We start from the raw sequence: 108,772 nt of genomic DNA, 5'->3' as shown, positions 1-108,772 counted from the left end.
TCCTATATGAATGGATGCACACTGCCTTCTCTTGACTAATCAAGTGTGCTGCCTTACACGTTCTCTGGGTGAGAGGATTGCAAAGCCAAGGATATTTGTCATTCTAGGGAGACTTGAGGCAGCAATATGGATTAGTTCAAAGAAGGCGACAGTGTCCACATATGTTCAAATTAACACTCTTTCCCCAAACTCTGTATAGGAGTGGTAACTTAACAGTAAACAAACTTACGAATATTTGGGGAGAAGAAGCTTAGTCCCCCTTCTTAGAACATAAATACAGTCAATTATATGGAAATGTGATGTAGACATACAGATGGGCTATGTCTAGACTGGCATAATTTTCCGCAAATGCTTTTAACAGAAAAGTTTTTCCCTTAAAAGCATTTGCGGAAAAGAGCATCTAGATTGGCACGGACGCTTTTGCGCAAAAGCACATTTTGCGGAAAAGCGTCCGTACTAATCTAGACGCGGTTTTGCGCAAGAAAGCCCCGATTGTCATGTTCACCATCGGGGCTTTTTTGTGCAAAACACTTTTTAGCAAAATACATTTGTGCAAGAGGGCTTTTTCCCGAACAGAAGCAGCATAGTATTTGTGCAAGAACACTGACAATCTTACATTAGATCGTCAGTGTTCTTGCGCAAATTAAAACGGCCAGTGTAGACAGCTGGCAAATTTTTCCACAAAAGCAACTGCTTTTGCAGAAAAACTTGCCAGTCTAGACACGGCCATAGTATCCTGAGGGCATTATTTTTTCCACGTATGCTTTAAGCCAGAATTTGAACTACATCTCTGACAGTGAAAGGGTACTGCAGTATATCACCACTTTGCCTTAAAAGAACAATATAAGACAATCCCTTTACTCCACAAGCTGACCAGTGGCCAGATGCTCATTCATCGCACATGGAAAGAGTAAGGTACTAAGTTCAATATTCAGACTTGGCTACAGCTTATGCTATAGAGACATAGTAAATATATTGATTACGCTACATTAATGATATGCTACCGGAAAGGAAGGGAAGAATCTCCTCATAAGTAACATTGACTTTCCCCTTTCATCCTCTAGATTGGGGTGGGGAACCGACAGCTGGCTTCCCTGGATCCAGCTTGCAAGACTCGGGGCTCCCTCCCAGCATTGGAAGCTTGCACTAGTGCATCAACCCCCTCACTACCCCTTTCCCCCCGTGGTGCTGGAATACACAAAATCTACTAGCCTGGCCTCCCCTAGGCTTGTGTGTGAGGGGAATATGGGGATTGTCTTTCTCCTTCTCAACTGGTGACCGTGTCAGTGAGGGCTTCTTTTTGTTTTGTTTCTCACTTTTGTGACCCCCGACTGATTTCTTTATGGGTCAGCGGCCCCTCTGCCCAAACAGTTTCCTCGCCCCTGCTCTAAATATAATTCACAAACAAAAAACTTGGTTTTAGGTTAGTTAGTTACTCTCATCAATAAACTACATCATAAAAATAGATTATACAAAGTTAAAGATTAAATATGATTAGAAGACTGCAAAATTAAGAACATGCCAGAATATAATTCAGACCAATTATAAATAAGTGTTACAATACAGTCTGTAATGGACTTGCTTACATACATGAGAGCCAAATTAATGTTGAATGAGCAATGTTCATTCTGATTTTTCTCAATTTGAGAGCATTTGATTTTGTTTCCTTTTAATCTTTAATACTCAACTGTGTATTTCCTTCGGTGTCACGTGCAGGCCGTCGAGCGCGTCGAGGCAGCCATCATGCGGCGCGTGGAGGCGGACGTGCAGTGGTGCCAGGAGGCCTGGGGCTCCTTCCAGGCCCAGTGCGTCCACATGATGGATTCAGTCACCACCCTCACTGCACACATTGGCCATGCCATCCATTATGGCATGGCCTTGCCCCATGCTCCCGCCAGCACTGCCCCTACCCCCTCCTGCAATGGCCCCTCCTGCTCCAGCCCTTACCCCTCCTGCCCACCTTCCCGTGCAGCCTGACCCAATGCGGCCTGCCCCCCATGTACAGGTCCGCCCCTGCAGGAGCGGCTGCAGGGTCCATCCCTCCCAGGAGTAGCTCCTCCCTCTCCCAGTTCAAGGTTTCCCCTTTCCCCATTGTAAATAAAACAAAGACAAGTTTTTGTGTTCAAGAAAAACTGTGTTCGGTGTTTATTGGGAGGTAAGGGGAGGGGAGGGGCAAAGAGAGGGGATGGGAGGGAGTTGTAAAGGGAGACGGAGGTGACCCTACTATGGGGCCTGGGAGAACATCTCTGTCAGGGCCTCCTGGATGCACACCCTATCCTGGTGCACCTGGCGGCTGGCAGCTGTGTGGGACTGTTCGTAGGCCTGGCCCGCCACTGCTATCCATGCGGGAAGGAAGGCCTCCCCGCTTCGCTCCACAATGTTGTGGAGCACGCAGCACGCGGCCACTACCTCCGTGGCATTCCGCTCACCCATCTCGAGACAGGTAAGCAAACACTGGAAGCGGGCTTTCAAGCGGCCGAAGGCGCACTCCACTTGACTGCGGGCCTGGTTGAGGTGGTCGTTGAACTGGGCCCGGTTCTGGTCCGGCCGTCCCGTGTAGGGCCGCATTATCCAGGGCAGCAGGGAGTAGGCCGTGTCCCCAATGACACAGATGGGCATAGGCACAGCCCTGACAGTAAACTCCCACTGGGGGAAGTAGGTGCCCGCCTCCAGCCTGCGAAACAGGCCAGAGTTCCGGAGGATGCGGGAGTCATGTGCCCTGCCGGACCAGCCCGTATAAACGTTCAGGAAGCGGCCACTGTGGTTCATGAGGACCTGGAGTACGATCAAGTAGTACCCATTCCTGTTCATAAAATGGGCCGCTCGATGCTCCAGGGCCTGGACGGGGATGTGGGTTGCATCCAGGGCTTCCCCGCAGTTGGGGAACCCGAGGGCAGTGAAGCCGACCACCGTAGCGTCCACATCGCGCAGGCGGATGACTCTTGGGAGCAGGACATCATTGATGGCATGGACGACCTGCAGAAGGGTGCATAGAAACACAGGGGAACACATCACATAAGGCAGGGGTGAGTGTGTGCTCCCTTGGGACCTCCCCCCCACGATGCCCTCTGTGCTCACACACACACACACACACACACACACACACCAGGGCCCCCTCACCCCCACCAGCAGACCTGTGCAAGAGAAGGATGGCCCAAACCCTGGGAGACCCAGCCTGGAGTCTTGGCTGCCCCTGGGCATGGAGTGCAGCACCCTCCCCCCACCCTACTCCCCACTCCGCCTGGGACTTACCTCCATCACGATGACACCGACGGTGGATCTGCCCACCCCGAACTGGCAACCCTCTTGTCGACGAGGATGGGTGCCCGCAGCCAGATGGTGGTTCTCTGGAGCACAGGGGTGAGCCAGGCACATAGTTCCAGGAACGTCTGCTTTCACATGCGAAAGTTCAGGAGCCATTGCTGGTCGTCCCATTGCCCCAGGACCAGCCGGTACCACCAGTCCATACTGGTGTCCAGTCTCTACAGTGGCCTCTCCACCCTGGGGTGGGGATGCCACAGGGATGCCATGGCCTCCCTGGTGAGGGAGTCCAAAGCGATCTGCACCTCCAGGTCCTGGAACAGGAGGGCAGCAGCCTGGAGCACCAGCTGCAGGCACTCCAAAATGGTTGGAAGGGGCCAGAGCAGGCACATGGCCACCCCTGGCTCCCTGGCAGAAAAAACAAGGAAGATGAAAAAAAACCAGGCAAAGGCACTAAAAGGCAAAAGGCAGTGGTGACCAAAAAGGCAGAGGGCAACCACCAAAACTGCTATGACTGTCAGTCCCTGCAAGAGGTCCCAAAGCACACAGCAGGAGAGAAACGTCTGTCCAGGGAGATCCCTTTAAGCACGAGTCTCAAAGGAGCTCCAGCCCCCGCCCCCAGAAAGGGCTGGTGCCCTTTTGCCCTCTTCAAAATGGTTCCGGGCTTCTGCTTTTGCGCAAAAGCACATCGTTATAACGATAACCCCGGGACCAATCTAGACGCGCTTTTGCGGAAATACCTTTAATGGAAAAACTTTTCCGTTAAAAGTATTCCGCAAAATCATGCCAGTCTAGACGCAGCAAAAATGTATATTGGAAATGATTCCACACCCATATTAAATTAGGAACTAAAATTTGGTTCAAAATCTCCATGGTAGGTTTACAAAAAAGGATTCTAATAAACGTTAGACATTGAGGCACAGATCATATAAAAGAGAAAATTCAGATGTAGCGTTACCTATGATCTCACTACTGAGAGATCATAATAAATACATTATGAGCAAAATCCTGTTCACCGTATCTGAATAACTAATCTAATAAAAGTGAACTGGACTATACCTAGATTACCAAGTTATGGCCCTATTTTCACAATATTAGCATTAACAGCTACCTGCATCTTAAAATAACCATGGGCTAAATAAATACTTATCTAGGTAAAACTCCCATTAATTCCAAATGGAGGTTGTGTCTGAATAAACATTGTAGGATTTGGTTTTATGATAGATTTTGCAATAGCAGGGAGGGATTTTGAAATCCCTTACATTCTTCTATTGTAGGTTATTATGGACACTTTTTAATTCTAAAGAACTAAGACTTAAGTTTTGCTCCATAACCTGTGTATGCTTTGTCCATAATTTACAACATTTTGTTGCTGGAAGATGAATCTCACCTCCTTATGGCCTGGTCTATATTAGACCAGGCAGGTCAGTTAAAGGCATGCCATCCAGCTATGCAAATGCGTAGCTGGAGTTGGCTTGCCTTAAGCTAAGCCACTGCAGCGTCCACACTAAAGGAGGCTGACGGGAGCACACACTCCCGCTGACTTCCCTTGCTCCTCTCTGAGGGTACGTCTAGACTACATGCCTCTGTCGCCAGAGGCATGTAGATTAGGCTACCCGACAGAGTAAAATGAAGCGGCGATTTAAATAATCGCCGCTTCATTTAAATTTACATGGCTGCCGCTTTGAGCCGACAAACAGCTGATCAGCTGTTTGTCGGCTCAGCGCGATAGTCTGGACGCTCCCCTGCCGACATCAAAGGGAGCTGTCGACAACCCAGGTATGCCTCATCCCAGGAGGCATACCTGGGTTGTCGACAGCTCCCTTTGATGTCGGCAGGGGAGCGTCCAGACTATCGCGCTGAGCCGACAAACAGCTGATCAGCTGTTTGTCGGCTCAAAGCGGCAGCCATGTAAATTTAAATGAAGCGGCGATTATTTAAATCGCCGCTTCATTTTACTCTGTCGGGTAGCCTAATCTACATGCCTCTGGCGACAGAGGCATATAGTCTAGACGTACCCTGAAAGAGCAGCATTGGACACTGGTGGCAGTTGTCCTCAGCATTCAATTTAGAGGTCTACATTACACCCTCTAAATTGAATGCTATATGATCAACTTTCAGAGGGTCGATCTTCTTCATAGTGTAGACATGCCTTATATTGACCAAACTGCTGCTGCTAACATCACTGTCTCTTGTTTTGTTTGAAAGTCTGTTTTAACAGATGCTGTGCCTTTTATTCACTGTTGGCCCCCTATATACCTCTCTCCCTTTTACAAAAATGAACAGGTGATTGCATTGTTTGGTTTTATAATATTTAGGGGGGAAAATGTTTAAAAATCATATTTTGTTTTGACCTATTCTATGATGTTTTAAATACCACAGAGTATTATACTTTAATAAGCCAGCACCCTATATGCCAAACTAGGGGGAACACTTTTAAAATAATATCATATTATTGAATGTCATGCAGTTGCTATTAATAAAATCCACTAAAATCTGGTTTTGTTTTTCATATTGAAGTAGCACATCTGATCTTCTCAGGCACAAATGCTATTTTTAAAATAAAAAATTTGCTTCTATAAATATTTCAGCTTTAAACACCCATAATTCAGTTTTCCTCTTTTCAACTCTAAGATTGTAGAAGGGCCTTGCAGAGGTTAAACTACAAAAAAAAATCTGAACACCCACATCATGACTCTTAGTAGCATTTCCCCATGTTCAAAGCAGACTGCCTATAACTCAGAGGATAAGACAAGGTCGCTAATAAATATCAGTGAACTGTGTCTGCTTTTGCAAATTCTGCATAAAAAGAGCACATCCCTAGATACACAAAAAAGTCATAATGGATTGGTTTAGTTCACATCAGAACACACATAAACACAACAAACTAATCTTTTTTTTATTGCAACAGACTCTGACTCAGTTATTTTATAATACCAGTGGCTCCTAATTTTGCCTTGCGTAAAACAAGTTTGGTAACTTGAAATAATAAAAATGTCTAGAGCATTTTCATAGCATGTTCTAATGCCAAGAGAGCCAAATTCAGCTCTATGTAACTGGGTACAACTATTGATTGAAATTGGGCCCATAACATCCTGTAATTCTGGTTTAATTAGCAGGGGATATAAAACATAACATGAGTGATACTGAGGCCAAATTCTGTCAGGGTTCTGCATGTCAGCTCCCACCAGAAAACATGCATGCAGCAGGGTGGGAATTAAACATATTTTCCATCCCAACCTGCAACCTGACCACCAAAATCAATGAGACAGATGCAGACACCTTCCTGGACAGAACATGTGGATGGTTTTCTTGTCATTAAGCCTAGCGGTCAAGGACATGATCTGTATGCATATTTGTGCATGTGAGACGCTCACCTCCTGACAAAAAACTTCTGCACCTCTCCCTAAATTGATTATCCCTCTCCGTACAAAATAATCTGCACATCCTGGGTCTGTGCCATTGCACATGCACAGAATTTATGTCCCCCACAGACTTCTTTGCTTTTCTGCAAAAAACAACAACTTTCTGATGGTGAAGCAAAGGGAAGCTACAAGAGTAGTCATGAGACCCTCCTCAGCAGTATGTTTTAGGTGTGCAGAGCAGCTATCAGAGAGGTAGACCACTGTGGAGCACAGGGCCAGCCCACAACATTTTGGCACCTGAGGCGGGGAGCTCAAATGATGCCACCATAGCCCCTCGCTTGGGCCAAAACTTTGAAAGGTTTCAATTCTGCCTTCTTCCTGTTCTATGCCTCTCATGGCAGTCCACCATCTCTGTGCATCTAGAGCAGAGAGAATACATATGCACCAGCAGCTGACACAATTTTCTACACTCTGGGTCCTAGTGGCACCCCGCCCCTCCCCCAGTCTGGCACCTGAGTTCGCCTCATGGTAAGGCCAGCCCTGGTGGAGCAGGGGGTAGGACTGGGTAAGACTCAGTGCTAGGCTCAGCTACCAATACCAACTGGGATCAGGAGGACAGGACTTCCTCTTCCCCTACATGGCATATGTAGTCATGTGAGATCCACCAAGATTTTTCTCCTGGCTGTAGGAAGCTATGCAAACTCCCTTGCCCCCCGTGTACTTCCTGTATCATTGTTCTTCAGCTGCAAAGGGGAGGGATCACTGTACAGGGAGCTACTCCCTTCTCTGCCCAGCCCCCGTACATCTATGTCTCCTCTCATCCACCTTGGATCTTGCATTGCTGAGCCTGTCTGCCCGTACCTGGTGCACTTGGCACAAAAGGATGGGGCCCTGTGGTGTTTCTGCAGCAGGCCTGGTACCTGTGCTGTGTCAGGATTGGACGCAGCCTCATCACTGAGTCTGTGTCCCTGGGGAGCTAGCCATGATCTCCCACATGTGTGGAACCAGTAGGCTGTGCTCCCCAATACCACACTGGAGCCTGTATATTTATTGGAGAAATCAAATTTGCAGAATTCTGCAGTTTCAAAATATTGTGTGCAGAATTTTTAATTTTAGTGCAGAATTTTTAGTTTTCCTGCAGAATGCCCTCAGAAGTAGCACATGAACTGTGTCACAAATCAGAGTACAGTTGACTGGTTATCTATGCATTGGGTCAAAGCATGGCTCCTAATTCATTAGGGCCCATAAAAAGGAACTACTTAATCATATACATCATATCAATCATGACAATGAGAAATGAGGTGAAAAAGCAAGAGGCCATCCCTAATATCAAAGGGTATGTCTATACTACAAAGTTAATTCGAACTAACAGACGTTAGATCGAATTAACTTTGATAGGCACTACACTTACAAACCACTAGTTCGAACTTAATTCGAACTAGCGGAGCACTTAATTCGAACTAAGTAAACCTCATTCTATGAGGACTAATGCCTAGTTCGAATTAAGCAGTTCGAATTAAGGGCTGTGTAGCCACTTAATTCGAACTAGTGGGAGGCTAGCCCTCCCCAGCTTTCCCTGGTGGCCACTCTGGGCACCACCAGGGAAACTCGTCGGCCCCCCTCCCAGCCCCGGAGCCCTTAAAGGGGTACGGTCTAGCTACGGTGCCCGTGCCAGATGCAAGCCTGCCAGCACCCAGCCAGCAGACCCTGCACCAGGCATGGCACGAACCAGCTACCCGCTGCCACCGAGCCCTCTGCCTCTTCCCAGGACCAGGCTGGCAGCTCCCGGGAGCCTGCCCAGGTCCGCAAGAGGCAGGCACCCACCTGGTCTAGTGCAGAGATTGTGGACCTCATCCACGACGTCCGCAATAGGCACAGGAAATTGGCCGTCTAGGGCAGAATAGCTGCCAGCCTGGCCACCCAGGATCAGGTTTGCATGAAAATCAAGGTGGTCCACTGAGACCCCCGACCCTGAGCCCTGAGCTTAGAATGGGTCAGAGCAAAGGTCCATCTAGCCCAGTAGCCTGTCTGTCAACAGCGGCCAACACTAGGAACCCTGGAAGGGATGGACCGAAGACAATGACCAAGCCATTTGTCTCATGCCATCCATCTCCAGTCTTCCACAAACAGAGGCCAGGGACACCATTTCTACCCCCTGGCTAATAGCACTCCATGGACCCAACCTCCATGACTTTATCTCACTTCTCTTTAAATTCTGTTATAGTTCTAGCCTTCACAGCCTCCTGCAGCAAGGAGTTCCACAGGTTTACTATTTGCTTTGTGAAGAACAACTTTCGCTTATTAGTTTGAAGCCTGCTACCCATTCATTTCATTTGGTGTCCTCTAGTCCTTCTATTATGGGAACTAATGAAGAACTTTTCTTTATGCACCCTTTCCACAGCACTCATGCTTTTATAGACCTCTATCATATCCCCCTTCAGTCTCCTCTTTTCTAAGCTGAAAAGTCCCAGTCTCTTTAGCCTCTCTTCATATGGGACCTGTTCCAAACCCCTGATCATTTTAGTTGCCCTCCCCTCTCCCACCCTCTCTCTTCCCCTCTCCCACCTTCTTTTCCCAGTCTCCCCGAGTTTTGTTCAATAAAGAGAGTTTCTATTTTTGAACACACGTGTCCTTTATTTTGCACATCAGGAAGGGAGGCTAGGGAGGGGTAAGTGGAAGGAGGTGAGGGAGGAATGGGGTACGAGCCCCCGATGGGGAGGACTGGGGTGGCTCTGCTGGCTCCTCAGAGTGGAAGCTCTCCTGCAGCCCCCCGCTTGACCCTCCTCCCTGGATGGCAGCCTGCGGCAAGTGCAGCTGGGCTGATGGCCGAGTGCTGTGATGTGCCGAGCGTGGGTACTCAGGGCACTCCAAGCCAGGACTGCTTTGCTGTCCCTCATCAAGTTAGACAAGCAAGCGGGGAACCCCTGAGAACTGTCTGTCCAGGGTGGGGGTTGGGTCCCTTTAAGCACAGCCCTCGGCTAGCCTGAGACATTCCTGAGTCCTAACCTGATGCCCTGCCGGCACTGCTTCCGGCCATCCTTAACCCTGGTTCAGGGTCCACTCAATGTGGACATGCTAGTTCGAATTAGTAAATTGCTAATTCGAACTAGTTTTAAGGTCTAGATGCACTAGTTCGAATTAGCTTAGTTCGAATTAACTAAATCGAATTAAGTTAGTTTGAATTAGTGCTGTAGTGTAGACATACCCAAACTGTCAAGAATCTTCTGAAATTAGTGAAGAATCAAGGACCATAAGAGCTAAATGTTTTGGACATTACACAGTACACATCCTCCTGATCACCTAAGTTTGGAGACTATAAGACTTCCAAGGTTTAAGTCAGAGAATACCATAAGGAATAATTGGTGTGCAACAGCTGTACAAAAGAAAAAAAAAGCAGGAAGATATTTTATTTATCCTTTGCTTTTTCAATACTTACCACTATCTAAGGTGCCATAATCTAATGAATTAGGTCTACACATAAAGTATTTTATTCTTGCTGAGTTTTTTCAGTATTAGGTCAAGGTTAAAGTACATTAAAAACGAAGGACATTTTTTTCCTTACAAGTTTGTTCTTAAGATCTGTGTTCACTTATCTAAACTGTTACATTTTCACCTTTGACTTCCCAGCCAACAGACACAATAAATGAGCATGTTTGACTAACATGCCTAAATGTCTTTCCCCTCCACCTGTGAGACTCTGTTGAGACGGATAGGTTCCCAGCAGGGGGGAAATGCAGTTCATAAGTGCAGGGTGATTTATTATTGAAATATGCATAAATTAACAGCGGAAACTACATTTGAAGCTTCACACAAAATATTATGGATTTTTCTAACCTCCATCTTTGTCTCTATATAGGTTTTTACACCATTTCCATCACCGAGATATTTAGGCATGTCAGACAATTATAAAGTCTATACAGATTTCTCTCTCTCTGCTCTGCACTCTTCATTGGCTCTCCAAAGGATCTGGTGCCATAAAGGAGACTGCAGATCATTGAAGTAGTGCACTCTCAGTGGCCTGTGTTGCTAAGGAGACAGACTACTGTGTTGTGAACCAACTATAGCTTTTTTTAAGATGGTGGTTTCATACACAGGTATACCAAATTACAGTCATGAAGTGTGAAGATCACATATGTGTAGCTCACTATGACTAAGCTTAAATCTGGCAGGTAGAGATGCAGTCTTCTTGCCATCCAGAAATGGGAAAAGTCATTTTTTTAAGACTGAGCTATCTGAACACGAGAGAGCATAAGAGAACACTAAGACTGAAGACTCAATTTTAGAGCATGTGCTCTCAATGCAGTCTGATGAATGGGAAGCAGTGCGTTCTTCAATTGTTTGTCTCTTCCCAGAAGCATCACCTCAGTTTCTCTCAGACTGAGCTTAATCTAGATGGGGTGGGCAATAATTTTTGATGGGGGGGGGTGCCACTCCAAGAATTTGGTAAGTGGTCAAGGACTGCACTCTTCCACGATATTAATGGAGTAGGTGCGAGGTTTGGGATGGAAGGTGGGTACAGAAGGGAACTCAGGGTACGGGATTAGGATGCAAGATGGGTTGTGAGGCCTGGGAGGGGGTATGGGTATAGATGCAGGAGAAAATTCTGACCTAAAGGAGGGGAAGCAGGCAGTGTTCCCTCTAAGCTGCGCAGCAGCACAAATTCACAGGTGCTTAATCAGCCCTGCCCTGAGCCTATGACTGGTTGGGGCTGATTAATCACCTGTGAAGCTGGGCTGCCACGCAGCTTAGAGAAAACACTGGGTGCAGGGTCTGGAAAGGGGTTGTGACCTGGAGTAAGGGTGGAGGAGGTGCAGGGGTTTGGGTTATGACCTAGAACAAGAGTAGGCTGTGACCTTGATTAGGGGAGTGGGATGCAGGGTCTGGGAGGGAGTATGGATTTAGAAGAGGATTTTGACTTGGAGGAGGGGTACAGGAGGGAGTGTAGGGTCTGGGAGGCAGGGATTTCATTTGAGACCTGGGGCAGAGGATTGGGGTGCAGGGTCTGGGTATGGATATGGATGCAAGAACAGAGGTGCAGAGGGTATGAATTGTGGGTGCAGGACAAAGGGTTGGGGGAGGCAGGGGCTGGGGTGCCAGAGGCAGGCTCTGGCCAGGAGACACCTACCCAAGCAGTTCTGAGCCAGCAGCCAAGCAGGCCCCTCTGTCAGATTCCCTGCCTGCCCCACCCCCATATGCCACTCAGAGGGTGTGTCTAGACTACAGGGTTTTTTCGAAAAAAGTAGCCTTTTTTGGAAAAACTTCCCTGCATCTAGACTGCTGCTGCGTTCTTTCAAAAGTAAATCAAAAGAGCACGGCAGTTGTTTTGACTGCAGAAAACCTAGTTTTACGAGGAAGAACACCTTTTTTCAAAAGTGCTCTTTCAAGAAAAGGCGCTGTGTAATGCAAACTGTCATCCAGACTGCCTGGGTGCTCTCTTTTGAAAAAGCAGAATTTTTTGAAAAAGGGGAATTTTTAATATACACATTATCAAGAGTGCCATTTCTGGAGTGAGGGTGCACATACCAGGATGCTGCTTGCTCTTATTCCTCTTCTCCTCATCATCAGTGAGCAAGGGGAAGTATGCAGCTTACATCACTCATTTCTCTGCCCCCTCCCCTTGCCAGCTGGGAGTGAGAGAAATGCATGCAAACTGTGTACTTTCTTTTTGCTCCCTGATCATGAAGAGAAGGGGAAGAGCTCTTAGGAGAAGAAGTGACTGTACCTCCCACCCCTTGCCATCCTGAAATGGGATCCTTGTGCATTATGCTACAGTATCCAGTGACATGATCAAATATTAATTTTATCATAGGATCCCTGCCTCATTCTATTCTCAGGACTGACAGTGCTTGGAGATTAAGGTTGTATAGCCATAAACCCTAGAAATGTAGAATCATAGAACACTAGAACTGGAAGGGACCTTGAGAGGTCATCGAATCTAAGCCCCTGCCCTCAGAGAAGGACCAAGCACCATATAGATAATTCCTGATAGATGTCTATCGAACCTGCTCTTGAATATCTCCAGTGAAGGAGATTCTACAACCTCCTTAGCCAATTTATTCCAGTGCTTAACCATCTTGACAATTAGGAAATTTTTCCCAATGTCCAAATTAAACCTCCCTTGCTGCAATTTAAGCCCATTACTTCTTACCCTGTCATCAGAGGCCAAGGAGAACAACTTCCTCCCTCTTCCTGTAATACCCTTTTAGATACTTGAAAACCATTATCATGTCCTCTCTCAGTCTTCGCTTTTCTAAACTAAATAAGACCAATTTGTTCAGTCTTCCCTCATAGCTCATGTTTTCTGACATTTTATCATTCTTGTTGCTCTTCTCAGGACCTTCACCAATGTTTCCACATCTTTCTTGAAATGTGGTGCCCAGAGCTGGACACAATACTCCAACTGAGGCCTAATCAGAGCAGAGCAGAGCAGAGCAGAGCAGAGCAGAGAAGAAGAATTATTTCTTGCTCACAACACTCCTGTCAATGCATCCCAGCAGGGTTGGCTCGAGCCATTCCTGCACCCCGGATGGCGGGTGCGCAACACATGCACAACTCCGCCCCGGACGCACAGCGCACTGCGTGGCCCCGCCCCGCAGCGGGCTGCACACCTTACAGCTGCAATCGGGCGCACAGCGCCCAATTGCAGCTATAAGGGGTGTCATGCAGCCCCCGTTCCCAGGCGTGTGGTGCAGCACCCCTTACAGCTGCCATCAGGCACCCCCCCCATAGGTTGGCACCCCGGGCAGCTGCCCGGCTAGCCCCCCCTTATTCCGGCCCTGAATCCCAGAATCATGTTTTCTTTTTTTGCAACAGTGTCACACTGTTGACTCATTTAGCTTGTGGTCCACTATGACCCTTAGATCCCTTTCTGCAGACAGTCACTTCCTATTCTGTATGGCTGTGTCTACATTGGCACCCCTTTCCAGAAAAGAGATGCTAATGAGACCAGTCGGAATTGCAAATGCCACGGGGGATTTAAATATCCCCCGCGGCATTTGTATGAACATGGCTGCCGCTTTTTTCCAGCTCAGGGTTTTGCTGGAGAAAAGCACCAGTCTAGACGGGATCTTGCGAAAAATAAACCCTTTTCCGGAAGATCCCTTATTCCTTGAAAGTCTAGACTGGCGCTTTTCTCTGGCAAAACCCCGAGCCGGAAAAAAGCGGCAGCCATGTTCATGCAAATGCCGCGGGGGGTATTTAAATCCCCCGCGGCATTTGCAATTCCGACTGGTCTCATTAGCATCCCTTTTCCGGAAAGGGGTGCCAATGTAGACACAGCCCACGTGTGAAATAGATTGCTCCTTCCTAAGTGGAATACTTTGCATTTGTCCTTATTAAACTTCATCCTATTTCCTTGAGATTATTTCTCCCATTTGTCCGGATCATTTTGAATTATTACCCTATCCTCCAAAGCACTTGATATCAAGCTGGGAGGGGTTGCATCTGCAAACTTAATAAGCATACTCTTTATGCCAATATCCAAATCACTGATGAAGATATTGAACAGAACTGGTCCCAAAACACACCACTGCAGAACCCCATTTGTTATACCCTTCCAGCATGACTGAGCCATTAATAACTACTCTCTGAGAAATGTTATCCAGCCAGTTATGCACCCACCTTACAGTAGTCCCATCTAGGTTGTATGTCCCACATTTATTGATAAGGTCATGCAAGTCCATATCAAATGCTTTACTAAAGTCTAGATATACCATGTCCACCACTTCTCCCTTATCCACAAGACTTGTTATCCTTTCAAAGAAAGCTATCTGATTGGTTTGACATGATTTGTTCTTTACAAATCTATGCTGGCTGTTATCTATCAGGTTATCTTCCAGATGTTTGCAGTTGGATTTCTTAATTACTTGTTCCATTAACTTCCCTGGAACAGAAGTTAAACTGACTAGTCTGTTATTTCCCTTTTTATAAATGGGCACTATATTTGCCCCTTTTCCAGTCTTCTGGAATCTCTCCTGACTTCCATGATTTCTCAATGATAGCTAAAGGTTCAGATACCTCCTCTATCAGCTCCTTGAGTATTCTAGGATGCATTCCATCAGGCCCTGGTGACTTGCAGGCATCTAACTTTTCTAAGTGATCTTTAACTTTTTTTTATTTTAACTTCTAAACCTGCCCCATTTCCACTACTACTCACTATGTTAGGCATCCTGTCACCATCAATCTTCTTGATGAAAACGGAAACAAAAAAAGTCATTAAGCACCTCTGCCATTTTCAGGTTTCCTGTTATTGTTTCTCCCTCTTCACTGAGTAATATAGGTCTGGAAGGGTTATTAAGAGGTCATCTAGCCCATCCCCTTTATGCTGAGGCAGGACCAAGTAAACCTAGATCATCTGATAGGTGTTTATCTAACCTGTTCTTTAAAACCTCTAATGTTAGGGATTCCACAACGTCCCTTGGAAGCCCATTCCAGTGCTTATCTATCCTTATGGCTAAGGCTTGATTTAGTCACAGATATTTTTATATAGACCGGTCATCGGCAATAATTATAAAGTCACAGCCAGAGACCTGTCTGTGACTTTTACTAAAAATAACCCTAAATAAATGTTCAGTGCCAGGGAGAGGGAGGACAGTGACAGGTGCTCCCATAGTCTGTTGCTCTGGGAGTGTTCCAGGGGCCACTGCTTCTGGACCACTGCTCTGAGGTAGCTCCCGGGACTAGCTGCCTGGGGTCACTCGAGAAGCAAGTGGCCCATGGCCACCCCAGCTGCTCAGGTAGCCCTGGGGTCAGCCACACTGGCCACTGCAGAGGTCATGGAAGTCCTGGAAAGTCACGGAATTCATGACAGACTTACAGCCTTAATTATGGCTAAAAAAAATTTCCTAACTGCTAACCTAAATCTCCCTTGCTGCAGGTTAACCCAATTACTTCATACCATCAGCAGACATGGAAAGCAATAGATCCCTGCCCTCTTTATAGCAGCTCTTAATATATTTGAAGACTGTTATCAGGTCCCCCATTAATCTTTTCTCAAGACATAATGTACTCAGTTATTTTAACCTTTCCTCATAAGTCGTGTTTTAACCTTTAATTACATTTGTTGCTCTTCTCATGACTCTCACCAACTTGTCCATATTTTTTAAAGTCTGGTACCCAAAACTAAATAAAGTATTCCAGCAGAGACCCCACCAGTGCCAACCAGAACAGAACTGTTACTTCCTAGGTCTTATATACACAGCATGCTATTGGCCTTTATTGCAGTTGCGTGACATTGTTAGATCATATTCAATCTGAGACCCACTATACCCCCCAGATCCTTTTCTGCATTACTACTGCCTAGCCTGTTATTGCCTATTTTGTATTTATTAACTTTATTTTTCCTTCCTAAGTATATCTTGCACTCACCTTTATTGAATTTCTGCTTGATGATTTCAGACCAGTTCTCCAACTTACTAAAGTCATTTTAAATGCTATTCCTGTCCTCTTAAGTGCTTGCAAACTTTCCAGCTTGGTGTCATCTGCAAATTTTATAAGTATAGTCTCCACTCCATTATCCAAGTCATTAATGAAAATATTGACTAGTACCAGATCAAGAGATCCACTAAATACATCCTCCTAGTCTGACAGCAAACCGTTGATAACTAATTTTTCTGAATACAGTATGTCCTTTCAACACCCCTCACACAGTGATTTCATCTACAACACATTTCCTTAGTTTGCTTTACAAATTAGGCTGTTATGTAGGACCCAACTTCATTTGAGGAAGTTGGAAAGTGTGCAGTGAATGAAATAGGCAATTGCCAAAACTGAAAGGATGCTCTCATGGTTTAAATAGATTAATGCTAACCTGAAGAACCAGATCCTATGCCTACCTCTGCCATAGTTCTTTCTGTGTGATGCTAGGCAAGTCATTAAATCTGAACTTTTGATGGTCACCAACTGTGTGTTCTTCATTTTCTGGGATGCAACTGGTATCTTTTCTGCAGAAGTGTTGAGCACTTAGATCTGTAACCTTAGTCAATGAAAATTGTGCTGTGTATTAATATCACTGCCTGAAAAAAATCAGGTCATAAGCATCTCAAATTAGGCATCCAAAATTCAGGCACTTTTGACATTAATGCTTTTATTTCTCAGCTCTCCACTAGTCAAAAGGGCGTATCAATACTCCTTTATTTCATAGGGGCATTGTAAAGATCAGTTCATTAATGTTTTTCAAGCACTTAGAGGCTGCAGTGTTGGACATGGGTTGAAAAGCCCATGAGGAATCAATAATTCAGTATTTAAAATAGGGATGTTAAATTTTGAACAATCAACTAACCAAGTAGTTGATGGAATTTCAATTAGTTGATAAGGGGGTGCTCATTATCCCACTGCACTTCTGCCTTTGAAATGTACAAGAGCCACAGGTGGTTCTTATACATTTCAAAGGGTGAGGCGCAGCAGTCAGAATATCTCTGCCTCCCCTGTTCCCCACAGAGATGGCGCTTGGGGAACTGGCTTTTAAGCTGGCTCCCCCCAGCCCCTGCTCTCTCCCCTTGCTGCCTCTCTGATAGAGGCAGCAAAGCGGGCGTGGGAGGGGAAGGCAACTAGTCAAGTCACTACTCAACTATTCGATAGGCATATGCTTATAGGATAGTTGAGTAGTCATTTACATCCCTAATTTAAAAGCAGAGTTTGAATGGTACACAGTAAGTAAAGTTGTTTGTTCAGTGAGCATCATCCATCCTGTGTGTATAGAATGAGGCAGGAGTCCTGTGAAAAATATAGCATGTGATCATGTAATTAAAGACTAAATCATAATGCATATTAGTCCTGAGGGAATTCTGTTCCAGTGCATATTTTTAATTATTTGTTCAGAAAAAACATTCTTCCATAAAATTGCTACAGTTCTGCCTTTTGCCCACCTGAGGGCAATATGGAGCTAGAACAGAGCAACCTGAGCAGAAATTAATTTTGATTAGAGATTTTCTGCATTTCTGCATTTTCCCCTCCAGACGGCACTATGACAATAGAACAAAGCAACAGTTTCCAGCCAGCTAGGGAGAAGAGAGCCTGCAGAACCTTCTTCAGAGTGCCTATAGAGCCAGGTCAGGAGATAGGGACTATGGAGAGACACAAGGTGTGGGGCTGCGAGGGGGAGGGGGAGGGTCACACAAGGGCTGGTAAGTGTTGATGGAGGACAGACTGGGGCAAGGGAAGAATGGAAGGGGAAGCATAGGGTCACAGGGGCATGCAGGAGAGTGGGTGTCTGAGTGGAGGGACACATTTGGACAGGGTGCAAAGACACATGGGGACAGTGGCAGCTGTGCCTGACTGAATAGGAGAAGCTGAGGGTCAGCCAGGATCTGCATAGGTGGCGCTCCCTAACAATCCTTCCCTGCTCCCCGCAAAATTCTGTTCCATACTTTTCCCACTCATACCGAAAAACCCTTCAAGGTCACATCCAGCCTTCTTCACAGCCATTATTTCCCTCAGTTCCCCCCTTCCCCCTGACTCTCTCAACTGTTTGCATGGCTTCTAGGGGTGGGATGGGAAATATGGTTCTGTAATATAGTTTAAATTAATTATTACTCAGTTATATATTTATATTTCTGGTAAGGAAACCCTTTGTCAGAAAATCCCTTCCTGAATCTTTGTTACAGACATACTTACTGACAGGTATTTTGAAGTAAGTGACCAAAAATAACTGAAACTTGTGTGATTATATTGTATTTTGACCAAAAAATGCAGAATTTGAAATTATGTGCATTTTTTAAAATATTTTTAACTTGGCATAGAATTCTTACAAAAGTAACAAATGCACAAGAGAAACAAATTAAGGTCACCTGAACATTTTCTAACTTGAGCACTTGGTTTGCAACACCAATATTCTTCTAATGTAGTTTTTTGTATGTAATTATAATAGAAGACATGCAGTCAGCAAGAGAGTTTGAAAATCTGCTCATCTGTAGAACCCTAATGGAAAATTAGATTGACAGATTAAGCATGTGAGATAAACAGGATCTTCCTGTTTGATTAGTGGCAGCTGGAATGCCTTACTTCTGTGATGATGATTTATTCTCAGTACTTTTAGAATTGAAAGGTTGAACAGAAAGGCCAAATTAACAATAAAGTGTATGGATTTGTTTCCAGATCATACATACAGAGCCCTACTCTGAATCCAATTAAAATCAATGGAACTCCATTTTAAGGAACCATATCCAAGCATCAGTTTGAAAAATCAGGCCCTTACACGGTGATCTTTAAAATCTGATATGATCACTTGGATATAATCAGCACAACTTGGCAGTTGTTTAGAAACTGTCAGAAACTTTATTAGCAGTTTCTAATAAAAAATATATCTTTCTGTTCCTTATTTAATTAAATAAAGTGTAGCTGTGGCTCCCAATAGAGGGAATGGCAAAATTGAACATTTCAGTAGGAAAAGATTATCTTGGTGTTTATAATATTAATTTATAAAAACCACACATTATTTTAAAGTAGTTAAATATGAATGCTTTTATTTCTGTTGATTCTTGATACAGTTATATCACCAACAGATTCTGTTTCCTGCTTTTGAAAGGAGCTTCCATAGACCAATCCATTAATAGTAAAAAATATAATTTGTGGTTTGGGAGAGAAACGATTTTGAAATGAAAATCAAAAGGTTTTAAAACTATTTCTGGAGATGTAAACTATCAGTTGTAAGAGATCAGAAGCTTTCCTGGGAGACCAAACTGTACGCAACTGAACTCTTCCTTTGGGTAAAGCAATTATTTAACTTTATTTTTCAGTAAGCCGCTGTTTTCTCTGTCCTTTAATACAGTGTTTCTCAATCAGCAGGACGCGTCCACTTAGGGGTACGCGAGAAGTCTGGGGGCGGGGGCGCATATCAACACAAGTGAAACTTGGCAAAAAATGTCCGGGATTGTGCCCAGCAAAGAGGATCAGGGACGGGGTGGCAGCATGTGCCTGTCAAACTGAATGTTCGGAGCCGTGCGCCTGGAAGTTAACAGCCGCTCTATGCATGTGCCCCAGTGCTGGTGGGAAAAACATGTGGCTGAGACAGCTCCGGTGAGACCCAGGGCAGGTCCAAGTTGGGGGGCGGGTTTGGGTGGGAAGAAAAAAAAATCACTTCCACAGCTGCCTCTCCTAGTTCCTTTACTCTCCAGCAGCCTCCCTGGGGTGTTCCAGCTGAACCTGGAGACTCACATTACCCCCACCCCCACCAGAAGCTCAGTACAATGCATCCCCATCACCCCTTCCCCATGGCGCTGTGCAGAGGAGCTAAAAGGCGGTGAAGCAGCAAAATAAACTTTGCTCCAAAGGACCCCCCGCAGCAGTGGTGTAGTGAAGGGTGAGCGGGGAGGGGAGGGGTAGAGGGAGTTACCCCCGGGTGCCACAATAGGGGGGCGCCGGGCTGGGAGTGCACAACCCCATGCCATGAGCCTGGCATAGCAGTCAAGCTGCCAAGGCAGGGCTGTGTGGCAGGAGCGGACACTTCAAAGGTAGGATTACTATACATCCAGGCTGTGTCTAGACTGACAAGTTTTTCCGCAAAAGCAATTGCTTTTGCGGAAAAACTTGCCAGCTATCTACACTGGCTGCTTGAATTTCCGCAAGAACACTGACGATCTCATGTAAGAAATCAGTGCTTCTTGCAGAAATACTGTGCTGCTCCCGTTCGGGCAAAAGTCCTGTGTAGACAGCTCAGATTTGTTTTGCACAAAAAAGCCCCGATCGCGAAAATGGCTTTTTTGCGCAAAAGGGCATCTAGATTGGCCACTGATGCTTTTGTGCAAGAGTGCTTTTGTGGAAAAGCGTCCATGCCAATCCAGACACTCTTTTTCGCAAATGCTTTTAATGGAAAACTTTTCCGTTAAAAGCATTTGCGGAAAATCATGCCAGTCTAGACGTAGCCCCAGTGCCTGGCTCTGGGGAAGGGGAGAGGCATTGGGTTAGAACGGAGAGGCTGCGTCTAGACTGGCATGATTTTGCGGAAATACTTTTAACTGAAAAGTTTTTCCCTTAAAAGTATTTCCGCAAAAGAGCGTCTAGATTGGCATGGATGCTTTTGCGCAAAAAGTGCTTTTGCGCAAAAGCATCTGTACCCAGTATAGACGCGCTTTTGCGCAAGAAAGCTCCGATGGCCATTTTAACCATTGGGCTTTCTTGAGCAAAAAATTAAGGTGCCTGTCTACACTGGCCCTCTTGCACAAGTATTCTTACGCAAGAGGGCTTATCCCTGAGCGGGAGCGTCAAAGTATTTGCGCAAGAAGTACTGAATTCTTACATTAGAACGTTCATGCTCTTGCGCAAATTCAAGCGGCCAGTGTAGACAGCTGGCAAGTTTTTGCGCAAAAGCAAAAGGGAGTCCTTTCAGAAGAAGAGGAAAGAGGAAAAAGCACAGGTGCCCTGGTGGCCACTCTGTCCATAGTAATCACAGCCTATATGTGAGATAGCGTCCATTCAGGTTGCTTTTACGATGCACTTTGGCAGTGTGGACGCTCTCTTTCGGAAGAATTTTTTTTCAGAAGATCTCTTCCAGAAAAGCTTCTTCCAAAAGAAGCCTGCAGTCTAGACATAGTCTCAGATGTGTCAAAAACTAAATGCATTTAACACTATTACAAACACAGATGAGTGACCTTGCTCAGCTTCCAATTGAGAAAGATGAGACAGCAAAATTGGAACTGAACATCATCATAGAACAATTTGCCAATGAAAGGTGTCACTGTGATACAAGGTTCCAATAACTGAAAATACACAATTGTGGGAGATTCCATTTTTGTTTAGGCCTATACATTTTTTTAAAAATTATCTTTTAAAAAGGCTAACATGATATGACCATCAGTTCCCATGCTGTATATTTGCTGACCATGCTTCCACCTTTAAATCTGCCCCTGCTTTCTATTGTAAAGTAAGTACAATTTGACAGACAGCATACAAGGAGACCCAATTTTATTAGCTCTTTTGGTTCCTGGGAACCTTTATGTAATGCTATATTAGTAGTAAATCTTTACTAAATTCAAAAACAAGAGAAGATAAATCAATAGAAATGTGCTTTTGCTGATATTTGTTTTTCCTCCATAGTCATCATGGGAATATTATAGCTACTGGCAGTAAAAAAGAGTGGGAGAATCTTTAAAGGTTTGGATAATAATCCAGAAATTTAGATGCTTATCCAAACTCTTTTAGTCTGTAGTTTTGAACTGAAAATCTCATGAAAATAAATCCCTCGCATGAGAATGTCATTCTGTAATATCCTGGAAGTAGGCATTACACAGGTGCATAATAAGAAAATTTCTCTTTTTAAAACAATTAAAGATTCACTTTGTTTGCTTCTACTTAATAAGCAAATGTTTGAGTCAGCTTTTTCCATTATCCTAAATCAGTGTTTCTCAAAGTGGTCCGTGGATTGACTCTGAGAAACCAGCTAACTGGCCATTCTAGTTTGTTTACTGGTTCCACAGCCACAGAGCCTCACAGTTCCCACTGGCAGCAGTTCTCTGTTTTCAGCACAGGGGAGCCGCAGGAAGCGGTGTGGGCTGGGCTGCCACTTCCTGCGGCTCCCCTTGGCTGCAAACAGCAAACCAGAGGCAATAGGAGCCAGTAAATAAACCGGAGCAGCCAGTTAACAGGTTTCTCAGAGTGGATCCACAGACCACTTAGAGCAGTGGTCTCTAACCTTTTTACACCCAAGATCATTTTTTACATCTCAGAACAGGAGATCTACGGCCCCTCCCCTTCCTTGAAGCCCCGCCCCTTCCTTGAAGCCCCGCCCTCTCTATTATCCCCCTGTCCATCACTTGCTATCCTCAGCCCTTACACATTCTGATAAACAGTTTATTTTTAAATTACGTGTTTATAGTTATGAAATAAATTATCTGTTTTTTATTCATGCTATTTAAATCTAAAATGAAGCCTTTATAATTATACATTTTGTGGGGACAGAGTTCTGGGAGGGCTGAGGACAGGGTTCTGCAGCAGGGGACAGAGTGCCAGTGGGGACAGGTTTCTGCAGCTGGGGACAGGGTGTCAGTGGGGACAGAGTTCTGCGGCTGGGAGGGCAGAGGACAGGGTTCTGCAGCAGGGGACAGAGTGCCAGTGGGGACAGAGTTTGGGGAGTGGGGACGGGAATAGGGACAGAGTTCTGTAGCTGGGAACAGGAGAGTGGGGACAGCGTTCTGTAGCTGGGGAGTGGGGGCTGGAGAGTGGGGTGCCAGTAGAGGCAGAGAGTCCCTTGCATCTGCCTCCTCCCAGGATTCCCCCCCACCAGAGGGAAACCAGAGCGTGCCTGCCCTGGGGCCGACCCCCCCCTCCCCCCGGCGCAGGGAAGCCCTGCGTGCACCTGCCCCGGGGCCGACTCCCCACCCCCGCTCAGGGAAGCTCCACGCACGCGCCTGCCCAGGGGGGGCGAACCCCCCCCCCGTGCAGGGAAGCCCCGGCGCCAACCCCCCTGCCCCTGCACAGGGAAGCCCCGCGCGCACTTGCCCCGGCATCAACCCCCCCGCCTCGGCACAGGGAAGCCCTGTGCACGCCTGCCCTGGGGCCGACCCCCCAGCACAGGGGAACCCCCTGCGCGCCTGTCCCGGGGCTGATTCATCCCTCCTGTGCGGTGCAGGGAGCCAATGCTCCCTCCTGCAGTACACCCGGCAGAGCAGCTAGCACACTTCCGGAATCGCCAGAAGTGGCCCTAAGCTGCGGGACTTCTGTCCATCCCTGGGAAGCCGACACTACCTCCATTTTCACTTGAGGTAGGTAGTGGGGCTTCTCGGGGGTGGAAGGGAAATGGGGGCGCGGTGGACAGGACGCCTCGCGATCGACTGGTCGAGGCCTCGCGATCAACCAGTCGATCGCAATCAACCTGTTGGTGACCACGGACTTAGAGAAACACTGTCCTAAATAGATCACCCATCTCCATTTGCTGAATAATAACTACTCCTGGGTTCCTTAGGACAACTATGAACCAGGAAAAGTGCAAATTTGGCTACTCCAAGCCTCTCTTTCCTCTAACAAAGCAAAAGAATTTGCCAGATGAAAGACTAACTCTAAGAAAAACACTGTATTCATTTAAAATTGAATAAAAAAGTTACAAGATAACAACGGAGTTAATAAAATCCCAGAAGATATCAGAGCACATAAAAGGCTTATAGCTTGAGCAATTTACAAAAATATTCATTGAAAAATTTCCTCTTAAAGCTTGTTTCAAAATATTTTAACAATTATTTTTGGTAATGATAATTTCCCAGATAGTTTCATATCCTCAGAGATGACAGGTGCATGTGAATGTATGTCTACACTACAGAGTTTTGTCAGAAAAACAGCTGGACTAGAGAGTTTCAAACTGTAGTAAAACAAAACAGCTGGCATCAGGAGAGTCTAACAAGAAGTCTTAAGCTGTCTGCTTTTTTGTTGGTTGTTTAAAGAACATGCTTCTTTGCTGTTCAAGGAAAATGGTTATACAAGATCCAGTGAAGGTTATTTTTATAAGATTGAACTGAAGTGATAATGATATCAATAGATTTGGGCAAATGCCAATCAGCCAAAATAAAAATGAAAAACCTCACATACTGCTCATGGAAGTTTCTCCTCAGGAAATCCTTGTAGCACTGTTCCCATCTAGTAATCTAATGTGCCTGCAAATTTCATCTGTCAGACAACACACCAAAGCAAATGAAAAAAAAAAACTGTGGAAGAGTGACTACCAAACACCTTCACTGCGCTCAAAGTGTTTCAAGGGAAACAGATTTACACAATCATACACCTAGACTTCGCTATCAGCTATTCACGAGTGTTTGTGGTATTAATTTCCTTGGTTTTCAGTCCAGAATCTAATTACAAGTATTTGAATATTCTATTGGCTGTCCACTGGAACAAACTGTGAACTGAAGTCATCCCTAGTATAGAAACAGAAATACATTTTTGCTCATTATTTCCCAGTGCATCAATATCAGAGCTACAAGAATGTTATGTCTTTGACTGCCCAAACGCTTCTCACAGTGTTCATAAGCCCTAAATAAATAAAAATAATAATGTAAAGCAATATCATTCTAACAACAAAATGCAGTATTTCAGACTTTCCGTATAAGGTAGTAATTGTACTACATTGTGTAATCTCTTGTGGATCCTTATTACAACATTCCATGTGATGCAAGGAAGAGTCTGTTGTTAATTTAAAAAGGAAGCCACTTTAACACAAAAGTTGCACTGGTATTTTGAACTGTTATGTATTTACCAGAAAAATGCAATAGATAACAAATCAAAATGCTCCCCAAACCATGAGTACGCAGTACAATGAAAAGACTGTACTGTTGTGGATTAACTGGTGGTCTGGCAAATGCCATCTGTCTAAGACTTAAGCTGATTGCTTGATTAAATACTAGTATGGCAATAAATTAGTAGATGTAATAATTATCCTAAAGCCATATTATATTAAATGAGTACAAGTTTGTTGCTCTCATGGTAATAATATTACTTTACTGCTTGTTTAATTCAAATGCTTGCTCTTTATAATAAAGGACTTACAATAGTTGCCTCATAAGAATAAAACCTTGGGTTAGGCTAGGTATTATAACTCAAAAAATAGCAAACAAACTAAAGTTAAACCTCATAGAAATGTTAAGGAAGTGCAGTGATTTCTGATTTTGTGTTTACGGAACTGTTGAGGGGGAGAAGAAAGCTACCAATGTTTGACATCTTTGTTTCTGGATATAGAGAAAGAAACAGCATTGAAGATTTGTAACACCTTCATTTTGGGGAATAGGTGGGAAGAAAAAAATTTGGGTGTTGTTTTCCAGAAACTTGATTACAGGCAGTCCCCGGGTTATGTACAAGATAGGGACTGTAGGTTTGTTCTTAAGTTGAATCTGAATGTAAGTCGGAACTGGCATCCAGATTCAGCCGCTGCTGAAACTGATCAGTTTCAACAGCGGCTGAATCTGGACACCAGTTCTGACTTACATACAGATTCAGCTTAAGAACCCCAGGCATCCCCAAGTCAGCTACTGCTGAAACTGATCAGCAGCTGATTCCAGGAAGCCCGGGGCAGAGCAGCTTCCTGTAGTCAGCCGCTGGTCAGTTTCAGCAGCGGCTAACTTGGGGACGCCTGGGGCAGAGCAGCTCGGGTGCTGCTGGGTTGGTCCAGTAGCGCGGCCGCTCCTTGGCGCTACTGGACGAACCCAGCAGCACCCCAGCTGCTCTGCCCCAGGCGTCCTGATTCAGCCACTGCTGAAACTGATCAGCAGCGGCTGAATCAGGACTCCTGGGGCAGAGCAGCTGGGGTGCTGCTGGATTGGTCCAGTAGCGCCAAGGAGCAGTGCTGCGGGACCAACCGGCAGCGCCCCACCTGCTCTACCACAGGCCCCGGGCTTTGCTCCACGTCTCCCTGGTCTGCTGGGGGGGGGGGCACTAGCTGCGTCCCCCTTCCCCACCCCAGCAGACCAGGGAGACGCGGAGCAAAGCGGCGGAGGACCCGGGCCGGACCACGGCGCTTCCAGATCAGGGCCGCAGTCCGGCCCCGGGTCCTCCGCCGCTTTGCTCAGCGTCTCCCTGGTCTGCAGACCAGGGAGACGGGGAGCAAAGCGGCGGAGGACCTGGGGCCGGACCTGCGGCCGCTTCCAGCTGATCTGGAAGCGGCCGCGGGTCCGGCCCCGGGTCCTCCGCCGCTTTGCTCCCCGTCTCCCTGGTCTGCTGGCTCCCCCAGCAGACCAGGGAGACGGGGAGCAGCTTTTCTCGCCCCGGAGGAGGCGGGCAGCGGGACCAGGCGTCCCGCCGCTCCAGTCCTCCGGGGCGAGAAAATCCCCATTCGTAACTGCGGAGTCGGATCCGCGTAACTCGGGGACTGCCTGTACTAGCATATCCCAAAAACAAATATATGAAAGAGATTAGTTTTATTATTAGTATCCATTTCCAAGATGAGACACACTTACACTGAAATAAGAATGCCCATGCCCATGTCGGTGATGGAAGTTATACCAGTATACCTGTATTAGCGTAAGTGATCAACCTTTTTCATATAGATGACCCCTAAGACAGAAGATGGTGTGTGTGAAATGTACAGTGTCTAAAATAAGTATTCAGAATAAGACAACATCTAGAATTAAGGCAACAAAATCATATTGCAAAACTCTGCAAAGTAAGAATTGTGATCTTGGTCAAACAACACGCTGTCACTCATTGAAATAATTGTCAGCAATTCATGACAACTTGTGGTTATTGTAATTAATAATTTCATACATGGTATTTATCCCAACAGAATACTCAAAATCAATAGCACCAAAATACAGAATCTTATTTTTCGGTGAATTGAAAAAGAAATTCTCAACAGATAGTGAAATGGGCTGCTTTTGCATCAAAAAGGCCTTTCAAATTCCACCAGGGGGTAGTATTACACATACACGGATGCTAGTAACTAATTGTGATGTTATACATCTTTTCCTGCACGTTTTTCTAGTTTGAGAATAAAATTGACTGGATCTAGTTTAATTCTATGAGTTATTTTTTATTCAAGTCCTGAACCTGCTAAGGAATCCTTAACCATTGTGAATTTGAGGCAGACAAAGTTCCAATAATAGACTTGTGGGTATCAGCAAGGATATATTTCCCCAATCATACTGTAAACTCAATTAGTGATCATTTGTAATAAAACTGTGCTGAAAGGATGATATACATGAAATGACTCTATCAGAATGGCTCCGGAGAGGTGCAGCCAATCTTCATCTAAATTCTTGAGGAAGGAGGAGAGCCTGAGCCTGGGGAAATAAGGTAGCCAAGATACTAAGTCTAAATTAATTTATATTTTGAGGGTGGGGCTTACTTAACTCCACCAAAGATGGAAGAGGGGCTACAGTAGGCATCTTGAATCTGAGGCAGAGAGAGCAGAGGTGTTGGATGAAGCAATCCTGAAAGAACAACATGAGAAGCAGCCATACCTAGGGAGAAGGTTTAGGTTATTAGCTAAATTTCAAAATGAAAGGCCACTTCTAAACAAAGTTGAAACTTTTTGTTCATTTCATTTGTTTCAAAATGTCAAAAACTTTTCTTTCAGAAATGTTGAAATCAAACACGTTACCATTTCCAGTTGTTTGATTTTGGAGCAGTGAAGTCGGGATGGGGGTGGCAATGGAGGTTTGGAGGAGCAGTCCGGACAGCCCCGGGCCTGCTGTTGGGGAGGGGAGCCCGGTCCCAGCTAAGGCTGCTGCCAGCACAAGGCCAAAGGGGCCCGAAGCATCTGAGCCCCAGGAGGGTGGAGATCATGGCCTGGAGCTGAAGGCAGGGTGACATGAGTGATATGCTGATGCCACTCTGTCATCCCACAGGAAAAAAAATTATATAGAGAGAGATGACATTTTCAAAGCTAAAAAATCACTTTGTTTCATAAACAAATTCCAGCAAAATCATGCTAACTTGATTTGTGAGAGCAATTATAGATTGTTCACTTTGTGTAGGGATGGAGAACCTTTTTTCTAACATACCCACAGGAAAAAAAATCATGGGCCATACACAGCCCCTGGTGGGGGTCAGAGGGAGGCTCAAGGCTCAGGGCTTCCCACTGCAGTACGATGAGATTGCTCTCACAGCTCCAGCTCTATGCGGATGGGGGTGCAGTGGCTAAGGGGGGCAGAAATGAGGGGGTCAGGTGTGGGAAAGGATGAGGATGGGGTGCAAGTTCTGGGATGGAGTGCAGATGAGGTGTTTGGGGTTCAAGAGGGAGATCGGGGCTGGGGGCAAGAGGTTTAGAATGTGGGAGTGGGCTCAAGATTAGGGCAAAGGGTTGGGGTACAGAGTCTGGTAAGGCAATAGGTTGTAGGAATGGGGTTCTTTAAGCAGAGGATTTGGGGTGAGGATCAGAGGTCTGGGAAGGAGGTAGAGCATGGAAGGTGGTTCTGACTTAGGGCAGAAGGCTTGGGATAGAGACACAGAGGAGTTGGGGTGCGGGAAGGGTTTCTGACATGGGACTGGGGGTTCAGGGTGTTGGCTCCAGCTGGGTGGCACTGACAGAAAGCAGTTCCTAATTAGCAGTGCAGCGGGGCAACTCACATGTTAAAACAAACACAAAAAAACCCCTAAGTCTGTAGTCTTCCAGGTTGTGGAGTAAATCAGTTAAATTTGAACCCTAAAGACTCCACCCTAGAGAAAACAAAAGAACCTCAATATTATTATTATTATTATTATTGTGGAGTCATTGCTGTGATTTGAGGAGATCTGACACATGATTTGGGATTCGTTGCAGCTGGCAATACTGTGGTCTCTCTACGCTCCCGGCCACGTGTGCCCAGCTGCCCCTGAGCAGAGACAGGGATGTCAGGCGTGGGACTGCGCGAGGCCGGGCGTTCCATGGCGCGCGCCCTTCCGGCCCCGCCCCCTGGGTTACGCATATTGAGCCCGGCCGGACCTTCCCTGACTTTACCCTGTTGCTAATGGCAACAATCCTGAGCAACGGGAACTCGGCGCGCGATTACCGAGCCTGGGTCCCAGCACTCAGGCCCGGTGTTATCTCGCTCCGGGCTCGCTCTCGCTCTCGGCGTTGGATTAGTCGTGCCCTCCTCGCACCCCGCAAGTGTTGTTGTGGGAGGCAAAATGGCGGCGGCGGTGGTGGCCGGGGCTGCCCTGCTGGGCAAGGGGCTGGACATCAGCCTGGCGGCGCTGCAGCGGCACGACCCCTACATCAGCAGCATCGTGGACGTGGCCAGCCAGGTGGCGCTCTACACCTTCGGGCACCGCGCCAACGAGTGGGTGCGTGACGCCCCCCCCCCCCCCGGGCCGGCAGCGGGGAGACCCCCCCCCCTCCGCGCGCGCACGCATACAGGTGGCGGGAGGGAACCTAGAGATTCCCCCCCCCCCCATCTCCATGGACAAGTGGGGGAGGCCGGGCAGGGCAAACAGGAGGGGAGATCTCCCTCCCCCGACGCGGAGAGAGCTTGAGGCGGGGAGCCCCCCCCCCAACACACACACGTGGGACGTGCGGGAATTGGAGGGTCTGGGGAAGGGGTGGTGGCTGAAAGTATTGGGGAGGGGGGTGTATCTGTTTTCTTTAACTTATAAAATATGCTCAGTTATGAAGTAGGGATGTAAAACCCCATTTAAGTATTTAACTGATTTAAAGGGGTGGGCAGCCGCTCCAGCCCCCACCAATTCAGCGGTTTAAACCATTCACCTTCCTAATAGGAAGGCCCACAAATCCACTGTGAAAACCCAAAGCAGGGAACAGTAAAAAGTTTCCACAATTTAAGAAAGGGCGTTGGTTCTCTCTGGCACAAATTCTGCAACTAAGCACCAAACAAAAGTTGTTGAGAGGATAGGTGGGAGAAAGAAACGGTGGCCCTTCATTTCCACCCCTTCCATGCTGGCCAATGAACTTGAAATTCATAGTGGTGTCTATTCAGCAGCATCTGCTAAAAGCAAGTTCTTGCCCTTACCAGGATATAGTGTAAATGTACATTGTTCATGAGTACAATACAGTATTATATGGAAACTGTATTGTCACTGAAATGTTCTATGGCAGTGTTTCTCAACTTTTTTTTATAAAATACCCCTTTTTTTAAAAAAAATTGTAAGTACACCCAGTACGTATGGTTTTCAGACACTTTTTTTTTTAACCATTGCAACGCATTTATTTAAACAACTTATTTGTAGTCAGGCGGGTGATGACATTTTTGGGTGGTAAAAAGTACAAAAATAATAAAATGTTGTAAAACTTAACAAATTCAGTTTTCTCCAAATTTCAGTTGTTGACATACCTCCCCCTTGACTTCTCTTGAGTATACCTAAGGGTACTCATACTGCTGGTTGAGAAACACAGCTCTATGGGGTGGTGTGCGTGTATACTAAGGATGTGAATGGGTAACCAATTAATTGTTGCCCATAGGCTGCAGGTGAGGAGCTGCTCATGGGGGTGGGGGGAATAGTGGGGTAGAGGGCTGCCCCAGCAGGGCTGGGAGCTGGTGGTGGTAGCAGTCCCAGAGCTGGGAGCCCACGTAGTCAGTTAACCAATTAAATATTAGGTTAGATTTTATATCCCTAGTGTGTATAGTTTTTGGAAGAACACCATATAATTTCAAAATTACCAGTGATGTGGTACTAATGCTCAAGAAGCAGCAAATATAACACATTTTCATAAGATATAGAAGCCCTGATCTAGTAAAGGATTTGAATATGTGCTTAGCATGGTGAAGTTTGTGGGACTTCTCATGCAATTAAAGTTAAGCCCATGCTTAAGATCTTGTCTACATATGGGATGCTTGTTTCTGGCCAATAGGAGCTGAGGATTGGGCTGGAGGTAGGGTAATCACACACAACCTCCCGGTTGCTCCAAAGCAGAGAGCCACACAAAGCAGGCCTGTGCTTAAAACAGTGGCTGCTGTGTGCTTGAGGGTCCTGGTAGAGTGGTCCACAGGCTGGATCCAGCCCACAAGATGTATCTTGCCCACCCCTCATGTAGACTGTGGGTGAGCAAAAATTTTTGATAGAGGGGCCACTCCAAGATTTTGGTAAGTGGTCATGGGCTGCACTTTTCTATGGAGGAGGTCCAGGTTTGAAATAGAGATTGGGTGCAGAAGGGAGCTCAGAGTAGGGAACTGGGGTGCCGAAAAGGGTATGGGGTCTGAGTGACTGTTGGGGTGAAGGAGAGAATAGTGATCTGTGGAAGAGGATGGGGTGAAGGGTTAGGGAGATGGTATGGGTTCGGGAGAAGATTCTGACCTGGGGGATGGCTGTAGGAGCAGGTGCAGGTCTGGAAGGGGGTGAAGTGGCAGGCTCTGGTCAGAAGGTGCATACCTAAGCAGCTTCTGGCCAGCAACACACTCAAACAGGCTTCCCAGCCTGCCAGTAACCCCCAACTGGCTGTTCCATGTGGTTCTGTGTGCTGCGGGGAGGTGGGAGTGAGAGCGAGGGCTTTACACACTGACTCCACCACCAGCAAAATCTCTCAGCTCCTATTGGCTAGAAACCAGCCAGTTGGAGCGGAGAGATTTTGCTGGGGCAGGTGCAGGTTCCAAGGCCTCCCTGCTCCAGAGGATTTGGAAAATCTAAAGATTTTCCATCCATGAGTGGAGTGAGTTTTGTCTTGTGCACCAATATTGAGGTCATGTGTGCTTGTTCAGGTGTGTGTCACCATGACATCCACCAGTTACTCACAGATATCTTAGATATATATTCAAAGGGGTAGCCGAGTTAGTCTGTAACAGGGAAAACTTAAAAAACAACAAATAGTCTAGCAGCATCTTAAAAACTAACAAAACATATAGATGGTATCATGAGCTTTTGGGACACAACACACCCCTGTCATCTGAAGAAGTGGGTTGTGTCCATGAAAGCTCGTGATACCATCTACATGTTTTGATAGTCTTTAGTAGCACCTTAAACTCTTTAGCTGTGTCTACATTGGTGCGATCTTGCACCAAAGTGGCCGCTTTTATGCAAAAACGTGCTGCCTGTCTACACTGGCGGGGAGTTCTTGCGCAAGAACACTGACGTTCTGATGTGTGAAATCAGTGCTTCTTGTGCAAGAACTATGATGCTCCTGCTCAGGAATAAGCCCTCTTGCGCAACTGTTCTTGCGCAAGAGGCCAGTGTAGACAGGCAACGTGAATTTCTTGCGCAAGAAAGCCCGATGGTTAAAATGGCCATCGGAGCTTTCTTGCGCAAGAGAGCGTCTACACTGGCATGGATGCTCTTGCACAAAAGCACATCTCTTGCGCAAACACACATGCCAGTGTAGACGCTCTCTTGCGCAAATACTTTAACGCAAGAACTCTTGCGTTAAAGAGTATTTGCGTAAGATCATGCCAATGTAGATGTAGCCTTTGTTTTTTTGATATATATGTTATGGAAGAAAGAATTCTAAAACAAGGTATAATTAACACTGTGCTGCAACTATTCTCTGTCACACATACACCCCCGGGCCAATAGGGAACAGATGAGTGACAAGGCATGAGGTAGACCCAAGAGGCTGGCTAGGTCCAGTGTAAAGAGCATCTGGAAAGAGACCCACAGCCAGGTGAGGGAGATGCTGCACCAGGTGAGGGAAGCATGATTCTTTCCGGAAGGCATCAGGTTTACAAGGCCTGTGTAAATGGTACTCCCCCAGTCTCACTGGGACACATGCAGTCTGTCTACCAAGGAACTCACCCCACCCGCCACTAATATCTGACCACATCAAAATCACTAATGCATGTGACCTCACAACTTTACAGTTGGGAAACTGAGACGCAGCTATGTACATCTAGCATAATGGAATATGTCAGCTCTATTTACATTAATTTTAGTTCAGAAATGTTTAGCAGATGATCTAATGATGAAAGAAACCATACAGGTATATTTTGAGCCATTATATTTGTTTTACGTGGAGGCTTCGCTTAATCAAACTTAATCATATCATGCTTGAATATCTTACCTAACAACAGATACAGAAACCCTTAATAACCTTTTTGCAAAGGGGAGAAGCCACAACTTTTGTGCTCTAATCTGCATTCTTTGAAGTCAATAGCAAAATTCTGGTTAACTTCAATGGGGTAGGACTGGTTCCTTTTTCCATTCCAGTAATCTTTGGTATCTTCCTAAATTCAGATTCTCTTCTGCAGCGTCATTTCAATATACCGGTATCTATGCTTATGCATGCCAGATAATACACAAAAATAATTGTGTGGAGGACTATGCTGGGTTAAGGAGAATCATATTTAATGTTACTAGAATCATAGAATAATAGGACTGGAAGGGACCTCAAGAGGTCATCGAGTCCAGCCCCCCGCCCTCAAGGCAGGACCAAGCTCCGTCTACACCATCCCTGACAGATGTCTATCTAACCTGTTCTTAAATATCTCCAGAGAGGGAGATTCCACCACCTCCCTTGGCAATTTATTCCAATATTTGACCACCCTGACAGTTAGGAATTTTTTCCTAATGTCCAATCTAAACCTCCCTTGCTGTACTTTAAGCCCATTACTCCTTGTCCTGTCCTCAGAAACCAAGAGGAACAAATTTTCTCCTTCCTCCTTGTGACACCCTTTTAGATATTTGAAAACCGCTATCATGTCCCCCCTTAATCTTCTTTTTTCCAAACTAAACAAGCCCAGTTCATGAAGCCTGGCTTCATAGGTCATGTTCTCTAAACCTTTAATCATTCTTGTTGCTCTTCTCTGTACCCTTTCCAATTTCTCCACATCTTTCTTGAAATGTGGCGCCCAGAACTGGACACAGTACTCCAGCTGAGGCCTAACTAGTGCAGAGTAGAGCGGCAGAATGACTTCACGAGTTTTGCTTACAACACACCTGTTGATACAACCTAGAATCATATTTGGGTTTTTTTTTTTTTTTTTGCAACAGCATCACACTGTTGACTCATATTCAACTTGTGGTCCACTATGACCCCTAGATCCTTTTCCGCCATGCTCCTTCGTAGACAGTCACACTTCCTAATTTTCACATTATTTCACCCATAAAACTTTTTCTTGCAGCACAACTTTTATTGCACTATATTTCAGTGTCTCTAATTTATTCATGGGATGAATGTTTCATATAATGAATTTTCTATAAATATATTCTGAAATTCATGCATTTGTAGGGCTTCTGTAAAATGGACCCAGTGCTCTTCAAGGAGAGAGTTTTCCCCCAGCTCCAACTGAAAAGTTTGGAGGTCAAACCCTTTGGTTTTCTACTCATTCAGACAAGCTTTCCTTCTTTTGCTAAGTATTTGGAGATTTAGTAGCTTTATAGAAACTCTTGATTCAACTTGGATTTTGTGTCACTTTATATCTGCAGTTATTCATATTAATGAAATGTTTATTATGATTTTTTGTTGTTGATGATGGGACTAGCTCTTTTTAGCGCTGAATAAATTTCCTTTGGAACTATCTGTAATTCCCTTTCTCCCAATTTACTGTGGTTAATTAGCCATTTTCACTGGATGGGCATTGGTAGGACAGTTTACTTTTAGACACAGTGTTAATGATTAGGGGGTCCCGGCTGGAGCAGAGCAGGAAAGAGACTTTAAAAGAGAAAATCTCACTAACATAGCTGTAAACCTGAATGTTTAGCAACTTTCAGTAATACACAGTGTTCAAAGAGATTAATCCAGTTTTTACAAAATCAAACCAAAGTTTGCTCATTCACTGTAATTTTCAGCCCTACGCTTTTCAACAGTTACAACTGTCACGTGGTTCTCAGTTTCTCGGTGACAAAGCTGTATTCAGCCTATTGATGTTGATGTTCAACAACTTCAATAGCAAGGATAACTAAAGTCTTGAAAGGGTAGTAAATGTTTTCTAAAGGGGAAAAACTGAGGATCTGAAAACAGATCTTCCATGTTTCCTGCACAAAAACTATCCTAGTAGCACAGCATGTTTATTCATGGCAATAGTAATCCGTTAAAATCATAAGTTAGCTCTGGTTTAAAACCATTTATACAGAGGTTTTAGGCTTAAAAATTAATCACTTGCAAACAGACACTCTGAAATAAGTCATTTTGTTAACCCATGCTACTATAACTATTATTCTGTTACACTTGATCATTTTCCATTCTTACAATTCCAACATCTCCAAACAGAAGGAGAGCATTGCATATGGGAACATTAATAAGCCCATCATGCAGCCCCGATCCCCAGCAGCCTGTCTGCCCACCACGCAGCCCTGACTGGAACCGCTGCCTGCCCACCCACCACCTGGCCCCGGTGGGAGCAGCTGCCTGCCCGCCAGCCACATGGTTCCTCCAGCCCCGACCAGAGCAGCTGCCTGATACCCGCCATGCAGCTCTTCTGCCCAAAGATTAGTAATTAGGGAAAAATTGACAGAAATCTTGTCAATAGTTTTTGGAAGTTGTGTATAATGAAAAAATAGCCTATGTTCTGTGTATTTTTTTAAGACAGATTAGGTTTTGGACAAGAAATGCAAATACGGGTGAATTTTGAAACTTGGTATCAATCTAATCTTTGGCAAGAAATGTGTCCATGGTAATATTTTTTTTAAGTATTTGGAAATGTAAACAATTTAAGAATTCTGAACATTTCAAAACTGCACTGTAGGCATGCCTAATATAAAATGGGCACTCTCAGGTAGCTTATGAGTGAGGGCTCTTCCTCCTCAGAAAAGCACTCATTTCAATGCACTGTAATAGCTACTGATTGGTGCATCCTAGTTTACTCAATGCACACTAGGGTTATAAAAGAGTAGTTGATTAGTTGACTTCCCAGTAATCCTAGGCTTATTGGGTAGTCGAGTCAACTACTCATGTTTTCAACCCCCCACCCCCCTTGCTTCTATATCAAAGGCAGTGAGGGGTAGGGAAGCAGGAGCCGGCTTAAAAGCCAGTTCCCCCAGCACCGTCTCCACGGCCCAGGGGGAGGAGAAGGGAGCAGGGAAGGTGTAGGTGCAGCAGTGTTGCAGCTCTCCCTTTTAAATGTAGTAAGAGCCTGCTGTGATCCCTTAATCTCTTTGTGCAAGTATGCCTGTAAAGTAGGAATGTTACATTTAGGTTATTTTAATAATTGAATAGTAGATTTTAATCAAGTAGTTGATTACTCGATAGGGGAAGGCAGCCCCGACTCGTGCCAGGACCAAACCCCACTGCGGCTCTGCAATTTAAAAGGCAGTAGGAGCCAGGTATCCTGCCCCCCCCCTCCCCCCGGTTCCTACTGTGTTTTTAAATTGTAGAGCCACAGCGGGGTTTAGTTCCCAACCCAACATGAACAGGTACAGACTCCCAGCAGGCAGTCCAGCTCAGTCCCTGCTCACGCCGGGTCGGGGACGAAAGCTGTGGCTCTGCAATTTAAAACGCAGTAGGGGCAAGCTGCCTGGCTCCTACTGCCTTTTAAATTGCAGAGCCGCAGTGGGGTTTGGTCCTGGCACAAGCCGGAACTGAGCAGGGCTGCCTGCCCAGCCAGTAGCAGCCTCTGTCCGTGGTACAGCAGCGGGGGTGGGCAGGGAGAAGTGGAGATAATGCTGAGGGGAACCAGACTTATAGAGGCAGCAAGTGGTTTCTTTATAGAACTAATCAACTCAAGTACATGATAAGCTTAAGCTTATGGGGTAGTCAACTAATTGACTACTCTCTTACATCCGTATTGTAAGGCTATGTCCTTCAAAGTAGGAATAAGATCCTCCGGAAAAGGGCGCTTTTTCCGGAGGATCGGGGCCAGTGTAGACGCTCTTTTCCGGCTTTTCTAAAAGCCGGAAAAAAGCGGAGGACATTTTTATTTAAATGCCGCGGGGGATATTTAAATCCCCCGCGGATTTCCCTATTACAACTCGTGAAATTAACATGCCCCTTCCGGAAAAGGGGCCAATGTAGACGTAGCCTAAAGGTGTCTGTTGTCTTCAGTGGCACTCTACATTGGTGACTGGTATCAGGATCTGCCTATGCAATCAGATTATAGGACTGGAAGTTTATTTAGAGAGACACTTTTGACTACGTCACCTCTCAGACATAAATGCTGTTATATAAAATTTAAAGAAAGTCCTACAAAACTTAATAGCAATGTTGTCTTTATTTCCATATTGTCCTGCAGTGTAAGAGAAAATGAGAGAGAGGGGAAGAAAAACTCCCGTAACTGCAATGTATTGGTGCATTAGGATCAAAAAGTGAAATTGATACTAGGAGAAGGTGAAGATTACCTTTCTATTTTCAAAGTCCAAGCTGAGTTATTGGCAAAAAATAAATTTTGAAAAATATAATAAATATTTGAAATATAAGATATTAATAATACAGGTGATATTTAAAAAACGATCTTGAGTATGTCATTAACATTTTGTCAGTCTGTATATCCTTTGGTCAGTGTGTAATAATGATTTTCACCTATCCCTTTTACGTACAACAAATAGAGCAGTATATGAAAAATTTACTTAAACATAGTTCTTACCTGTTTTTTTTTCCTAAATCAGTTTTGAACTCTTCTGACTGGGTAACGCTGGTGGAGTTAAACACCACTGGTCAGAACTGTTTAAGGGAACTATGTTTAAACATTATTTTCAAATTAAGGATGTAAACAAGTAGTCAACTATACGATTAACCGATAAGCCTAGGCTTATTGGTTAATCTTGTTGACTACTCACAGTTCCCCCCATTGCTGCCTCTGTATCAGAGGCAGCAAGGGTGGGGGGAGCAGGAACCGGTGCTGGAGGGAGCCAGCTTAAAAGCCAATTCCCCCTAGCGTTGGCTCCATGGTGCCGTCTTCTCCACACACACATACACACCGTTGCCTTTGTCAGAGGCAGCAGCATTGGGGAGGGGGATCGGGGAGGCTGCCGTGAAGCAGCTTGTCCCCATGGGGGAGTCCGAGTTCCCCGTGGACAGAGGCCGTTCTGCATCCCATAGAGGCAGCAGCGCTGGGTGGCAAGGGGCTCCCCCAGGAGTGGGGCCAGGAGCGCGCTCGCTGCCAACCCTGCCCCCGGGGACTATTTAACAATTGTGTAATTGACAGTATTTTGTGTGATTACACAAATATTCAATTACACAATATCTAACATCCCTATTTCAAATGTAATTCTCTCTTTATGTAAACAGAATTGTGTAGCATCTATCATCTAGAAGGATTTCAAAGAGCTTGTCTCCCAAATATTTGTTCCTGAGCCAGAAAAAATTACATATTTTTTAAATGAGTGAGATATTGTGTCAAATGTACTGGCAGTTTCTGACATCCCGTAGATCAGGTAGAGAGACACTGGAATTCTTTTTTTAAATGACAGTTTGTCAGTTATCCTGACTGACAGGATATCAGGAGAAAAAAAATAGATAAGACAACTCTGAGATTCTTTTCTTTTTTTTTTTTTAACTAAAATGAAAAAATGCAGTGCTGATGGTTTTTATGCCTTATCAGAAGACCTGATTCATCTAAAGGATGAAGAGGAACTATAGTAGTTGTAATCTCTTAATAGCAAATCTCTGAAACTTGGTTTAATTATTTCCTCATTTCAGTCAGAGATAGGTAACTGTGGTGGTCTTTGGGAAAAGGAAGCTAGTAGTGACTTATTTATGGTTGACAAAAATAATAATTCCTGATAATTTCTTCATCAGAAATGGACTATGAATATGATAGTAAATCCACTTCTTCATAAGGGTAATCCCTTTTATTATTGAGGTCTTTGATGTATTAATGATCCAATATGTTAAATCCACCGTGCCAATGTTTTTCTTATGTCTGCTGGTGAGACTAAGTGATTGTTTGGTGAAAAACATTGATTTTTTTTTTTCTCCTTTACCTTATGAGTTTTTATTTGTATGTTTCTTTTATTTTAGGAGAAGACTGATGTGGAAGGAACACTGTTTGTTTACACAAGGTAAGAATGTTACATTTTAGTGTCTGAACATAAAATACATGGAGGTAGAAAAAGCCTGCTAAAAAGAATTCTTAAGTAACCCCTCTAAATCTTGTTTTTACTACAAGGTGAAAAGGAATAGAAGTTAGTTTGAAATTGTCAAAGACAATATAAGGAAGGGATCAACGAAAAGAACAACATCACCTTGTATGTGTTCATGTGTATAAGGCTTGGAAATGTAATTTAAATCTCAGCATGGTGAATCTGATAAATTATGACGGTGTTCTATTTAAAGTAGGAAGTAACATTTGTCCTTTAGAAGGTTTTAGAACAAAAAAAGCTAAATGGGAAAGAAAATAAGTGCTCGTCCAGATTAAGGAAATGGCAAGACTTAATACTATTGCAATTGTTTCCTGGATAGGGGAAAGTTCAGGCAGTTTCCTTGCATTTCCCTTGGTGTCAAATTACTTACAACATGGTAATCATGTATCTTTCAACCCAGGTATTGAATATTCTCAGTGGCTCTTTTTTCTAACTGCTCTGAGAGTTTGTTTTAATTTCATGGTTCTGTTTTATTTTATATTTCTTGTTTTCTGGTTCTCACTTTCACCTCTTAATTAATGGCAAGGTTGTTTGGGGTGGTGGGGAATAATTTAATGGATTTTAAGGCCAGAAGGGACCATTAGATCATCTAGTCTCCTCTTTTGTATAACACAGGTATGTTTCAAAGCAAGCTTTATCCTCTATATGCTGGAGTTTTGGGGTGTTGATCATGATTTGCCTGCTGTGTATGTGATGGGCAGAAGACAGAGCAGCTGGCAGACACAGAGTTGCAGCTGTTAAACTGAGGTAGTTGAACAGGTAAGTGGATTTCCTCCCTCTGTTTATTTTTTTCTCTTGAGGATGCAGCTAGGAGAAAGACTGGGGCTGAGGAGACAGGAGGTTCCTCTGATTATATTGGGAAAAGAGGGATATGAAGGAACTAAATACCACATGAGGCCAGGTGTACAGTGGACCCAGTCTTCTTCTAGGGAGTATGGGAGCATAAGCCAGTATAATCACCTCACCACACCCACTCTTCTATTCATCTGTGTAGAGAAGAACAAGAGTGGATGAAGTAAGAGATGATGATGTAATTATTACTGCTGGAGGAAGGAACTGACTCCGCTTCTGTAGTTTGTAGCAGGGTCTGGCAGATCAAAGGTGCCTTGCCCACTCCATAGTAGGGAAATGAATCTCTTGTGCACAGGACCTGAATTTTGCAGCTTCCTGCTTCTAGTCTATCAGAATCGGTGCCCCTCTACCACCCTGCTTCCTTTTCTGGGTCCTGAGAAGAAGGAAGTTGAGGAAGGATGTTCACTTGTTGTAGTGCATTGGTTTAGTAGTTTACGTCTTCTCTGCTCCCTTCTGCTATATTCTTAATCATAGCACTAAGAGTTAACCCTTTTCAGCCCTTCTCTTTAAACAGATAATAAAGGCACAGGTTAGAAATAGAGTGATGACATTCAATTATATAACTAAACTGAACAATATATGGTTAAAATTGTTGAATGAGACAGCTTTACAAAAATAAAAAGTGATAATTTTGGTCTACAATAATAATTTGTAACTTCTTTGATTTAAATGTTTCTATCCTAAGTGTCAGATATTGGCTTCCTGTTGAGGATGATGCTAAAACACTCAGAAGTAGAAATCTGGCTGTTATCATCATGTATTCTTTTGTCATTTCCTTCCCTTGTTTCCTTTGCTTTCTTTGAGAAGAGAATACATGATTTTATTTTCAGTGGATTCTTGGCTTCTAGCAATTCTGAGCACAAAATGCCAAATACACTGGCATACGCAATACAGTTTAATAATGTTAATATCGTCCACTCTGATTCCCCTATTTTTTTATGTTCTCCAGTTTTATTCATTTACAGCATTGTTTTCCCCAATAATAATGTTTAGCACTCCTACACAGGGCTTCTCTTTAGATCACTTTACAAATGGTAAGTAAGTAGTCCCCTTCACATTTTAGTGTCAGTTGATGTTGAAAAGGCTTATAAAGTTTAGGTCTCAGCACAATAAAAATATTTTGTTCATAGCTATTGGAAACTGGGATGGGTACAACTGAGGAATTCCTTTCTATAGATGTTGTAGTAATAATTCCAATTTCATCATTATTTTGGAAATGTGGAACTGTCTAGCATTTCAGTTAAATAAGCTGATTTATTTATCACCTGCTCCTCTTTTGTGATCTGTAAAAAAGATTTGTACTCTAAATCTCAAAAATGAGACCTGTTAGGGATAACATTAAAAGATTCAGGGAAATACAATTCTGATTATTACCATCAAGTATTCTTTCTATTACTTCCGCCCTTTCTTTCATTTTCCATTTTCTTCCTTCTTGTAATGTGGGTTCCTGTGCTTGGGAGTTAATAGAGACACCCGCTGGTGATTTCTGAACTTGACATTTATCCCAAATATTTAGTCATTGTCTTGTCCATCATTGTCAAACTCAGTTCCAAGGTAACCTCTCTTATTGGCACTGGAAGTAGAGTTGGAGTGTAAGATTTTTCAAAAGCACCTAAGTGGTTTACGCAAAGAAATTCCACTGAAAGTCAATAGGATTTCTGCTCTTATGCTGCCTAGGGAGTTTTGAAAATCACACCTGGAGTGACTTGTATAATTCACTATCTTCATGTATTAAAGGAAAAAAGTAAAATTTGTTGTTAATTTTGTCCCACATCATACTTTCCAATATCGCTTTTCTGCTGCAGTGGGGAAATGTAGCCCAGTTCTGATCCTTGAATACTGTGATACCAGTAGTCTAAAGACAAGTTTTACATTAGTAAGTTATTGCCCGTTGATGGCCTTGAAACTTACTGTGGATGCAGGGCATGCACAAATAATTAGGACTGTGGCTAGAGGCTTTAGGGCTCAAACTAGCAGATGCTAGTCAGATGCTGCAGACTATATTAAAAAACAATCATTTTGGCCTTTGTTATCTTTCTCATTTTTCATACAGAGCTTAGGAGTTTGGAAAAGGCAAAAAGATTCCACAAAGAAACCAAAAATTCTATCGGGCTCCAAGACCATTGTTCATTTTTCTTCCTGGTAACATAGTTGGGTTTTTATATAATAATGTCTATTGCAATAATAATTTTGGAGCACTGTCAGACAAAAAAAAGCGATACTCATATTTTTTTTCTTGACTTGCTATGATTTCTGCTTGGTAATTTACAGATCAGCTTCTCCCAGGCATGGCTTCACCATTATGAACAGGCTGAGCATGGAAAATCGAACAGAGCCCATCACTAAAGACTTAGATTTCCAGCTGCAGGACCCTTTTCTGCTTTACAGAAATGCCAGATGTGAGTTTTTCTCATCTATCCATTGAGAGAGGTGTTTGAGAAATAAGTTACTTTTTACAAAATTTGTATTTTAAGACATTTCATTGATTACTGGTGCGTTTAGTCTATGGCTTTCAAGAGCTGACATTGGCTTGCACAGGAATTGTAACCCAGAGGGGTAAATTTTGAAATTTGAAATACCAAATCCAGGGAAGAGTTGTTCATAGGGTTGCCAGATGGTTTAACAAAAAACACCCTTCCCAAAAACCCAACCCACCTGGAAAAAAATTCTGTTGGAAAAAAAGGGGGAGGGGAGAGACCAGAGTTGTTGAACACACACACAAAAAAAAAGGTGCTGTGCCTTTAAATGGCCCTATGCTCCTCACTCCCCCACCCCCCGCCAGATGTGACAGGGGAAAATTGTCCCTGCGGGGCTTCCACCTGAGGGAAACAGGAAATACTGGACATTTCACATGTCCGGTATTTTCTGGGTTTTTTTTTTACCAGATGGAGGACCTAAATAACGGACAGTCCGGGTGAAAACCCGACACCTGACAACCCTAGTTGTTCTTTGTATCAAAGTGCCCCTCTCCTTGAGAAAGTAGTTAAGCATTGTTAAGCCATCAATCTGTCTCTTGGCTGGCAAATAATAGGTCTTTGTGGTAAAATGCGGTGTAATGTAGATATATGTAGAAATCTTGTATGCGTTTAGGTTTTGTGGGTTTTTTGTTTGTAAAGTATGTCTGACTTAGTATTTGGAAGCCTCACATGCAGAAGAACCTGCTAGTTAGGCAGGTTTTAGCTGATCTCTGATTTCATGTATGTGCTGGGCAACACTGGAAGAACATTGCCATTGCCAATTCAAAGCCTTCTGGTTTGGCTATAGCTCCCTACCTTTTTAGTAAACTAGTGAATGTTATCAACTGTGGCTCTCAGGAGGGAAGTAATGTTTGTCCATCCATTGACTGGCTCATTCTAGGTCTATGATCTGCAGACACTAGCAGTGTATAAAGTTCAGTCGTTCCTGGGATTATTGGAGCCATTTGTCTGTCACAAAGCAAATTGCTCCTTGAAACTCTCAGCAGCTAATTTGCCTAGGAAGCCATTTCAATATGCAGTTAGGTAAAGCTTGCCTGCAATAGCGAGTGGTTATAAAAATGAAGGCTTATGTCTCTGCACTCATGTAAGAGATCTGTACCTTGGCGCACACTTCTCTTTAGGTCCTAATCTTTTGAAAACAGTTTGTATGAGGTCCCCTGAACTTACCTTTGTGTGCATCTGAAATTAGTTGGATGTGATAGAACCTGAAGATCTGTCATAGTATCTTCCCTGCAGCACATAGGGGCATATTCATCAGAGATACTGTCAGTTCCCAAATATAATTTGAAGCAGGAAAATGCATCAGGAGGCTGCAGTGACTCTGACTCAGTGTATGGTAAAAATGATTTTTTTTTTAAGAAAAGCAGGAACTTCATGAATAATTAATAAATATCCTACCTTTGGAAAGTATCTGAAAAGCTGAAAGAAAGGTGATACTTGAAATTTCCCAGATACATTTCAAGTAAATCCAGAGGCCCTCACCAGTTTTCCCCGTGCCTCTGCCTGTAGCCATTTATAAGATATTAGAATGATACGTAGGGTAAAGACTAGTTATTACTCCAGTTAGTGATTTTAAGTTTCTTACCTATACTGTATACATACGTGGTTTTCCTTGTGTGTGTATATATATCTTTGTAAAAATTCTCAGTAGTGTTTTTTTGGTGTGCATATGCTTAAAACTTACTTTTGATGTTAGATTTAAGTAATGGGAAAAATAACCTGTCATTTGTGCTAACCTTGTGCTTGTTACAACAGTGAGAAGAAACAGTAAGGCTAGTGAGACACAGTCTAAAACACACTAACATACAGGGAACAAGGAGACAACCCTGAGCACGGTATTACAGGAAAATAGGGATTATTTGATTGTAGCATAATTCATTAAACTTTCATCTCAGAATGTGAACTGCAAGAAATTCCAGATTTTAGAACTTTAGGATCATAACACCTCTTACATGTATGTTAGTGATCAAATTATTTGTGTCTCTATATATACACCTGAAGTAAGTCTCCCTTCTGGCTCCTCTGACTTGCTCATAAGTCAGTCTGGTTGGGATTCCTCTGTTGGCCCACAAGGCTGCACACGGCTGCTAATCTCAGTGGTAGGGTTTTATGGGGGTTTTGGTGGGTTTTGTCCCCCATTAACGGTGAAAAATACAAAAAAAAGCCCCAAACCCTTAACTTGTGTATGTTTCCGAATATTTCAGAAGATCTCAGTAATCTGTGACATTTTATAACCTGTCAAAGCAGTGAGACTATCCCATACAAAATCAGACAATACTAGATACTAGGAATGTAAAAGAGTAGAAAATAGTCTACTCACATTCACGCCCCCCCCTTGCTGACTCTGTGTTAGAGGTTGCAAGGGGTGGGAACAGGAGCCAGTGCTGGGGGGAGCTGCCTTAAAAGCTGTTTCTCCCGAGCACCATCGCCACAGTGTGGGAGGTGAAGACTGGGGAGACATAGGCACTATGGCTCTGTCTTTTTTTAAATATAGTAAGAGCCCAGCAGCTCTTGCTACATTTTAAAAGGCAGAGCCACAGCAGTGTTAGCTCCCGGGTCCGGCGCGAGCCAGGACTGCTTAGTCCCAGCTCACACCGCCTTCAAGAGCTAACCCTGTTGCATCAGCTGCAGTACTTGTTATCTGATTAATCGCAATTTAACATCCTTTCTATATACTAGATATATCTTCTATATCCTTTCTAGATATAACATTGCAGTGGGGGTAGCAGTAATAAAATAGGAAAATATCTAAATTAATAGGAAAAGGGGAGGAGATGGGAGGAAGGGAAAAATAGGTATTAGATAGAATGGAGGTCTAGCATTCTGAGACTATTAGAAAAACACTTTACCAATTTACCTCTAGAAAATAAGAGCAGTCTGCAGTGCTTTCCTGCCTTTCAGCACAGGCAAAAAGTGTTCCTATAATTGCTTGTAGAGTGACAGAAACTGAGGCATAGCAACAAACTCTTGCAGAACCATATGTGGTGAAAAAGAAACCTTATCTCCTTCTCAGCTACACACATAGATGGAGAACTAGACTTCAGGATAGACAAGCTGAGTCACAACTAGAATTATCTGGGTAATGACAACTGTTGGAAAGCACAGTATTAAAGATACTTAATTATATTATTTATTGTACAGTAGCACTGAAAGGTTCCATTTTACTAGTAGTTGTGCATATGTATAGTAGGAAATAGTACCTGCCATAAAGAGTTTACAATCTAAATTTAAAAACCAGGTGCAACAAGTATGTTTAATAACCATGTTAAGAGGATGGCAAAGGGAGGACAGAAGAGTAGTGACACAAACATGTTTTTGCATAAATTAGCTAGTCTTGTGAATTGGCAATATATGGTCGCCTAGAGAAATATGAAGATACCAATATTCTTCTTTCAAATTAGGCATCCCTTAGCTAAGAGCCAATGCTTTCTTGCAGCCATAGAATTTTGTCTTAGTTTGTCTTCCCTCTGGTGAGGGTCTGATGGACAAAACACCCAAGATCCTCATCCAGTGTACTTCTGGTATTGTACAAACTCCTTCCCCTCTGAGTGGACTTAGTTTCTCAGAACCAGCTACTCCATCAGAACCTGGAATCATCTATGCTGGTCACTTGGCTTCAGTGCATAGAAGAAGTCATATATTTGTTCTAAGTCCACAAGCAGACTACTTCCAATGCTTATTTATTACTGTCAGATATGTTCCAGGTGCAGGGATAGATGCTTAAGCCCTGGTTATTCTATTGTTTCCTCCACCTCCACTTCTCCACAATAGTCTAGTAAAAGGTCAAGCACTCACTCTGAGTGGAAACGGCAACTATTCATGCTTTACTGGGAGCAAAATAATTCCCCTGTTGGACTCCCCTAGAAATAGTCACATTCTTTAAGAAAGTGAACAAATTCAAGCCCTCTTCAGCCTAAACTCCTTGGCAATGCAGCAAAACTGAGGGAGGCTCTCTGCCTGCTCTGGCCTCAGGCTAGAACCCTGCTCAGGTACAAATGTATACCTGCACATAGACATCTGTATCTGCTGATCCACAAGGCTCTGCTCCCAGGAGCTGCTGTGGCCAACAACGAGGAGCATTGTGCCACTCCTCCCAGGAGTCAGCACCCTGTGCCATAAGCTCCTCCTGGCAGTGCTAGTGCACTACCCCCAGCCCTGCTGACAGCCACATCCCCCTGTCTGTGGTCTTACAGCCCTGCTGGCAGTGGACCTGGGGGCAGTACAGCAGCACAGCCACAGGGGCACTGGCTCTAGGAGTGGCGCCGCGGTGCTCCTCTCCATTTGTGCACAGCAGTTACTGGGAAACAGAGCTTTGTGGATCAGCAGATACTAATGTCTATCTGCAGGTAGACATTGGTATCCATGCAGGGCTGTACATGCCGCTCCCTTTCTTTGCCATCATCACCCCTGTCAACTCCCATTGATTACAGTTTCCTATGAGTTCTGGAGGGCAGTGCTTGCAAGCAGGAGTAGCACGTAGAGACTTCAAGCCCACCCTCCCTCCTTTACACACAAATGGGGCTGCCTTGTTGTCTGAGCCTGCTGAATGCCAATTGTGATCAGCTGGGAAACTCCCCAGAATCAACCAGTTGATTGCAATTGACCAGTTGGTGACCACTGCCTTAGACCCTTTGAAAGAGATGAAAACTAGAAGCTTCTGCATATTGTAGATGAGAGGCTGATTATAAATGTGAGAGGCATTCTTTCTCATGTGTCAGCGGTCCGTGTGACCAATAAGGTTCCTTTCTAGACCTATGTCTACACTGTAACAGAAAGTCTACCATGGGTACGCAAGTCCAGCTATGTGAATAGCATAGCTGGAAAAAACATACCTTAGGTCAAGTTATCACTACTTCTGCACCCTACAAATTCTCTTACTCTTCTTGTCAGGGGATAGAGTACAGGGGTCAACTGCCAAGCGATCTGTAGTTGATTTGGCAGGGCTTCACTAGACCTGCTAAATCAGCCATGGGTGAATGGATCTCCGAGCCTTGATTTCCCCAATGCAGCAAGTATAGATGTACTTGATAATTTGACTATTCCTTCTCTTCTTTACAGATATTCTATCCAGAGCTTGCTTGACTAAACTATGAGGAACTCTGGTTCTTTTTTTCCTTCTCCATTTTAGAGAATTTGTTTTTAAAAAATGTATTGATGGTAGCAATCTTAAAAACATGTTTTCACTCGTTAACTCATTCTCACAACAGTACTATGGATTTCCAGCTCACACAGTATTGTAAATCTTTTTCATCACACACTTTTTTATTCCAGTATTTTCACTGAGTTGAGGTTTTGGGGTGCCCCCTATAAATTGGAATTTTCTTTTTAAGGATTAATGTTAGGGTTTTTTTTAGAGGGTTTTTTGTTTGTTTTGTTTTGTTTTTAATGTCTTGCTTCCCTTTGCTTCTGGTAGAGGGACATTCAATAATAGCTATATGCCCACTGCGGGCTAGGAGCAAATTTAGTAGACACTTTAAGTAAATTAACTTTAATCTAGCCTTTCAGTAAATTATCTTAATCTGTAGTTACTATACTTATCTTTCTGTTATGTTATTTAAACCATACATTTTCATCTGTGTTTAACAGTTCAGCAATACAGTTGCTTTCCTTTTTAAGAAAACTATAAATTGATATTTGAAAAAGATTATTCTAAGTATAAATTTCAGAGATATCTAAAAGCAAACAGTAGGATTGAGGGATTGAATAATTTCTGTCAAATTGCAGCATTTTGTTGAATGCTAACTGAAACCATTTTGATTTCAATGCAGATGAATATCTATAGTTAGTATCAGATAATCTGAAATGAATGTACTCCGCAGCAAAAGATGGTATTGCTGTGCTAGATAAGTCTGCTGACCTTCTTGTTGCATTGTATTTATCCTTTAAAAGGATGGTACTTGCAGCCAATATACAATAACAATATTTTTCAAAATTATATTCAATGATGCTAAAGTTTATGAAGATTTACAGTATGATTAACATGTTTTTCTTCTTGTAGTTTGGCAATTTTCATACTATTTTGTGTCTTTTTGTTTGATCTTTGTAATATGAAGTTGAAATAGGTGTTTGCATCAAGGCTTTTAGGCACTATAACCCAATACTAAAGCAATCCAGACAGGCTTTGGGTGCCAAACCAGTGACCATTTGCACTAATCCACTGTGTCCCTGAAAAGTTTGTCTGTGTCTATTTAAGCGAGGTTGGATTTAGGGCTGTTAATTTAGAAGTCAGGAATGGAGGTAGAAGTTTAAACTAATTCAGTAATTATGGATATTGCTAGTAGAAATGTCTCTCTTTTTGGTATCTCATTATACCTGAGATGGGAAGACACAATCGGTATTTTCACTGTGGTTGAAATAATGCATACTTGCTGCAATTTTTCAAAAACTTCCTTTGTTTTTCTAACAGCAAAATAACCCTTTTGCTCTATGGCGTTGGCTAAATTATTTGATAATTTAAAACACTATCCAGGTTTACATCATATAGCTTGGTTAGTGAGATTGGTCAAGGTCTGACATGAAATCTAGAATTATTTTCTCATTCCTCCTTTATCAGTAGTGCATTGTGAAGACACACTAGAGCTTGGAACCAAATGATTTGTGAAGAGACCTTTCACTTAAGAGTCTTGTGCCTGTTGCTATGATGCGGCTCAGCAGAAATATAGAAGTCACTATACCAGATTAGATTAGTAGTTCATCTAATCAGTTTTCTGCACTGGCCAAATATCATATGTTTCGGATCTGAGAGAGAGCTCTCTGAAGCTCAAAAACTTTTCCCTTTCACCAGCAGAAGTTGGACCACACTGGTCTGGCACCCTCGGTCCTCACTGGTCCCAAATGAGTGAGTTTGCTGCACCAGGGGAGGTCAATTCTGGATCCCTATCACCGCGTCCCTCCTCCCACCACCACACACAACCCCAATTAGTCGATTGTCTGCCTCATTATAGCCTTAATTTTTCCCTATGATTCAACACAATTACAGGGATTTTGCTAAACTTAAGGCTTTTCTGCACAGTGTGATCGGAGTATGGAAATATTCAATTGAAAAGGTGAACATTTTAGGAAAGTCCTAAAAATGGTTTTGTTATGGTGATAGTTCTGCAATCTTACCTGTAGTGGGTAAAGCCACCGTTTTCAAATATTGCTATTGCCTGATGAGTAGTAAGCAGCCAAAAAAAAAGATGCCTCTCTGCTAATAGTTACAAATTCACATGTGGAATCATGGACTGGTATTTGAAAGTCAGTGAAATTTTATGTCCCATGAAAAGAAACAGTTAAGCTAAAAAAAACTTTCAGTGGCTGGTAGTGATTGAATCCGTTTGGCCTGTTACATTGATGCAGAAAGTGTATGAAGGAGAATTAAGGTAGATTTAGAGCACTCTGAAGATGTGAGAGAGATTCTTAATGAGGTGGAAAGAGGAATAATTCAGCATGTTTCTGCTGAACACCGGCTTACTTTCCCATTTATGGATGTCAGTACATAAGCAATATGCTAACTGCTCTGAACATTTACTGTTGAGTGTACTGCCAACACTGGGAATTCCGGACATCTTTTCAAGATAAGATAGCCATATGATGAGAAAAGCAGAGTAGTTAAACATGGAATGGAATTTTTTTTAAAGACGGTAACTTTTCATGTGACACTTTTTCCCCCTATTACTTCATATAGGATAAAATGGACAGCTGTCTGTGTTTTTCCCAGGAGAGTGAATATGTATGTAGTACTTTTGAAAACTGAAGATTGGAAAACAAGTCTCAATTAATTTCCCTTTAGAAATCAGGCTTGCCTTTAAAAAACACATTTACTACTTTGTCTTCAAATATTGTTTATATATTCTCTACTTTAAAGTGAAATCCCGTTATTCCCATCTATGCCTACTCAAACCCATGCCCACAGTTTGTCCGTGACTGCATTTTAAATTCTGGAATCAAATATTTTTTTCTTAAGCCCTGTCTCATCCTTTTCTAGATGGAAGCAAGGGACTGGAATTAATTAGGCGCTTAAAAGTCAGCATGTTATCTGATGAAGTGCCTTTCTATTCACTCTAGAGATCTGAGAATTTCCAGAGCACTCTGTCTCCTGTGGGAGTGCATTTATACGCCACAATTTCCAAATATATTACCAATGATTATTAAAATGCATTGTTCATAAAAGTTTTCAGATATGAAAATAACTGTTCTGTTTCAATGGGAATGGAATACAACACAGAAGATTTCAGGACATCATTATTTATATCACTAATGTGGGTCTTACCTCCAGGTTGGATGTAGAAGCAGCTAAGCTGAGTTTCATGCACCAACTTGCCCTTATACTTCACTTCAGGTTCACCTGGCAGATGGTTCGGTAGTGGGCGATATGCTGAAGTAGATTGCCGAACAAAGGCTTGAAACATTTTATACTTCCAAAGGTAGCTTTGTACAGCTGAATTAAATACTCTGTATATAGCAAAAGTAGGTTCCTGATTGTCCGTAGTTTCTACTTTAATATCATTTAAACCTAATAGCCACAAAACTTGTCCAGATGTTAAACCCTAGTCTTGGAAAAGCTCATGTGACCAAAACTACAGAAACTTTTCTAGCTATTTGAAATGTGAGCAGCATTTCTTGCATTATCTTTTCTTCCCTAGTGCTTCACTCCTAATCCTTTTTTGTCCTGTGTTTCTATTGCTTGGTTAAAGCCCTCTCCTCCCCTAGTGCTTTTACAGGAAAACTTGGATTGAGAAGTGAAGATAATGGGCTCCATCTGCCTGTCAGCTCATCACCTTACTGAGTCATGGTGATCTCTGTTTTTTGTAAATCATCACTAACTTGTCTGATATACTCTTGTATTTGAAGAAAGATAGCTTTTGTCTAGGATTTTGTAGACTGTAGGCTTGTCATAGCCAGACAACTTCTCCTGGAATGTGAGTTTAGTTTTATATTGTTTTTACATACAAATACAAATTTATAGTCCATATTTGTCAATTTCATGGTCAGAGAATTTAAAAAAATGTAAATTCTATTTAATCTATTTAAATCTGAAATCTCAGTGTTGAATTTGTAGAGGTCCTGACCCAAAAAGGAGTTGTTGGGAAGGAGGTCGCAAGGTTATGATGTTTGTGTGGTTGTGTTACTACTACCCTTACTTCTCTGCTCCTGGTGGTGGCAGCACAACCTTCAGAGCTGGGCTGCTGGAGAGTGGTAGCTGCTGGTCAGGAGCTCAGCTCTAAAGGTGGAGCCACTGCCAGCAGCAGCACAGGAGTACGAAAGGCATGGTATGGTATAGAACTTTTTTCTATTTTGTTTTGCTAGAAAGACTGAATGAATAGTGTGATGTGACTAGCATGGTTAAGGTAGAGTGATGGGCAAGGTCTTACAAACAAACTACCTTCTCTGTTTCGAGTAGTGTTCTGTTTTGTAGAGCGGGGTTTAAGATGTGTTGTTGCATCTACATCTGACAATCTGTAATCTGGGCTTCTTCACTTCCTGGCTGGTTTTTAAAAAAAAAAAAAAAAAAAAAAAAAAGAGATCAGAGGGATGTTTGGGGCCCATTTTATTAACAAGAATTATTAAATGCTTTGCTTTTTAAGAAAGGATTCCAGCCACATTTAAACAGATGGTGGTGAGATCCCTACACAAGAAACTGTCTCTTGACTTTAACAACATTGCCAATTTACTGCCCACTCTCTTAACCATCTGCATTTGGGGAAAGATGATTGAGAAAGATGTTTGAACAATTCCCTGCTAGTTTGATTTTTAAAGGTAACCCGTCAAGCTTTTGGTACGGGGGGGGGGGGGGGGGGGCAAGAGGCAGAATTTTTCCTTCATGTCTTTTGTGTCATGTAAAGATAACTCTCTGAAAATGATTTTATTTTCCTTCGATAAAGTATTTTTCTTGCTTGTTTTTTTTTTCTTTGACTTTGAAATAATGAAAATATTGTCTTACTGTCCCTATTTGTTGAAAGTTGATTGGGAGTTTTATCAGCTGTTCAACTGAAGAGGCCTTTTCAATCTTTAACAGAAAGCTTTTTTTCCCAGCTATGTGTTAAGTGTTTGAGTTACAGTAGTGTTAGCAAAACCAGAGTTTTAGACTTAATGAAAATCACTTTCTTGCTCAGTTATTTGGGCTTTATTTCCTTGATAGTTGTGATATCACAAACCTAGTAACTCTTGAGTTATCTACAGTTTTCCAGGAAAACAGGGCAGATCTGACCTCAATTTGTAGTGTAAAAAGCAGAAGGAGACAAAACAGACAATTTTCAGGTGGTCTTTGTGTCCTCTATAAAACATTGAGTGGGGGGAGGGCACAATCTTCCTCTTTAAATGTGGGCTTAGTAAAGAGAGAGTATTTTATTTATGATTGACAACAAAATGGTTGAGAATGGAATACAGACTTTCTATAAAATGTTACATTTTATGGGAGTTTAGTTTTGATAGATTTTCAAGTAACTTTTTTTCTTTATCAAGATGAAGATGTCAGAAAAAGTTGTTTCTAGTGTATCTACAGTCCTGAGAGTTCATTTCATTTAAAATTTCACAGGAATTTATCAATATAAAAACAAATGTTAAAGGATGATTGATAAACAAATACGAAGGGGCTGGGGAGAGTGTGAAGGTAGCCCAGTACTCATGGGAATGCAGAGGCATTCCATTCCCTGCAGGCCTGTTGCTGCAGAAGTGGGTGGGGCAGTCTCAGCTGGTAGGGAGGGGGCACTCCCTGCCTGTGTCACTTCCGACTGTGCAAAGAAAGCAGTTAGAGCCGTGGTGTCCAACCATTTCTGAAGCAGTAGCCACTATAGCGGCTACTGCTATAGTACGCTAGCTACACTCAACCAGCCAAGTAGCAACATGTTGGACACCACAGAGTTAGAGTCACTTTGAAGTGCCAGAGTCAGGTGCAGGCTCTGTCTGGCAGAGAAGGCAGACCAACTACTGCCTGCCTGTGTCCATATTTGTCTCATTCCCCTAATGCACAGGGAGTTTGGTGATAAGGGGGTGAGATAAGCAGGGAGCCCCACTTGGCTGCCAAGTGGCAGTTGATTTGTGTGCTAGTGCTCTGTTCCTTTTGGCAGGGTGCTGGAAACGCAGGGCATTCCAGCACTTGCAAAATTGAGGTTAAAATGGGTAAAATCCAAATTTTTGTTTGTGTCAATACCCGGGAATTGGGGGGGGGGGAGGGAGCAAAAAAAAACCAAAAACAAAGGCCAGTTTCAAAACAGAATTTACTGTAAATTCCTGAATTGGTTGAGGTTATATCTTAGATTGGACCAGCTTTTGTTGGTGAGAGAAACTTTTGAGCTGTACAGAGCTCTTCTTCAAGGACCAGCATGGCTACAAGTAGACTGTAAAGTTGTTTGGTTTTGAGTGTCTGGTATGTTCACCAGCAAATATTTTAAAATTTCTGGTTTAAGTAGAGCTTTTCCAGGTTGATGCTCCAACTAAAAAAGGACCTAATTTGATCTTAATTGGCCCAACTTGCGTAGCACCAAGATCTGCCTTGTACCAGATTTGTCAAAAGACCTTTGGGGGAGGTACTTCAAAGGAAAACTTTATAATTGGCTTTGATGTTGTGATCTAAATATATTAAATTTAGTTTCTACAATAAGCCATTGACTGGTTTTGAATCCTTAATTTGATTTGGTAAAAATCTTTATTTAGCTGTGGAAAAAATGTGTGTGCTTTTGAGAAGGTATTGAGGACAATAGCCCTCAAGTGACTGTGTGTGCTCACTGCGAAGTGGAGAGACTGCCAGCCTGAGTGACAATGGAGCCCTGGCTTTATACTTCCAGATGGACCAGATAACCTGGGTTGAGAGCATCACTTAATTTGTATGTGCGGTTCCTGTGGGTGGACAGGAAGGGAGTTAGGGTCAACACCTCGGAGAGAGCGAGCCTGTGGACTAACTCTGCAGTGTGGATATTAGGGTTTCCAGATGGTTGAAACAAAAATACCGACCCTCTTCCTTCCTCCTCCCCCCCCCCCCCCAAAAAAAAACACCGGGGGAAAAAAATCTGTTGAAAGGGAAAAAAGGGGGGGGGGAAGATGACTCCAAGACTTAAGCCAAAAAAAATAAAATAAAACAGCATGAAAACAGCATACCCCCTTTTAAGAGTGCAGGGATAGGAACAGGGAAATGGTTGAGCACTAAGACCCAAATGCTTCCCCTTGGTCAGCAGCCATTTTGTGCCGGCAGCCTTGCGGAACCAGATAAGCATGGGGGCTGGGGTCGGGGGGCTCGGGGTGTTGGGAACCAGGGGGGACTTGGGGACGGGGGGGCGGGAGGGAAGGGGAGGCCAGGTGCTGAGTGTTTGTAGGGTTGTCAGATGCCCAGCATTTTCGCCTCCTGGCCAGGGAAAAAAATCAGAAAATACCGGACATTTTAGGTGTCCGGTATTTTCTGAATTTTTTTTTTTACCAGACAGGAGGCAAAAATACTGGACTGTCAGGGTGAATACCGGACACCTAGCAACCCTAGTGGATATATGCTTTGAGGCTACCAGAAAAAAGGATTAAAAACCTCAACTGTTGTGGTGGAATGTCACCTGAATGGGCCAGATCATTCAACCCTCCATGCTCTGTGATCAGCACTGGTTGTCTGCTCCTTGGTGCATGTCAGACTGTTCATTACAACCTATGAAATGTAAAATAGTCTTTTATTCAGATAATTAGAGAGGCCTTCTCTCTGCTCATGTTCTGTCACAGGAATTGAAATCTGCAGGGTTGTTCTTGCTTTTTGTTACAGATTTTAAATTGTCCATGGCCAAAAGTGATAGGGGGTTGGATTAGACCATGTTAACAAACAAGGAGATTATTTATTGTGTTCTATGAAGGTGTGTCTAGACTACAGGGGTTTTTTAGAAAAAAGTGGCCTTTTTTCAAAAAGACTTCCCCTGCGTCTAGACTGCTGCCGCGTTCTTTCAAAAGTAAATCGAAAGAACCTGGCAGTTTTTTTGATCGCGGAAAACCTTGTTTTACGAGGAATAACACCTTTTTTCGAAAGTGCCCTTTCAAAAAAAGGCGCTATGTAATGCAAACTGTGCTTTTTCGAAAGAGAGCATCCAGACTGCCTGGGTGCTGTCTTTCGAAAAAGCAGCTTGCTTTTTCGAAAGTACTGATTGTAGTCTAGAAGCTCTTTTTCAAAAGAGGCTTTTTCGAAAGTATCTTTTGAAAAAGCCTCTTTCAAGAAAGGCATTTAGTCTAGATGGACCCTTAATGTGTAATTGATTTTAGTGATGCAAATCTCCCAAGTGTCAAATATAAACTTGTTTTAAAAAATACTCAAATCTCAGTCACACAAACATTTGATTTAGGAGTTTTTGGATTATACCAACTAGAGGAGGAATAAAGTTTTTTTTAATTAAAGATATAGCAGGCAACTATTGTCTGTCTTACACTATGAGCCCTGCCATACTAGTCTCCCATTGGCAACACAGGAACACCTTCACACAATTAAAACACAAGTTGGGCATGACTGGGCAAATGAGACTTTGCAGAATCTTAACAATGGTTTGGTAAAATTCTTTAAAATAGTGTTCAGTTTTAACTGTATTTCAGTGATGTCTGTCCTCTACTGTATAGAAGGATTCAGCTATTGTACTGTTTGTAGTTTAAACAAGACCTAACAGAACAATGAATTTTTCAATTATTTTGTATAAAAAAGGATATTTTAAAAAAAAATTATGCCTACTCTGTTACTAATTAGGGATTCTAAAAACAGATCCCATGTTTATTTTTTAAGAGTTGTGGCTTAACATTCCTGGCATTTATTTTGGTTGGTTATAAACCTAGTATTTGAAATGTAGGTTTTAAAGTTTAATTTACTTTTCTATAAGATGGTCATTTTATAATTCATAGCAACAGCTTTCTGTTACATATGTATACATGAGTTTTGGAACCATCACAATCTATGGTGTAAAACAGGCGTGGGCAAAAGCGCCTCCGTGGGCCAGATTCGGTCCACACAGGGCCTGCTGCTCCCCATCCCCAGGCAAATTAGGGCCTGGGGGAGGGGAGGTGCCCGAAGCCTTCTCCACTTTGCCCCCACCCTGCGAGCAGCATGTGGCGCTTCAAAGCGCCTGATTCGCCTATGGATGGGGGAGCATGCCAAGCCTCTTCCAGGGCATGGGTGCCTAGTGGGAAGGGGGGACCCCAAAGGGGCTCTCCCACCCCCAGACCAATTATGCTCTGGGGGGTGGGGTAGCCCTGTCCCTTCCTGTTTAGGCCCTGCCCCTTCTGGGGTGGCCCAGGGCTACTTCAGAAATTTTTTAAGTGGGCCCCTGGGCAAAAATTATTGCCCACCCTGGTGTAAAATGTCTTTAGACAATAAAAATCATCATGACACTATCAATATTAATAAAATGCACCAGATATTTTAAAATGTGTTTTTTCTTTGTCTGTTGAATTTCTGGTCTCCTTCCTTTACCTGCCAGAGTACTGTGATTAAGTCATATCTAAAGATAATCATCTGGCAAATGTAACTTCAGTCCTTTTTTACTTATACAAAGGACTTATAAATAATAAATGGCTAAAAATTTGAGGGGGAATGGGGCAGAGGGCTCATTGCACTTCTGTGTTTTACAAACAGCTGTAAACTAATTTTCTTTTCAAATGTTAAAGTCCTTTCCAGCTTAAACCTCCTATGCCAAGTTTTCTTTCCACAGTTTCACTGTGGAATGAAAATAGATGTGTAGAATAGAAGGAGTGATTGCATTGGACCATCATAATAGTGAGTTATAGGACCCATGACAATGATTTTAATTAACAGTCTGTGTTAAGATGCTGTCTTCTATTATCATTTATATCCTTTTCAGATAAGGCATTATCCCTACGCTGCTGACCACATTAGCAATAACTGTATTATAACAAGGTTACAGTTAGCACAGTTCCCCTGACCTGCATAAATAAAAGCTCCTTTCTGAGATGCTTAACAGTGAAATATTGTTATAGCTGTACCCTTCTAGGTATACACAGTTTTGTAGCATGTTTCTGATTTGGGCTGAACAAGAAAATAATGTTAATATGTTAGCTACAACACTGTTAATTGCAGTCTCATGGTTTCCTTACTGCTGTGGTTAGATCATAAGACTGGATGGTTTTGAAAAGATTATATTATCAGTAAATTTAAATCTGCTGCTGGTCAGTGCTGCAGGAAGTTATGTTTGTGGACTGGACTGTGTTTTCCAATCCCGGGATTGGTTGCATCTTAATCTAGTAGATATGTGCTTCTTTTTGGGAAGAGAGAAAGAAGAGTGAAAATGGGGAACATTAAAGGTGATCTGCAAAGGGGAAAAATTGGGGTGCTTTTACTTTGGATAGTATGTAAAAAGAGACTAAAAGATTCTTTTTTGTTTTTAAACAGTTTTTCTCCTTTCTTATTGCATTACTAATTCGGGTTCTGTCTACATATAATACATTAATAACTGAGAGCTAGTAAAATGATGGCATGACAAAAGCTAAGCAAGTGAAAGTCAAGCAATTTGAGAAGAGAAATAATTTATCTTTTGTTAACTGTTTAACTCAAATAACTTACATGGAGAAAAGGATTCTATACTCCATCACTCTCAGTGCAGGTATGAGAATTAGAAATGTAAAATCTAAGATATCCAATAAATCCTCCAGCATAATCAAGGAATACCAGAGTTGACATATCTGTAATCAGAAAAAAAATCTTTCTTAAAATATTTTTTTTAAATAATCCTTCTCAAGTCACCGTTAACTACCCACTCCAAAGGAGGTTACTGTCAGATAGAATATTGTGAGAGAAGATGCTCATATTTTGTGTTGTGCATTTGCAGTGTCCATTTATGGAATTTGGTTTTATGATAAGGAAGAATGCCAAAGAATTGCAGAACTCATGAAAAAGTAAGTGGTGATGGGTGAACAGGAATTTTTGTGCTCTTTATGTGTATGTGCTTCGGTATATACATGCACATTTTATTGTTTTGAATATTAACCCCGTTTATATTTATTTTACCAGTAAATATGCAGGCAAAATAAATGCCTTTACATAATTCAGTATCTTTCAAATTGTATCAGAATGTAATGGGCCATCTGATTTATTCTCTAAAACCTAACACATCTATTTCAGAGAGTGTCTCAATGAAAAAGTACTTATTTGGGGGGTTTGGATGGATAATTTTTCTCCCTTTTTTGGGGGAGACTGATTTTAAAAGGAATTACCATTACAGGGGGCAAGAATAAAAAAGGAGCTTCATGAGGGGCATTCATAAAGGATGCCTGCAGGTTTTTTCTGTATTTTTGTATGTCCTTTCCATGTTAAACTTGAACAACCCCTTCTCTTTTTTCCCTTTTTTAACAAAATATGCAAGATTAAGTTATTTGTCACTTTTCTGAAACATGAGACAAGGTCTTAATTAGTTCAGACTTGAATATATTTATCTGCTTAATAAAATAATTGTCAAAGTTTATGAACTCTAATTATACAATCAAATCATGCTCACATAAAAGCTTATATTTTCTCTACAACATTTCATTTTTGTTAGTATTAAATATGTCCACTCACCTAGCTTTTTCACTGCTTTAAGAGTCCAGAGGTGGCAGAGCCTGTCCTTTCTCTGCCTACTGTTTTATATCTAATCTCGCTTGCTCTTTTACAGTGCTATATGCCTGCTTTTTGGCAATGTTTGTTTGTTGATGGGGAATGGATTTGAGGTGCTTAATGTTTTGATACAATGCTGTAATCAATGTTTTTGAGGCATTAGGGTTGGGGCTGGCAAAAAGGCCTCCACGAGCCTAATCTGGCCCGTGGAAGTCCTGTCAGTTCCCCACCTAGGGACAGGAGAGCGTGCAGTGCGTAGAGTCAACCCTAATGGTTGGCTCTAGGTGCCACACGCCGGAAGGCAGGGAGCAAGAGACTTCATACTCCTCCTGCTCCCAGGCCCTGATTGACCTGGGGGGAAGCATGCAAAGTCTCCTCCCACTGCCAGGGGCGCAGGTGCCTAGAGGGAACCACCAGCTGTTCAGAACTGCTGGTGGTTCTCTCTGGGGGGAACAGGGATAAAGAATTCACATACACACCCCTCACAGACCAATCAGGGTCTGTGGGTGGAGAAGCATGACGTGTTCTAGCCTCGCCCCTCCCACCTGAGGCTTCACCCCTTCCAGGGCAGCCTGTGGCTACCTTACAAATTTCCGAAGTGGTCAAATTGTTGCCCACCACTGCCTTAGGGTATGTCTACAGGTCAGCATTGTAGACATACATGCTGCGAGAAACACAGAGATGTCTATAAGGTAGTGATTAGTTTGTGGTGGTGGCTTTTTTTTTTGTTTTGTTTTTGTTGTTTTGTTTTGTTTTTGCTGTATGTCCTACAGCACTGAAGTGGATAAATTGTGATCCGAGAAATAATTGATACAGAAACAATTCATACAAATATCCCCAGGAAACAGGCTTTTTAACAGCTAATGTTAGTTAACTAGCTCAAGTTGCTGTTGGTGGTGATTAGGTACTCTCAAACTGGTAATTTTCTATAATAAAGACTAGTTTTCAGAGGATTCATGCTATTGGAAACCATGTGTAGTGGTTTATAATAGCAGCATTTCATATAGATAAAAAATACCCTGTAGCTCAGCCAAGTGGCTGTGTGCTAGAACTCTCAGCATTATGCTGCAATTATAAAACAGCTGGGGCAGGAAATTGGTCATTTACTACAAGTTAATGACTGAATTGTGTGTATTCCCCACCTCCCACCACTAGTCAGTACTGAGTAACACTATAAATTCCCTGTACCTTCTATCTATGGAATGTGTGATTTGAGTTTCAGAAATTCAAGTGTTTATGGCCCTGTGTGCACAGAATTTGGAGGAAACTGTATCTTGTCCCCGGTCAAGCCATCCTTTCATATAGACTGTAAATAAATAAAAACCTTTCCAGTGTTTTTGTTTAATGATTAAAAATAATTGTGGTTGAACTTGATATTTTCTTTGTGCCTTATGGATTCCCATGTTACCCTCACTTCCAGTCTCACTCAGCAGGAGCAAGTCAAAGCACGGCAGGGGGCTGGAACAGGAGCCTCTCCAATGATCCAGAGCTCTGGTGATAGCAAAGAAGTGGATATTTTACGGATGCTTACCAAGGCCAAAGATGAATACACCAAGGTCAGTCTTACTCTGGGTAAAATTTCCTTTGGGTCACACTAACATGACACCGTTTCTTATTGTTTTGTCTTCTGAAGCATGTAGGGCCTTTTCGTAAAAGTTACTAAAAGAAAAATAATACATACAGGGATTTTTTTGTTTTTCTGTAGAGGAATTAAGTGATCATAGAATCATAGGTCTGGAAGGGACCTTAAGAGGTCACCTAATCCAGACTTTTGCACTCATGATAGGACTAAGTATTCTCTAAGTGAGGGGAGTTTGTGGGGTACATTTCAGTGACTTTGATTTTGACACATGAATCTCAAATATGATTTGCATAGTTATTGATCCTGAAGATCTGTAACTTTTCAGATGTGGATATGGATGCTCATGGTAGTTTCTAGCTGCCGAGGAGTTATTCTTAGTCTCTTCGACAAATATCTAATGTCTTTTCCATACATTGAGGTTTGTTTAGGAAGACCCCTAGTAACTAAAGTAACTGTTTTAGTACTTGGTGAGATGTAGTTTAGTGATGGATGGATGGAAATGAAAAGATTTTGAAACCTAGAGTAATCGGATCTCACATGCTTCCTCTGTGTTCTGGAGACACCTAAGTAACTAATGGATTAATTAACTTTCTTCTCTTTATTACTGAGCAGCCCAAAATGTTTTACCTTTCTGAATAAAAGACTAATCATTTCAATTATTCATATCAATAGTGTAAATTATTTCAGAGCCTCCGTTAGATTCTGCTGCTGTTTTCTCTTTCATATGCAATACTGTCGAATAATGGAGCTCATAACATGCAAGTGTTTTGGGTCTGGGAACTTTTTTTTTAAATATAAGCAATTTAAAGAGGTGATTTTTATGTCTTTTGTGAAATGTGGTTACTAATAAGATTTTAAGTAAGGCTGTAATGAACTTTCTCCACTCCTGTGAAATGTAGCCTTTGTTTCTTATGGCAAAGCTGCTTTTAAAACCAGCATCTTGAGAACTATTCTGTTTAAGATGAGTTTAATGCTTTAAACAAATGACAAAAGAGGAGACTTGTTGATGTAATTTAATCCTGAATTGGTACCTAGGCTTGGATTAAAACTTTGTTGATTGGCATACATTAAAATGAGTACAACTAATATTGAAAAAACTATAATGGTACCTTCTGGAAAATCTAGAAAAGAATCAGGAAGAAAATTCTCTCTTTCTCCTTTATACATATAAATTCCTGTAGTAGGATATAGAGGAAGAAAAATACAAAAATATTTTGTTCTTACATTTGTGTACAAACAAGATCTCTGAATATTTTATACATTTGCTGTCTCTTCTTATCTCCTGCATAATTCCATGTTTGAAACTTAATTGGTTGCCACGGAAATATTATGCAACATAGCACTTTGCATTCAGGTGGGGTATGAGCAATAGGAATAGCTAACCTCTTACAGACTAAATATTATGTTTGCATGTCAGTGTCCTTAGTAACATAAACTTAGGTAATGGGGGGAGGATGGGGACAAATAGTGACAGATTTATTTTTACATTAAAAAGGGGCATCATTTCAGAAAAATTTGGGGGAGAGGAGCAAAGTTATGTCAGCATCTAGAACATGGTTGCAGTATATAATCTTGTAGAGTCTGGGGAAGGGATAAAAAGTGAACGAGATAATGTAGTGTGTGTGTATATATATATATATATAAACCAAAGAAAAGTCAGAGGGGGGAGGAGAAAGGGCAGCTATTCCTTTTGCATCATAGCAAATGACATCCCTGCATTAAACGCCAATATACTTCACAACTGATTTTTGGCCACCTCACTACAGTTATATTTTCTTGCCAGTTTGTCTGAAGATTCACTTTGCTGAAGTCAGCTTGCCAAGTCTGCTTATTAGTCCTTCTGCATTTTCTGTGATTCAGGAGGGTAATGGAAGTTTTGTGAGCCATAGAGTAGGAACAAACAAGATAAATGAGCAGGTTTCAGGGCATTTAAGAGCTTTTCTTTCATTCAAGTCCAGTGGTAAAGTTCTCTAAAGAGCTAAAGTGACTTAGGACTTATGGGCATTTCTGCAGTGCCCTCAAGCTCAGACTAAAGGGGTATGAATAGTAGTGCGCACCAAGTGCTGTACCGTAACTCCCTGTGTGGACATTGTATGCATAAACTTAAAGGCAAAGGAACTCCAGAGGAACCTAACAAAGCTTGGTGAATAGACCAGACATATGCCACTCAGTGTTGATATAATGCAAAGGAAACTTTTTTAACATAAAACCTAATATGGCTACTTTAACGTTATTAGTATCACAGGGGTAGCCGTGTTAGTCTGAATCTGCAAGAACACCGAGAAGGCCTGTGGCACCTTAGGGTATGTCTACACTACCCCACTAGTTCGAACTAGCGGGGTAATGTATGCATACCGAACTTGCTAATGAAGCCCGGGATTTGAATTTCCCGGGCTTCATTAGCATAAAGCCGGGCCGCCATTTTTAAAAGCCGGCTAGTGCGAACCCCGTGCCGCGCGGCTACACGCGGCACGGGGTTCGCACTAGCCGGCTTTTAAAAATGGCGGCGCCGGCTTTATGCTAATGAAGCCCGGGAAATTCAAATCCCGGGCTTCATTAGCAAGTTCGGTATGCATACCTTACCCCACTAGTTCGAACTAGCGGGGTAGTGTAGACATACCCTTATAGATTAACAGATTTATTGGAGCATAAGCTTTCGTGGGCAAAGACCCACTTAGTCAGATGCATGTAGTGGAAATTCCAGAGGCAGGTATAAATATACAGGCATAAGAAGAGAGTTCCAATCAAGAGTAAGGCTAGAGATAACTAGGTCAATTCAGTCAGGGAGGATAAGGCCCACTTCTAGCAGTTGATGACAGAGAGAGACAGAGAGAGACAGAGAGAGAGAGAGAGACCCCCTGCCTGAAGAGTTGCTTCCTGCCACTGTCTGAACTTACAAGACCACATACTGATATCCCCCAAAACACACCATGTCTCGCCTGCCGCACATACTCTGTTCCCTGTCACATGCTCCTCTTCCCCCTTACTTCTGTAGCAAGATGACTGTGGAGCAATGGGATTGGGAAACCTGCTTCATGTGATGCTTACTGCTCCAGGTGGCATTGCAAACCCTTCCCAAAGCACCCTGCAGCCAGTTGCACAATGGGATAGCTACGACAATCCACTGCACTCTGTGGCATTGCAAGAGCTGCTGATGTGGACATGCTTCACCATCACAAGGAGCACAGTGTGGACTCGAGCAGTTTCTGTGCAGCACTCTGTGAGCAGTTCTGTAACTACCAGCATTTTACATCTGCCAGTGTAGATATAGCCTGAATCTTCACATCATTGCTTTCATTTTGTCTTTCTAAGACATCGATATGTAACTGGTTTTAAAAGGGAACTGCAAAGCAAAAGTGAAATTGTAGTTAAGCCTAGACTTCTGCCCCTATTAACCATACCTTGAGACACCGAGCACAAAAATCAGTCTAACTTTTTAAGCAGTCTCTCTTGCCTTCTGTGAAATTCTCTTGGTATTTTCTAGCTCATTTGAAGAACTCCTAAAATTCACCATTATGTGCCATCAAATGCCACAACCTGCACATGGATTGATGAGACTTCTGCATTTGAGATACACTAATTCACTGAAGAGGTCACATTCTAGGGTATTCTAACACTGAGGGGGGAAAACTGTAGCAGGTTAGCTTATATAGCTTTGTGTTGAGTGTTGCCCACCCATCCTAGCCAAAGGGCATTCCGTGCAGCATTTTATAGTTAACTCAAGTTCTATTTTTGCTTTGCAGTTCTCCTTTCAGGGCAAAGTTTACTTTTTGGTTGTCATAGTTTCCTAGTCCTGTTGCTTGAAGCAGTTGCTAACCTTATGCCAGATGGGTACAGCATGAAGGAAGATTCAAGAACTGAACTAATGTTTTCCACCTCGCTGCTAGCAGTCCTTTTAGTAGGTCTGTGTTTGTGCCTCCAGAAACCAACATCTGAGGCACAGGTTCAAGCAGAACAGCTGGATTCCAGGTGTATGAATTGAACTTTGATTCTTCTTTATGACGTTTCCTTCCCCAAGCACCATTCTAGAAATTAAATGCCTGCCTACACAGACACTGAACTTTTTTTTTTTTTTTTTTGAGAAGTAGTTGGCAGTAAGGGAAGTTCCCTCAAGCACAGCATTCCGTAAAACCAGGACATAAAATACACTGCCTTTTCTGATAGCCCTCAAGATCTTCTTCATTGGCCTCCTCATGCAGTCATTAAACCAACTTATCCCTCTCTTTCTTGTTATTTTTCTCATGGTGATAGGTGTATTAGATAAGGATATGCTGGATAGTTTTCAGTCCACACTGCCTTGGATAGCTCTCAGGTTATTTTTAACTGTTGGGTAGCTATTCTGGCTTATCAATTCTTTGAATCCTGCCAGGTTTGTGTGTGCTACCAAAACCACCCAGTCATTTCTTTCACAGAAGTAATATCATAGTAACCATAGTATCTTGGAGCCTTTGCCATGTCTAGGACCCCACAGTGCTAGGCACAGAATGAATAGATGGTCCCTTCCCCTGGCCCTCCTCCCCCAAAAAGAGCTTACATTGTAATTAGAAGATGAGAGCCAGGAATTCTCAAACTTCATTGCACCATGATGCTCTTCAGACAACAAAAATTACTATATAATCCTGGGAGTGGGTATGGAAGCCTTAGCCCTGAGGGTGGGAGCCAAAAACTAAAGGCTTCAATCCCATTCAGGGGGGCCTGTAACTGCGCCCTGCTACCTAGAAGTGAAGCCCTCAGGCTTCAGCCCCGAGCAGCGAGACTCAGGCTTCAACTTTGGCCCCAGCATATCTAATGTGGTTGCAACCCACTTTGGAGTCCTGACCCATAGTTTGAGAATCACTGATTCTAGACACATACAGGAATACAATGAAACAGTGAGACATGGGTCACTATATGGATGCAGCAAGTTACATGGGCCCTGACACCCAGGATAGTCCTGGCCCAGGGGCCAGTCTCCACCAAATTTCCCTGCCTGCCATGCCCTGTGCACTCCCCCAAGTGCATCTCCTGGCCCTGCCTGCTGCCCCTGCCCCCACTGCTGGGGCAGTGCAGTGGGGCTAGCGTGTCTTCCTGCTGCTTGCTCCCTACAGCTGTTGGTGCTTCCCTGAGGCCAAGGGAAAAGGGGATGGTGTTTGTGCTGTATGTTGCTCCAGCTGCCAGAGTGCGCCTGGAAACACTATCCCCCTGTCCCCGTTGCCCCAGGCCTCATGGCCACACATGCCAGCAAGCAGCAGAAAGCTGCTGATCAGTGGTGGCTGGGGTTCCTGGGGCATTTTAAATCACTGGGGGAAGGAGGCAGGTAGCAGTGCCCCAAGACCTCTATTTCCCCCAGCAACCACTGTCGGGGGAGGGGGTGCCACAGGTAAACATGGTACCCCTAACCCCTTCTTTCCACACCCCCTTTTGCACCTCCCTCTCTGCAGAACTTGCACCCTCTCCCCTCTTCGCCGCATCCTACCCCGAACTCCCTCTCCGCCTCCAAACTTCTCAGTCTGCTCCCAGGTCCCACATTCCCTACCCTCAGCCAAAACCAGCACCTAGACTTCATTCCACAGCCTGGACCCTGCACTCCCTTCTGTGCTCCCAAAATTTCTCCCAGAGCCCACACCTCTCCCCGCCCAAACTTTCTTTTAGAGCCTTAGGCAGGTGTTGGGGGAGAGAATTTGAGTGGGGGAAGAGGTTCTGCAAACCTGCCACCCGAGTCAGTATGATAGGCAATTGTTTCACCAAATGTCTAAGTAGTTTTAGTAATTTCATAGGGATTGCTATGTTATATTAGACCCATGATCCGTCTATTCCAGTAGTCTGTTTCATGTCTGAGAGGACGGTGCAAAAGCCCAAAGTGGATTATTAAAGAATGACCTGGATATAAAGAAAGCTTTCTCCTAACATTCACCGGTCAACCTTACCTCAGTCCCCGGAAAAATCATGGAGGGGATCTTCAAGGAATCCATTTTGAAACACTTGGAAGAGGGTATCAGGAATAGTCAACATGGATTCACCAAGGGCAGCTCATGCCTGACCAGTCTGATTAGCTTCTGCATTGACGTAACTGTCTCTGTGGACATGGGGAAGTCAGTGGATGTGATGTACCTTGATTTTAGCAAGGCTTTTGATATGGTCTCCCACAATATTCTTGCCAGCAAGTTAAGGAAGAATGGATTGGATAAATGGACTGTAAGGTGGATAGAAAACTGGCTAGATCAACAAGGACAAGTGTAGAGTCCTGTACTTGGGATGGAAGAATCCCAAGCATTGTTACAGGCTGGGGACCAACTGGCTAAGTAGCAGTTCTGCAGAAAAGGACCTGCGGATTACAGTGGATGAGAAACTAGGAGAGACCTGAAAATCCCATCTTATGACAGGCTAATTGCTAGTATCTTGAAGATTTAACCAGTTTGGAATTTTATGATGCAAAATTGGGGAAGAACATTCCTTAAAGTAATAATTTATTTCTTTCCAATATGTTTTATTTTTGTTGCAGTGTAAGACCTGTTCAGAGCCAAAACAAATGACTAGTTCCTCTGCTATCTATGACAACCCCAACCTGATCAAACCAATACCAGTGAAGCCCAGTGAAACTCAGCACCAACAAATACCTCAGCAAGGCAAGGTACACTTTAATTTGCATGCTGACTAGTGCTGCAATAGCATATCAGGCACAGGAGAATGCTTGCGTAGATCAAATAGTACAAGAATTTGGAGTGGAATTAAGGTAAATAATGAATAGTCTACATGCAAAATGAGTATCTCTTTACAAAAAATAGTTTTCCTGTGTAAAACGAAGTGGTTAAAAACAAACATGCTGATTCAAGCAAAAACAATTGATCTCTCAATTCAGGAAGTTGTGGCCACAGGCCACATGCATACGTGATGGATTCCTCTAACTACCCTGTGGGACTCTGCTTATTTTATTCATGTATTAATTTAATTTGTACAAATGCATTTGCATACATGATGGATTCCTTTTTTGTAACTTAAAAATACATAACACTGCAAAAACCCAGCAAGCTACATCCAGTTGGCCTTTGTAAGGATAGAGACAGAAAGTGACACTACTTCCCAAGAGAACAGAAGGTTTCTTTCTCCCCTTTGTAACCTTTTTGAGCTTTTTCTAATATTTTATTAGTGGCTAAGAAGAGACCCTTCTCCCTGGCCATTGAAAGTGAAATCAGTACCTTTTTTCTAGAGGTGGCTTGTTTCTCACAGACCAGAAGTTTCAAGGCTGTTTTAAAAAAATATATTTTTCTGCCACGTGGCAGAATCATTAAATAATTCTCTTAAGAGGAGGGAGTGAAGGTCAGTTGTCTTGGCTGTTCCTTTGATCCTACAAGGTAGCACTTTAGGCAGTTAATGCAAATGCACAAGAACTATGTTCATTTATTCTCTCTTTCTTCACAGAACATGGACCCTGAACCACACCACTTATCTCTGACAGCACTGTTTGGAAAAAAAGAAAATCCTACCACATACCAAGATGTTTCAGAACAGTCACAGAAAAATCACCAACTTAATCTTCCTGCCAGGCAGAGGGTGGTGCGTTCACTGTCATATGAGGAACCTAGCAGACAGTCACCTTCAGCAGAGAAGCATCTTTGCCCAGCTATTCAAAAACTTATGGTGCGTGGGACAGACCTTCACCCACTCTCTGAGCTTCCTGAGAATCGACTGTGTGAAAACGGCAATATCCGCTCTGGGGGGGAGGTTTTTACTGGACTCTTTCAACCTGTGACTTCTCATGGTATTGTAACATCTCATCCAGACCAGGACACAACTGGCACTCAAAGTTTGTTACAGAAACTGCAGGGTCCGTCTGGATCAATGACCAAAATGGACCCAAGTGCAACAGGTCCTGTAAGGTCAGCAGCTTCAATTTTCAACAGGACTTCTGCTACAGTATCAGCAGCACAGATAAATAACATGACCCAGCAACGTCTGGTTTATTTCAATGGCTCTCTTCCAACCCAAAGTTTAGGGCCTCAGACTGTTGTTAAAGAACAGTCCAAAGTTCCTGATCAGCCACTTTCCCTCTCTGGCAACCAGTCAATCAATTCTGGAGTGATTTCACCCCAAGAGTTACTGAAAAAACTCCAGATAGTGCAACAGGAGCAACAGTTACATGTGTCCAGCAGACCTACATTAGCAGCTAAGTTTCCTGTGGTTACTCAGAACACCAACACTCTGAAACCCTTGGATTCCTGGATAGACAAGGCATCAGGTGCAGAAAAGCAGACTCCTCTCTTTCAGGTAAATATATGGTTTAAGGAACAAATGCCCACAGAATCTTTGAGCTGCAGTGCAACAGAATTCAGTTTTATAAGGCTGTTCTCTAATTCCCATTATTTCTTTCCTATCCCAAAAAATACAAGCAGCAGACAGTGCAGCTGGTCATGCTGATCACCCCAGAAGCATTCCTGGTGAGCACCAAAGCAGTGATCTCAGGGCCACCTTGGAGCCAGCTGCACTGCCTGCGGCTTGGACAGCCGAAACAGCAGTTAATGTGACTGGCTCTGGGGAGAACCAGGTCAGTGGTCATGGGGGCTGCCTGGGCAGCAGCAGTCCTGGGGTGGCTGGGACAGTGGCCATGGGGCACCCAGAGGCTGTCTGACAAGCAATCACCGGCAGCAACAGCTAGCAGGCAGTCAATCCTCAGCACTGAAAGAGTCCCAAACAGCATCCACCCCCCAGAGCAGTGGAGCCCCAGAAGTAGAAAGTTAATTATGGACAATGACTTCTTTGTTTCGGTCTTCACCGAGAAGTCTGGAGGTGTGCCTAACGTAGTGAATACAAGCAGAGAGAGGGTAAGTTTAGAAGATAGGATACACAAAGAACAAGTTAAAAATCACTTAGGAAAGTTAGATGTCAGCAAGTCACCAGGTCCTGATGAAATGCATCCCAGGATACTCAAGGAGCTGATAGAGGAGGTATCTGAGCCTTTAGCTATGATCTTTGAAAAATCATGGAAGACGGGAGATTCCAGAAGACTGGAAAAGGGCAAATATTGTGCCCATCTATAAAAAGGGGAATAAGAACAACCCAGGAAACTACAGACCGGTCAGTTTAACGTCTGTCCCAGGGAAGATAATGGAGCAGGTAATTAAGGAAATCATATGCAAACACTTGGAAGGTAATAAAGTGATAGGGAATAGCCAGCATGGGTTTGTGAAGAACAAGTCATGCCAAACTAATCTGATAGCTTTCTTTGATAGGATAACGAGCCTTGTGGATAAGGGAGAAGCGGTGGATGTCATATACCTAGACTTTAGTAAGGCATTTGATACGGTCTCGCATGATATTCTTATTGATAAACTAGGCAAATATAACTTAGATAGGGCCACGATAAGGTGCGTGCATAATTGGCTGGATAACCGTAGTCAGAGAGTTGTTGTTAACGGTGCTAAATCCTGCTGGAAAGGGATAACAAGTGGAGTTCCGCAAGGGTCTGTTTTGGGACCCGTACTGTTCAATATCTTCATCAATGATGTAGATATTGGGATAGAGAGTACGCTTATTAAGTTTGCAGATGATACCAAACTGGGTGGGGTTGCAACTTCTTTGGAGGATAGGGACATAATTCAAAATGACCTTAGCAAGTTAGAGAAATGGTCAGAGGTAAATAGGATGAAGTTTAATAAAGAGAAATGCAAAGTGCTCCACTTAGGAAGGAACAATCAGTTCCATACATACAAGATGGGAAGCGACAGTGTGATGCTGTTGCAAAAAAAGCAAATATGATTCTAGGTTGTATCAACAGGTGTGTTGTAAGCAAAACTCGTGAAGTCATTCTGCCGCTCTGCTCTGCACTAGTTAGGCCTCAGCTGGAGTACTGTGTCCAGTTCTGGGCGCCACATTTCAAGAAAGATGTGGAGAAATTGGAAAGGGTACAGAGAAGAGCGACAAGAATGATTAAAGGTCTAGAGAACATGACCTATGAAGCCAGGCTTCATGAACTGGGCTTGTTTAGTTTGGAAAAAAGAAGATTAAGGGGGGACATGATAGCGGTTTTCAAATATCTAAAAGGGTGTCACAAGGAGGAAGGCGAAAATTTGTTCCTCTTGGTTTCTGAGGACAGGACAAGGAGTAATGGGCTTAAAGTGCAGCAGGGGAGGTTTAGATTGGACATTAGGAAAAAATTCCTAACTGTCAGGGTGGTCAAATATTGGAATAAATTGCCAAGGGAGGTGGTGGAATCTCCCTCTCTGGAGATATTTAAGAACAGGTTAGATGGACATCTGTCAGGGATGGTGTAGACGGAGCTTGGTCCTGCCTTGAGGGCGGGGGGCTGGACTCGATGACCTCTTGAGGTCCCTTCCAGTCCTATGATTCTATGACAGGTCAGGATTTTTTAATTTATTGCCTGTGACCTGTACATGACTTATCAAAAGTACCTGTGAATAAATCTTAGCCTTAATCATTAGGACCACTACCTACTAGATTGTGTAAAACATTACCTATTGAGTTGCACTGGGTCAGAGAGTACAGCCAGACTTTGGCTGTCTTATCCATGTAGAATTCAGCGAATTGGCCAAGTCAGTTATACCTATTATTGAAAAGGATGGAAAGGTAAAAATTTGTGAAGACTTTAAAATCAGTGTCAATCCTTCTCTGTGTGTCAGTATTCTGTTTCGTATAGGCTGAAGACTTGTGTGCCATCCTGTCATGTGAATAAACATTTCAATGAAATTGATTTGGCACAAATATATTTTTACATGCTGATTTAAGATGCATCAACGTGGTTGCTGACAGTAAATGCACCAAAAAGTTTGTTCCTTATAACTGTTTATCATTCAGAATGGCATCTGCTCCTACTACAGATCAAAGGCCAGTAAAGCAAATTTTACAATGTCTACCAGGAATAGAATGCTGCCTCAACAATAGCTGCATTTTTGGAAGGAAGACCGTGTGTGTATATATAAGTAACAGATATGAATCTTCAATGAAGAGGAGACCATAGCTTAAATTTTTTGAACAACAATCCTGACACATTACAAACCCAGTTTTTTAAATTGGTTTGTGATGTATCTCCATATGGCATAAGAACTTTTCAACTCCCATATGGAAAGGAAAGAATAGTTGCAGGGAAAAATAGCACAAGCTGAACAAAATTATGCAGAGATCTGCAAAAGAGGCACTCAGCCTAGTGCTAGACTGATTCAGAAAAGTATCCATACGGAGGGCAACATGAATGCATGTTTAATTCTCAGTGGGAAAGCATTGATCTCTAATGGAATTTAAGCACATGCTTAGTTATCATTAAACATGCTGTTCTGAATATGGATGATCTTAAGTATATGCCACGATCATAAGAATGTACCATAGCCTTGAAACTACACAAATAATGTATCCTATTTACAATAGACCACTTACCCCCTCTTCTTAGGTCAGCCTAAAAAGCAGTTATACACTTTCAATATAGAGTATTATTTCTATTTGTGCATAAATCTGGTACTTTGTAGTCTAGCATGAAGCAACAGAAATGCTTGGTTGTACAACTGATATTTTTTACTCATCACAAATAATAATTAACTTGAAAAATACCATGATACCATAAACTTGGAATGACACTTTTCTTAGGTTTGGCAGGTCAATTCATAAAAATGACTAAGAGCATTTAGTTCATGGTAGAATGAACTTTCCAGTTACAATAGATTCTTTCATACTACTTGTAGTATTTGGGTAATGACAGTTAACCTGTGATCAGATATTTGAGAGGAAATTTCTGAACAGTCATAAATAAGTAGGCATCAGATAAATTTAGTATCCATTGTTTGAATTTCAGATGTAATTGACAGCAGAGAAGTGCCCCATAAGAGCATATGCCAATAAAAACAACTTTATACTTCTGGTTTTAACCAATAAAATTTTGACACAAGCTGCATCTAGAATTTGCTGAGAGAAGTTTAAGTGAAATGTTTAGTCCTAAGTAATATTTGCTAAAAATGTCCAGAAGTCTACAACACATACTCTAACCACTAGTGTTAAGAGTCTCATTTGATACATATGGCATTTCAATCAGCTATACATGATAGTAGGCTCAATTTACGAGTTCCAATTTCTCAGCTCAAACAAAACAACAAATTCTCCAAGTCCCATGTTATTCAGCTGCCAGCAGCATTGCTGAATACTAAACAGATATTTAAGTAAATATTTTTTCAAAGCAGCATTTTTTCTTGCAGTGTTGTACAGCTGACTGCAAACTAAACTCCTCCTTTGCTAATGGTTAATCAGACTAAAGCCTTGAAGTTAGAGATAAATCAATCAATGGATGGTGAATGAACAAGCAACTCAGGTTAAATTCCATCAGAAAAAAATCTATTAGCAACACTTTTAGGAAGATGATGTGGGTGCTTATGAGGAATTATCCAAAGATAAGAGATATGGTTGATGGCAAAAACTCTCCTTTGTTGGATAAGTTGAATTTGGCACCTGCACACTGGCCAGCTAAGATCACCTCAGAAGTGTTTTATCTGGAATTATTCCATTGCCAAAAATTGTTCAGGATCTTCAAGCCACAGTAATTATTCTCATTGAAAGTTTGCAGGAGGTACTACCAGTAATAATGCCAGAGTCAACATGTGATGTTTCCAATGGAAGTTTAGAAGTAATTGGCTAAAATTTGTCACTTGGGTAGCTGAACTCAATAGCTAAACTGAAGTCTCCTTTTAGTTGAAGGAGATTATCCTCCATGTGTAAGGAAGCTACTTAAAGGCTAGAATTTATGAAAATGCAGAATCTCATTGGTTAACGGTATATATTTTTAAACTTGTTACATAGAAAATCTAAGATTTTTTGTTTACAAGAAATAGGTACATATATTTTCTAGTCCTATCCTGAGACATTTTAGGTGTGATGATCACTTACGTCTTACATTAGCCAAATATTAACTTTATTCTGTCACTATATATGGCAGGGTCACTTACATACTTAGCCTCTGTTTGTTTTACTAGTGAAAAGCAGTTCCTCTAATTGAAAAATAAATAATTCTTAAGTGATGCCTACTAAACTAGTTTGTACATTTGCTTATGACTAGAATAAGTCCATGTGCTACCTCTGTACTTTGTTACAGATTTATTCCTCAGATTGTATGGCGCAAAGTAAGGATGTTAAATATTGGTTAATTCAATAGTCAATTAACCTCATGAATTCTTATCAAAATACTCAGCTGTTCTGTAGTCCCCGGAGGCGAGGCCAAGCAGCCATTGCGCTCTGGCCCCACTCCCAAGGAGCCCCCTGCCACTCTGTGCTGCCGCCTCCATATCAGGTGGGAGCTGGTCCACAAGGGGGGCCAGTTTAAAAAACAGCCTTGTCCGCGGTAGGTCCTGAATCCAGCACAACCCAGAACTGAGCTGGGCTGCTAGCCAGCCTGCTAAAAAATTTACTGGTGGGAGGAGGGGGTGGAAATAGTCTATAGCATTAACCTATAAGCTTTTGATTAGTCAGTTAATCGATTATACTATTACATCCCTAGAGCAAAGTGGTATCTTTGATTTTTAAGAACCAGACATTGAATCCAAATTCTGTAGAAGCATATTACTTTTCTTTTATCTACAAACAAGTGGGGTTCCGCAGGGGGTCTGTTTTGGTACTGGCTCTGTTTAATATCTTCATCAACGATTTAGATATTGGTATAGAAAGTACGCTTATTAAGTTTGCAGATGATACCAAGCTGGGAGGGATTGCGACTAATCTAGAGGGTAGGGTCATAATTCAAAATGACCTGGACAAATTGGAGAAATGGTCTGAGATAAATAGGATGAAGTTTAATAAAGACAAATGCAAAGTGCTCCACTTAGGAAGGAACAATCAGTTTCACACATACAGAATGGGAAGCGACGGTCTGGGAAGGAGTACGGCAGAAAGGGATCTAGGGGTTATAGTGGACCACAAGTTAAATATGAGTCAGCAGTGATGCTGTTGCAAAGAAAGCAAACATGATTCTGGGATATATTAACAGGTGTGTTGTGAGCAAGACACGAGAAATCATTCTTCTGCTCTACTCTGCGCTGGTTAGGCCTCAGTTGGAGTATTGTGTCCAGTTCTGGGCACCGCATTTCAAGAAAGATGTGGAGAAATTGAGAGGGTCCAGAGAAGAGCAACGAGAATGATTTAAAGGTCTAGAGAATATGACCTATGAGGGAAGGCTAAAGGAATTGGGTTTGTTTAGTTTAGAAAAGAGAAGATTGAGGGGGGACATGATAGCAGTTTTCAGGTATCTAAAAGGGTGTCATAAGGAGGAGGGAAAAAACTTGTTCATCTTGGCCTCTGAGGATAGAACAAGAATAGAATAGAAATTGTAGGTAAATAGTTTTCTTTTTAACAAAGTCTGGCTTTGAAAAATAGAAAAACAATATTTACTTAACAGTGCAGTTAGTGACAGACATTGACACAGTGCATAGTGCATGCTTTTTCATATCCACAAATTCTTTTAGAAAGTTTTTCTGTACCGGTAAATTTAGCATCATAAAGTAGCCTGATAAATTAGTCCTTTTCTCTCTCTCTTTTTGGAATGACTGCATATTATGCTGAATGGTGTTCAAATAGTTTAGATACAATAACAGTAAATATTAAGTCATCTTGTAGCATTGATCCCGGGATATTAAAGACACAATGTAGTGAGGAAATATCTTTTATTAGACCAACATCTGTCATTGAGAGAGTCAAACTTATATAGAGTTTTAGAAGATGCGGCTATGTTTGTTTGATGGTGGTTGTGTTTTTTAATCCAAATCACAGGCATGACAATATTGCTCCCATTTGGAGTCTCTCCAATAATGCCAGATACTTCAGCAATGAGGAAAGCTACAAACTAGAATTAAGGTCCATTGCTAGAGCCTTTTGGCGAACATTTAAACAGCCTGTAACAGTGTTGAAACTCACCACCACAGCTCCTCCTGCTTGTCATTCCAGGAATTAGCTCAGTTCTCAGTAGGGCACCCCCTTCTGGCTGGTGTCTCGCCTTTTGTCACTTTGCGCTCTCCATGCTCTAGCTGTAGGTCCTCTACTTAGCAGGGAAGCTAATAAGGGTCATCAAGAAGACTGAGGTGTTTAATGAGCATTTTGCTTCAAACTTCTATTAAAAAAAAAAAAAAAGGTTTTCTGGTTCTCTACACAATTAATTTTAACAAGGGGGAAGGAATGTAAAATAGGAAAAGAATATTTAGATAAAGTACTTGTATTCAAGCCAGCAGGGCCTGATAGATATCACTCCCAGGACCACAACATCCTCTTTGGGACACTGCCTTCTGGCAGTGCCCACCACTTTGATCTTTCTCCCCTTCTGGGGGTATCAGGAGTTCTGTCTTGTCCTCTGCCACCATGGCCAACTATAGCCCTTTCTAACCCTCACCTCAGGATCAAGCCACAATCTATAAAGGCCATCCTTAAATGTGGTTAGGTGTGGTGCAAAGGGGAAGGGAGGGACCCAGGCTCACCCACTACTCTGTGTCCCCAATTCGGAGACCGTCTGGCGGTATCCTTTTCCTGCTCTCCTCTCCTCTCTACTGCCTCTTGCTCCCTGGTCCACTTCCCTGTGACTCCTTGCACCTCCTTGCCCCTGTATCAAGGCCTACAGCCTGACAGGTGTCAGGTGGGAGCCTGTCTATCTCGCTTCCCTGAGCCTGACTAGTACTGCTCTATCCAGGATGCTTTCTCTCAGGAAATCAGTCCTGCACCCTCATTGGTATGGACCCCAATGCTCTGCTAAGCAGCTCCTTATAATCAGGACTGCCTCAACAAGCCACTTTCTAATTGGCTCCCCTAGGAGCCCTTTCCTCATTGGCTGGGGTTCTGCACAGGCTCCCTCCAGCCTGCTTTAACCCCTTCTGGCCAGAGTGGGCCAGCTGCTCTGCTACTTAGACAGTCCTTATCATATTATCATATTCCTACCAGCATTATCAATGCTGCACATTTAATGGTTCCAAATGTACCCCAAAATAAAAAGGATAAAAACTCTGCAGGTTTGTAGTCTACTTTCAGGTCAATATGTAGCTCCCTACTTAAACTAAAATTAAGGGAACTCTGGCAGATTGATAATAGCATCTAGGTTTCTGGTGAAGATGGTTTCTTTTTCATAGGCTTGTGTTTTCTGTGTCCATGTCCGTCCAGTGTATTGAACATGGGCCAGAAAGTCAATACTGGATTCTGGTCTTGCTCTGCCAGCAGCTTGCTATGGAACTTTGGGCAAGTCACTTAAGCTCTTCTTCCTGTTTTCCAGTCTGTAAAATGAGGATGCATTTCCCCTCCCCACAGTATTTTAAGAGCTGTAGATGAAAAGCACTATAGGTCACTATTAAGTACAAAATATTTATTAAGGTACACATTCATACTAGCAAGTGTATTCTCAAACCAGGGGACATGAAAAGACTGCCTTCTAAGAAGGACCTCAAGTGTTGCAGTTTGCCATTCTTCTACAATGCTAATATTTATTATAGTCAAACTTTTATAATAATCTGATTTTGTATTTAAGTAAATTGCCAGTTATGAAGACTTTATTATACTTGAGATTCAGTACTGCAGTTTTGAATACATGGGTGATCGTGAGCCCCAGATACTCTTAATCTTCACTGTACTCTTGCATATTTGCTCTTGTGATTCTGTTGCAGGATGGAGTCCTCTTCATCTTTGCTCCTGTATTCTTAGTGAATATATACATGCAGTATGCTTGCTTAAATGCTTCCATTTTTTTTATTAACTTGTGTATTGACAGGTAATCTCACCTCAGCGTATTCCTGCTACTGTGACTCCTACACTGCTGATGTCTCCCATGTTGTTCACACAGTCCACACCTGCTCTGCCAAAGGCAAGTGAAAGTAGGTGCTTACCACCTGGAAATCAAGAATCTCCTGCCAATGCCGCTAGTCTTCTCCTTCCTATGCAGAATCCAGAGCCATCAATCATAAATAGCAACTCCTTGACCAAGATGCAACTGCAGGAAACACTTTTACACCTGATCCAGGTAAAGAATCAGAAACATTCCCCCTTCGCTTGCATCCCTCTTTCCCTTTATGATTTTAATACCTCTGATGCATAATTGATCCCACTCACCAGTCTGGTTGATAGATTAGTAAACTCAAATGTCCACCAAGTGTTGTACTATTTTGGCTGTATATTAAAGAAGTGATAAATCGTTGTCCCTGTTGGTACAATTTTGGTTTAACTGCATTTTGATTAATGCTGCAGTTTTGGGTGCAGCAGTTTAAGAATGGTAATACATTTGAGGGGATTCAGGGAACCAAGATGCTATGGACTTAAAGGAATTGCCTTAAAGGTGAAAACTACTACATGAATATAATTGAGCTAAAAGAAGGCATATCAATGGCAATACTTTGGAAATCCTTAAAGGATATCCATGTTAGGGCAGGAGAAGTTCAGATAGGAATAAGAAATAATGAGTTGAAAGTGAACAAGTAAAGATTTTAAAAATATTTCGATATTTCTTTAATTTTTACAACAACAACAACAACGTCCATTAAATCCAACTTGATTCAGATACAGACTCAGATACAATCTTGACAGAACACTCGGGAACATTGTATATAAAACTATTCTGTATTTGTCACAGGGTAGAATGAGTGCTCTTTGACGATCCTATCTTGAAATTTTATGAATACTAGAATAGGGATGTAAAATTTCGATTTGGCTAATCGAATAGTCGATGCAATTTGCATTGGCTATTCAATTAGTCAATAAGGGTGCTTCCATTTTTGAAGTGTAGCAACAGCCAGTGTCAGGCTCTACATGGTGTTTCAAAGCAGCAGTGCCATGTGGAGCGTGGGGTCAGCTGGGGACTTCCCTGCTGACCCCGGGCTGCACGTGGCACCTCCACTTTGAAATACTGCATGTAGCCCAGGCCAGCTGGGGACCTGGGCTGCATTTCAAAGCAGCACTGCATGGAGCCCAGGGTCTGGCCTAGGGATGTTAAATATCAGTTAATTGACTAGTCGAGTAACCTCGCTGCTGCAGGAGGAAGGCTGGAGAGACTTCTGTGCTGCTTTGACATCCCTCAGCATGGAGAGCTCACAGAGCTACTCACGATACTTCTCCCAGCAGCTGAAAGTGCTATGGGAGAACTCGGAGAGAATCCCAAGAAGCATAGGGATTAGTTCTGCCCCCCCACAATACTGCACTGTGGGATGCTTACCCACGTTGCTTTGCTCTTATCTATTGACAGGGGAGCTAGCAACATGGCCATGAAATGTTGATAATAGGAGTAAGAAAATACAGTTTGATCGGTTTTTACTTTTGCTGATTTTTGCATGTCAACAGCACTTTTGTCACCAAACCCTCCCAGCGTAGACATAGTCAACGTCCAGGCCACTTGTCTACATAAGTGTAGGTCCTCTACTTCGCAGGGAAGCTAATAACGGACATCAAGAAGACTGAGGTGTTTAATGAGCATTTTGCTTCAAACTTCTCTAACAAAAGGTTTTCTGATTCTCTACACAATTAATTTTAACAAGGGGGAAGGAATGTAAAATAAGAAAAGACTATTTAGATGGATATCATCCTAAAATACCTAAGGAACTAGCTGAGAAAAATTATCTTCAAGAAATCATGGAGGACAGGTGACGTCTAGAAGAGGACTAGAGAAAGGCAAATAAAGTACCTATCTTTAAAAAGGGGAACAAAGAAGAACTGGGGAATTATAGGATCAGTCAGCCTAACTTTGTTGATCTGGAAAACTATTGTAAGCACCTAGAGGATAACAGGGTTATAGAACAGCAAGCATGGATTTATCAGGAACAAACCCTGCTAAACCAACCTAGTTTCCTTCTTTGATGGGGCTACTAGCCTAGTGGTGGGGAGGGAGGCGGAAATAGCAGACGTAATTAAGTAAAGCTTTTGATAGTTCCACATGACAGTCTCGTAAACAATTTAGGGAAAAGCAGTCTAGATGGAATTATTAGAAAGTGATGCACAACTGTTTGAAGAACCGTTCTCGTGCTGTCCAGCAAGGAGGATACATCTAATGGGATTTCACAGGGTGGGAATTTGGTACTATTCGGTATTTTCATTAATGACTTGCATAATGGAACAGAGAGGGGGCATACCTAAATAAGGTTAAGATTTTGTCACGGTTATTTTTATTAAAAATCACAGCCAGGTTGCAGTCAATGAACAACAATCCACAGAAGCCTGTGACATGTCTGTGTCATCCTTTACTAAAAATAATCAGGGGGGTTGACAGTACAAGCATACATTTTTGTTGTAATCATTTCTGGTTTGTATTTATTCGTTCATTTAATTATTTATTTATTTATAAATATTTTCCCCCATCTCACTATTTAAAATATTCAAGGCAGCTTACAAAAATTTTAAAACACAATAGATATAAAAAAGTTAAATATAAGATCCCAACAGGGGCATAAAACCTGCTAAGACATCTCAAGAGGTGGGATGGACTGGCGCACACGCACGCGCGCGCGCACACACACACACACACACACAAGCACCAATAAAAGCACAGGTAAGAAGGGTGGCTTGTATTGTTCCTGGAAATATACCAGAAGACAGCGCAGCTGCTGGAGCACCAGCATAATGTTCTCCATATAATGAGTGTTAGTTAAAACTCAAGCAGCCACGTTCTGGACCAGTTGAAGTTTCCGAAGTCTCTTCAAAGGCAGCCCCATGTAAGAGTGCATTGCAGTAGTCCAATCAGGATGTGACAAAAGCATGAATCACCGTAGCCAGGTCATTCTTATTCAGGAATGGTCTCAACTGGTGGATGAGCCAAAGCTTCCCAAAAGCACGCCTGGCCACTGAAGAAATCTGATTCTTAAATGTTAGAAAAGGGTCCAGGAAGACTTCCAAGCTACATACCTATTCTTTCAGGGGGAGTGTGACTCCATCCAGAACAGGTAACATACCACATTCCCAGACAGATAACTTCCTGAGCCAAAGAACCTTGGTCTTATCTGGATTTAGCTTATTCAACCTCATCCAGTCCATCACCACCTCCAGGCACCAGTTCAGATCAGGCGCCACCACACCTGGATCCAGTGTCACACAGAAATAAAGTTAGGTGTCATCTGCACCCATCTTCCAGATCTTACGACCTCTCCAGCGGTTTCATGTAGATGTTAAACATCATAGAGGACAAGATGGAACCTTGCGGGGCCCCATAGCACAGTCGCCACAAGGTCAGACAGCAGCCCCTCCTCCCACCCCACCCCCAGCTGCACCTTCTGAAAGCTTCCTAACAGGTAAGACTGGAATCACCACAAAACAGTGCCTCTGATACCCAACTCTGCGAGGCACTCCAGAAGGATACCATGGTTGATGGTATCGAAAGCCGCCGAGAGATCCAAGAGAATCAACAGGGATGCACTCCCTCTATCTATCTCCCAGTATAGGTCGTCTCAAGTCGGTTTCTGTTCCAAAACCAGGCCTGAAGCCAGACTGAAATGGATCTAGATAATCTGTTTATTCCAAGAAAGTTTGGAGTTGCAACACCATTGCCCACTTGAGTACCTTGCCCAGGAAGGGAATATTAGCGACTGGGTGATAGTTATTCAAATCATATGGGTCCAGGGAAGGCTTCTTAAGTAATGTTTTATCACCACCTATTTCAAGATGAGGGGAACCATACCAGATCTAAAAGGAGAATTAATAATCCCCTGGCCCCAAACAGTCATCTTTCTGGTGCCTAATTTATGTTGGATTCAAAACAAAATTTTCCTTGACACATGATCAATAAGACTGCTGAAACAAACTCTTTAAGTCAGCCACCTCCCCCAGAGTCCTTTGTTTCTTCATTGTCAAGGAATTTGATGGGCAGGGAGAGACAGAGGGTTTCTTGGGGAATCTGCCCCTGCTTTTTTGTTGTTTGTTTGTTTGTTTTGTTTTTATTAGACAGTCTTTCTATTAAACAGAAACTGTTTTTGTCTGTCTGCCATGGGATTTCCAACTTTCTCTCACACGTGCAGATACCTATACAAACATATGGGTGTGCATCATATTTGTATTGCAAGGGTTGGAAGGCCTTCTGCAAAGTTCAGTTTGATTGGGATGGGTTCCAGAGGCTTCTGGAAAGTTTGATTTGAGTGGGATCGTGCCCTCACATTTGCTTACCTTGAAAGATGGATCAAAGATGAATATTCGGACAAGACCAGCTGTCATATGCACCCCTCGCTTTTCATACACAATAGATAAAGAAGGCTACTTCTATGACTTACTGCTTCTTTAAAGACCTTTTCGAAAGGAATCTGAGCTTTCGGAAGGACACGGAACTGCCAAGCAATTCTTTATTGCCAGTCAAGACTTTTTGCGATCGAGGAACAGTAACATAAAAGAATTCCAGTGACTTGAACAAGAAATAGAAGCTGCCATCAATCAAATTAACACTTTCATGCAGATAGAGTATGGCTAAGCTCAACAGAATCGAAATCCAGACAAAATCAAGTTGATTGAGGTGGAAGAATCGAACTTTAACATGCCAGGTGAAGATTTCAAAAGCGGAAGATCTTGAATGAGTCTCAAACAGAGACAACTGTTCAACTACATTATATCCCACATTTAGCATGAGCTATTAGCCACAGATCAGAATCCAGCAACGCCACCTCTCCTGTTGTTCATCACTGTAGGCGCCAGAACTGGCAAGACATTTCTACTCAAGCTGCTGATTAAGCTGATTTATCATTTTTACTGACCAGTAGATCCTGCTGGGACCTTCTTCAAAGTGGCAGCCCCCACTGGAGTAGCTGCATTATTGGTCAACGACCAAAATGCTGAACTCAATGTTCAAGTTGCCCATTCAAAAAGACTGCCACATGCCCTCTTTGACATCCTTGTCTGGAGATTGCCTTCAATTTATGTGACACCAATGGCATCATGTGAGATTCGTTATCATTGAAGAAGTTTCTATGATACCATATGAGTGGTTAGTGTACATTGATCTTCGGTTAAGAGAACGTAAAAATTTTGATTAACTTTTTGGAGGCTTGAACATCTTGCTCTTCGGTGATCTCCTTCAATTTCTACTAGTATCAGGCAGTCCCATTTATAAGCTGCCTGTTTCACTGAGACCTGCTGTGCATCTCTGGTGCCTCTTTAGCTTTTGTGAATTGACTGAAAACATGCAACAGCAAGGGGATACATTTATCGAAATTTTAAATCTTCAAGCGAAAAAACTCTCACTAGAACAACTAAATATTTTACTATATAAATGTGAGGAAAGCCAGCAACAAGGGGACTTTTCACCGGGAAAAGTTTTGAGAATCAGGCCAACTTGTAAACCACAATATTGTATTGTGGACAACCACAATAATTAAGTTTTGTCCAGTTTAGACAATGCAAACCTCCAAATGTTCACAATCACAGTGCAAAATACACTACTCATTGAGCAGAGAAGACGAGTGCCTAACCTTTATCAAGCTATACCAACAAAGATCGATAAACGGCAGGCGTTCCAAAGAGAATTGGAATATATCTGGGCGCTAAAGTTGTGTGTCGGTACAGTGTTGACCAAGCAACAAGTTTGGTCAATGGCAAAATTGGCACCATCACCAACATAATATAGCCCTATTTCTGCCACAACCAAATTCATGAAACCGATATCCCTAAAGTTGAAATTGGTTCATTGATGTGCTTTCCGACATCACCTTCAAATTCAATCATGTCAGTTTCAAGCACATTTAGGATACAGCGTGGTGGAGCGGTGAATGCTTCCAATCATCTCACTTATGCTGTTACCGCCCACAAACTAAAGGGATCCCAGTGGATAGAGCAGTTGTGAATCTTGGCTCTCAATACATTGCGCCAGCTCAACCATTTGTGGCGCTCAGTCAAGTACGTTCATTAGAAGGTGTAGAGATAGGTGTAGAAATTGATCCAAACAAATTAATGGGCAACAGTGTTTGTCATAGAAGAACAGCATCTTCAAAGCCTTCCTCCTTTTCACCAACCAAAACAATTGATCGATCACCTCAATTACTTTATCCTTGCCTTACACACAACTGTTTTTCATTACAAATATAAATACCTAGTGCAAAAAAAATTTTGTAAAAAAATCTAGCTCAAAATATATAAGCATATCAGAATGAATCTTGGAGTTTTTATTAGTTGAAACACACTAGATTTAAGACCAAAAAGACAAAAATAAAGTTTTAAGCTATCAATTTAGGAGAAAGATTGGATGGCTAAGCACGATTCAGGCTAGTTGCTAACTGTTAGCCATCCAATCTTTCTCCTAAATTGCTAGCTTAAAACTTTTAGACTTTTTGGTGCCCTTTTTTATTATTTTTAGTCTTTTGGTGAGTTTTTAGAAAAATTGTCCTTTTTAAAAGATTTGTTATATATTTTATATTTTTCAGTTCCCCTCTTGAAAAACATTTCCAATGGGAACAAAGGGACAGGTAGTCTTTGTGGAAGGGAGCTCCATGCTCTTTCTTTGCTAATATGGATTTTTGCCTCTGACTGCTTTTCTGCCAAAGAATGGCCACTTAAGGTTGATGGACCATTAACTGTTGTTTGCACCTTGCTGAGGCATCAGCTTGCTCTGTCTCTAAGGAATTGATTTGGCCACTCCTCAGACTTTTCTGGAAAACATACTTTTAGTAATGATTTTGGTTTGTTTATAACTTCACATATAACACTGCTTGTTTATAACTTCACATATAACACTGCTATGTACATTTTATACCAGCAAATTAGTTTTCAAATGATACCTTTCAAGGCATACTTTGTACAAAGATTAATGCAGTAGTATGTAGGATGTGAGTATGGGTATGTTCTGTCACAAGGACTGTACATGTTATACTTTGAAGCTTTGTCTGCAAAAAGTACATATAAGCAGGTTTTTCTCCGTGGTACAAAGATTAATTAGATTGCTAGGAAATTACCTGTTGTTAAAACATTCTGCATTTGATACTGGAAGCAGGCTTCATGTCCATTGTCTCCTGATTTGCAGCATCAATCTCATATGATTCTGATTCACCAAGCAAAGTTGTAATTTTAGTTATCCTCCTATGCTCATGCGTGTGTGTTCACTCCCTTGTAATTTGAGTTGTTCTGTTCCTCCATTCTGTCAGGTTGTTAAGTTCTGATGCCATAGTTCTTAAACTGTGGTGTATAAAAGCCTTTGGTCTGCAAAATGAATCATTTTGAGAACCAATCAGTGTGGTGTATTGCAGTGTCAGAAAGGGAGATGGTTTGTGGAAAAATATTTTATTGCAAAATGGTCTGCAGAATGAATGAAGCTTTGAGAACTACTGTCCAAAAGAGCCGTAGAGTTCAAAGTCAAAAGGGACTACCATATTATCTGCATGATAGGTCATCAACACCATCCAGCATCTCCACACTTAACCAGCAGCTGATTTTAAACCAAAGCTTACAGCCCATATGAGACTAAATTGTTACATGCTACTGGTAGACAGTATGAGGGACCAAGGTGCACAATGCCTAAGATCATTGTAGACAATATGAGGGACCAAGGTGCACAATGCCTAAGATCATTGGAAAGACTGGGAATTAGAGATACCAGCAAATGACTCCGATTCCCTACTACAGAGGAATGCTAAAAGCCTCAAGATCTTTGGCAATCTGACTTGAGGGAAAATTCCTTCCCCAGTCCACATATGAAGATCAGCTAGACCCTAAGCAGGTGATCAAGAATCCACCATCTACTTAAGAATGCATGGCTGGAGGAACCAGTGCAGCTTAAGACTGTTAAAGCCAATGACACTTACTGCAGGTACAGTAATTTACCTGCATAGAATTTAGTGTAACAGGAACTAAATCAGCACACCTGCTCTCCCAGGCACTTTGGTATTATTGCTACAGGAGTTCATAAGGAACAGAAACTACGTAAAGGATCTCCTCCTTATGTGATAATTAGGGTGAAGGGAAGAAATTGCAATTATGTTATCACTGCAGAAGTCTTGCAGAATGAGGAAGAGAAAAAGTCTAATTTTCCTCCAGCCCCAATGCTAGCACAAATTTACAAAGTTTCCTGTTTTCCATCTCTTCAACTCGTCTAAAAAAATAAGAATTCCCCCTTTTCTCATGCCGCCAATGTATGTGAAAATGCTGTTAAAGCTATAAGCTGTAGATAACACTGTGTTTGGATTTTGTGATCTGTTTTTGTGTGTTTGGTGATGAAAATCTCCTGTTAATGCCAATTTTGAGTGGGATGGTAAGGTTGAAAATTCATTAGACTCTGAAAAGAAAATAATTCAGAACCTTTTAGCATGGGAACTTCCAATAATAAGTCTTATTTATTTTGTTTTTCAGAATGACGACAACTTCTTAAACATTATCTATGAAGCATATCTCTTCAGTGTGAGAGAGGCAGCCATCAAAAAGTCTGTGTAAAAGAGAATTTTTAAATTAAATTTCTATGACTTCCTGAATTCCAGGAAGAAAAAGTCTCATGCCAACTGGCATTACATTGTTTAAAAGTTCCTGCCTTTAAAAACAATAAAATGAAATAAATGGTCATAGACTTTTTAGATACGCTTAAATATTGCTTGTTGGCAAGAACATGCTGTACTGAGAAATGTGTGGGTGGAAACTGCTTTCCTGGGAGGAGAGTAACAAGGCTAAAGACTTAATCACAAAATATCTTAAATTATTATTTTTCTTATATGAGCCTGTTACTAGATAAATTATATTTCCTTCGTAAAGACTCTGTTCTCAGAGTTCATTTTTCTTTTTATTTATAGCTGTGATTATTCATGGACTAGATATTTAACATATTTTGTTCTCAAGTAGATGTTATCACTTCTATTACTCAACACTTTCAAAATGAACAATGCCCATTCATTGCCACCATGTGGCAGTATTGGACTGTTTTTAAACTCTGAAGATCTTTTGAAGCAGAGGTTCTTCCATCAAGTTTTTTTTTAAAAAGTTTCAAAGAACATGGTGACGTTTTTCCTTAGCGGTTTTTTTTTAAGGAAAATCAGTTTGTTTGTCTTCACAATATTGATATCCAAATGCAGAAATGGAACTCCTCAGAGTTTTTTAAAATTATAGGGTGGCCCTTTTGTTTGTGATTTTTCTTGTTGTTAGAAAGTAGATCTAATGTGGCACTAGCTATGTTTCTGTGCTTATGGAAACAATCTGCATAATCATAAGCAATATGTAAACTGTTCAAGAAAACAATTATTTGGTTTATAAATCTTTTTTTAAGTATGTTCCTCCAAGATGGGTCAGTGGTTTCAATGATACATTTATAAAGAAAATAAAATGGATTAACCAGAGTGTGCAGTGGATTCATTTTACTACTACATGAACCAAATATTTAGTTCCAAAGAGTCACTTGTCAAATTTGTTAAGGTCTGAATTTAATACACATCTAAATGTGTATAGGAATGAAGTAAATTAAAGTGGGCAATGTGCACCACATTAAAATGTATTAAATCAATCAGAATAAATAAACAAATATGGTGGTTTTAGTTCCTACACCATCTGCCATTGAAGAATGTATGTAAAGCCATGGTTTGTTCATAGTCCTCATCAAAGAAAAAAATCGGTCCACTTTTTTTTCTATTCTGTAATGCTACTTTATAAAAATGCTTAGCAGAAATGTTTCCTTTTTGCTTTCAGAACCAGATCTTTTTATTGTAATAACAAAAATATGTTTTACTGCTTTACTCCCAGTACTGTAGAGGCAAATCAGAAAGGCCTTATCTACATAGGCAAATGTATTCAGTATTGCATGCAGTATATTTAAACTGATTATAGTTGTTCAGTTACATAGTTGACCACCACGCCCCCTCATAAACACTCTGATTTTGGTATGAGAGCAGCTTTTCTCCGTTTAACTTGCATTGTTTGGGAATGCTTAATCTAAACTGAAAATAGCAATTCTTATACCCGCATTAGAGTGTCTTTCTAGGGGTTATACGCATGTAACTGCCCTAGTAAAAGTTTCCCATGTAGGCAAGCCCTAAGAGGACAAGGTGGGTTCTGTTTCTTTTTCATAATCAACAAATGTCTTCAGTGAGCTTCAAAGTCACAACTGTACAAGCCCACTGAAGGCAAAGGGTTACACAGATATCGTGGAGGGGATATCTTGGAGAGAGGTTCTGATTCTGGTCTCACATCCAGTATACAAGGGTGTGATTCTGTTGACTCCATTGAAGTCACTCTTGATTCACAACGTGAGGTATCTTTTCCCATTCTTCTGGTCACATACGCACAGAGTAATATTTCAGCCTTTCTTCATCCATCTATGCCTCACTGAGCCCTTGTCTGCTCTAGGGAGTTATTTCAAAATATTTATTTTGAAATAACTCCTGCTTGTCATGAGGAATAATACTTATTTTGAAATTGTTATTCAAAGTAGCGTTAGTGTGGATGCTCAGTTGCTGCTGTTTCAAAATAATTGGTCTCCAGAGACCTCTCTCAGCTGAACTTGTGACCACTCTGGCCACACCCTTAATAACTCCAGTGCTCCCCTTCTGCAGAGTTTAAAGCTGCAGGCAGAAGGGAAAGTGCTTGTGGCACCAGGGCAGACTTGCTAGCCCCATGCCACATAGCACGCTTCATTAAGTCATGTTGGACCCCAGCGCTCCCTCTGTGCCCTATGTGGCTGCCAGCACTCCTGCAGCACCCTCTGATGCCCCTGGCCAGGGATGAAAAGGGGGCAGTAGCCTGGATTGGTGTGGAGATCCTGCAAGAGACCAACATCCAGGATTTCCGCACCAGAAGGCAGAATACCGATGTCTGTAGCCAGCCTGGTGGAGAAAAGCCACATGTGGACCCTCGACCAGGTTCGCATGAATGTCAAAGAACTCCAGCAGGCCTACACTAAGGTTAGGGAACAAAGTTCTTGCTCTGGGGTGGCACCGCATAGCTGCCTCCTCTCTCCCCATTGCTGTCATAAGCTCCGGCCAGGACACCCAGGGCGTTAGCCTCCAAAAGGGCAGGGTTGTGGAGGAGGAGGAGCAGGACACCATGCCCGCCAGACAGGAGCTGATCCTCATCCTGGAGCCAGTCCTCCATTTCCAGGATGTCTCCCAGGGATTGGACGATCCCAGGGAAGGCACTTTGGGTGAATTCCATAAATTTCCCTATAGACATGTGGGTGCAAGCAGTGGGCTGCAAGAGGCTGTGCACTCCTCGCTCGGCCTAGTTGGCCTGAGGATCACACAACAGCCTGGTCTCTTGGAGCACCAGTCTGGAGCACTTTCCTCCATGATGCTGCCACACAGGAACCCCTCGCTCCTTCTCACAAGGTTCCTGGAGAGGCCTGCTTTACTCTGGCCTCTGTGGTGGGACATCTTCCCATGACAAGCCACCACTAAGGAGGCTGGGATCATGGAAACACAGCAGTGCCACACAGGGCACAGGCTCATGACCCCTTGGGCAGCATCCGCTCCCAGTCACACAAGGTGATGGGAAGGAGACCGGTCCCCTGCAAAGAAACCTGCCACGGGGACGAAGAGGAGGACACCCCAGTACCACTCCAGCAAGTGGCCTCTGCCACTCTCACACACCACCCCTAACATTCCCCTCCTCTTTTCCAGTGGGCAGGGATAGAAGTTGTCTCTGTGGGATGCTACCAAAACCAGACCCGCTATATGTTGGACACGAAAGGAGGCCAAGCCAACCCATTGCCTCTTCCTGCCTGCAGTCTCCAAGCCTGGCTGGCACCTTCCCATGCCTGCTTATCCCTGGGATGTGGGAGTAGCGAGGCTCCCCTGGGATGTCCATCGCTGCATGAAAGTGTCCACTGTCTAGGCAGCAGATGGCCTTGCTTAAGGCGTATCACCATTGTATGAACCGAGACAGTCGGTGCTGACTCAGATTCAGGCTAAGCTTCATGCACAGTGTCTCCTGGGATAACTGCCCTTGTCACTATTCTCCACAGCTAGACCAGCTGCGAGCGTGCTACATCCACTACATCCCACGCCATCTTCCTGACTGTGGGATCCGCTGCAGAAAGGGAAGACCTCCTGCAGGATCAAATGGCCTGCCTCCTGTCCCTCATCCAGGGGTTTGATGAGGAGCGTGGGGAGCAGGCCACATACTGTGAGGAGTGCCGGGCTGACTGGGAGCAGCAGAAGGCCATGTGGGACCAGCTGTCGTGCCAGCTCAAGTCCATGTGATCTTCCCTTGCCTCTGTGTTGGAGTGCATGGCAGTGTGTATGGAGTGGGCCACCAGCCACCTTCCCACCCCCACCTGCTCAACTCCCCACACCTCCCCAATTCCCCGCACCCATACCAGCAGCTGTACCTGCCCCCCTGGCTTCTAGCCTCCCCCCCTCTCCCCAAGGGCTGCCAGGGCTCCCAAACACATAGGGCTCGTCTACATTGGCCCCTTTTCCGGAAGGGGCGTGCTAATTTTTCAGATCGTAATAGGGAAATCCGCGGGGGATTTAAATATCCCCCGCGGGGGATTTAAATAAAAATGTCCACCGCTTTTTTCCGGCTTTTAGAAAAGCCGGAAAAGAGCGTCTACACTGGCCCCGATCCGGCCCGATCCTCCGGAAAAAAGCCCTTTTCCGGAGGATCTCTTATTCCTACTTCAAATTAGCACGCCCCTTCCAGAAAAGGGGCCAATGTAGACGTAGCCATAGTGGTGGGACCTCCTGGGCAGCCAAAGCCTCCTGTGGTAGGTGCCACTCCCACCCCCATACCTGAGCCCCTCCTCCTCTCCTTCCCCCTAGATTCTTTCTCTAGTCCCTCTCCTATTGTATATCTTCTCCTCCCTCCTCTTCCCCCCAAAGAAAAAACCCAGAGTTGTTTTGGTTTGAACAAAGGCTTTTTTTATTTGTTTTGCAGGCACCCCTTGTGGAGAGGCCCCGGGGAGATTCTAACAGGTGGCCTTAGCTGAAACGCTCCCTCAAGGCCTCCCAGATGAGCACAGCCCCCGATGTGCAATCCGGGTGGTAATGGTGTGCAGCTGCTCATGAGCCCTGGCCAGATAATCAGCGTCTGCCCCCCCACCTTGGCAGGAAAGTCTCTCCTTTGTGCTCACATATGTTGTGGCGCACATAGCAGGCCACCACCATATAGGGGATGTTTCACTCGCTGAGGTCCAGATGGGTGAGGAGACTCCTGAACCTCAACTTTAGGCAGCCGAAGTCACACTCCACCACCTGCTGAGCCTGGCATTGACGTGCTCCTTGGTGGGGTCCAGGCTGCCCATGTAGGGCTTCATCAGCCGGGGTAGTAAGGAGTAGGCTGTGTTGCCTAGGATGCACATGGGCATGTTCCCGATCCTCATGGTGTGGTCGCTGAAAAAAGTGCCAGCGTGCTTTCTCTGGAACAGGCTTGAAGGAGTATGTGGGAGTCGTGTGCTTCCCCCAACCAGCTGACGTTAATGTCCATGAAGCGGCCCTTGTGGTCCACTAGGGCCTACAGCATCATTGAGAAGTTCCCCTTCTTGTTTATGCAGTCTGAGGCATGGTGGTTGGGGCCAGAATGGGGATGTGTATGCTATCTATGGCCTGTCGGCCCCCTGTCCCACCCCCGGCAGATCAGGAAGCCCATGGCAGCAAAGTCATGCACAGTGGGGTTCATGTTTCACAGGGTGATGACCTTCTGCAGCAAGGTGGTGTTGATGGCCTTGACAACCTGCATGACACAGCCCCGACCGTGGATTTCCCGATGCCGAACTGGTTCCCCACGGAGCGGTAGCTGTCTAGCATGGCAAGCTTCCATTGGGCAATTGTGACCCACTTCTTCAGGGGGGTGTTGAGTCTGAGGGCAGGGCGAGCCACTCACAGAGCTCCAGGAAGGTGGCCTTCTGCATGCAGAAGTTCAGGAGCCAGTGCTGGTTGTCCTGTCGCTGCAGGACAATGTGGTCCCACCTGTCCAAACTGGTCTTCCTCCGTCAGAAGCAGCATTCCACAGAGTGCAGGGGATTGAGGATCGTTTGCTGTTTCAGTAGCACCTAGGCCTGGGTGAAGAGGTCCCCCAGTCCAGGCTGGTAGTCATCGTCCTGAAGCAACACATGGGCAGCATGAACAAAGTGCTCCATGAGGTGCAGTACAAGGCCCATGAGCCTGGCACTGCTTTGCAGCAGCTCTAGCTTCATGTTGTAAGTGCTGTGGTGTCTGCAAAGGCAGAGCATGGGGCGTGAGTTGGTGTCCCACGAAGGGGTAAGCAAAGAAGTCGCATGTGAGACGCAGCTGTAGAGAGGAACCCCTGTAAACACATGTGTCAGCTAGCCTCAGCAAGCAGCCACTGGAAATGTCCACTCTCCTGGTGCCCTCCCTGGAGCACTTCTTGGGACTTTAAATGCGAGTCAGGCTCCAGTCAGTGTGGATATGCTATTTCAAAATCATTCTGAGTGATTTCGATGCTGCCTTGTAATGTGGATGCACTATTTTGAAATAGTTATTTTGGGAGTTATTATTTTGAAACAATTTCCTAGTGTAGACATGCCTTGTGTGAGGGAGAGAATGCCTAGGATTTCTCAGGAGGAAAATATTTATCTGCTAAGAGACAGTGAGGATGAGAAGAGGTGAGGTGTCTTGTATTGTCTTAGAAATGTAGCCGTGTTAGTCTGGGGTAGCTGAAGCAAAATGCAGGACAATGTAGCACTTTAAAGACTAACAAGATGGTTTATTAGATGATGAGCTTTCGTGGGCCAGACCCACTTCCTCAGATCAAATTTGATCTGAGGAAGTGGGTCTGGCCCACGAAAGCTCATCATCTAATAAACCATCTTGTTAGTCTTTAAAGTGCTACATTGTCCTGCATTTTGTATTGTCTTGGCTGACTTGGCTTACCAAGAGCAGCAGGGAGGGAAAGGGAGAATGAGGATGAGAGAGAAATCCCAGAATCTTGGTAGAAGGGAGAGAAGAGTAGTCAGATCTACCACAAGAGGAAGTCAAGCCTGTCCTGTAACTGAATGCAGAGAGACTTGGGCCAAGGAGAGTGACTCTGGAATGTTATCTGATAAATGTGGTAGAGAGGAAGGAGCCATGACAACATGAGGGGATTGATATATCTATCTCAGCATAAGCTTCCTATAGTTAGAGCCATCCAGTAGTACTATAGGAAACTGGGAACGTCTCCCGGCATTTCTTAACGAACAGCTGAGATCTCTAACGCTATGTTCTGTTTAATAAAATTAATTTGTTTTAAAGCAATGGTCACCACCAGTAGATCAGGATCTACCAGTAGATCTTGGAGTCTCTGACAGGTGATCCTGACTGGTTTGGCTGGGAGACTATCAAGTGCTGGTACTTCAGCTGCCCCACCCCCCACTGCCCTCTTGTTTGTTGTGCAGGATGGGGGAGACAGAGGCAAAGGGGGTATTGATGTCACTTTGCCCCCCTCTCCTGTACCCATCTTCACAGAGTGAGGAGGGCAGGGACTTGGAAAGAGGTGGGGGAGGGGCAGGGCAAGGGTATTTGGGTTTGAGGTAGATCCTGGACTGATTTAAATTCCAAAAGTGATCTTGTGCTTAAAAAGGTTAGAGAGCCCTGTTTTAAAGCATCAGACCAAATACCTGGTTGTTTTCCTTTCCATAGCCCATGTCTGCATTTGCGTCAGAACCCTTTCTATTAAGTTTTGTAGGTCACTTCTAAGCTTAGAAGTTTAGAACAGTTGGGGTCTCTGAACTGCTTTGGTATTAAGGTACTCTTAACAGCTTAAGGGCTCCAGAGTTTTAAGGCCTCCTGCGCTAAGAAGGCCGCCTCAGTTAAGGCAGTGCTTTTCTCTACCATGCTTTCATCTCTTCTAAAAAAGAGAGAGGCAAGCATACAAGTTAGGAAATGTGAAAGGATCATGTTTAGAAATGTTGCACATCTGTTGTATATTTTATTCCTCTTTAACCAGGATTCTCTTTAGTATGCTACTGTGAAGTTCAGCAGGCTCCGTTAATACTTTTGTAGAGTACTTCTCAGTCTTAACAGTGCATTTGTGTTAATTTTCAATTTAATTTCACTTTCTGACTGCTTGGTTCTTTACAAGACTTACTTATACACAACACTCACCGGGAAGGTGGTAAGTAGCAGAAACCCAGTGAAGTGCTGGAGCATGATCTCTGATTAATCCTGTCTCTGTCAATGTTATAATTATCATGGAAATGCATTCTACTCAGTGAAGGCATCCAAATCTGTCCCCAGGCTCCTCTCATAGAAAATTCAAATCTTTAATCTGATTTTATGCATTAATTTCCTATTGCTTTTCCTTCTCCCTTCTTTTTTTAATTGATGGGAAGAGAATAATAACAATTCCGCATTAAAATAACACTTTCAAGGAGAGGAATGTAGCTAAGTGGGTCTGAGGGTAGGAGGTGTAAAGTGAAAGTCTGTTTACAGTGTGATGAGCTCTGGGCTTCAGATGCAAGTGCAATGAGTATCCTGGCTTCATTTTTCTCTCTCTGGGGCTTTAAAACCACAAAACACAATTTGGCAAATATAGCAGTCTTTGCTAAGGAAAATCCTAAAATTACCAGTAGATTAAATAGAGGTTTTGTGGTACAGCATTTTAGGACCTAAGATAAAAGCCATAGTAAAAGGATACCTCCTCCCAGATGGGTTCTTCAGTTTTGTAAGTGCAAAAAAACAGGATTCTGCTACCTTGGAATGAATGCTAAGATGAACCATAAATGCTCTGACAAACTATGATAAATTTTACTAATCCTGGTGGCTAGATTAAGAACATTTAAGATGAATGTCCTGTAAGAATTTTGCTTCCCCCCTCCCCCCCAAAAACTACTATCTTGGATATTGCCAATGAGATTGTCTGATCTCTAAATACATTTCTGGGTTCAGATGGGAAAGGGAATAGAGGGGCATCAAATATAAGCTTCATGTTAACAAACCAGGGGACACTTCTTCCCCACTGGAATTAGTACTCGAAACATACCACAAACAAAGTACCAATCTGGTCTTTTAACATGTGCATCAACCACATTAGCTATCTGGAAGTGTATCCAGACATGTGCTGTTAAAACCTTCCTGACAACATGCACTGAACTCCTAGCTTGTTCCAGATGAAGTTTTTTTTCCTAACTCTTTTAGTGTCATCCAAAAATATAAGCATTAAAGGGCAGATTTTTATTTTTAAAATGTTGATATTCCTATCACTCTGAAACAGGCTAGCAGATGCAGAAATCCATGCCTAAGTACGAAAATAAATCAGGTATGCAGGGAGACCTAAAAAATGGATTCTCGTTGTCTGTGTAACTCAGAATAGCACTGTGTAGACAATGTGCAGCACATAAAAGAAAGAGAAGCAAAATTTCATGTTGCTGTACAAGGTCATTTGTGGAGAAATATCCCCAAGATTCATAACCACGTTCTTCTAATTATTCTGAAGGGGATTCCGGAAAATAATCAAGTGAACTCAAAACAAGTATTGCTTACAGAGGATGCAAAACAAAGCTGTTTATTCAGCACATTTGTATTTACAACAGCAGTAAGGAAACCCACCAATCTCAGAGAAAACACTGCCAGTAAAGTGTGAATAAACAGAACACAAGATATGGAACAGATTACTGCTCAGTGAGCTGCTTGGAAAATACAAGAAAAGAAGATGTGAACCATGGCAAAGTACTAAAAATACTGTTGTGTATCAAGAAAGATTTGAATCTCCCATTTAGTTTACTGAATAAATAACTCTGACTTTTGTACCAAATTCCCCTGCACTGCGTATAAAAATTATAAGCCTACTGGTGGACTGAAGAGCTCTGCTGTGATTTGTACAGCTGTCTGTCAGCCTGACTGTTCAAATGTCTTCCTCTATCTGCTTAAAATGATAGCCCCGAGCTCCACAATTAGCAAGTTCTCGACCCCTGCTTGTCCCATCACTCCATAAACAGTAGTTTTCCTTTGTCTACTTCCCCATTCCAATTCCAGTTCCTTAGTGGCAGAGAGATGAAAATCCAGTTTTCTGAGATTGTACACCAGCAACGGGCTAGTAAATGGGTTGCATGAGCAGCCCTCCATCTCAGTGGGCCTCATGATTGTTATAACCAAGATGATCTCACAGGATTGGGAATGCTTGCATGCCTAAAATTTGTGGGGTGTCTTTATTGAACCGTAGCAGCACCTTGATTGGATGCAGAGGGGGTGACATGCTCTCACAGTCAGTATTGTGTGCAATCAGCACTTGCCTCAATTCACATGCTCTTGCTTTATGTGCATGTCACTTCTTGCTTTATGGGCGTGTCACTTTAGTAATACGGGTAGGGAAAAAACTGTACAGAGGGAAACCAGCAAAATCTGGCAACCCTGTGCATGGGCAACGGTAAACAAAATGTCTTGTGGACCACACACACAACCCTGATGTGCTGCAAGTGGCTCATGGGCTGCAGGTTGCCCAATGCTGCTGTACACAAAGCATCATCTGAGCTGGGATTCTATCCTCTCTCGACCCTGTTCTGCACGATTGTCATCAAGCAGGCTCTTGTCTGTTTCCATAAATACTGTGTTAAAAGAAAAAAAACATTTTAAGCTTTTGAAAAGTAGAGTATTACATCCAAGGACTCTTCCCCGCCACACACACAGACACTCCTTTTTTAAAAATCTATTTATGAAGAACTCTAAGGCTACGTCTACACTGGCAGCTTCTCGCGCAAGAACTGTTTTGCAGAAGAGTTCTTGCGCAAAAAGTCTTTCACAGGAGCGCGTCTACACTGGCATGTGCTTTTGCGCAAGAGTGTCTATAACAGTGTAGACGGACACTCTCTTGCTCAAGAAAGCTCTGATGGCCCTTTTAGCCATAGGGGTTTCTTGTGCAAGAAATTCATGTTGCCTGTCTGCACTGCCCTCTTGTGCAAGAGCTCTTGAGCAAGAGGGTTTATTCCTCGTGGGGAGAGGAATAATTCTTCTGGAAGAAGCCCCGTTTTCCAACACTAGACTGTAAATTTATTTGTGCAAGAACACGCGTGCAGTGTAGACACGTGGCAAATTTTTGCACAAGACCAGCTGTTCTTGCACAGGAAGCTGCCGGTGTAGACGTAGCCTAACAGAACAACATGTTGACCTATCTCTCAGGTTCCATTAGCAGCCTGGGGTTTGTATTAAGAGACTGAATCATGTTGGTGTTTCAGTGCCCATGTGGTCTGATATATTTTGTTCCCTGCACAATTACTTTTCCACTGGGAGTGATTCATTTGTGTGTGTGTTTTGTTTTTGGGGTTGGGAGGGTGGCTGGTAGGTTTTCAACTCCCTATAGCAAAAAAGTTCAGGCACAAGCTCCGATAATTTTAGCTAACCTGAAAAAAATGCAGGTATATTTTTATTTGGAAGTGGCTTGAGTAATACAACCCAGGCACCGAGCAATCTATACAAATATCTGTATGAAGCAGAATATGGTCTTAAGAATTGACGGGGGTGGGGAGCTCTGAGTGTGTAGCTGAAACTAAACTTGGGGGGAGCATTGTGAAAGGGGGGAAAAGCAGGGTCATCTGAGTGAATATGAATCAAGGGGCAGAGCTAAGCCTTGTATGAAAGCCAGCTTTTTGCCAGCTGGAAAACAGCAAAGTTCCTGAGGAAGGGAAAGTAAGAGTGAAAAGTCTGAGGGGTTATTAAAAGTGAGTGAAAATGGTAGATCCATGAGGAATTTACCAAAAGCAATTGAGGTTGAAACAAAGAGGAAAATAATAAAGTAGGAAAGGGTAGACACCAGATTAGTGAGGATACATATGCTTGGAAGGTGGCATGGAATGGAGGTGAATTATTAATAGAGATCCAGGATGTATTAGCAATTAAGAGAGCCACCAGTTGTACCATGGTAGCTTACGTTCTGAACGATTAATATAAATGTATAAAACACAAAGGCATTTTATTGACAGGACCTCATGGCTGACCTTCCATCGCTGAGGCCGGGATGACTTACTCTGCCACAGGTATGAGCTTGTTACCCCTTCAGGGGTGATGGACTCACTGGCTACCTAAAGCAAAAACAAGACAGCAGGAGAGAAGTGAGGCAACAAACACCAGGACCAGAAAAATTGCCCCTGGCGATTAAAAGGGAAGGAACTGTCCAGTACAAAGGAGAGAGAACTAACAGTCCGAATGTGGGTAATGAACTGAGAGTGACATGGGAATGAAGCAGAAAGGGTGGAAGAGTATATGAGATGGGTTGGTACAAAGACTCCAGTGAGAAGGAAACAAGGGACCTGGTGACAGACTTTATAAACGCCGGTCATCTGAAGAAGTGGGCTGTGCCCATGAAAGCTCATGATCCCATCTACATGTTTTGTTAGTCTATAAAATGCTACTAGACCATTTGTTGTTTTTTAAATTTATTCATATTGTGAGTTATTAACCACATGGTCCTGTGTGGGAACACATTCAGGTTTGGCCTTTCAGGAACAGGAACCTACAACATGTTCATAAATTCAACCCATCACAGAGACGAGATGGAACTATTAAAGCAGGCCCATAGAACCCTTTCAGCATACTGCACCTGGGAACCAGCCAGAAGGCCAAAGCAGGAGATGGAGACAACTGAGAGCGACTGCCAAGAGAAGAGCTGTGAGCTAAAGGAGAGCAAGCTGTACCTGTCTGTGAGAGCCATTGACAAGTAACTTATTTGGAAATAATTTTGAAATAACTCCAAAATAACTATTTTGAAATATGCTTATTCCCCCAGGAAAGAAGGAGTTTCGAAATAATGAGCTTGGTAGTGTGGATGCTCGACTTGTTATTTCGAAATAACTCCCCAGTGTAGACTAGGGATGTTAAGTGTTGGTTAATTGAATAATCGATTAACCTCATGAATTCTTAACAGTTACTCAACTGTTCTATAGTACCCGGGAGCGAGGCCGGCAGCCAGAGCACTAAAGCCCCACTCCTGAGGAGCCCCCCGCCACTCTGTGCTGCTGCCTCTATATCAGAGGCAGCAGCACTGGGTTCCAGGCAGGAGTTGGTCTGCGAAGGGAGCCAGTTTAAAAACCAGCATCCCTCGCGGACTGGCTGCCTGTCACCCTATGCTGCTGCCTCTGATACAGAGGCAGCAGTGCTGGGTGGCAGCAGCTCCTGTCCATGGAGAGTCTGAGCTCCCAGACCCAGCATGAGCTGGGATTGAGCCAGGCTGCTTCCCTGCCTAGCTCCTAATACACTTTAAGTGCAGAACTGCAGTAGGAGTTCAGTCCTGGACCTGGCATGAGCCAGGACTGAGCTGGGCTGCTTGCCTGCCCAGCTCCTAATACGCTTTAAATGAAGAGCTGCAGCAGAGGTAGGTCCCAGACCCGTTGCAAGCCAGGACTGAGTTGGGCTGCTGGCCAGCCTGCTAAAAAATTTACTGTCTTAGGTGAGGGGGAGAAATGCATGTAGTCTATAGCATTAACCTATAAGCTTTTGCTTATCGGTTAATCAACTACACTATCACATCCCTAGTGTAGACATGCCCACTGAAATAGTCTCTCAGCCCCACCATAATTAATGTGATATTGGATATATGAAGAGTTTGCATGGAAAAAATAAAAAGATTGAGACATAGGGTAGAGAGCCCTGGCAAAGGTCTGATCAATCTTTATTTAGTCTGAACTAATCTTCTCATGCTTATTTGATGTAAAAGAAATATCTGATTTCCTGCTCCATTTGAGTTTCTTTGTATTATAGCCTCTAACTTGGTCCCACTGCAAAGTGTAGAAAGCAGCTGGGATGATCTGATTATTATACAGAATGACTGTGTCTACACTGGGCCGCTTTTCCAGAATAACTTGCCAGCTGTCTACACTGGCCCTTGCTTTTCCGGAAAAGCAATGACGATCTACTGTAAAATTGTCAGTGTTTTTCCGGAAAAACTATGCTGCTCCCGTTTGGGCAAAAGTCCTTTTCCGGAAAAACTGTTCCGGAAAAGGGCCAGTGTAGACAGCACAGTAGTCTTTTCCGCAAAAAAGCCCCGATTGCGAAAATGACGATCGGGGCTTTTTTCCGGAAAAGCGCATCTACATTGGCCACAGACGCTTTTCCGGAAAAAGTGCTTTTCCTGAAAAGCATCCTGCCAATGTAGACGCGCTTTTTCCAGAAATACTTATAATGGAAAACTGTTCCGTTTTAAGCATTTCTGGAAAAGGGTGCCAGTGTAGACACAGCCAATTAGTATTTCTTCAGCTCTTTCTAGTCATGGATCTAAAAAATACACTATATACAAATAAGCTTCATGATACTCCTAAGAGGGAGGAAATATTATCCCCATTTTAAAGACAAAGGAATTGACAGAGAGGTTAACCAAATGACTTGATCAAGATTATATGGGAGGTCTGCAGCAGAGGTAAAAACTTAACCTAGTTATTTTGACTCTCAGCCACTGAGTCAGGAGTTCTCAACCCTTTCTCACCTAGGGCTGAAAAATCTTCCATGACTTTGCCATAGCCCATCCACTTCCCAAACTTCTCCATAGCTTACCAGAGCAGCACTTCTCACAGATCCAAGTACCGTGGAGTCAGGAAGGGTATGTCTACACTACAGAGTTTTGTTGGAAAAATGGCTGTTTTTTCCAACAAAACCTGAATTACGTCCACACTGCAATCATGTTCTCCCAAAAGAAAATCGAAAGAGCAGAGGGGTAATCCTCTTTCAATGAGGAAGAAGCCTTTTTGCAAGAGAGCCCTTTTGGAAAAATTGTGTGTGGATGAGGGAGAGAGAGTTCTTTCGAAAGAAGAGGAAAAAGCACAGGTGCTCTGGTGGCCACTCCATCCTTAGTAATTACAGTTTAAATGTGAGAGAGTGTCCATTCAGTGTGGATGATATCTTTCAAAAAAGCAGATTGCTTTTTTGATGCGCTTTTGTGTGTGGACGCTCTCTTTCAGAAGAAGTTTTTTCGGAAGATCTCTTCTGAAAAAAGGTTCTTCCGAAAGAAGCCTGCAGTCTAGACATAGCCGAAGGGTCGGAGATGCTTTCACTGAGATTGGGAGGAAATGGAACAAACCCAGAGGCAGCAAAGCAGGGAGGGAGCAAACAGTTTCCTTCTTTTCCTATCAAAGCCTCCCCCGCTGGGTCTTTGCAAATTCAAAAAATTCTGATCTAGTTTTTTTTCTTTTTAGTCAGCGGGATGTGGCTTAGCAGGAGCTCCCTTGCAAACCTACTCATGGTTATGACTCACACTGGCTGAGAAATCTTGCACTTGAGAAAATTGTATCCCTTATGCCGCAGGGAGAGGAAGAATGGGAGAATTAATAAAGCCAGCAGGACCTGCTTAATAAGGACAATATTTTTATATGCGATTCCTGTATCAGTCGGAAAAATTACCTTCAATGTGAAATGTGCCATCTCCAGCTGTAAAACAGCGAGCTAGAGAAGCCAAATCTATGCAAGTTGTCCATTATTTTTATCCATCCTATTAGCATCTGCTCTTCCTCCTTCAAGTGCTAGCTCAGGTTGTTTCCATGCTGGGTGTGCACATAGTACATGCACAGTTGCTGGAGATTTTTCCCTTAGGGGTATTGGTAGGGCCGGCCTAGCACCCCTTGGAGCTCTGACCACAATGAGGGGCACTGCCAGCTCCACATCCTCTCAATTCCTTCTTACTGCCTGAGGGTATGTCTCACTACAGCACTAATTCGAACTAACTTAATTCAAATTAGTTAATTCGAACTAAGCTAATTCGAACTAGTGCATCTAGACCTAAAAACTAATTCGAATGAGCGTTTTGCTAATTCAAAATAGCATGTCCACATTGAGTGGACCCTGAACCGAGGTTAAGGCTGGCCGGAAGCAGTGCCGGCACGGCATCAGGTTAGGACTTAGAGTGTGGAGCTGCTGCCTCAGGCTAGCTGAGGGCTGCGCTTAAAGGGACCCGACCCCCACCCCGGACAGACAGTTCTCAGGGTTCCCCGCTTACGTGTCTAACTCGATGAGGGACAGCAAAGCAGTCCTGTCTTGGAGTGCCCTGAGTGCCCACACTCGGCACATCACAGCACTCGGCCATCAGCCCGGCTGCACTTGCCACAGGCTGCCATCCAGGGGGGTCAATCGGGGGGCTGTCAGGATCCAGGAGGCCCTGCAGGAGAGCTTCCACCCTGAGGAGCCCACAGAGCCACCCCAGTCCTCCCCATCAGGGGCTCGTGCACCATTCCTCCCTCACCTCCTTCCACTTACCCCTCCCTAGCCCCCCTTCCTGATGTAAAAAATAAAGGACACGTGTGTTCAAAAATAGAAACTGGGGAGCAGGGGAAAGATTAACCTCTGGGGAGACTAGGAAAAGGAGGTGGGAGAGGGGAAGAGAGAGGGTGGGAGAGGGGAGGGGGAAACCTGGGAGGAGGGAGCTGGAAGGGGGAAGCCAGGGGAAGAAGGAGGAGGGGAAGTATCAAACTATTGTACCCCCATATCTTCAGTACTGTGTACAGATGTGATCTCCTCACCTCAAAAAAGATATTTTGGCCTTGAAAAGGGTTCAAAAAAGGGCAACAACAATGATTAGGGGTTTGGAACAGGTCCCTTATGAAGAGAGGCTAAAGAGACTGAGAAAAGAGAAGACTGAGGGGAGATATGATAGAGGTCTATAAAAGCATGAGTGGTGTGGAGAGGGTGAATAAAGAAAAGTTCTTCATTAGTTCCCATAATATAAGGACTAGAGGACACCAAGTGAAATGAATGGACAGCAGATTTAAAACTAATGAAAGAAAGTTCTTCTTCACACAGCACATAGTCAACCTGTGGAACTCCTTGCCACAGGAGGCTGTGAAGGCTAGAACTATAACAGAGTTTAAAGAGAAGTTAGATGCATTGTGGCCAGACAGCCTGCCTCCATATTATCCATCTTATTTGCCTCTCTGAAGCACAGGGCAGAGAAGGAGCAATAATATCAGCATAGTCTATGCTGGCTCATCTGATCCTGAGAAGCTGAAACACAGATATGTGGATAGAGAGCAGTTAAGTCAATAAGCTGGCCTCGAGGCTGTGGCTGGCACCTATGTTGATTCGAACACACACAGTCCCAGGAAGAGGAATTTCCCACTGAGAAAACAATGTCCAGTACTTCAAAATTTAATCACCTCAAATCTCTCTTACAAGTGTAAATTAAGTTCACAACTCCCTTGTAAGAACTGGTCTCACAGCAGACAGACCAGCATCAATTGGCATTACAGATAAGAAAGAGAAATACGTGACCCCATGATTATAAAAGATGGGCCCAGCACACACTCACTTTGAGTGTCATTCTACCCTCTACCTGCTGGTCAGGTTAGGTGTTTGACCTCCCGAGGTTCTATGGGGACGCCCACCTCGTATTTTCGTCTTTCCTAGGAATTGAGGGACCGGCCCTGGCCTGACATGCTGGAGTCGAGAGGCACAGAAGGGGGTAAAAATGGTACCTGGATGTGGTCCTCTGTCTTAAGTGTACACATAGCAAGAGTAAGCTGTTACTTGGTACCATTATTTCTATTTTTCTATCTTTATCTTCTTTGTAACCATTTTAAGACCTATATTTTGCTAATAGTTAAGAAATAGAACAATAGCCATTGCAACCATATGATTTATAAGCTTCCTCAATAAACCTGTAACTGTTTAAGCTTTAACCTGCCTCCTTCAGTTGCTGTAACAGAACCAAGCACAATTTAAAAGAACTTCAGCCGGTCTAAAGGGACAGTTATAGGAAGAGCTTGGGCGTTTGGATCTGTGTCACTCCCAGGTGACAGGACCCACTGGGGCATCTTTCAGTCTTTCCTCAAGGCTGCCCGCTGCGAAGGAATTATGAAATTCTAGCAGCTGAAATCTAAGATGTAATAAGCTCTTCCTATATAACGGGGCATCTGTTGGCCTGCTGGCCACCCTCTGCGATGGGACCCCGGTCCTAGCAGTAAAGGCACGGACGTTAAACCTTTTCTCGGAAACATACACACACACACTGCCCTGACCGTCGGCTGACATGCATTCATGGAGGTTGGGTCCATGGAGTGCTATTAGCCGGAGGTAGGAACGGTGTCCCTGGCCTCTGTTTGTGGAAGGCTGGAGATGGATGGCACGAGACAAATCGCTTGGTCATTTTCTTCGGTCCATCCCCTCCGGGGTACCTGGTGCTGGCCACTGTCAGCAGACAGGCTACTGTGCTTGTAAGCAGCCCATATTCAACTGTCTACAGTGCCCCAGGGAAGCTCACATTAAGGAGAAGAGTAAGATTGGCAGGGATTTCCCACCAAGGACTCAGAAAGACAGGCATTCACCTTAAGGCGCTGCTAATAGGGGCAGCCTTCAGATTGTCTGCTGAGCCATCCCACTATGTATTGGCACAGGGTACGTCAGTGACCATGCAGAGAGCTCCACCAGCACCATTCTCCACCCCTAGGGCCAAGGAAGAAGCACGAGAAACTGCACCTGAGACGTTAAGGTATGCAAATCTACCCAGACCTCAATGATTGGCTGACCAAAGGCTGCTTGTGAGCTCACATTCAACCCAGCTTTGGCATAATACCCATCGGGCACTGGGCCTGCTAATAAATGAACAGAAATCAACTCTAGTCCCAGTGCAGAGCATAGTTATAAGGACAGAGCTCAATCCCCCTCCTTTTATTCAGAGGCCCAGTCCTGACCTATGTCAGATCTAATCACCCACTTCACAGATCATCCTCTTATGACCCCCCCTCCCAGGCATGCTTCAAGCTGCTAAGTCCTAGGGCAGCATGTACTTACATGGTGCAGTGCACATGACTATGCCTCAGACCCCTAGGGATGTGACTGATGTCAGTCTGCTCCCCAAGCAGACGCCACTTGGGCTCTGTTCTCACGATTCTGTCAAATGTCTTAGCATCTCTGACTTGGTAGGTAGCCCCATGTTCAGTGAGAAAAGGGTGCTTTTTGCTACCCCACAGCACAGGGTTTGCAATGGTGCCAGTGACACCAAGGCTATATCTACCCAGCAGCATTATTTTGGAATAACTAATGTTATTCCGAAATAACAGTGGGTGTCTACACATCAAGCTGTTATTTCAAAATAATGGCCAGCTGGAGGACTTCTTGCTCCGACTCCTGTAATCTTTGTTTCATGAGGAGTAAGGGAAGTTGGAGGAAGAGTGTTCTTCCTTTGACTTCCTGCTGTGTAGACAGCGCCAAAAGCCAAATTAAGCTATTTCATCTTAAGCTACGCAATTGAAGTAGCTCAAATCGCATAGCTTTATTCGACGTTAGCCCTACTGTGTAGATGTACCCCAAGATGTGCTAAGGCTGAGACTCCAAAGGTCCTCAGCACAGCCTGACCTACTCCACTTGTCAGGGCCATCTCTAGGGTGGCATGGGACCTTTGGCAGCCTCCCTCCCCAGTGCCCCAGGCATGGGGCCAGGGCAACTCCTTGCAGGCTCCATCCTGCCTCTGTTCCACTCCCACCCGTCACTGCTTCACCTCTTTCCCAAATTCCATCTCTGCTCTGCCCCCTTGCCCAAAACCCCATCTCCTGAGTGGTGCAAGCCAGGGGATTATCACTAGAGCTGCCACCACTTCTGGACTTGATTTTGCTTCACCCCAATTTCCTCCTACACCTGTGGACCAACTCTCATCAGGTCCAGCAAGCCTTGCTATGTACCAGAAAACCCTCCACCAGGGCTGCCTGCGTGGGTTAGTGGAAACATTTCACTTGATGGGCCTCTGAATGGAATCTTTCTTCATCTCAGTCTTCCCTGCAGTCCATCTTGGACCATTTGCTCCTCCTGAAACACTAGGGTCTAGCTGTGTAATTGGTCAAGGTTTACTTTCTAGCCATCTCAGCCTTTCATCATCCAATCCAGGGCAGGTAAGCCTTCTCCCACAAAATGACTATTTGGATTTGGAAAGACTCTACCCACAGGTTCACAACCTAATTTCACCAAGGGTCTTAAATGGGCGCCCCCTTTGAGCTGCTGGCATCTTGTTTACTATTGCCCCTCTTGTGAATGGTTGTCTTCCTGGTGGTGGTTATTTCAGCCAGAAAGGTCTCCAAAACCAAAGCCCTGGTTTCAGAATCCCCTTATATGGTGCTTTTCAAAGACAAGGTCCAGCTGCACTCCCCACTGCTTCCCTACTAAAGGTGGTGTGACTATCACAACGCCATAACAACTGGAACATTTTTCTGCCTGTCTTCTTTCCAAAGCCTAGCAGCACAGATGAAGAATTCCAGCTACATACTTTAGAGTGAGATGCCCTTCTATATTGAAAGGGCTAGGTTCTTCCACAAGTCTACACAGCTTTTAGTTGCTGGGGCAACAAAGGTGTGAATCAGTGACCATCATGAGGCCTTGCAGATGTCCTGGACTGGGATCTGTGTGAGGAATGTTGCTGAGTTCTTGTGGCATGAGCTGTCACAATGGTCAGAGGCGGAACCTTCACCGGCTGGCTGCCAGCTCGGAGGCACACGGTTAGCCAGGGTGAGCTTTTTTGGAATGACGCTGGTAACCCTTTCATCCAGTTTCTCTGGGTATCAAATATGATTTCTGCTGCTGGGAGAGCTGCTGTTGCATTTAGTTCTTATGAACAGGGCCCTACCAAATTCATAGTCCATTTTGGTCCATTTGGTGGTGGTAGGGTTTTTTAAATAATAGATTTCACTGTTTCAGATATTTAAGTCTGAAATTTCGTGGCACTGTAATCATAGGGGTCCTGACCCAAAAGAGGGTCATGCTAGGGGTGTTGCAAGGCTACTGTAGGGGGATTGTGGTAGTGCCACCCTTACTGCTATGCTGCTGCTGCTGGTGACAACACTGCCTTTGGGGCTAGGCTCCCAGGGTATGTCTACACTACCCCGCTAGTTCGAACTAGCGGGGTAATGTATGCATACCGCACTTGCTAATGAAGCCCGGGATTTGAATTTCCCGGGCTTCATTAGCATAAGCGGGGAGCCGCCATTTTTAAATCCCCGCTGCTTCGAACCCCGTGTAGCGCGGCTACACGGGGCTCGAACTAGGTAGTTCGGACTAGGGTCCTATTCCGAACTACCGGTACTCCTCGTGAAACGAGGTGTACCGGTAGTTCGGAATAGGCACCCTAGTCCGAACTACCTAGTTCGAGCCCCGTGTAGCCGCGCTACACGGGGTTCGAAGCAGCGGGGATTTAAAAATGGCGGCTCCCCGCTTATGCTAATGAAGCCCGGGAAATTCAAATCCCGGGCTTCATTAGCAAGTGCGGTATGCATACATTACCCTCCTAGTTCGAACTAGGAGGGTAGTGTAGACATACCCCCAGCCAGCAGCCATGAAGCTTCCTGTTGCAAAGGGAGATTCCCAGAGATGGGTCTGAGCCAGCCTGAGGAGCAGCCCGTGCAGATGAAGAGGAAGTCCTGTCTCTCCCTGGGGCTAGTAAATGGAGCCTGGCACAAAGTAGAAGCCCCCAGCTGGGGCACCCTCAGTCCTGCCCTCTCTCAGCTCCAGACCCAGCACTTGGTAACTCATGGGATTTGGGACTGGCTGCATTGTGGGTAAGGTTAAGCATAGCAACTCCCCACCCTTTGATCCCTGCCAGTTGCCCACTTTACCCATCTGTGAGGGCAGCTCCCCAAAACTGATGACCACCCCATATCACTCCACCGTCACTTCTGTGCTGCTGCTAGGAGCAATGCTGCCTTCAGAGGTGGGCTTCCAGCCAGCAGCTACTGCTCTCTGGCAGCCCAGTTCTGTGAAATCTGATCTCCCCTACAATAGCCAGATTTCATGGGGAAGATCGGATGTCACTGTCCATGACACGTTTTTCACATTTGTGAATTTGGTAGGACCCTACTTATAAATGTTTTTTTCTTCAGGCTGGAATTTTGGAGGGTTTGCAGCAAGTCTTTCCCTAGGTCAGTGATTGCTACAGGCATTTCAGACAAGAGCAAATGAACATTTGTATGGAAAAGGGAAGAATCTGTCTACAGAAACATAAGTTTGCCAGAGTGGGTCAGACTAGTGGTCTATCAAGTCCACTATCCTTCCTTTGTCAGTTGCCAGTAATTGCAGTTTCAGAGAAACCCCATGGCCCAGAATAATAGTCATTTTAGCCAGTGGTTGATGACTGGACATGAGTTTTAACATGTCGTCTTGATCATCTGAGATAATATTATATTCTGAAATCTCAGACTGAATTACACTGAGCTTGTATATGTTATACAATTACCCAGTCCTTTTAAAAATCCAGCTGCCACATGTGATACAGTGGCTTCTTGCAGCTGTGAACCCTGTTTGTTGACTATATGTTTATACCATATTTCATTTTTATAATCTCATATGGACGTCAAGGGAAGATGGGAAAGTGGTTGTGATCCTATAAATGGGACTAGCTACATTTGCCACCTGGCCACTGGTTGCATTTTAAATGTCTCCACTGATGTGCTAAAGTTTTCTCAATGCATAAGAATCCCAATTCATAGATTCCAAGGTCAGCAGGGACCATTGTGATCATCTTGCCCCAACCTCCAGTACCACACAGACTACAGCACCTGCCCAAAATATACCCTAAAGGATGTCTTTTGGAAAAACATCCAGTCTTGATTTTAAAATTGTCAGCAATGGAAAATCCACCATGACAGTTACAGTTTTTTACCCTCGGAATTAAAAATGTACACCTTATGAATTCGTTTCTCTTTAATCTGCAATCAGTGGGTCATGTACATGTATGTAGCAGTTTAAAGACTAACTAGATGGTTTATTAGGTGATGAGCTTTTGTGGGTCTGGCTCACGAAAGCTCATCTCCTAATAAACCATCTTGTTAGTCTTTAAAGTGCTACATAGTCCTGTTTTTTGTTTCAGATACCCCAGACTAACACGGCTACATTTCTATCACTATGTACATGCATGTGACACTGTTATGCATGTCTGTGCCACTAGAGGCTGCCACATGCCTTCTTAACAGTGAGGCATAACAATTACAAATGTTAGTTTAGACCAGGGGAGAGCTCTCCATGTAATCTGAATATTGCCAGCATTCCCCAGGCGTGAGCTCTCTGCTGAAGCAGCTTCACACACTCTCCATCCATCACAACCTCTTAGATGGGTTCTTCATTTCTTGCAAAGTCAGACTTGAAAATGAACAGGCATCACAGTTTAATAGCTGTGGTAACTGCTCAGTGCAGTAGTGTTCCATCAAAATGATGTGTGTGTATAATCTACACAGCACACATGTTTTGCTGTTGCTTAGTAAGATAGCTGGACTCCTATGCAGACATAAAATAGCTTAGTAGCTGTTAGAATATAAGACGGTGCATTAAAATACAGCCAATGCTTTTCTTTCTGGTAGATTTTCAGACCTAGGGAGCACGGTAGAGCCTATCTTCAGCTGTAGCTAGAAGAGAGAATCATTCCATAGTGGAAATGTCAATTAACTGCAACATCATTGGAGTCAGAGTTACACTAAGGTCGTAGCTACAGTGAGCAACCATTGCTAATGAGATTCCAGTGCCAGACTTCCTGTTTTGTGCACATCACAGTTCATATGAATTTTGCCATAGGCCACTGATGTTTGGCATCTCACTAAAACTTCAGGAGCCTCTGGCTTGGCAAGATGTTAACTTCAATCCTTGAGGCTGTGCTTCCCAGTTGGAATGTGGTTTGTTTGTTTGTAACCAATAGCAAATGAGGACATGACTGGGAATAAAATTTGTATTTAATTATTTAATTTTAGCTG

The 108,772-nt window shown here is 43.3% G+C and overlaps 1 protein-coding gene across 7 annotated transcripts; it reads left to right on the top strand.

Annotated features, from left to right (window-relative positions):
- Positions 1–28,969: 28,969 nt before the first annotated feature.
- DCP1B (decapping mRNA 1B) lies at positions 28,970–86,552 on the top strand. Of its 7 annotated transcripts, none has more exons than XM_075896675.2 (10): positions 29,206–29,300; positions 38,791–38,831; positions 39,528–39,671; positions 42,036–42,163; positions 58,012–58,078; positions 60,196–60,331; positions 66,839–66,967; positions 67,756–68,601; positions 77,060–77,308; positions 85,582–86,552. In XM_075896675.2, the coding sequence occupies exons 4-10, from the start codon at positions 42,067–42,069 to the stop codon at positions 85,660–85,662; spliced, it is 1,605 nt and encodes a 534-aa protein (XP_075752790.2). In that variant the 5' UTR covers positions 29,206–29,300; positions 38,791–38,831; positions 39,528–39,671; positions 42,036–42,066; the 3' UTR covers positions 85,663–86,552. The 7 variants fall into 7 exon arrangements, with proteins under 7 accessions (XP_075752786.2, XP_075752790.2, XP_075752806.2 ...); XM_075896687.2 differs by lacking the exon at positions 29,206–29,300 and adding an exon at positions 37,067–37,158; XM_075896683.2 differs by lacking the exon at positions 29,206–29,300 and adding an exon at positions 38,332–38,611.
- The last annotated feature ends 22,220 nt before the right edge of the window (positions 86,553–108,772 follow it).

This window comes from Pelodiscus sinensis, chromosome 1 (genome assembly GCF_052426305.1).
Source record: "Pelodiscus sinensis isolate ZL-2025 chromosome 1, ASM5242630v1, whole genome shotgun sequence".
In the NCBI taxonomy this organism is placed as follows: Eukaryota; Metazoa; Chordata; order Testudines; family Trionychidae; genus Pelodiscus; species Pelodiscus sinensis.
Note: the sequence above shows the minus strand (reverse complement) of the source record. Positions and strands in the feature narration are given on the sequence as shown.

Coding starts and splice junctions, on each gene's coding strand:
- DCP1B (XM_075896671.2), top strand. CDS start 29,145: ATGGCGGCGGCGGTGGTGGCCGGGGCTGCCCTGCTGGGCAAGGGGCTG. Junction 68,602..77,059: donor AGCAGACTCCTCTCTTTCAG/GTAAATATATGG, acceptor GTGTATTGACAG/GTAATCTCACCTCAGCGTAT. Junction 77,309..85,581: donor CACTTTTACACCTGATCCAG/GTAAAGAATCAG, acceptor TTTGTTTTTCAG/AATGACGACAACTTCTTAAA.